Genomic DNA, 144,179 nt, shown 5'->3' on the forward strand with positions numbered 1-144,179 from the left:
CCCCCACTGCGAACAAATTCACACTGATGTACGAATCTCACACACACACACACACACACACACACACACACACAATATATAGCTTTGCTTTAGTGATGTACACACACCCTTTTAAAAATGCAGCTATTAGGGCAAAAGTGGTCATTCTTTTGGGGAGGGTATTTAATTTCTAATGTAATGGATAATATTTGTGAAGAATAGAATGAATTATTTCAATTGTAGGATTTAAACCAACATATTGAATTACGACATTAGGGATTGCTTTCAATTGTAAACTTTTCCCTTTGCAATTCTCATATAAATTATATACATATGATAGAAATAAATTCAATATTTTGAATAGGAAAAAAAAAAAAGAAATGTGCCACACAATTGCACAACATAAATAGTATCCAGCCCAAATAGTAGGACTCATCTACGCTCAAATATAGGAACACATTGCAGCTCTTTGGTAAGAAAAAGAGAACAGTGCCAGCAGACAGTGCCATACATTACTCTACACATGCACCCATTTCCACAGAATGGCCCGGCTATTTGGAAAGGTGAGGACATTGCATGTTGATATAAAGCGTCATTTGGAGGACTTGTTGGAGCTTCTTACTGAGAAGGATTGGAGATTTCACCAGAATGGCTGCACTTTAACATCACTCTATCCGCCCTTCTCTGCATTTCACTCAAAGCTAAGGTGCTCAGAATGATGGAGCACAATGTGTGTTTCACTCCCCAGTGATTTAATCCTGGCAACCCATTCACAAACGAACTTGAGTTACTTTGTTTTCTAAATAAAACATTTCCATCTACACTCACTGAGGAAGCAAATCTGAAACATTTTTGCACCGTTTGCATTTTGTCTTCAAGGTAAAGTTAAATGGATAATTTAATTAATCGATTCTCACTGGTCTTACTGTGGAGAAAGAAGTTGTATGCACATAGCAAACCAAGGACAGTTGGATTTGCCATAAAGAGCATGCCATTTCTGCTCTCCCTGGAGCTATAGCTTTGATTGAATCCTGAAATGAGTTGAAATGTCACAAATCCCTACCAATATGCTGGAAATGAAAATTGGCCTTGGGGTTTTAAGGTTGCTATTAAGGGTCTGCTTAACATATTCTGTTAAGTGTAGTTGGAGTGCATCGAAAATACAACATCATTACGTCTCTCTCAAGCAAAAAAAATCCTCAATACGGAGGAAGTCTCTCTGGTGAAGTGCAAGAGAGCTCAGGATCAGGCCTCCACAGGACTGAAGTGAGAGAAAAGCCATGGGGCAGCTGGGTCCAAATTAAAGCCGGCAATATTTGAGCAAAATGGGAGAAATTATCATATCAGACTGGCACCAAGACGCTGGATAAATCCTGCATTTTCCTCCAGACTGCCATGATTGTAATGATGTGAAAAGAACGGAATTTCTGATGTCTGAATACTAACATGCATGGCTTTTATCAAAGACCCTGCTTTATATATCACTGTATATCCGGCTACTTCTATGTCAATTTATAGTATATGATACCTTCTGCAATGTCTTGTTTTATTAGAAATAATGAACTCTTCCTCTACATAAAGCATCTCCTTTCAGGCTGTTGATGCCAGCCTCACTCTGAATGCACTGATTTGATACAACCATCCTCCTTCCTCTCTACCCCTCATCTCTCAGGTAGCTGTTTTCAGGAAACAGGAGAATGACTCTCCTCTCTACTTAGTATTCACATCACGTAAAGTGGGTCTGTGTTCCTCATTTAGTTCTGTACTGTACAGCTGGGGAGCTGTCCAGCGCGCGGCGGCAGTATGCAAATGACTCTGGATTTGAATGGAGATGGAGGTAGACACAAAGCTCAATTAGAGACAGAGAGGGAGAGAGAGATGGTGGGGGAGCTTTGAGTGTCTGAAGGGGAAGGGGAGGGGGAGGGGGAGGGGATAGAGGGAGGAAAAAAAACCTTGGCTGCTTAATGCCAACCTGAGGAAACCAATGTAGGGACACATTCAAACACAAAGGCACACACAGATGTGAATGCACTTAAATAGCCAGGCAGATTTCTAAATTCTTCAGACAGGCAGCTGATCTCTGAAGGGCTCAGACAGCTCAGCTCTGTGATGCGTCTCGGTCACACCAATCACACTGAGAATATCCCACAGCCTCCGTATCACACATATCATCAAAACAAAAAGGTATCAGGCAAGCACAGGTGCACTTCTTTTTCTGTTTAGAGCTCAAAGAGAGACTCTCCCATGCGGCAGAAAGTATACGGGGGACGGCGACCATTTTGTTCTTGGGTGTGATGCCCAGCAGCAGTACATATCACCTGACCCAGCGCCTGCATGAGTGTCCTTGGAGGAGTCTCTGACATCAGCACTGCCACCCTTGGTTACCACGGCAACCGCAGCGCAATGGGGGGGGGGGGGGAGAGGTGGAGGATAGGGCGTTTGTGCTGGATGGAGGGCAGAATAATTAATATGCACATATAGGGAGTTTGAATCAGGATTTAATTGTATTTGTTGGCGTGTGAAGCTGAAATGGATTGAATGCTACGGCAAGAAACGGGGAATATCAGAGAAGGGGTAAAAGAGATTAAGCAAACTCATTGGTCAGAGAAATCATTTGCATCGTCAAGGTTATTTCAAAATGATTTCCTTTCATACAAGAAAAGTAACTTCAGAGATGAGACGGTGGGCCACGGGTGGGGATTATCCTCCTTCTCCTCCTCCTCCTCCTCTAGCTACTTCTTCTTCTCCTCCACAACATTATCATCATCATGAATAGTTTACAAAGCTGCGTAAAGCTAAGGTGACGCTTCACACAGCATCAATCCATCGGTCAACGGCTGACTTTGTGTGCATGAATTGAAATAATTTCACCAAGCCTGGAAGGATTTTCATATGCAGCTGGGAAATAACAGACAGGAGTGCAGACTCAACTCTGGGTGGATGAGATTAACTTGATCAGGGAGGCTCAAAGATCATTCAGATGATCTGGTGATGCCACAAAAGTCTGATTTCCCATAAAACACTGCCTGTCAGAATATATAGGCACAACCTTCCGTCACAGGGACACACATGCCTGACCTAACATCTCTTCCCAACCACCTCACTCTCGCACACACACACACACACACACACACACACACACACACACACACACACACAGTTTTACTTGCTCCCTCTTAGTCAATAGCATCCAAGCATTTCTTCTGTCTTATATAAAAAGACTGCAAGCTGCATTGACTGAGTCTCATTATACTGCCAAACATATAAATAGTAAATTCAATACCAATGTAAAAAAAAAATACATATGTTTTAAGATATTCTAACACAAGATAAAAAAGACAAAAATAAGTCATCTCCACCACACTGCGGGATTATGCGAAATAGCTGAAGGAAAGGTGTTTGGTTATACTGACAATACAGACGTAGGCTACATGCACACAGTCACTCACGCACGCACGCAAGCATTATACGCCCTATCAGTGCGCGCACACACGGGCGCACATACAGTAAACGTTGCAATGGTCTCATCAATAATGCATCTGCACTTCATGTTTATGCAATTTACAGGGCAAGACCGAGCGATGGATAGCCTACTGTAGATGTAAGCCTGGCGCACACTGAACGCATAGCGTTTTACAAGCCTATCACAGACAGAGCTCACACATTAAAGTTAAAATCTTTTCCACCCGTAGAGAAAGAGATTAAGATAATAAAACAGTCCTCAGCACATACCTGTAAAGCAATATTTCTTTGATTCTGGTTTATGCAGGCTTGAAGGGCTTCATGATAACACCGCACTAAGGAAATAAAACTGTAGCTGTGGTGATATGCAAATTAACGGCTCCCGCCGAATGCAAGGGCATTTATTATTCATAAATTACTCATGTTTATGCAAATTACGGTATACGGAAACACTGGTGGGGGTTGAGTAGCTCCGTCCAAACACACTGTGTGATTCAATTGCTGTTATGCTCTTCCATCTAAAATGATCCAAATCCAGGAATTTGACCAACATGATGATGAAAAGACTATTCTGGAGTTTCATGCAGGTAGTCAGAGAGCTGAGAGTGGGAAATCAAAGGAAGTGAAGGCAACAGTGCAAATCAAATGGGGGAAATCCTGAAAACGGGCAGGAAGGCTATGTTGGATGTATGGACAGTTAGTCGTGCCACGCAATGTAGACCTGTGAATAAACCTCATGTATTTATCCAATTTATTTATTTATCTATTTTATTTTTCAGGAGCAGGTCGGCTAATGTTTTCTCAACCGTCAGGACCCCAAAATGAGAAAATGAGAGGCATCTGCGAGGTGTGTTTGGATAAAATAGACTCCCATAGACTCGTATTATGCAATGGGTCTAAGGGCCTAAATATATTTGGAATCCACTGTCATTTATAGGCTACAATAGTGTTGCAATTGTCTCTTTAATGAAAATGTATCCCATGTCATATGCTACTTAAACTGGTATGACGATTGGATAACAGCCTAACTCTTGTGTCGAGGCAACACATGGGAAGTTATCTTATTACTACTGTAAACTCACAGGTAACTGTTGATTTAATGAGATAGGGTACATCTTTAATCCTAGAAATAAGATAAAATATGAATGTAACTAGTTGTTCTGTATGTGTGTGTGTGCGTGTGTGTGTGTGAAAGAGAAGCCTACTGATGAATTTCATATGCGCGCTGGTATCCAATATTACGGTAGTAGTGCGTCATCAAAATGCGACAGCGTTGACGGAAGAGAGTGGCGACGTGCATCAGTTTTATTATTGCTGGTGTGAGTATTTTTTTTTTAAAACAGTGATTTTGAAGTTTCACGAGGAATTAGAGAGGCTGTTTTTGTACACAGCTACCTACTGCCTCACTAAATCATTGTTGTCGTCAACGCTATCCGGTTTTGCATGGACTAAAAACAAATACAGTAAGTTAATTAATGCGAGCGTAAACCTGTCACACTGTGAGCAGCTAAATTAACTCTTAATTTCTATCACTGTTCTTGTTTCCCCGCCCTTTATTGGACCGTTTTGTTTCCCTGTTTCTTGCAGAAGCCGCCATGTTTCACAACAGTTCACAGGGGAAATTCTGGATTTTTAAAAGTGAAGACGAAGTCGAGCAGAAGAGATACAAGGCCAACCAGAAAGTCCGTAACAAGATAATAGAAAGTGGAAAGGTATGTAGTACATAAACATAGCACCAAACGAGAAAAATATGCCAATGTATGTTTACTTCACCTCCTCCCGCCTCTCTGTCTGAATCAGCCTGGAGTGAGCGAGTCCAAGTTGTTGGAGCATCACGAGGAAGACGTTTTATTCCGCCACTATGAGAAGAGGATGCTGGACTTCTGCAATGCTTTCAAGCCTGTAATGCCCAAGTCTGTTGTGGTATGTGTGTGTGTGTGTGTGTGTGTGCTTTCTTTTCATCTGTGTGGGAACAATATGACCTTACTGCCTGTAGATATCTAACCCGTGTGTGTCTCACCTGTGCAGGGTACAGCCATCATGTACTTCAGAAGATTCTACCTGAACAACTCAATTATGGAGCATCACCCTAGGATTATCATGTGAGTACAGATGTGTTAGAGCGGAAATTAAATAAGCGACCATTTCCAAAGCTTGAATGAACAATTAATCCTCCCACCTGTAGGTAATAGTGGTAGGATCCAATTATTGAATTAATAAATTGCCTCCAATTGTGTGTTACAAATGCAGGAAGTCATTTAATTTGGAGGAAATTCATCATGTTACCAACCTCTTGTATCTGTGACTTTAGTTTTTATCAGTTTTTGTAATTTGACGGTATACTGTTTGTAGCTTTCAGCCCAACTTTAGTAAACAATCCTTGTAGAAAATAGAGCGATGCTAGATTGATTAAAAAAAACGTAACACTTGACCTGACAAACTATTTATTCGGTTCATACTTGCCCATCAATCCAGGCTCAACTCAATGTTGAGTAAAGTATTTAAAATGTTCCTTTCTTTGTCTGAAGGTTACCGAATTATTAGAGTTTTGTAAACTATCGTTTAAGGTATACAAACACCACAAATGTATATTGTTCAGCCTTGCCGTTACCAATCTATACAACCTATTTCAAACTTGTCTTCCTGTTTCAGGCTGACGTGTGCATACCTGTCCTGTAAAGTGGATGAGTTCAACGTGTCCAGCACCCAGTTCGTGGGAAACCTTCTGCAGGAGACGCCCGCAGGGCAGGAAAGGGTTCTGGAGCAGATCCTGGAGTATGAGCTGCTGCTGATCCAACAACTCAAGTTTCACCTGGTGGTCCACAACCCCTACAGACCAATGGAGGGTCTGCTCATCGACCTCAAGGTGGGTGGATTCCTGGGGAGCTTCCAGTGTTACTCTTGTACTCATAAACTGTCGCAGTGCTAATCTAGTACTCAAGAAATTCAGATTATTTGTCCTGTCTCAATGAATTATGTCCCTTCCATCCAGACAAGATTCCCCACGCTGGAGAACCCAGAATCGCTGAGGAAGAATGCTGATGACTTTCTGACACAGGCAGCCATGACCGACGCAGGACTGCTGTTTCCCCCCTCACAGATCGCTCTAACAGCTATTCTGAACAGCGCATCGAGAGCCGGTCTCAGCATGGAGAGGTGGGTCATCATGAATGTTAAAACCAGGAGCCTCGCTAAGCTTAAAGATTTTTTAAGTAATTTAGTAATAAACTGCATTTTGTTTTCCTTAAATAATCAACTCGTCACAAAGTCATTTGTTTGTATAGCAACGAATAGAAAATGTTCCACCAGAATGTTAATGTGTAAATTAAAAACAAACCTTTTTGTTTGTCGTTTCAAAGCTACCTGAACGAATGTTTGGGACTGAAAGAGGACAAAGAGACTCTCTCAAAGATGTATGAATCAATGAGCCGTGAGTAAACTGCACCTTCTATGTGACGCCACAAGATGGCGATATTGAGCCATGTTGCGCGTCACTGCAGGATGGTACATAGGACAAGTCTTAGCGGAGATGAATGTAAATAGTTTCTGTGTTCTTCCAGGGATGAAAACCCTAAAGAAGTATGAACTTCCCAAAGCGGAGGAAGTGAACGCTTACAAAAAGAAGCTGGACAGGATACATGCCGAATTTTCCAGTTCAAGCAAGTAAGTAGATAAAGTCTCCTGCTCATGTTTACTTTGAGCGATTTCTAATAATCAGAGAAAACAATAATATAAATATATATTTTCACACTACACTGCCATATTAAGTCAGAATATGTAACTTTAAACATTTAATGATGTTACAATACTAAGTACACTCAAGTGTGTTGCATTGGTGCTGCTGGTATGTGTATGCATTGTAATCACCGATGTAATTTCCATCCCCCCCCACACCCAAGTAAGCGACTCAAGTTTCCTGTTTGTCATACGTAGTAACAGTTTTATTTTAGCCAGGTTGTCGTATCTAAGATGCAAAAGGTTCAAGGTTCAGTATCAGGTAGAAAAATAAAAAGGAACACATCATCAGCTGTATGAAATACAGAAAGGAAGTACAACAGCACGCCACATTCCCACCTACATCATCTATACCATGTAGCACAGCTGATATTGGTATCGCGGATGAGGAGACTTTTGGGCTCATTTATCTGTTGCCGGCTGTCTGTTAACACTTGGTGAGGTCGGTGAGGTCCGTGGTATCTTTAAGTGCAACTACAGTAAACAGTTTGGTAAACTCTTGAGCTATGACAGGCACAGATTCAGACTCTGCAGCTGCTTGAATCATCAGGAGGCACACAAGGCCGACCCTTATGACTGAGGTTGATAAATCTGTGCATGGCATGACTTCTCAGGATGAATCTATCGGTGAGGACAGAGGTGTACTGAAACGCCACCTGTGATGGCGGGAGAGCAAGAGAGACTGCAAAATGCATGAAAGCTTTTGATCACACCCCCAAGGCTTAGAGGGAGTTCAGGTGATGTTTGTTAGAGCAGCATATATGTAGGCCCCACACACACACTATAGCAAGATCCATTCAGGGTTAACACATGCACAGGACAGGTTACAGATATCTCCTACAAACTGTCTGTTCAGCTAGATCATACACAAACACCATTTACTTCTATACAAGCCTAAGGATATAATATCAACAAACAAAGCAGCATATAAAAATGTAACAAGTGGTTCCTGGTGCTGCGTGGTAGCTCTCAAAAAAAAAAGATGGTGGAAGTAAATGGTTTGAAGGAAGAGCTTAGTCGTAAAATCATGTGACGTGGTTGGCGTGTAGAACGGGAGTTAAGGCTTGTGTCATCTCGGAGAGAGGTGCTGCGTTTGAATTCCCTGACGGCAGAAAACGCTACTTCAACACTTTGGATTGCCTCCCCGGTAATCCTCGCAAGTTTTGTCCAAGGATAGGAGTGGCGGATCAGGGTGCCACATTTGTCTGGTTTCCATGTCACACATACATGATAACCAGTCAAACTGAGGGAGTGGCAGGCATACCAGGGATAGAAGAAGTTCAGATATTTTGCAGTTGACTGCATCTCAGGTCCATCTTCACAGAAATCATCTCTTCACAGAAAGGTCTTACGCGACAAGGCTTCTTGTCAAAATTGAAAATCAGTTCAACGGCGTCTGAAGCATTTTAGGGAAGGGCTTTGGAAGGACAGTATTCAGATATGCAGCAAGTGTTTTTTCCCATGGAGAACAGCTATATTGCGTTTGAACTGCCAGGAATCTAGGCCACATGCTTTATAAATACAAACTGACTTAAGTCTTCGGTCGGGCACCTCGTGGGATGAGGCCTCACTTTGGCTGGCTGTGTGGTCTGACTACCACACTTTGATTCTCGGGTGGAAATGTGTGAAACTCACATTACCTGGATGGCAGCAGCCAGTGACATGATGGTGCACTCTGTCCTGTAAGATAAAGTGGACATGTTTGTGAAAGGCACATGCTTGGGAGAATCACTTAATGTTTGTGTTTATTCAAATGCTGTGTGTGTGTGTGTGTGTTATTCACACATGGTGTGAACTAGTCTAAATGAGGTTACATAGAGATTTGGAAATGGAGACAACTACTGATGATGATCATGAAGGCGTAGTGGAAACTAGATGCTACGTCATTTACCTAAATGAGTGTTGAAAATGGACTCGAAGGGGTCGGTCACAGACGTTGAATGTAAGGAACAGAGTTCACCAACAAGTACAGCTTGCTAAGATCAGTTCATGACGAACCTGCTTGTTCTGTTACACGCCGACTTATTTAAAGTACTTTTGTATTGCAGCAAACGAAAGAGAGGATATGAAGAAGATGGTCACGTAGCAAAAGAAGCACGTTTAACAGAAGAGGTGAGACAATGTTTCGGCTTCCAGGCAGAGACTCGGACTCACTTAGTGAAGTTACATCATTCTGAAATAAACTCTTTTCTTCCCCATAGCAGGAATGGACTGATGAAGACTTGGTATGAGCATTTACCCCAAAATGCTACTAGTTCTCATTTAAAACTGTCAAGATTGGATGACCAAGCCTTTATAGAAAAGCACAATGCAGTGTCAGACACTTTGCATGTTATATTTACTTTGCCTTTTTGTTCCGCAGTAAGAATAAAGATATTTTTCTACATTCTGTGTCTTTCTGAGATAATATTCGTTACACATAACCGAGCCACATGATACTGTGTGGATACGTTTCTCCACCTTTTGTCAGGGGACAATGAATGACTCAATTATCTACTTTACAAAAACTGTTTAATAAGTGCATGCATGTCTGATACAGTCTGTACTATAAAAAAAATTACTGCTGTAAACACTTATTTTACTTGGTTTCTCTGATTATGTGTATTGTCTGGCATTGAGAAGCGTCAAAAAGACTTCACCAAATAATCAAAAAATAGCTGATACAATCGGAGGAACAAAAATTCAGTTCATCTCACTTATATACTCATGATTCCAGCAAGAGAATTTATTCTTAATATAAAATAACCATACTTTTCTGAAAGACTTTGTTCCAATCTAGAAAACAAAGAACGAAAAAAAGAACAAATAGACAGAAATGCTAGTTTCAGCACTTTGCGGATATTGTCACAACCTTAAAATAAATCAGTCAATTACAGTATAAAAAGCATTATCGCTCATAATCCAGTTACAAGAAAAGGGGACTGAGAGAACTAGCTTCTTCATGTCAGTGTCCTCATATTGAGCAGGAAGAGGGAGGGAGGGGGGGGGGGGTACACTTTGGCAACCTGTGCTATCAAAACACATAGTGGGTACAAAGAAACTTGAAATCTTAATATTTGGCCCTCATGATGAAGGGAATGAAATGTACCCAAGTCAGAATTGTGAACACAGTTTGAGGACACATGACTCCTCTGGATGTAGCTGTCAGTCACTGGTGTTTGTTTTAAGTACTGCGTCGGTTGTTGTACTCAGCTGCTGTTGTTGCATAGCTCTCTTGTGGTGAACGGGACAAGATGGTGGGTGGGGATGGGCGGCACTATTTGAGGAGGACATGATTGTGGAGGGGTTGCCATGGTGATGAGGGTAGAGCATGCTAGGTCTCTGCGCTGCACTCCGGTGGAGGAGACTTGATGGGGAGATGGGAGGAGGAGTGCTGTACTACCTGTTGCTGTTGGACATGGCATACTGAGTCTGCTTCTGCTGGAGGAGCTCTGTGATGGCCAGCAGCTTTTTCAACACATGCTGCAGAGAGGAAACAGGAGTTAGATCAATCTTCTGAAACAGCGCGGCATACTTTGCCCTGTGCGTGCACAGCTGTGAACATCCCCCGTCTCTGACCTGCTGCGCTCCCCTCTCGTTGCTCAGCGTCCGCAGCTCGTCTGAGTGTGTGGCACAGACCTCATGCAGCGCAGCCATGTCCCGGGACAGATCCCTGGACAGGTCCGTCCTAAAGTGCTCTGTGGCTTCAGGGAGGTCGGGGACGTTCTACAAAAAAAACAGTGGACATTTTTCTAGGCTTGTGAAGTCATCAGTCAGGGAACACGAGGAAGAATAACAAGATTTCTGGTGATTGGATCCAAAAAGGCAAAGATTGTTACTCACCCCCAACTCATCAAGAAACATGATCATCCTGTGTTTGTTGTTTTTGATGAAAGGGTTCACGCCCTCCATATACGGTTCCTGTTCGAGGATTTTTTTTAAACGCGTCAAATATAATTTACAGCAGACATAAAAAAAAATACTAATTCAAATTGGTGAAGTATAGCCACTGTCAAAACAATATTTCTACTTCATGCTATTGTTTCAAGTTCCACACCTTAGCACCAAATTCAACCAGGTTGGCCAGGTTCTGGACAGACTTAGCCACCAGTGTGAGGGTCCTGCCTGCTGCTGTAGATGGAGGGTCTGCCACAAGAGAGAGGGTAGTACAAAACACACATTGTAACACGTCATATGGCAAATGGGGGGGATTTTGTGCAGTTTCTTTTCAGAACTGATGCTCACCAGCAATGATGTTGAACAATCTGGGGTTGAGGATGGCAGGACAGATCAGCCTTAGAAAGACGAAGCCGCTGGGAGAAGAAGAGATGAAGTAAGTTGGACTGAATACGAACAAACACTAAATAAACATCCTAACATTAAACTTGTAATAATACTGGGCAGAAAACACAGACTAAAGATATGTTGACAAAAGAAGCGTGTTCAACATTAACATTCGTGTTTCTTTACCTTACAACTCTCGTCCGCATGGTGGTGTTGGCGGGCCATTTCTGCTGCACAGACTTCTGCAGACAGCCATAGATGAACCTCAATGTCCTGGATGGGTGATCACAGAGAAACGTATTCTTTGGGTGGACTAGACCTTTGACTTTGTATTTCTGTTTGAGTGATGTACCCACGAGTACGGGTGGGTTTTGTTCTTACGGTGGTAAGATCTCAGCAGCCATGAAGATCTTCTCCACCAGCTCAGACAGGATGTTGAGTAGATGAGCCAGGTTCAGGTTCACATCCTCATTCTTTTCCAGTTTGGAAGGGTTCAGCTTAAAAAAAGCAAAGACGGAGAGAGACAGGAAAACAAATGAGGATTAATTCAAATTCACTCTGATTATCGCGTGATTGTGAACCACGAGATAAGAAACAACTTATTCTACGGTAACAGCAACTGCCGACTTGTATTGCTGCGTGAAAGAGAGAAAAAACACTTCTGTCGGTCTTCACCTCGCAGGACTGTTTGCTCTCCATGATCTTGAGGATGGTGTCTTTCAGCGCGTGGTGGACAAATGGCGTGGCTGTGGCCTTCATGTACTGCTCCATCAGTGTGCTGGCCAGTGTGGTCGCTCTGAACAATGTCGTGGCTTCGTCTGGTAGAAGCGCACAAGCAGAGGAGGTTACGCAAGTGTACGGGAACACGGTAGTTTATATTCTCTGACTCAATGAACAGACTGTAAAACACGACACACTGAGGTGTTGCTACGCAGAAGGATGGAAGGTTTTAGTACTAATTGACATTACAACTAGAAGCAGTACATTATCATATCGTTCATATATTGAGGTGAAACGTATGCAAATCTATTAACTCAGCAATGATTACTGTTTGTTGTTATTATCGCTTGCTTTCCTACCCTCCATGTTAATCTCTCTGTCGTTGAGTGTCCTGAGTAGAGGGGCTTCAGCCTTCTCGTGTCTGAAGATCCGCAGAAGGAGGCTCGCCAATAAGGTGCGGTCCTGACCACACACATGGGCCAGAGCGTAGATGACGTGGAACTCTTTCTGCAAGATCATCTGCAGAGGACACACGACGACGATATCGTTGTCATTTTAAAGTGACTAACAGAGCAGCAGACGGTTAATGGACATTGAAATCAAAACCACTTTTCGGCGGATCAGACCTCTTTGAACTCGCTGTACTCCTCTTCGGGCATGATCTTCTCCATGGAGTAGCGGGCACGTACACGTAAAGAGCCTGGCTCGATGCCCTTCAGAGGCACGTGGGAGCTGAGAGGGAACCACTCATCAATCATCTGGCCCTTCTGCAGACGGTTGAGCTGGCAACGCATGAACACTGATAGGGGGAGGGATTGAGGCGTGAGAAGGTGGGCGAGATGTCAGTTGTGTAATGAAACAAAAGGAGATGAGTTGAATGCAGAGACTTAGAGATCACATTTGTTTTAAAAATGTACTCACAGATGTCACTTTCTTTGCTCTTTTTCGTTTTGTTGCTCAGGCTGATTTCAAATCTGTTGATTTCACTCGACAAGTCACTGAAACGACAGATAAATATATTCTATAATTCTGCGAACAGGTAGAGAAAATGTTAGAATTCTAAACAAGATGAGTGGCTGGAAATTTGTGGAGGAATAAAATACTTTTTAAAAAGCGGGGGAAAGGAGCAGTGGAAGAATCCAATATGTGACAGACTCACTCAAAGATGAACTCCTCAGTGAAGACGGGGTTCTGTCCCTCCCTAGGGTGCGTTTTAGCCACTTGGACGCTGTTCAGGTAGATGTTACAGTAGGGGTTGGTGAAATACTTCACTGGCAGCTTGTGGGCCTCCTCCACATACAGCACCAGGCTGCTCACCTGAGAGAGAGAAAGGATTTAGCACGGGAAACATACATATGCATAACATAACACGCATACGGATAGGTTGTAATGATTGCTCAGCATTTTTAACAATGTTCTAAACTAAAAAAATACACAAAAGGTTGAGTTGAGCCCCGAGTGGGAATGGTGTAATTATGCAGTAACAAGATTGACTTGTCTTACAATATCAGTACAATAAACGTGCTCAATGTGTGACAAGCCATCTAAGATAAGCCAGGTATTGTTTTAATACATGCACTCAGTCGTGTCAGACATGGAAATTGGGACCTTTCAAACTGTGAAGGTCTTTCTGATCATGTGTTACAGTTATGCCTGATTTTGAATAGTTTGGAACATTGCTGGTGGTCTTGCCGGTGATGAATACCTTTTGACTGGCTCGTTGTATTTGATCCTCTACTGCTTTACTTAAGTCTACATGAACACACTGATGGAATATGTACCTGTCTAAGCCTCTTGTTGGATGTCGGCTGAGTGGTTTTCCTTAAGTTACTGCAGAAAGTTTGAAGGCATTTCATCCAATCCTGCAAACACAGAAGACAGTCAGAACATTTGGAAAACATAGCTGTTGTGGTTCCAACACTTTGTACGAAGCGTCTGGACAAAATCGATGGTGCATGTGACCGCGGTGCTGACGCTCTTGTTACCTGTGCCTGCTCTGGAACCTCCCCCGCAAAGTAGAATATGTATTGCTCCTCGCTAAAGTGCTGGACAACAATCTGGAAACAGTGTGGCCTGAAACAAAGTATATAATCAAAGAGAAGATTTAAAATGAAGCATCATTATAAAGACATTGCTTGCATGCGGTGTCTGGGCAACTGATCCTTCAGAGATGAGAGATCGTACTTCTCGCAAACTATACTTTATTAGACCCAAAAAAACATTTTTAATTCCCACCTGCCGAACAGACTGTCGTGCACACCATACACGGAGCACACGCTCAGGTCGATCAGCCCTTTGGGTTTGGTGGCTCTCTTCTCGCTCTCAAAATAGATGAGCTGGGCATCGTTACCCTCCAGGATGAAGTAAAGGTTCTTCCATCGTTTGCCTTTGCCTGAAGGTGAGAGGAACCAAAGATGAGTTCATTATAACGGCAGATCCTGAGTGACATGAACACAACACAAGACTGAGATAGTGTCATCCAGGATATGACGGGGGGGGGGGGCTACTGAAAGCCTTTATTAAATGCTACACAAGACAGATGTTACACAAACCTTTGTTGAACTGGAGGTAGCCTTTCTTCACAATGTTTTTGTAGAAAGCATCTTTTGTTTTCCGCCTGATAGTGTTATAAATTTCTCTCCCATCCACTGTGTCACTAAGAACTTGTTCCTGGTTCTACAGTAGAAACAAAAACAAATCAAGCCGTCACACAACCATCAAAATCAATTCCATTCCACAGGGCCAGCTTACATTACAATACTCATTTACTCTTTGCCCAAACTGGTATGTGCTGACATCAATATTGAGACCTTGCATGGCATTAAGGGGATGAGCAATGTGAGCATTTAAGTCTAAATGTCTAATCATAAAGTAAAAGAATATATCTTCACTTCTTTGTACGTACCTGCACAGACACGGGCTCCTTCAGGTTGTAGCCCTCGACAATCTGCTCTTTCTTGTAATGGTCGATGATGTCATGAACACTGGCAGGGAGAGAGTGAGAGCGATCAGATAATATTCATCTTGATAGTATTCTGTTGTACAACCGCTGAAGGCACATTGCCAGACATACCTGTTGTAGTACCTCCCCCCCATCATGTACTGATTGTTGGGGGTGGGGGAGATCTTAAACCTTTGGATGTTTTCATTGGTGCGAAAAAAGAGGGAGTAGTCCCCGGGTGTGTTGTCTGATGGTCTGACTAGAAAACTGCACACCTGGCCAACTAAGAAATGAAAGCGAGGGACAAAGAGAGAGTTTTTAGAACAAGCTCAGCATTATATTTTGATAAATGGACTTTGATGTTGACAACCTGTTTCTGACAAATGGAACGCACGATAAAGTCACAAGTGATTAATAACGTTCGCCTAACGAGAGGCAAAGAGAAATGGTACCTGTCATCAGCAGGTTGTAGGCCTCTTGCTTTGTGATCTTTCCGTGATACCAGCTGTCCAGGAGATGGAACCAGATTAACAGGAGAGAGAGTTGCAGACAACAGAATTAGATCCGACAACAACAACACCATCTCGAAACGCAGACATTTTCAATTACTGACATCGATCGTCATTGTAGTAAAATGACGATCTGACGTTTGTAAAATTAATTACGAGGGTCTACAAACATACACATTCTCTTTTATGTTGTATGTATTGTCCAAAGCCTTTAAAAGAAAGAAAGGCTTAGATGTGCATACTTTAATCTACAGCTTCCATCACTAATAGGTCGCTGCATCAACTCAATCTGATGAGAAAAGTATGTGAACTTATCCATGCTGCTTTATCAGATATTGGACACTAAGAAAAGTGAATTCAGTGCAACACAACTTACGCTTTTCCCTCATGTGGATCCTCCTCCCGCCCCTGAAGAAATATCAGAAACAGAAATCTGTCAGGAAGCAACTCTAATGGACCTATGAATGCAGTCTCTGTGACGTCTATGGACAGTTATGTTGTATATTTATATATCATATCACTTCACATTAGTTTCTTCTGAACCACATGGTTTACAGTGCAGACGCCACTATTGATGTTGCATTTGCATGCCGTGCTGTACTTACCACTTCCTCCACCAGATCCTCCACAATGAGGCCCTGCTCCTCTGTGCGAACATTGGTCACCCACATCCAGCCGTCATCCAGTTCATTGTGAACAATAAACATGTCCCCTTTCAGGAAACTGAACATACAAGTGGATCAAAATGGCCATTAAGAGAAAGGGGCGACATTGTGCAGATTGTTTGAAAAAGGCAAAAATGAAGAGATGAGTGACACACACTGTAAACTCTGTATACACAGTAAATACAGTACATAAGAAAGAAACTGTCAAGCATTCATGTGTTGGCCATTGTAATACAGGAGCACTACCAGCAGGTGTCTCCTCTGACTCATAACATTTCAGGTAAATATGGCATGTCCATCTACTCCGTTAAGCCAGTGGCTCCCTGGCAGACTCAGGGTTGAGGTTGACTTCAGACAGATGTTTATCAGATTTAGGAAATCAGGGATAGCTGGGATCATTAGTAAGTGTGCCTACTGCAGCTTAATAACAGGGACAAGACTGTTTTTCATTAGCAAGTCAGATGGTGTGCTTTCCAGGCTGCTGTGAGGGGAAGAGCATCCCTGTGACATGCCAATGAAAAAAATAAAAAAGGGAAACTAAGCTGCTCTTTGGGGGGAAATACAATCAAAATACTATATTTTTAATCCTATGAAATCACCAGGGTTTATCTGTGTCTCAAAGATTATTGATCATATGTATGCGAGTACTTTTAGGAAAGCGACTAGTTGAGCATGAAAATGTTCTACTACTTCACGTCACACAGATACGTACCTGATCTCATCCGTATCTGGCACTTTGGTGTATGGAAGTATGGCCCTGACTCTCCTCCGGTCTTCTACAGGCTGTTGAAACATGCACACAGAAAGATGAAACTCTCATTCTTAGCCTTGACCTTCTAAAAACCACATCCATGTTAAATCCCCCAATTATTCCACAAAATCAAGTATTCCACTACAACTCCCTCTGGGAGATATCACACTCCGCTGAAAAAGGTCATTAGCATTAGCTTGTGCTTTGCCTTAAACAGTTCTGAATACTGCCTGAAGGCAAAAGAAAAAGGGGACATGGAAGACGAGGAAATAATCCCTTGTATATTGAGCAAGTGGCTGAATAAAGGAATTGAGGTTGACTTCAAGTTAACTCAAAAAAGGTCATTTTATTTTCCACTCATCTCTCAGCGCTCAAACGTTTGATCGGGTTAAAGTACCGGACAACATTTCAGGAGATTACATTTCGTTTTCGCAAACCTTACTGTTGATTTAATCAGTTATCCATCGCTGAAAACAAGAAGCTACTAAATCACATTTTGATCAAAACGCTACTATCAAGCTATAACAGTTTCTATTGTACCAGAATCTATCCACATTCATGCTTCAAAACAAGAGGCCCTTTACATTATGTATAGTCAGCTCAAATCTGAGATCCTTCACCTACTGGGAGTACTTTACATTATTTACCAGGTGCATTTTGCAATATGGATTTTGAAAAACTACAAGGGGGTAAAAGGCAAATATCAAGAAATGTCATGTCACACAAGCATTGAACAATTATGTTGTAGGGGAATGCTGCAAAATTATAAATATGCCAGAATAGACGTTTAAAATGTGGTATTTTGGCATTTACTGGATACCCCCGGCCATAGAGTCAGTCTCACCTCTGGGGGCGCCACCGGCGATAGCAGTTTCTCTCCTTTTAGCAGGCAGGACACATAGCTGTAGTAACCAATCAGGTCTGATAGAGAAGAGAACCGCCGCCCACCAATGTAATAGTCCCCACACATGGCAATTATCCTGTTGAGAGAAAACCAAACAATGATAAAAGATAGCACAGATATTTTTTAATGTAGGCAAATCTTTGTTCGGGGAGGGAAATAGAAAATGTTCAACTTTGATTAATCTGACAGTGAAATTATCAATCTGGAATCTATCTGCACTGCTGCGTCAACATTGCTTTTCATTAGCGCTCCTGCACTGCAGATAAAACATAGCACATATAAACTAAGATATAACATAAGACTGCACAGCTGTCCCACAATCACTTAACATCTGAAAATAGTAAGCATATGTATGAAGAGGATTTCTGACGGAGAGAGAGCGAGGCTTTCCTGCTGAATACCAACATCATGACCATGCGGTTTGTCATCTGTGACTGAAAATCACTTCAGTGAATGATTACAATGGTATGATGAAAGTACTCCTCCAAACCATATCCCATTGCGGAGCCACTAATCCTAATTGTCCGCTCATCAGTTGAGTGGATCTCTGATTGAGGATTTTAAAGAAATGCACTTGTGCGATTACTCATTTGCTGTGTGTACAATCCAAGGACATCAACCTTCTGAAGTGGAGGTGTCACGCAATTAACCTTATGTTCATAATTCCCTTGCAGTAGGGCTCCTTCCTTCCAGCATCAATGACATCATAGGTCCACACTAAAACAATGCGAGTGAAGGAGATGATGTCATTGGTACTAAATTAGAGAAGTGCATTTTCTGGAGAAAGTGTCTGCAATTTCTCAAACCACAAAGCTTTTTGCTTCCTACGTCTACTGCATCAAGAAGAAAAAACCTAAACATTTGAGAGGAATGTCTGCTTACGCGATGAAGGGCCGTATGATTGAGATTGCGCTGATGGATGGACTTTTATCACACACCCATCATGTCCTTAAGCACGTACAGTTAGAATTAAATGCACAGCAATGAATACTTAAACCTGCTGCCTGTAAATGCTAAATGTTTTTCTCAGTAGCCTGCTTATTGACATTTCTACTTGATCACATTCCATCTTCAAGAAAGCCACTCTTAAAAAAAAAAAGCTAACATGTAAAGTAGAGAATCACACATCGTTTACCCTTCATTTCTCTGTGTGAGCTGCAGGGTAGTAATGCTTAACCTGATTTGTTTTATTGACTATAAGGATGGTAAATACCCCAAGGCATTGCTGCTAGACAAGCGTGCAGTCTTCAATCTTTTACTTCAGGTCCACCCACACACCTTGTGTAAGATGTGTGGGTCAGGTAAGTTTACATCTCTGAAAATATGCTAAGTAATTTGCAACAGGACCACTTGAATGTGTCAATGCAGATCCTACTTGTCCCTGAGGCTTTTAAGAATGCCCTTGCTGCAGATTCAGACTGCGCTGAGACTAAGTTACTTCTGCTTGTTGCATGTACTCCATCATACCTGAAATGGTTGACCACGTTGGTCACACTGAGGAAAGACAGGACAAAGGAACCGGGCCGGCGGTCACTCTCCCTGATGAGGTAGCTGCCAGGGTTTCGGGCCTGGCGCAGCCGCTCCTCAGCAATGTTTCGGTCTAGCTTGCCATGGTACCACCTGAGACAGACAAGAAGGAAATAATTAGGAGGGGGGGCAGATGGTGCGTTAGGCCAAACTATATTGAGATGCAACTGAAAGGAACTGTGTTACAAAATGTATAAGCCTGTACACATTTCTGTTGAGCAGTAAATGCACCTTAAATTGAACTGCTTGATTGATCGTATTTATGTAGTGCCTCTTATCAAATCTAATCTAATGATATAGAACACATTTCTTCTCAAGTTCTTCACCGTCCCGTTTTAGGAAATAACCAGAAATTGTATACGATTGCAATCATAAATCATAATATTACAGAATGGTAAAACCTGAATCATAATAGAAATCAAACAACCACCTCACTTAGGTTCAATTGATGACATGTGTTACTTAATACATTTCTACTTTAACCTTAAGATATTAGTGCTTCTTTTATTTTATTTTATTTTATGGAAACTTGCTGAGGGAATAGGTAAATGATAAATCAAAACATTTATTGATAGACAAATATATAATAAAATCCATATAAAATATGAAACTAATGATTTTTACTACCTACTTGCCTATTCCTAAAATTAAAAATGGATGGCCAAAAGCTTTTATTTTCTAGGACACCATTAAAGTCTTGCTGCATTCTGAATTAAACAGTAGCCTCTGGACCAACACTGGTTAAAATTTCAGCAGGTGAGGCTGAACTTGCCTGGCCGAGCCAGCTGGGGTAAAAAATTAACATGCTTTTCCAAATTTAGGCCACTGGTGCCTCTCGGAGCGGAAGGCAGCGACTGGAAAGCAGTAGCTCTTTTCACAGGAGACCTAAAGGTCTCCCATCTGGTTTGGCTGAGTAGAGGTCTCAACTTGTTTAAAAAAAAATAAAACATGGTGAAGTCTGCTATCACGGAGTACGCTGGAGAAGGATGGTCGAAGAGGAGGGGAAAGTTAAGTGTCCATGAGGGGGCTTTGGGGATTTGGGTGATAAGAGAATTGAAGAGGGAGGTTGAGGGCAGTTGGAGAGTAGAGCCAAGCAGACCTTAAAGGGCTGCGAAAGCTGGAGGGAATAACACTGAAGGAGAATGAAACAGTAAAGGGGGAAAGGTAGACAACTGTAAAAGAAGAACAGTAGAACTGGACACACCATCACACAAGCCATTAATCAAGTAGTTTGCCCAACCAACTTGTACACATGACCCATTATATCCTGTATATTATGGCATTAAAAGCCAAATGAATAACATTTGGGATACAAACTCCTACTGCTACAAATCCAGAACCAGAAACCAAGGAAGGCCCGAACCACAACATTTACAAAAACATTCTACGGTCAAACCTAGCCACAATACAACATGAAAAACAATGCGAGAACCAGTAACTGTTTCCATTGCTTTAAGCCATTCCAAACAACCAAGCAGAGGGAGCAGCCAGTATCTGGCCTGCATCAGGGAGACTGACGAGGCACAAGACTGCATGGATCGGGATGCTTGTTTGTAACCTGGGCCTCTCCTTTCTGTCTGCTCTGTTTACCAACTCCAAAACCCACTTTTGATTTACTGGCACCAATTAAAGACATTTTTAGAGGAGTGTGTGGAATATTTGACAGGCACACCCAAGTCCTTCGATCACCAGTATATAATTTTCAAAAGATGAAAACAACCCTATTAATCCTGTGCCTTGAAATTTAGTTAATTAAATCCCTACTGCTGTCAAGAAGGCGGAAGGAACATACATACATTGATAAATAAATCTGCAGTCCACTGATTAAATTACATGCAAACGACACCTGACTGCTACATAATAACCCCGTACGTCTCTACACATATCAGACGCGTTTGTTATAATGGATACCGGCGCTAATTAATCCTGTGAGTCGGCCTCTTTTCCAACTTTTTACAAAAAACAAAATCAGTGATTTATGTTTTATTCTTAAAATGCATTAAGAAGCGAACACTAGTGTCACATTTTTAGAAATGATGTGAACACTAGTCACGTGAAATACCGTAGAATTATGACTGACATGATTGGATTAATGTGATCATATAAATCACTTCACCCAAAAACTTATTTTTGTAAAATATCATAACTTTACTAATTAACTGTGTAAATAAATGAAAAACATCTCCCTTCAGCTGCAGATATGTGGAGCTGCACCATGTTGTTCTGCACCAACCAGACAACAACATCATTTTCTGAAAAGGCCGATCTTTGATTGGTCGAGCTGTTGTTGCCAAGCGCCACTGTGATTGGCACAGCTGTTTCAGAGTGATGACACTGGCTGAGTATTTATTAATCATGTGGTGATTATTAAATACTCAGCCAGCCTCCAATCTATATTCACCTTCACCAAGCCCCATTGCACTTTGCGCTGCTCCACATACATGAACCAAAATAGTGGGTGCGTGGTTATCATTGTGGTGCTTCCACAGTGAACTCTGGGGGCCTGTGATAGCGTACACCAAACAAACAGAGCAAACTTTGTTCTATATGAAAACAAGCGCACATCAACAACAAACACAAACTGTGTTTTGGTATGAGTCACCTTGGTATCACACAACAGTTACACTAGACATGTTGGTATTACTGTAATTATATTTTGTAGCAATTTTTCATTGAACATTTGAATGAAACAATCAACGATGGCCTAACTCTTGTAAAACGGTGGCTCGGTCTACTGTCTTGACTATAATACACTATAGATGGAGGTTATGCTAATGCAGCAAAATGTTGATTCAAACTGAAACTCCCTAAGGCTGTGCATCATGCTGCCTGACAGCCTGCTGCTGTTGCTGTGGGAAGGGCTACACTACACACGTCCAAGAAACTGCATCAGCTAGCCTATTTTGGTGCTGTATAAAGTTGCAAGTAAAAATATAATACGAATAATAATGTGGGCCCTTCACTATAAAACAGGAAGAGCAATTCACCACACATAGTCTAAATCACACCAAGTATAACATCTGTGTGTTAACTTTAGTACAGGAAGGTTTAAAGTGCACGACTTGAAGGCAGAAGTGTGAAACATCTTAGATCATTGCATTGACCCATTTTAAAACTTTGTGCGTTTCCCTTTTTGTACCGACTCTGTAAGCTGTAACTTGTCTCCCCACGCTCCAAACGCAAATGTCTAAAAACTTAGCTAAATGTTAATAATCAAGATTTGTAAAAGTGTTAAAGAAATTTTAAAAAGTATTTCTACTAAACCAAGCAGAGCACCGGTAACCAGCCTCAAGGTTACGAGCAAGCCTACGCCTATGGGTCGCGACCAAAGGTAGAAGGTAGATGAAACTCTAAATTGAGAATATCTGTATTGCCTCACAATCACCTGCTAGAAATGCATCATAACGGTTTTGCTTAATGGCTGTTTCTTAAGTTTAATGAACCATTTAGAGATGAGAAAGTTAATGTTTCAACACAAAATGTTCAAATTACAAATGGAATACTGCTCTGTTAATACACACCGTTCCATGAACGTTGCTTTTAATGTATGACTGAGGCGTAATTCATTACCCAGAATGGGGTATTGCAGACCTCCGTAAACTGTTACAACAATACAGAGACTATCACTGCTTTTCCACCATAGAAACACCAAGCAATCTATTTAAAGTGTGGATGAAAATGGAATGAATTTGTTTGCATTATGCATTTAAGCCAGGACTTAATACAAAACAGTGCTTTGTTTTGATGTAGAATTCGATGTTAAAATGGCTAAGACAATATATTTGTTTGTTACCTACCATATCTTACTTTTATAGCTCTGGGCAGACATGTATTACCAGCTTGTTGGCTTCCTTTAATTACTGAATCCTGTTCATCACATATACACAGAGTGAAATACAGATGTTGTTAGGCCATTCATTGAGTTGTTGGTAAATCAAGCAGGCACATAAAATGGTGGTGATGCCCCTGAGCAAAGGTACTTAACCCCAAGTTGCTCCAGGGAAACGGTCCCTGCAGTTAGTTTACTGTAAGTCGCTCTGGATAAGAGCGTCTGCTAAATGACCTGTAATGTAAGGCATAAGCCACTCTGGTTTCTCAGGTGTATTTCAATCCAGTATTGATCATCAGTATTCTTCACAAACAAACTCCACTGGTTTAGGGTGCTTTGCTTTGTTTTGTGTTTTGGGTTGCTGTCCTTTTACCTCGCTGCTGTGCACTTTTGTTTTCTATGTTGCCACAGCAACCATAGCCATGTGGATTTTGTTGTATTACATAGCCTCGAGGCCATCTGCATTAATTACATAGCCTGGGTGATTTAATTTACCGTACATTTAACAGACACCTCTAATGTCTGCACTTCAGTAGAGAATCAACGTTTTTATTTTTGCACTGTACATCACACCCATCTATAGATTTAGAAAAAAAGCAATTTAGATCAAGTTAACTGCAGTTTTATGTGCGAGTTATAATAGGCATGTCTTAAAATACACTGTCCTGTGATGACATGGGATGCGAGTGAGAAAACTAGGCAGGAGGGGTGTTATGATAAACAGGCTATGAGCAGAAGCCATGACAGCGGTGAAAGGATACAGTGCTACTATCAGCTTGAGGAATGTCCCGTCATGTCAGTACATGAACAGCACAATCTCTTCTCTATGGACGCTCAACTCAGGACTGCTGAGGTGAGTGAGCAGCAGGAGTCACCAACAATGTCATCCTTCACCACTCCAAGGCTCACGTCCTGAACCTCACTTTCACCCAAGACACACATTTAGTCACTTCATTGTTAGACAAGCGCCAAAGGCAATCCTTTCAGCTGTTCCTTTGAGCATAGTGACTAGGTTAAGTTTAATGCATAGTTCAGATAATTGTGTCATGCTGTCAAGAACAATATTACTGCGCACTGCTGAAATTAAACATGCCCAAGCCTAGTGAGCTTGGGCATGATGCCAAAATATAGGGCTTAGGCTCCAGTGAGCATGGCAGCATGATTCATTGTGTTTGCAATCCTTCTGGCTATATTTTAAGGCAGAACGCCTTAAAAATATTGCATCACAAGAGCGCTGACAAGACAGCAGTGACATACTGTTTGTAGATTATGCCTGTAGTGTTGAGCCACATAAACCCTCACTGTGGTTATCTCACAGTTCATAGCTTTTGATTTGGAAAGAACAACCTGTGGCACCATGAAGCCACAGAAAGCAGAAGGAGTGGACTGTGTAGTTTTGTTTTGGGTCAAGGAAGAACCCATTAAAGTTTGGAGCAGATTCGAATCACGGAGCGGATAGATGCATTATTTTTAACTTTTGGAAACTGCACTCTCCTTCTGTTTTTTTTTGCTGTAACTGCAGAAAAGAAAATATGTGAGGGCATATCATGCCTGTATGTAATGGATTTTTGGTTTTAATCAAAGGAAACAGCTGTTTTTATACAGACAAGTTTTATACAGCAATATAAATGTAGCAACACAAATAAATTCAAGGCTAAATAGCATACGCTGCTCACATTGCTTGGGTTATTAATGTGCACCAAACTCAATATTAGGGTGTTTTAGACAGCACTGGAAGACAGCAATACCCGCATAAGCATGTTGTATATTACCCATAGGAGGAATTACGCAATGAATTATTAAATGGATTAAGAAAATGACTGACAATAAAAATCAACAGACTGATCTGAGTAACAAAAAACAAAAAGATATTTAAATTCTCTGGGGTGGAATTCCCAAGGTGGAATCATTGCTAAAAATAGTACAGACGTTTAAGCAATGCCAAGTTAAGGATATTTATTTATTTTTAGCTCAAAATCATTTTCAAGCATACATTTTTATTTATGCATCAAATGATACCCAGACTACTGTAAATATCAAAATGACAATTTAATGAAGATTTCAGGTAGGCAAAGATTATACTATTTGTGCCCAATACCTACTTCATGTACAGCTTTAATCTTACCACATGCTACAAAAATATGACAAACTGTATTTTTACTGGAGCCAAGTCTCTGAGTTGGATCTTGTCTTTATGTCAGTCTGCCTGTCTCTTATTAAGCTCTTTTGTGAACTCTTACGCTCTAGCTCATGTCTCTCTTCTTTAACTTCTTCTGTTTTGATGGATGCAGTTGTACTCAAAAATCTCCACAGACGTACTGTCAGCCCTCATCAGTATCAAAATGAATGAAACATTGCATTATTTTAGATTAGCAATGCACCTCAGTGGAGCTGCCGGCTTTCTTTAAGGGGGTACTGAGAACAATATGTTTTCTACACACAAATGTTATTCTCAGTAGGCTACATGGTTCATTGGGTTGTCTTGACTTCACACATTACCATTTCCTTACAAATGTACGACCTTTCCTGACTCTCATGTTTCATGTAAAATGTGACATTAGACAAAATTACCAAATTATACCATTATAAGTGTTTGACAATCCATTAAATAATTTTCTAAAGCAAAACCTGAAAGGACACGTAAATATAATAATAGTAGATTTCCTGTCATATTTAAACTGAAAGGTCAGAAGATCTCAGTTGGCTGAAAGATCTCACATAGACGTGAGCTGCACACACACACACACACACACACACACACACACACACACACATATTCTTTTTAACAAACATTATTTAACAACTACAATGAAATGGGAATAATATAATAAAAAACTGTTGATAAGCAGGAGTTGTCTGCCGTTTCTACCAGCCCATTGTTGGGGAGGCTAGGGTAGAGTTGCAGGGTAATTTTGATGCCCCACTTACGCCGAGTTTGCCCTCTGCTGCATCTCCCTCCCGTGTCCCGTGGCCTCACAAGGTGCACCCACTCCAATGATGATACTGCTGCTGGCCAGGCAAAAACTGTGAGCTCCGACGTGGAAAGCAGAGCAAAGGCAGCTTTAAATCCATACAAGGCATGATGATTTGACCCTGCTGCCGCCCTGATGCAGTCATTTCCCGTAACTAATGTCCATGAGCAACATCCATGGTGGTAAGATAAACAGGAGGACACAAAGATGCAGACTGACACCCCACATGCATTTAGTTGTGCTGACAAATTGAGGAAAATAGGAGGACCATATCTGGTTCCGTTATCCTTTAGACTCTGTTCTGATGAAGTTCATCTTTCAGAAACTGAGGAAAACTAGTCCTGTCGTCTTTGCTCCCACTTCATCCTGCTCTGACTTCTCTTTCCCTCCCCTCTTTCTCTCTCATAAAGCCACGCATCATGAGCATGCTGCCGATTGGTTTTTGAAGCAGTGGGACAGCAAGAGGTAGGGAGTGGCATCTCACTGTATGAATACATATGTGCTCCCCATGAAGACTCAAATACACAGACGTGCATTAGCGGAAACAAATCACACAACCAATGCGACCTTCACTGGCCTTAGAGAGTACTTTATATACACCTGGCTTCAACCAGGCTTAAAGATTAAACACCCAATGACACTAACCTCGCTCACCTTCAAAATTTCTAACTGGTTTCAATCCCACGCCAAGCATTCTCTTAGTAAATGAACAAACACCAGCACTTTTAATGTAAACACAGTAAGGTTTACGCACTAACCAACCACCAAAACAACAATTATGTTGTTAATAATTGTGATCCGTTTACCATTTACTTATATTTGTGTGCTCAAGTTTCCATAATGGAAAAAGGTGGAGTGCTGCGGAGGCATGACGGCAGTTGTGAGTTGTTTCTTTTGATTTGCACATGATGGACTGCCACAGCATGTTACCTCAGTCAGGGCAGGAGAATGACTGCACACCGACTTAAAATGTACAAGTGGAGAGATTGCAAAGACCAATCCATGTATCTTCATTCTTGCTCAGCCTGAATGCTAACAAACCGTCATCATTGTAATGCCCAGCCAGTCACACAGGGACCAAAGCCCACATCTCGGCTTTCCTGCTGTGAATCAGCCTCCCTGAAATAACATCAGTGATAATAGGCTTTAATGTCATCTACCCATACAATATTCCTCCTGTGTTTTTGAGTTCTACAAGCGGACACTCTCTTCCTGCAGAATTTAAGCCATCGTTTGCTGTCAAACTGAATGTGGAGTAACTTTCAGTTATGCGGCTGTTGTTTTGTACAAGTAACAATGCAATGACAACAACTGTATTATACTTGTTGTGTAGGAAGTCCTGGCTGTTGTAATATGAAACTTAAGATTAACCTGGCACTGTAACATGTTCTATTCAAGGTACGCAACGTATCATTCAGCACACCTAACTAACGGGAAAAGTCATTCAAATCAAAAATCCTGGGTATTGTCAAACACAACTGAAATGCTTCTGAGGATCCTGTTAAAGCCACAATGAGTGGCTCAGAAGTCTTGAAAACAGGATGTAGGAGAGAAAAGGCAGGGCAGTGTGGGTATTAGAAGGGCATGACAGGACGTTGCGTAACACACTGAAAATGCATGGATACCATAGGCTTTGCTTTATCAATGCACAGCAAAAAGCTTACACTACTAAAAGTGGGACTGATATTTCAATCAGTGGGTCTAATAAACTAACCCTAAATGTGCACCCTTCACTTTAAGGCTTGGAAGACTGAGGGAGCAGTTATGCAACAAAATGCAAACACAGTTCCATATAAGTTGTAGTAGTCTATGCAACTTTCCAGCTAGTAGCAAGTAGTGCAGTAATTTCAAAAATGTACGACAGGAAAGTAGAGGCTTAATACTAATTTCTAGGCTCACCCGTCATCAAAACTGTGAAATGACTGATCCAGTCCCATTAATAAGACCATGCTTTGTTATAAAAGTGTTGTAACATTTTGGCAAGGAACAATCTCTATCAGGGAATAACACGTTAAGCTATGTGACATGATCCTTGTGCCATTTCAGAATTCCACTGTCTCTGCCTCCCTACACAAAAGGGCAATTAGATAAGTGTGGATACTCAATTTTTCCCCCTTTTTCTCCTTCCTCCTTCCTCCTACAACCACCTCCTCGGGGAAACCCTTCATGATTTAAAATCCTTGCTAAGCTCCGTGGAAACTCAAAATCCACGACTCATTTCCCAACATGCTGTTTGTTTAAGCTCATGCATTTGGCTGGAGGATTCTAATGGCAGCAGGAACACGCACTGTTAGGGCCACCTGACATCTTTACTCTTGCTTCTGTGTTAAGCCCTCATCAGTGTGAAATTCTTATCCCATTGCTGCAGCCATTGTTTATGAATGACACACTGTTGTACAGAGGTGTGAATGAATGTGACTGCTGTTCGTCTTTCTCTCACTCTCCGGAACATTTTCACTTTAAGGCACTCAGCAAATGTGCCAAGTTTAGCTTTCAGTCACTGTGCGACACACAGGGGGACCAACGGTGTGGAAGTGTTTCGCCACGGCTCTTCCAACATGCACTTTGCAGGCTGCTAACATAACTCAAAGGAATACAAGATCAATCGGGGAGCCCGATTACAGAAGCATACACAGGTAGCCACACAGCTGAAGGGACAGGGTGAAATTCAGAATCATGCAGGGTAGTCAGCTGTGAATGTAACACCCATTGCTGCCAGTGGTAGATTTGCCACTGGCATTTGCTATTATAGGCACAATGAAGAAGAAAAAAAGCCCATCAAGACAAAACAAATGTATATATGCTTGGCTTGTATTACACATAGATTGGATGTTCACATACATAATGTGACACAACATATTATTTTATGCCATAAAATGTGGCCATGAGTTTCAATTTATTGCCTCCCGTTCAAAGCTTGAGCTATGTCCATGACCGTGACACAATTGCCTGAATCCCTGTATATTAGATTAGGCATCATCTATAGGACAGAACCACTGGAGGAGACAGTAACCTCACAGCGGGTCCTTACATCAGCCTGGTTTATCACAGTGGATCATTGGCACATTCTGAAGGAGAGACAGACCCACGCCTTAACTGGGTCATCATTAAAAGACGATAGCAGCACCTTATAACTCGTGTGTTCTCGAGGAGCATCCACTGCCAGAAAAGGATGAATGAAAGGATGAATGAAAGGATGAATGAAAGGATGAATGAAAGGATGAATGAAAGGATGAATGAAAGGATGAATGAAAGGCTGAATGAAAGGCTGAATGAACAAATGAATGAAAGGATGAATGAAAGGATGAATGAAGGCTGTATTCATATATTTTAGGAGAGCCTGGATCTGACCTTGCTTATATTGCCAATGGCAGGTGTTCTCATAATGAGCACACAAATATACAGTACATAAATTCAGCAGTTGACCTCAATTTATTTTTAAACCTGGTTTTTTTGCTGGGTCCAATTCTCCAAAAAATAATAATAAACTCATCAATTACAAAAATGAAGCCCTGAAAGAGCAGACTTTTCTGTCACTATCTTTCTTCAGATCTACATCACTGTAGGCTGCATTTTGATAAATAAATAATAATCTTAATACACTTCACAACACCTATTAAGAAAACTGCAGGCTAATAATAACCAGAAACGTTAAAGAATTGTGGTCAAGCTTTACGGTGCTTTCATCACCACCAGAAGCAATTCACCAAAACCACAAACCCAATATAGCTAAAAATAAAGCTTGTGTTGCATGCGTGTCTTGCACAACTAAGTTGAGTAAAGCATCTCAGAGTGAGCACGAGAGAAAGAGAGTAGATTAATTTTGACTCACCAGTGTGTAAAGTTATGTGTGTTAGTGAATGTGGCAGATACACATTTGACTACAAGATTCTCATTGTGAAACAAGCAAGACCAAAGCAAATCAATGCCATTCATGCACAAGTGACAACTGTTCAACGGCCTCACTGGCAACCCTGCAAGTTGATAAACTGGAATCCAAGTGCAAACACATGAAGAAGTCTGTATGCCCCCTTAGCAAAACTACTAATTCCAAAAGTAGAACTATAAAAATGTGGCTTCAACTGCAGTTAATTCCATTTAGGTTTGTTCATTAGCAGTGCAGGAAGGACTGGTGAAATATTGGCCTTCCCCTTCCTCTGTATGTATTCTGACAGGGAGATATAGGGAGGCTCCTAAAATAAGAGCTGAATCCACACTCTAGGCCCAGTCACTTCCATATCTTACAGTATGAGGGCCAGAAATGACTAAGCTCAGCAGTTCTCTAATGAGACTGTAACAAATGGGAGGGCTGTATTTAGGTTATTACAACACCAGTACACACACACACACACACACACACACACACGCGTTTGGACATGTGCTTTTGTTCTGCAATCAAAAAAGGTTAACACTGTTTTATGCTTGGTTTACTTTAATCACAAACAAAATATTTCTTTCTCACACATAATATTTATCTATATTTCCCATGTAGAGTGATAGTGATGCTACTATTACAGTGATATACTTACAAGTGTTTTATGGAGGTCAAGTAAGATACCTAACCTTCATCTAGACATGTAAAGGGTTATTTGTTGATCAATCAATCAAAATTACGCACTTGATTAATTAAGAATATACAGTTTTAACAAAGTTAGCTGGACATGATTTGATATTCAAGGATCCCTCAAATAAGTCCATCTGTGCAGGTGTTCCCAGCACCTTGACTCAAGCTGAGGTCCATACAGTTGTGAGCAGATCAGAGCCCATGACATGACACAACTGGTATTTGATACTGGTGTCCGATTCCTCTATGGTGAAGGACTGCACAATGAACAACCTACTTGGTGTATATGATCGTATTCAAAAACACAGGAATATTTAGGAGAATGAGTTAACCAATTCAACTTGTATACCTGATATATGCATTTGCCTGCTACAACTTTTTTGTTGATACAAGACAGAGTTAGGCTTTGTTTTAAGTGTCTTGTATCTTTAGTCTCCTCGAATATATGTAATCCAAAACAAACTTGTAAGTTATGCACAATTATTATGTTGAATCTTTTTGATGTTGTTAGGCTATTTGTTGAATAAATACAAGAGGATCAGGAGAAGCAATTTTGCAATTGATCACTTCTCATTTTAATGGTATGACGTTGATTGTAGGCACACATAAATCAATACTGTGCTGTTACTGTGCTGTTAGCGTCATTTTGAATGGGGGTGTAACACTTTGATGTATCAACAATTTGACACTACTTTGTTTAAACAATGACGAAAAGTATCATCAAATTGCACATTCTGCTACCAAATCAACTCAAATAAATTAGATTCTTCTAAGTTTGTAAATGGGAAAACATAAGGTAACAAGCCTTGTTAAATTGAGAGTATCTCAAGCCTACTGTGGAGTAATGATTGTGAGATGTAATTGTAGATCATAACTGATGATAGCTGTGAGTAATCCAAGTCTCTATTGAACCTGCAGGAGTCAACACTAAATCAAATTCAGACCTCAAGAGTATGACAGCAGGAAGGAAGTTAACTAAACGAAAAGTGCAGGATGCTTGATTTCTAGTTGTTAATGAACAATAACTTATTTATACTGGTAGGAACTTACTGGTTCGTGGGAGGTGCAGACAGGGGGAACACAACCTCTTCTTCCTCGTATTCCGGTCCATCCTGCATGTCGCTTTCATCCAGAGTGCCACCGAGCACCCCGCAGCCTGGAGGTGGAGGAGGAGGTGGTGGCAGTGGGGGGAAGTCAGTGGACCCATCCGGGCCTGTTGATGTGGGTGAAATCCGAGTAGCTGGACCCTCCGAAGTGGGAGAGCTGCAAATGCCGCCCACGGTCCCTGAGCTTGTTCCTTGTAAAACTGAATGTCCACCTCCTGCTCCGCCACTCCCTGTTGCGGAAAGCGCTGGTCCGGTCATATCCCCACTAGACATGGTGTAGGTCATATTCGTGTCGGGAAGTGGCTCTGGATACGTGTTTGAATGTTGGCGGAGGGTCGGTGCTGGTCCTTGTCCCAAATCAGTTACTTGCACTCTGCTCGGCTTGGGATAGTAGGGGAAAGGGGCCGTCTCCGGGCCTCCTCCGCCTGCCACCCCTGTCCCTGTCGTGACCGAGCCCGTATCCTCACTGCTGACCTCCGTAGCCATCATATTAGGAAAATATGTAGAGGGGAAAAAGTCCAAAAGGGAACCTGCCCTTCCCCTCTGTTTTTACAATGCTCCTTCAGTGTTTGGGCTCTGGGGAAACAACACCAAAAGTTTCTCAAAAACGCGTTTAGCTAGCCAGCTAACGTTAGCCGACAAGCTAACTTAGCTAGCTTACTTGGTCGCACTAGCGGGCGTTAGCTTTACCTCGCATTCGCTCGCTGCAAGATAACCAAGCTAAGGCTAGCTGGATGGCTAGCAGCTTCGAGACACTTGATGAGTTCTTGTTCGCTATGTCTTCATTGTTTCCTGAGTTAAAAGTTCACACAGAAACGCTATCTCGAAACAAACACTCAGAATGTTACAAATAGAATATTAATTCACCAATATATCCTGCTTTTTGTTCGGACTTCACCCTCGGCACCGGGCAGACCACTTGTCCGGGAGTGTTGTTTTATTGTCACTGTTGTGTGTAACCTCCGTCTTTTTCCCAGTGTTGTTGTTTTCTTTCCTTCTCAGTTTCCAGCCGTCTCGAGTAGAGTCCACATCCGACCCAGCCTTTTCGCCTAAATCCCCGGAACGGTATGTGGTTTTGCGCGAACTACCATGTCGTAAACCAAAGTAAATTATTCTTGCGTATATAAGCTAAGTTCGCCTTTATTTCTGGGTTGCAGGGCTGGTGGCTTGCCCGCTGCTGCGCTGCTCTTTTTTCTCCCCTCCCTCTCCCATTCCTCTCCAGTCACCGAGCAGACACAGCCAAGTGAACGCAGAGCGGCACCGGTTCAATCCATGACATCTTCAATCAGTGCTCTGAGAAATGGGACTTGTATCCTAATTGATATATTACACGTGATAGTGTTCCCATGCTTAAAATACATCTTCATAATGTTTTTTTCGAATAGGCTCTGTGGAAAACAGAGACAAGCAGCAGAGACATTTATCAAAACAGGGCTTTTAGAAACGTGGACTGATTGCTTTTTCTTGATATATTCTCTTTATATGGAACAGTACATTTGGACATTTTTGATCAGTTGCTTTGAAGCAATCTACCATACTGTCACTATTTTTGGTTGTATGATAAGTAATGGGGAAAACAATGAGTCTACATTAGTGGTTCCCAACCTGTTTCCTTAAGGGACCCCTTTTCTATCATTGAGTGAATTGACGACCCTTGACTAAATGACATATTTTATGGATATTTCAAATTATCTTCAATGCACAGCAATAACAGTAGAGAACAACTGATAATCTGTACAATTAACCCAAATAGTGAACTGCAATAACTGCAGGAAGTTTATGTAAAACGAATTTTGAGCAGATTATTTACTGGGAATATTGCATCCGAGATGAGTTTTACAATTGTCTCTCTGTCTGTTTTGTGTTTTTTAAATTGCAACAATCATCCAAACTTAGTAAGCTTCTTTTATGACAAATCTAGTGTTTTCCTCTCCCTGACGGTTGGTCATTTATCAATTGGTTGTTTTAACTGTTAACGGTAACTATTTTTCTAATGCAGGAAGTGGCTGTTTCGCAGAGAGGAAAGGCTCTGTGAACATGTTTTAGATTTTCATGTGAAGACCATTGCATGCCAGAAGGCAAGACTGTATGAGACCTGTAAACTGTGATCAACCATCTTTTACTTGTTTTGTTTTTTTAATATTATTAAATGTCCCACACAACCATTGACTTGTAACAGGTTGTTGTGAGTTGGCTGTATGTTAATCTACTTGTAAAAAATGTAATTCAGAATGCAATATCTTTCTTTACTTAATCCTATGATGGCTAAGTAACATTTTCGTTTACTTTTTCAAGGCTTTTTGTGGACCAAATTGTTTGTGAGAAGGCTATATGGGATAACAATATAATGAGAAATTGTATTTTTCAATTAAAGCATGTCAAATATATGCCTGGCCCTTGATGTGACTCTCGTTTCCCCGTGTGGCCCTTAGTGAAAGTGAGTTTGACACACATGGTCAAACATCTCTGATCTTTGATTGTGCTCCTTGTCCTGGTTCAATCCTAGGATTCCTCCTTTTGACCGATGTAGACTACATAAAGAATGACATAAAGCTTATTTTTCTACTGGATCGACATCATTCAGTTGTTCTTGCCTGGCAATATTCTTTCTTTGTGTCTGACTGCTGATGACTGAATGACATGCATATGGTCTAGTGAGAGTTTTTAATAACCGCTTTGACACACGGCTGAATAAAGCTATATCTTTGTTCATTTTAGCTAGACTTAGTATTCTATTTTAATTTAACCCATTTGGCTTCTGCATTCTGTTAGACTGACACAGATACAGAGTTTTCAGGACAGTGTAACAAGATAATGATCCTACAGATGTAGGCCAAAGTGTTTTTGTATAGCCAAATGACTTGACTGCATCAGATAATGTCCACAATACAACTGAAGACAAAAATACCCCCTGAAACAAGCAAGTAGTAGAGGTGGCTGCAAAAAAAAACAAATGCACTTTTCAACTATCATGGCCAAGCGATCATGTGAGACATTTATTATCACTGGTTTTGCACATGAGCTGGTGCTCATAAACACACAATGAGGGGAAATTCAAAGCAATATTAACCATAAGATGTGTAGCAGCTGGTTAACTGGCGTCTCTTTGGCACATTGCAATGTTTTCATTTATTTATATATTATGAATACAATTGCAACACATATTTCCTTTAGAGCACAGTTTAATAACATCTAAAATGTATATTTTTAAATTAGTGAAAGGGAATGTTAACTTAGGGATATATCAGCAAACTCAGTGGAGATAAACCAATGGCATTATGACAGTGCACAGTGAGGTTGCTCTTTTATGTAAATTCTGATCTGGGTAAGCTTTAAATACCTGTTTAAACATTCAAATGTCGTCTGTAGGATGGGAAGAGGATTTGAAAGCTTCAGTAAGTCAGCCATGGGCTTAACTTGCCCTGATACAGCACACGTAGTGCTGAGCAGCTACAGCAGTGGGCCACTGTTGGTCTCCACTCACCATCTCCAGCCGTGCCCTCGGTGCAGCTGCCATCACCATTCCACCTCCACACTGATCCGTCTTAGAGCAACTGGCACTGTTAAAAAAAAAAAAGGATGTCTGAGGATGACGTCCTCAACTTTCTCATTACTCGCTGGAGTTTTTAGTCTTTTTCTCAAAAAGTGACCCCTCATCTTTCTGTTCTTTCTCTCTTTGTAATGCTCTCATGACGAATGGCTCCTGTATACGTTATGACAAACGTGGACGGGCCAGGGTGTGAAAAACTGCCACTCAGGAGGAAGCCCATCTTGCATTCCCGTGGGTCACTCAGGAAGCTAATGTCTACGTTCTCCGCTACAGCACATGCTTCCCTTAAGTCCTGTGACACAGAAGGTCAGTGAACTGTGAAACTAAAGGCTGACATTGACTTGACATGTAACCATAAAAGCTACTCCACTTGAAAGGCACAAGTACTCAGTTGTAAATGCTCAAAGACACATGCACGTCTAGCTTTAGTCGTATTCTCAAGCATGCTCATTAAGTACGTATCGCACGCCGGTGAGTGGGCTCTTGAAACGGCCTGATCCCAACACATCATTGCCCCTTGCATTTCCTGTGCGGCCATGCCTTACGCTTCATTGCTGCTAGGAAGCAGTAGTCCCCCGTCCTCATTTGACTTTATATGGTGGTGTAATCTGGATCATCCTCTGTCTCTGTGTAGCAGTGCCAGTGTGTCCTGTGGATCCTACCAGACTGAGAGTAATGAGAATGTAGACATGATGTGGCCATTCGCCTTTCCCTGGCAGACAGACAACTCGAAAGGGCCAGCTTCACACCTGCTGAGAGGGAGAGTAACCATGTTCGTCCACTGACCCTGACGTGTGTGTTTGTGTGTGTGTGTGTGTGTGTGTGTGTGTGTGTGTGTGTGTGTGTGTGTGTGTGTGTGTGTGTATGAAAAATTAGATTACATTGTAGAGGTTAAATAACCAAGTCCAAAATCTAACCTTACGACTTTAACATATTCTGCGATTTTGTCTATATCCGTGCACACCTTCATGTTTTTGTCTTCATCTCTGTATCACTGCATGTGTGTTGTGGGAGTGGGGCAGGTGCTGACAAGTCTGCCAAGGGGAGAAAGAGTGTGTGAGGGAGAACGGCAGGCCAGCCTGACTGTTCTGCTCTGTTTCACCATAAATGCGTTGTCAGATTTGAGGATGGGCACTGATTTGAGTACCACAGGAGCCTGACTGGGTGTCGACAGAGGGCCCTCATCCATATTAATTGTCATATTATCATAATGGTTCATTGCCCTCAAACGCAGCACATGGGAAGATCTCCACCCTCCTACGCCTTTGAAGACAATGACGTTTTTTTGCATTTACTGACATGTTGCTTGGGATGTGATTCAGTAGCGTCATGTCTTCTAATGTAATTAAAAAATAAGCTCATCTGCTTACAGTGGTAAATGTGAATGAAAGTCTATTGCAAATGGTTGTTGGTTCTTGATTGTGTTAGTTTTGAGTAACAATATTTTTTTTTCTGTCCTCAGTGCCAATCATCTTTCATCCTGTGTTGAAAGGTGTGTAAGATAGAAGTCATACATTAGATATAAACTGTAACACAGCACTGAGTGTGACGGGCTAACCATGCACATAGACTTCCTTTCTCAGTCTCTCTTCCTGTCATTCTTCTCAATCACAGACCTGCACACACACATACGTTCTTTGTGTCAACCAAATAACCCTTTGATGTCTCACTTAAGTGCTAAATTGGTGTCTGAGGTGAAGTACACACATTAACACTCATTTTGTAAGTTTCAGGGTCAGTGCACAAGTCTGCTTGCCTTCTCCTCCTCAATTTAAGAGCTGGATACTTGCAGGCACATCAGGACGTGTGTTGAATAAATCACTGGATTAACATAAAAGTTTCAAAAAGGAAATGAGTGACACATGGATGGATAGCGTGAGCAAAGGTCCTCTTTAGTAGTGGGCTTAGTTTTCCAACATTACTTTCATGGGAGTTATGAAACCTTGCCATGCCATGTCCGATGTCAACTAGATGCTTAAAGTTTAATGTTGTGTGAATTATCGATGGGAATTTGAAGATGGGACATGAAACCTTAAGTTGCCATCTAAAGAAATAACTCCAATGAGCACGTTTCTGAGAATATGTCTTCGATCGTGCCAGGATGCATTGCAATGTATGTTGTTAATACACTTACATTAGCTCACATTAAAATCTGTTTTAATGGTCTAATAAACTTTCTTTGAGGATATGTTTTGTCCGAGGCATTTACATTTCATGTTATGAGTGCACCGTGATATTTTTGGCTTTAACTTTCTGTTGCTAGTTCCAGTTTTGTGTTTTTTTTCTCAAATGACATTTCATCTGATCTGTTTAGTATACTAATAATTCACATGACTTCAGATCCTCCTTCGCACAAGATGGGCATTATGCTGCAGGAGGCAGCAGGTCCGTCTGTCGCTGAACAGTTCTGGTGTGTGCGTGTGTGTGTGTGTGTGTGTGTGTGTGTGTGTGTGTGTGTGTGTGTGTGTGTGTGCGTGTGAGTGTGTGTGTGTGTGTGTGTGAGAGAGGTGACATTTCATTGAGTGTTGTGGTGTATGTAAAACAGAGCATGTGAAAGAAACAGAAGTACGACGAGGCTTGCTTCATATTTGTGTCTGCGTGTGCAGCACACTCATGCATTTGTTTCTCTGCCTGCACACTTGTCTTGTAATATTCTAATTGGGGCCGGATGAGACTTCCGTTGGCGTTGCCTCAATATGTGCAATATGTGCCCGCATGGACCCTGTGTGTCAGTGAGTTACTAATGTGTTGAGCAGACTATGGCACAGTCTGCTGTTCTACACCTCCTGCGGTCCCCGAGGGGAGTTGGAAAAGGCAGATGGGGAGGCTACTGTGGTGCTTTATTAGCGGATAACTGCAGGTTGTGTGTGTATGTGAGTGTGTGTGTGGTGTGTGCACACAATTAATGCATCAACTCAATCACAAAACGGTGTGAAATTACACAAAAGAGAGTCTTTGCTTCTCTATAGATGAATACTGCAGTCGAAAGAGTCCTTACAAATGACTGGTTTACTGTTTCCTACAACAATAGACACCAGAATCCCTGACTCTTTCCTTTTTGTTTCTTCCTGACACTCACAGCGGCAGCCAGACACGCTCTGACCAGAAAAGCTCTCCTTCTTTCACTGTTGTGCACGGGGGCTGTTTTTCACTTTCCTTTTTCGGAGGGCAAGCGGGGGAGTTTGCAGCTGCCACTCGAATGCACATATGGGCAGAGCAGTGGTGAGATGGGGGTGGGGGGAAGGAGAGCACATGGCCCCTCAGTCACACTTTTAGAGAGGGATGGTGGTAGAACATGGGCACCTCTCCGCATGCGCAACGTTTCGTTTTGTGAAATGAGTACAACTTTGACAAAATAGAGAATTTGCAATGTGATAAACATCTTGTTTGACTACTTGAACATGATCTGAACTTAGGGTGCAGCATTATTTATGGTAAATCAACGCTGGTGCTATTGCACTCTTCTTATTATTTATCTCATATTTACTGACACTTACAGCAGCATCAGCAATGATTAAATATTCTTCTCATAAAGACAACTCAACACGTCACCAGAGAGCTCTGTTGCACCGAGGTTTGGTGTTAAAGATCGATACGAGTATTATGAGTATTACATGAGTAATAAATATATATATAGACATTTGGTCAACGTTTTGCTTCTTGCTAAAATAAATGTTAACACTCTTGTACACATACAGAAAAAAGCTACAACAAACAAATGAACGCTGTCTATTTCTTTGCCTCTCTCTTTCTCACACACACACACACACAGATATTTTAAAATGATATTATTTTATTCAAGATATGTTAAGTTAATTATTGTTAGACAGCCGGATTGGATAGTAATATAATCAAATGTGTCCCAACTGCCATCCTTATCACACATTTAGTTTCAACTGGAACATCACAATCTGCTATACATTTATGTATTTACATCTGATTATTTCATTATTTTACATGTTGCATCTACAATAAAATTGTTTATGCACTTGCATGCCACTGCTTCATTATGCTTCAACATGTTGAGACTGTAACTGTAGATTTCGGAACAACTGCAATGATTGTGTAGGCCTACATGTCCGGCTCGTGTGATGCCTGCATCTAAATTTTGCATTGTAGTGTCTTGCCGTATTGTTTGAAAAGATACTTGTTCAGATGGACTCTGTAGGGAATTAAGAGCACTCAAGCACAAGTAGAAGGACAACTGATACTCCACAGACAGACTTCTATTACAACTAATGGACTGCATCAATAAGAGAAGCTACAATCAGTTCGAGGTTGAAAGGATTTTACAGATTCAAGTTGTAATAAGCCTAATTTACTTGGCACCCATTCAGATATATAAAGCTCACAACTTCCCATTTAATATGACAAGCCAATTTCACTTGTTCTGCAGGATTAATAATTGCAGAAAAAAAGCCCCTGCATATAAAAGGGGAAAGTGAAGGATGAAGACCTTCCACGATATGAAAATGCACTGTGTGGCTCAGCGCCCATGTTTATGGTTGATGATCAGATGATATCACCGTGGCACCGATGGTCTGGACGGTTCCTTTTCCCGTCTGGGGTTGCCATGAGAGATGGACAGCAGCTCCCAGAGGGCCAATGAAATGGGTTGTTATTAAACGCACTTCCTGTAAAAAGTTACTTACAAATATCATTCTCATAAAACACATGAGGGTGTGTGTGAGGGTTTGTGTGTTTGTGTGTGTGTGTTAGAGAGAGAAGAACATAGAAGCATGATCTTATCCAGCAAATAGTCATTGTATTTGAGACATTACACAAACAAGTAAGCACTAATCCACATCATGGGTTAATCTTAAAACAAATGTATGATTATAAACACACAAAACGCATAAAACAGAGTAAATTCCACTGGATATATATTCAGGAATTTCATCATCCATGTCTGTGACCTCAATACCCATTAGTCAAATTTGATCACTTCACTGAAACAGGAAGGGTATTGCCTGAGTCCTTTATTGCCTGCAGCTACTGCGTATTGGTTTGCTACATCAGGTGATGAGTCACAGCCTAAATGAGGTCATCCCATCAATCCAGACATGCAGGCTGACCAGAAGCTACTCACTGCCCAACCTATCTGAGCAACAGCTGAGACATCACACCCCTCACTGACTGTCCATTGAATGCATGACATCATCTTCACTCTGGAATTTTATATGCATCAGTATTAATGTCTCTCTGGCTAAATTAAGACGGCTCTTTGAGCTATTTCTCTCCTCTCCGTCTGTCTCATTACAACCTCCTGTTTTGTGTTTTCTGCTCTTTACTGTATTTCTTCCAACATTTTACTCAACAAAATAGTTTTCCTTATCTCTCTCCCTCTCTCTCCGTCCCTGCGTGTCATTTCCTCTCTTCCTTACCTCCCTCCAGCCCCTCAGGCCCAGACATGTGCGTTGCAATCTGCAACCCCAGTGCTCTGCTGTCTCCCCAGGCCTCCCCACCACCCTGTACGCTCCCCTTGTGCTTTTAGGCCCCTCTGTTTAATTCATGAGCTTCCTGTGGCTCCTGTCATGTCTCATCGGGGCCACAGGAAGGCACGGTGTAAATAATGGAGCATCCCCAAAGACATGTTCAATGCTGACTGTCACAGCAGCGTACCATGTGCTTCCATGGAGAAGACAGGAAAACAGTCTGTGTTTCTTTGCCTCTCTAACACATATGTCATGCTCATAACATCCTTTCTTTTTTTTACACATATGGCGAACGCAAAGTGTAGTAACAATATGGCTGCTAGAATGTGTGAGCACATACTGTGTGAATGTGCCACATTATCCTCTCAGATATTATTTACTCTGCAGAAATACAAAAATAAAATAAAAATCTGAGATCATTTTTCACATTGCACGATAAAATATGTTGTTTCCTTCACATTTCTAATAAATAACATTACAATTTACTTTTTGTGTATTCGTACTGAACGTGTTTTATTTCAATAGTTATGTTCCACATAAAACAACTGATGCTCATTCATCAAACAAGCATAGCATTCTCACACTGCCAGAATCTTTAGCATTGATCACCTCTGGGCGTTTTATTGGCATTATTCACAGCAGAGGTGATTCCGAAGCAACATCCCATCAGCGATCTTCAGTGGGATCCTTCCTTAAACCCCATACAGGATGTTCAGATCAATACTGTTGTGAGACCAAATGAGAAATCAGGGCAGTGGTAAGGAGGCAAGGCCCTCACTTAATTCTCTCAGGGCATCCTTTAGAGACAAAAGTCTTTAAAATGATCTGCTTGTTAGGCATAGCTGAGCAATTCCTCAAACACAACTAAGATCCCTTTGTCCTACTCAAATATCTACTCTCAGGATATTTCTTTCTGTGTACATCAATAAAGAATGGATTAGGACAGGGGACTGAGCCTGGGTAGGATTGTAAAGCTCCAGGCTCCAAACGTATAGTGTCCTTGTTATTTGCCTTCTTGTCTTTGCAACATCATCACTCACCCTGCAGGATTTTTCCATTATCAATTTTCAGAGCATGAGGCATGTTTATGGCTTACTATAAATTGGGCAAACAAGCCGCAAATGTAAACAGGGCTCAGTGCTGTGATGCACAAAGAAACTGAGTTAGATGTGTGAAAATACAAAAAACTGATTCCACCTTGAACCCAAGCTGAATGCCTATTTTTCCTCTGCGATGGAACATTTCTTTCATATCTGCAGGGGGTTAATATTGTATATATAGTGTATATGTGTGTGTGTGTGTGTGTGTGTGTGTGTGTGTGTGTGTGTGTGTGTGTGTGTGTGTGTGTGTGTGCTTTGGTCATATTCACCCAGTGAGGCTGTTATTTTCACCATCTTGTTCACACACCACATACAACACAATCTGAGATAATGAATGCGATGACTGCTTCCTCACAGTAATGTCTCCCTACAGAGCGGCAATGATATCAGAGCTAAGTGTTATGTTTGTGTGTTCATAAAAGGAATGTGTTTCCATATGTGTCCGGTACAGAGGAGTGAGACAGTGAGACAGAGATGTAAATGTCAAGGCAGTTGATCACATCAACATAGGACATCTCTTCGGGGTAACAACCTGGCAACACACCAAGTCCCTGATTGATCTGTGCTATGTTCGGCAAATCTGCTACTTAGGCTGACTGTGCCTTGCTGTCACCTGTATAACCCCCAACGGTTCAACTCTGAGATGTATGTTGTTTAATTCTGCTTGATCTGGCTCCCTGTGGCTGTTGATGAAGCTCATTTGGTTGGTGCACAGTGGAATGTGTGTGTGTGTGTGTGTGTGTGTGTTTGAATTGACATTAATTTTTTCAGCATAACTATAACGCAACGTCCGCTCTTGATATGGGCTATTTTAACAGCACCATCAGGACTGTGATAACAGTGATATAAAAAAATGAAATATTGATATTATGTTAATAATACATTATAATATTGGATTGGCAGATGTTAGGTTGTCTGGATCTTTTGTCTATCAGTTCATCTGGTTGCATTTTCACTATCCAGTAGTGTAATTGTTCTTTTTGTACGCTTTTGTACAGTTATGGTTACAGACTCTCTCTCCACCTCCATACACGTCGTATTTCGAGTAAAATTAATTGGCCAAAAAAAGACAAAATGCACAATCAATACTTTTGCATATTTTGTTTTACAGTAAGAAGTAATTGGACCAGGAGGAATTATTGTTAATTAAATTATTGTTAGTTTTACTAGAGCAGAGCAGTCTGTGGGAGTACGTAAAACCTGAGACAAATGACAAGGGTGAAATGATTTGGCATAATAAGTAAGGCAACAACCAGTGATTTAGAGGGCAATGTATGGAAGTAAAACACTTTTTTTTTATTCACCTGAAATATAACAAATTCCTTGCATTGCTGTCTTGTATTAACCAAAGCTACAGTGGCAGGAAATAAGAGCAGGAAGCTGTATGATGAAGAGACTTCTGCATGCCAACAGATACAGTTTACACAGCTGGTTTTGACATTATGACAGTAGCTGTTAATTATCTCGTGCACTGAGTTTACAATCTGGCTGCAACATTTTGTTTGATCACTTCAGTTCAGGTGGGCTATATCAAAAACAAAATGGCTATATACCACTCCGGCCCTTTATATCATCCGGTGGCTCGATAACAAGCTAATTATCCCGCGAAAAAAAAAAAGTACATTCAAGCATGAATAATGCAAAACAAATTTAGATTAGGGAATAGATTGCATTATAAATCAGCAGAGTGTGTGGAGGCAAGAGGTGAGTGTCTGCTATCTACTTGGCCTAATCCGCTCCCTGGAATGGATGTCATGGAAAGTGTGTTACTTACTATGTGATGAAGTTGGGTCTCAACAGAGCAGCTGGGCTGCCTCGCGTAACACTGTAGGAGGCTTTGTTTGGTGCTACTGTAAGTGGAAGAGCGATGGTGGATTAGACACTACAGTGAAAAATAAGGACACTGCAGGTGGGGGAATCTAGGACAAGCCATTAGATGAGGAAGGATATTCATCTTCGGAGCTTAACCCACGTGTTCCAGCAGAAACACGCACGCAATGTCATCTGTCTTTCTTTCTTCCGCTATTCCGTTTCTCTTGCCAATTGCCAATATCAGCTTTTCTGACCCAAATAATAGAAAATAACTTATTTGAATCCATAATTTGACACACAAATCTATACCTCTGATCTTTCAGAACATTACATGTGACGTAAAATGTGTTTATAATCTCAAATGCAAGTGCAAAAAAACAAACATGGCATGCTGCTGTTTAGACAGATCTCATTTCGACTGGAAAAGGCCTGCAGCAAGGAGCTTGTACTTTTACCTGTGGCAATCTTTTCAAGGTCTTTCTGAAACAGGAACCGGCATAGTTTTTTGCTTAAGGGCGAAACTTGCTGTACGATTAAGTAAAGAGTACTTTATTCCCTGCTTTTACTAGCTAATGTTCTCACCACCCATCACAAAGACATGAATGATAGTAAACAAACACCCACGGCCTCTTAACTCCACAGGCTGTGCTGCTGTGCCTCCTCAGCACATTTAATTGGAGCATAGAATTTGTCCGGGCACCTCTGATTTAAGTCTTGTAGTGCTGCATTTTTGACATATTGAAAATATATTCTTCTGGCACACCGTGGGATTTAAAAAAGAATGGTTCAAGACAATGCAAAGAACCACTCCCTGTTGACTTAAGCAGTGTGTTTTGTGCATGAATGAATATGCTTAAAGTTCTTGATGTTCTGGCTTTGTGTCTTTGAAAGGGGTTGAATGTTAGCGTGCAGATCAGCAGGTATGCTTTTATAATGACTGGCTAGACAGGAACTATTTTTATCCATCCTTTCAGGCGCTGTCCAAAGTTCCAAAGTTCCAAAGCACTGTAAAAATGCCCTGAGACACCGACGGCAGCAGTGGACTGAAGCTGTTTTCCACAACAATGGCAGCTGATTATGGGTTTTTAGAATTGATGCCCATCTGTGATGAAAGGTCACATGGAGAAGACGACTGCTGTGGCCTTCTGCTCTGGACAGACAGACAGACAGACAGATCAGATAGATAGACAGACAGCTAGATAGATAGATAGATAGATGTATATATATAGATAGATAGATAGATAGATAGATAGATAGATAGATAGAGAGTATGAGTAGATATATAGATAGATAGATAGATAGATTTATATATAGATAGATAGATAGATAGATAATGATAGATAGATAGATAGTAGATCATAGATAGATAGAGAGATAGATGATGATAGATGATGTATAATATAGATAGATAGTATATATAGAGTAGATATCGATAGATAGATCTAGCTCGCTCGCTATAGATAGATCGCTCGCTCGCTCGCTGATCGCTCGCTAGCGTCTATGTAGCTGCTCTGCTCGCTCGCCTCGCTAGCTCGCTCCTTCTCTACTCGTCGCTTCGCTCTCCTACTCGCTCGCTCGCTCGCTCGCTCGCGCGCTCGCTCCTCGCGCGCTCGCTCGCTCGCTCGCTCTCTCGCTTCTCTCTCGCTCGCTCGCTCGCCGCTAGCTCGCTCGCTCGCTCGCTCGCGCGCTCGCTCGCTCCTCGCTCGCTCCTCGCTCGCTCGCTCTCTCGCTCGCTCGCTCTCGCGCTCGCTCTCCTCGCTCGCTCGCTCGCTCGCTCCTCGCTCGCTTTCTCCTCGCTCGCTCGCTCGTCTCTCGCGCTCGCTCGCTCGCTCTCTCGCTCGCTCGCTCGCTCGCTCCTCTGCTCTCTCGCTCGCTCGCTCGCTCGCTCGCTCGCTCGCTCTCTCCCTGTCTCTCTCGCTCGTCGCTCGCTCGCTCGCTCGCTCGCTCGCGCGCTCGCTCGCTCGCTCGCTCGCTCGCTCGCTCGCTCGCTCGCTCGCTCGCTCGCTCGCTCGCTCGCTCGCTCGCTCGCGCGCTCGCGCTCGCTCGCTCGCTCGCTCGCTCGCTCGCTCGCTCTCGCTCGCTCCGCTCGCTCGCTCGCTCGCTCCTCTCTCTCGCGCGCTCGCTCGCTCGCTCGCTCTCTCGCTCTCTCGCTCGCTCTCGCTCGCTCTCTCGCTCGCTCGCTCGCTCGCTCGCTCGCTCTCGCTCGCTCGCTCGCTCGCTCGCTCGCTCGCTCGCTCGCTCGCTCGTCGCTCGCTGCCTCGCTCGCTCGCTCGCTCGCTCGCTCGCTCTCTCTCTCTCTCGCTCTCTCTCTCTCTCTCGCTGCTCTCTCGCTCGCTCGCTCGCTCGCTCGCTCGCTCGCTCGCGCGCTCGCTCGCGCGCTCGCTCGCTTCCGCGCTGCTCGCTCGTCTCGCGTCGCTCTCTCGCTCGCTCGCTCGCTCTGCTCGCTCGCTCGCTCTCTCTCCTGCTATTCTCTCGCTCTATATATATATAGATAGATAGATATATAGATAGTATATATAGATAGATAGAGAGATAGATAGATAGATAGATAGATAGATAGATAGATAGATAGATAGATAGATAGATATAGATAGATAGATATATAGTATAGATAGATAGATATATATATATATATATATATATATATATATAGATGTATATATATATAGATAGATAGATAGATAGTATAGATAGATAGATAGATAGATAGATAGATAGATAGATAGATTCAATGTGTGCCATGTTTGTCTTGTGACTGGCCAATCCAGACTTGTTAGTCTTGTTCTGTTCTTTCTGTCTTTTTTTCTTTTTTTTATACTTTCCTTCACAGACCTCCCCGGGCCAGCAGCATCCAAAAGCTTCTTTATAAGGACAATAATGAGAAGTAAAATCTCTGCATTCAGTCGCGGTGCCTGTAGGGACTGTTGCATTTCTGATCTGAGTTTCATGTCCAAGCCCATTCAGAAGGGTTGACGAAGGGACATGATGCACAAACAAAAAAAAGCAAACAGGCTATTCTTAGAAGGTCAGGGCACAGTCTGATGTGAAGCGAGAGATACTGATTCTGCTGCAACTCTATTAGTTAGAGTATAAGTGGATATATAAGTCAAACTTGAAACGTTTTGTGTTACTTTTACTGGCACAGAAGCACCTTGATTTGAGTTATATGTTTAACTTGACATATTTCTTTTCATTTCTTTTATCAATTTCAAGAAAGTATTGAGACTCGGCTGCCTTCATGCTGTGTCTCACTCCAGTCAGAGCAAAAGTGTGGGTAAAGCCCCCTCTCCTGGTCAGATCATGCAACCCTAAAACAAGAGATGTTTTTGTCTGAACAAAACAGGGGGGGGGGGGGGGGGGGGGGGGAATTTACCATTAATCTGCAAAATCCAAATGAACATATTTAGAAAAGCAATTGTAGATAATAACAGGTCATTTGTTATATATCCTATATTGGATGCGATGTGACGCATTTTTAAAATGAGATGTCTACCGTGAGGATGTTGTGTGTCTTTCGCTTTACAATGCCCGTGTTGATGTGACACACGTCCTTTGGAGTGACAACAATGCCAACAGTCAGTCACAGTGCGTCTGTGTGAGGGAGCCACATGGCTGAGCGCCAGCGCACACAGACACTGCCATGTGTTCTGGTGGTTTGACACAGAGATGGGCACAGTTGTCAGAGAGGGGCCTCTGTAGTTGTCAAAGCAAACAGGCATGGTGCACAGAATCACATGTTTTGATATATTTTTTTGTGTCATCAGCCAGCCAAACCACTAGAACATTTCAGACTGCCCAGTAGATGGCACTGTAACATCAAAGCTGACGGAAGTGTCTTATATTGCTATTAGAAGCAGGAAAATACATCACCATTATGAGACAAGTCAGCCACACGTTTCCTCACAAATTAGGGAACAGATTAGTGGGAATTAAAGTATGTTAACAGAATAAAAAGAAAAATCTCAGAATAAATGTATCCTGAGCAAAATAGATTTTGAGCTTCGTGCATTTGCCACAACCAAAATATGCCATTTAAAAAAACAAAAATTTGCGATGAATGCAAATATGCAGCTCCAACAAGCAAAACATGTAGCCTACAGTAAATACTCTGGAGTGTTGCTCTCATATCGTGGGAACAATGAGAAGTAAAGGACAGGAATTACGACCTCTCTGTTTGGCTCACACTGCCATGAGTTCCCCATTGCCTGCTTCATGCAGCTGTAAATAAAGGTAATTGTACAAAAGCTTAATTAAATGACATAAATCCTGTTTACGATGTCTGGGCTTTACTGAGCAACTGAATCGTAGGGGAGGAGGAGGAGGAGGGCTGCAGTGTGTGTGTGTGTGTGTGTGTGTGTGTGTGTGTGTGTGTGTGTGTGTGTGTGTGTGTGTACAGTTTTTCTCTCTTCCTTTGCCATCACCCCCTCCCCTCCACAACCTTCTACGTGCTTTCCCTTTTTCAGACACACAAACACACTCTATACTACACGTAGTTTGCAGAACAAAAAAGATTCCCCATATGAGGTTCAGCTTTATTGTGGCTCTTGCTACCATCACTTTCCTTGAAACTGTGGACACTCTGAGCAATATGTCATCTCTTTCATTAGAGCTGAGTGTTGGGGGGGGGGGGGGGTGAAGGTGTGGCTGTCTGACTGGCACTCTGGTATTCCACACCACGGACAACTCTCCCATGCCCAGTGTCCATGACCCTGATGAGAGGATATTTAATGAGCGTAGGAATGGAGCGCACAGGCAAGGACGTACTCAGTTTAAAGAACGCGCAAATACATTTACGGTCAAATAGAGTTCAAAGTGCAAAATGCTCATAATGCAAAGGCAGGCTATGGAGGAGTTTAGAACCACAATCAGTTCACATGTGTCTCTGTGTAGAATAATGTCGTGGCTGTGTATACACCACCAGCAGAACCAGCCTCCATCTCTCTGTCTCAGCAGTTTCATCCAGCGAGCACAATCTCTTATGATTGATTGATATTAGATTGAACTGGCTGGCTGTTGTTTCGGCACCATTGACTTCAGCAAGAGTTGCAGCCAAAGATTACAACACTGATTGCATTTCAATTTTTAATAGAAAGTTGGAATATCCAAAGTTCTTTCTTGTGAGTTCACACAGAGTGTTTTGCACCATTAGCGATCCTCAGAAAGACAAATTGGTTGCATTACCGGCTGCCCAATGTTCATTTATTATTTGTAATAATAAAGTGGCATGTATTTGTGCTCTCCCGAAATTGATTATGTTGTACAACGCACTTTTCGGGGAGGATGATGCTTTTTTACAACCTCATAAGTCATTTGAGTCTCAGTGGCAGTTATTAATGTGTCTGTGTGATGAGGTGCCACTGAATCAACTGGGCCTGCTGCTGTTGGATTCAGTGGAACATGCAGGAAGACATGAGCCTACTGTGTGTGCCTTAATGACACGCCACTTCCTGCCCGGCCAACTGTGGACCATTAGACCCAGATGCAGTGCGTAACTGATAGGGATTCCCCACATATTGAATAGGTGTGCATGGCACGGCAGGGATGATGATTAGGGATGATGCATTAGCAGCAAACAGGTGAGAGGCTGCAGTGTCGGGTAGAAATGGATGAACTAATTCCACCAGACTGCATCCATTCATCAAGCATCTATGAGTGGGAAGTAGGGGGGGGGGGGGGAAGTGTGGGGGGTGAAGGAATGAAAATCAAAAAGAAATGGGTGGCATGCTGTCAGTTCTACAGATAAAAATCATACAGTGAGTGACTGGGTGATAAAGGACAGATAGGACCTGAATCATACTGTTGGTTACCAAGGATACAACAGTATATTTCTTTATATTGTGCTCAACTCGCTCTGCTAAAAGCTCACGTTAGAGTTGGATGTTAGAAATTACAGGTGAAAGTCAATCAAGCAATCCAGAGAAAGATCTAAATCATTTCTACAGTAATGTAAGAGATGAATTATTCACTATCAGAAACAGTAGAGTTCCCACTAATACATTTTCAGATTTCTATCCGGCAGACTATAGTGAAGCAGCCCATAATTGCTCAGGGCATGAAGTAGTACTTAAAGCCCAGACCAATGTAGATCAGAGTGCGATGCACACCAAAGTGACAGGCACCACCAGTAACGAGTCCATCACGCTAACCTCTTTACTGTCGCAGAGGAAAAAAAGTTAAGGGTACCATAATGCTGCAACAATGCTTGCACATCACTGCAGGCTATATCCCACGTTTGCAACAAAAAACAGTGCAGAGACAAACTTTGATCAAAGGGGAAGAGAATTACAGCACTAGTTAGAATTTAATGAAGGCACATAAAGTGCAGATCTCAGTAATCAACATCTCAACGAAGTGCTAGCAGCAGGGAGAAGGCTGCAGCTGAAAGCAGTGGAATGGAGTTTTTTGATACAGCTGGAACACATCTTTAAACAGATCTGAGCAGTCGCAGTGCACAAAGGCATCCTGGGTAGTTTTAAACTGTGCGATGAATGAATTCTCACATAACCACTAAGACTGAGAGATCCAACAGCAACATGTACACGTACAGGGTGATCACGCCTTCATCCGTCCAGCCTTATCTTCTTCAGCAGGATGTTGGAAAGCACTTCTCTGTAGCGAAAGTGAAAACCCCAATATTATGGCCGGCTCAACTCCAACTCCCCCCCCCCCTCCCCCTGCCCCCCCTTGGTGGATTATTACTGTATGTGGCTATTCTCTCAAAAGGTCAAGAGAAGCGATTTGTCTCTCCACCACTCTATACTGTCTCTCACTCTGAATCCCAGTGGTGTCTGGGCGGAGATGATAGAGCAGTCTGTTCCTTCCCTCACAAACTCCCTGACCCCCCCCCACCCCCCGCTCCTCCCCTACTCCCTACATTTCTCCGTCAATCGGTCATTCCCTCACGCAAGCAATCGCTTAGTCTCCTTATTTATAATAAGGGCACAGTTGGCATCATTTCATAAAGTTTCAGTGTTTGCATGTCTCCCTTGCTAATTCACTCCTGGCAACACTCATACATGTTTTATAAACCTGCTTTAGCCTTGTGATGGAAATGAGAAAAAAAAAAGACTTGATATTTGAACCTTTTTTCTTTTTTGCAAGTCTAATAAGCGTCTCTTCTCTATTGAGAAACATTGGCATACTAACATTTATGTATTATTTTCCCACCACATCAAAAGCTGGTGATGTTGCTACTTTTCATTTTCTGTATTTCACTCCCTGGACACCACGTCTTACTTTTCTCCTCTTGCAGCTGGCAGTGCAGATTTGATTCAGCATTTCCCGACTTCCCAAACTCCCTGTTGCTTTTTCTCTCTGCTTCACTCACAGATGGCGGCTGAGGAGGCTCCAGGGACACTGGGATTGCGCGGACTGATTTGCTGGATACCCAGCTATAATATGTATTCACAAAACCCAACTGACTCCCCATTGTTTTTGCTTGTTTTGCTCTTGTGTCAGTCCCCATCCTCCCCCTGACTTTAAGAGTCATTCACTCTCAGAAGATGTGTCGGAACTTTTATCCATGTATTTGCTGTGAGCCTGACTTTACAGGGCGAAGTGTTATACAGTAGTTCTTATAAGTTGGAAGTGTTTCACGAATATTTAAATCTCTCTTTTACAGACTGTAATTGCCCTAATGTGATAACCCCAGGTTAAGAATGGGGCTTTTGAGGAGGGCCAACCCACATTTTTCACATTTATGTGTCTATGAATAAATGGAATATAAATCAAACCTGATCCATGTGAGTAACTCATTAAAAAAGCAGTCAGAGGTTAAATAGAGTGATGGAGGGCATAGTTTAATTTGACCATCTTTTCTCGCACTGTGAAGCAGGCCATTCAGCCTAACTTAAAGAGACCTTTTTGGGATCTTACTAAGGAAAGCGAATTAATGAAGCATAGAAAACTTCAAGCGTTTAAAGTGGGGTGAGAACACAAAACTAATTGAGTACCAAAACAAAGAAAATAATCCCTCCCCCCCACACACATTTTCTTCTCCAGTATATAGACTTCTGCTATAACCCAGATTCCATTAAGCTAAAAATACAAAAGTATTCATTTCACCTTGCAGTGAGGTATTTGATAGCAGGGCCGGCTGTAGAGATATAAGCTAGGTGTCATAAATGCCCATTTTACACTGCTGAACAACACCCACTGGAAATGCAATTAACGTCTAAGAAAAGACATTCAGAACAAAGACACTTGAGAACAAAATCACATTTAAAGTCAAAGAACTAAGCTTAATTGTTTTCCCAGACTTTGAAGGTAGGTGAAATTCAATTTCAAACTCTAAAAGACCATAGCTGCATCGAATTAGGCTTACATACTTCGTTCAATCTTTTCCCTGTGAAAATTACACCCAAGTAATGAAATATTTTCATATAGCCATAGGGGAAGCTTTTCAAGGATAGATGAAAAACATTTATTCAGAATAAGGGCACTCTGTGATATGATGACATTGCACCACGATAATACTGCTGAGAATGCCTTCTTTAAGAGCTTATAATGATAGGTTAGATCTCCACTGGAAATGATGAAACAACAGTGAAATTCTGGTAATGTGTGACCCAAATTCTGTGAGGGGAATTTTCACTTTTGTTAAACAAATGCTATCTCCAACTTTTTATAAATCACTGTATTACCTGTGCTTTCTAAGGTTATCATCACTTGAATTCTTGGAAATATATATATTTTCATCTTCTCCACCTTCTTTGTTTTGAATAGTTGTCTCCACTTTTGAAATGCACCACTCAAGAAACACTCTGCAGTCTCGGAGCCCTCAGGAGCCGAAGGGCTACATGTTCTATTCAGACTCACGGTAGTTTTGAAAATAAGTCTGCCTGCCGTCAGTTTGGATTCACAAACCAAAGTGTGAAAGATGTGACGGAGATAGCGGGATGCAGGCTAAGAAGAGAGAGAGAGAGAGAGAAAGAATATTTCTGTGTCTGTGTGTGAATTTAGGAACAGCGGATGTGCTTGAGCATCGTCCACGGCTGCTTGTCAAGAGTTGAGATTTGCAGTCCCAATGAGGTGTGTGTGTGTGTGTGTGTGTGTGTGTATGTGTGTGTGTACTATATTTTGGCAACATCTATCAATCTTTTTCTGCAAGCTTGGAAAACATCCTTTTTTGCAGAATGGAGAGTCACCGGCTTCCTGGGTAGAGTCAAGTGAGTGATGCTTTTGATTGTGTATCCATGTGGGTGCTCTGAAGTAGAAAGAGCCACATGTCACTTCAGAAAGTCATTCCCGTCATGTCCTGCTCCTCTGGACTGAGTAGAGATAAAAAAAAAAAAAGGCTGCTGACAGTATTTTGTTGTGTAACAAACATCGGGCTGAACCGGGCTGACCTGTGATTCCTGACAAAACTGGGAATGTGGAAGGAAACGTACGCGAAGACTTCATGAACAAATACTCGTTCCGCCGAGGCAGCGGACTGTTGTAGCACACGGCTTTCTCCTGAAGAGGTCTGATCGTTCCCATTACAGATTCAGCAAATGTTTCTGTTCAGTCAGCTTCCTCATTTGCCATGCAAGCTGAGCTGTCAGGGGGCCACAATCTTTCCCTCAGTCCTTATCGTGCTTCCTCTCATCCATCCCGTCTTCTTCGCCTCACTTTTCCCTAAGTGGCCACCCACCCCTGCCATGACTTTGCTCACCAAATTAACCGGGGCACCTATTGTGATTGGACCAGCCAGTGCAAAGTCAACTTCAACCTCTCTTATTAATTGGATATTTTGGCCTCTCCTATCAAAGTGAAGAGGCTATGGAGCAGTGGAATAATGTTGTTTGTGCAGACCTGCACACACATACACACACACACACACACACACACACACACACACACACACACACACACACACACACACACTAGAATTAGCAGATGATGATTTCATCAGTGAAGAGGCTTTTTATTCTGTATTTTGGGTCTTTGATGAAGAGCAAAACTTTATTTTTATAGCAATTACTCAACGTTATACAAACTTAAATAAGCTACCTTTCTCTTTTCAAAAGGATAAAGACCACGCCAGAGTTTCTTAACATTTTCGTCTTGTTATATATTTCAACTTTTACTATGCTAATCAAGTGAGAATGATCTAATTTCTCTTTGCAATCTCAAACAGAACTTTAAACAGTCATTATTGACAGCAGGTTTGGAAAGAGTTTTATCATCTGTGTTATTTCATTAATAAGAACTAATAATAAACTTGTTTGCAGTTTATACACTGCTTTAGAACGTACTGGGACCGGCCCTTTGCTGCATGCCGTCCCCTCGTTCCCCCTTTCCTGTCTATCTTCAGCTGTATCAGAATAAATATATCATAATAAATTATATATTACAAGGAATTGTTCTCGCTTTAGATCCAGTAGCTAGTTAACTGCTAATAAATGCATAATAAAGTATGTATTAATCTTAATAAAGCAACAAAAAAGCTTAGTTAAGATTTAACAATAAATAATAGGTAAGTTAGTTACACTCCATAAATATGTATGTAATGCTATTATAAATAATTATAAGAAACTCATAAGGTTTTTTTTAATGTTCTTAAGCAGTCTATAAACCTGTAACAATTTCTTATTAGTGCTTATAAATGTCTAATAATCTAACAATAAAATGTGTTTATGATGCTATTATAAACAGTTATATAGTCTTATTGACACATAATAATGTAAATAAGCTTCTTAAAAGGATTTATAAGACTCTTTTGCCTATTAACCAACGCTTATTACATGGACCTTAATATCGAACGTCATCCAAATATGTATGCCTCTTTAGGATCCAAAAAATGAAAAGATTCAAGAGTTATTTGATCCTTTCATTTTTGCAATATTGAGTTTGTCTAGTGAGGTTTTGTGGCTGAGGTCCTGGGCGCCATGTGGTTCAGTGGGACTTTGAAAGCCACCATTCACCGACCCAACTGAATTCAGGCCAACCCGAATTGTGCCTGTGCATTTCATCCAAACATCTGTGGCGTCCAAAGAACATCCTGGAAGAGACCTCTCTGCAGATAAACAAACCAATTGGAACACCCCGTGCCATCCTCTGCCCCACTTCTCCCTCTGCGAGGCACAAGCCTTTCATTCATATTTACCCTGCACAGTCACTTCTGCCTTTGTGGCTTGTATTGCGTCTCTGTTGGTGCTCTGTTCCCGCGTCCAAAGGAAACAACAATTTCTGCATCCTGCCCATCCTGAAAAATCACTACGTGAGGTCAAATTGTGTTTGTATGGCCTCTTACTGTTCCACTCTCAGCTTCACATAATGACTTTGACCTACCCTGAGTTACTCATCATTAATATGAATGAGGAGCAATCAAAGGACATGACTGCGATAAATAAAAACAACTGCTAAAGTTGTTTGAACTATAAAGAACATTGATTCCAGCAGAGGAACTCTCTCCTTGTGCATCCGCTTTAACCTTGGCACCGCAAGTATTTCAAGTCTCCAATGAATACATTACATGTTACTACCTGATGGTTTGTTTTTGTCCAGATGGGGGAGCTATCATGCTACCCAGCAACAGCACAATGGTGCACCACTGTACAGCCTCAGTCTGTACCTCTTCATCTCTGTCCTGGGAGACTAGGTCCTACTGCAGAACTACATCTACAAAATCTTGCAAATATCGTAAACAGCGTTGCAAAAAGTATGAAAGTGCTGACTCTCAGACTTCAGGATGGTGTTTGTTCCCAAACAATGTAGCGATATGGTTCCTGCTTTTTTAGCCCATTTTTATTTACAGATTTCTCTCTGTTGTCTGTCGTCAATAGAGCTTTCTGTACAGTACGTAAAGATATGAGCTCTATTCAACTGTTCTCCTTACAATTACTTGTAAATGAAGGCTTTGAAGAACTAGCCTGCATATTTCACATTCATTTTAGGGAGAACTTCTGATAGTCTGCTTAGTCTTTAATGTCTGCAACTAAAGGTAAGATGGATGTACTCTCTGAACTTGAGTTTGACTATAGTTTGAACAGAAACATGTCAGAGTTTGTGTGTTTGGTCTCGTGGATGCATGTGTGCTTGCGTCTGTGTGAATGCTGTATGCATATTTCAGTGGTGTTCCTGTGGATGTACTTGAACAATGTTTGTGCATCTGTTTTGGGGCTTATGTGCGTGAAAATTTGTGCATGTGAATAGGTTTGTGTCGGGTGCCTCTCACTGTGTGAAATGCCGTGGGTTGAATCTCTCCAGTGAGAGGAACAAGGGAGGGAGACCACTGGAGAGCAACAGATACAGCTTCTGGCCCAGAAAAGGTTCAAATATGTTCTCTCTATCTGTGGGAGGAAAGAAACCCATGGCAGAGAAAACAACAACAAATGATCAACTGCACCCTCCTTTCTTTTTCTAGCATCCCTCTCACTTTCCATCTGTAGTAGTCGTACATCGCCAGACCTTATTCCCACACTACATTCGCACTGTGCCGTCGCAGCAGAAAGCATCTCTCGAGATGCTTCATTAGAGAAAAAGATATCTCCCTCTGTTAGTTTTTCTTTTTCTATGTAGATCACATGGAACCCAGTCCTGTTCAGCTCGAGGGGGGTTGGTTACAGTGAATACGCCTGCTGACATTAATAGCATCGTATGTGGATCTAGAACTGCTTTACAGCCATAGAAAAATATTAATAACAATAACATATAACAAGCTAAAAACCTAATTATTATGTTTTTGTGAAGTAGCAGTGGCAGAACATATATTTTTTTTGACTCATTTAAATTGCCGGCCTTAGATTAATCAGTTCTGACAATTAATTAATTTAGACAGGCTGCAACCTGCAGAGAAATACACAATGAAGTGACTTTTATTCAAATCAAATTCAAATCACTTAGTGTTCAGCCGCAGGGGCTGAAATTTTCATTTAGAGGGAACCGAGCTGAATTCAAAATGCACTGTATATTGTATGAAGTAACAGAGAGAGAAAAAGCACACCCGTCCACATCCGACCCTTTAGAGGCATTAACATAATGCTCGATGTGGGAGAGCGTGGACTGAAGTGGGCATGATTATTTCAAATGAAAACTTTTTCACCCTGAAACCTGCAGCCATTAACTCTGGCCTTGAGTAGTGTTACATTATTGAACTGAAGACCGCTGGGTTCTAAAGTGGGCTGGGGGGGGGGGGGGTGTAAAGATTATGCCAGTTGCTGGAGCCCGTGGGATCGCTGCCACATCTCTGCAACTGTTATTTTTATATCAAACTGAATGTGCAAAAAAAAAAAAAAGTGACACATGACATGTTTTTCTCCTTTGGCTTTACAACCTCGGTGTGATCTGCCACTGCTGAGAAAAAAAGGGGGCAGGTCTCCTTGATGTGGTTGAGTGCATGCATTTATCTCTAAACAAAAGTATTGCAACATTAATGAATGATAAGGGCTGCAGAGTGCAATCTGTGCTGTACAGAGAGGGCGTAAGTGTCTATATTATATAATCATGTGTGCTTCTGACACTGTTACCTCTTGATATACTCACTTTTGTTAGAGTTGGTGACACTGTTTTCCCTCTGTTACCCTTATCGCAGACTATTTGTTAAATGCCATCGAACGTCAGAGTCTCTCCTGCACTTCTTTTCTCCGCGACATACACAAAAAACGTGCACATACACACATATGAGTCGACTCTGTTCCCTGTTAGCATTCATCTCCTGTGAACAGCCATCCCCTGGAGGTTCTGGACTAATTGTGTTGAGTTCCTAGCTGAGGCACTCTGACGAAGTGGGAGGTGCATGTACACTTCATCTTCCAGCACTGACAGTTCTGCACTTCTCCACAAGTCAGCATCTTTGAGGTAGAGCGTGGTAAACAGAGAAGGTGCGGGGAAGGTAAGGCTTAGCAGAAAACTTGGGAGTTCAGCGTGTCCTTGAAACTTTATTGACTGACAGTGCAGTGTCAGGGTGTTGTTCAGGAACTAGAGACAGCTGCTTTCACCTCTTATTGTCGTCACGCTGATATGACGGCTGGGCCACATCTAGAGCATCCCTGCTTTGGGATGTAATGCATCGATTGGCTGGTACAATGCAGCGCAAGATGTTTACAACAAAGTGCTGATTAAAGCTCATCCAACTCACCCAGAGGGGTAATTTAGTCTGTTGAGTATTTTCCAAGCACCCACTCTCATTCAGAGTAAGTAAATGTTTATATAACCGTCAATCACTAATGAGTCCACTCACACCGACTAGCAGTTACAAATGTAATTGTTTGACTATAATACTGCGGCGAGATGTGAAAAGAAACTCTAACTGAGAAGATTCAATAAAAGGTTGAGTCTTTTTATTAGACGGCTGTGCGAGTTTTACACCAAGCTAAGCCCACTATCTTCTCCTCTGAAGTGCAAATGAGTCTATAATTAGATTCCACACGTGAGATCCTGAAAAGTCTATTATTGAACAGTCTGCAAAGGCAGCAATGAATGGCCACAAAAACTGCAAATAAGGTGATTTACATATCTGCAAGAACATATAAAACTATATTAGTTTGTTGGATAAAAGGGGAAATAAAAAGTTGTGATGCTGCAACGGAGGCATTTCTACACATACAGTAAAGGCTTTCACTGCAGTACTTGTAGGTAGGGTATTCATTTGATTAGCATGCATGGTGTTAAACAATCACTGAGTGTTGATAAGCTGGTACGGGATTGATCTTTAATGACTACACTTTGTTTTAATTAGTGTCTGTGCGCCAGGGAATGTAAAGCATTTGGAACGACAATTACAATAATGAATTTGCCAGATATTGGCTATAATGAAGGCGTAGACTCTGGCAAACTACGCAAAAAACGCAGACACACGCACAATAACACTTTCTCTCTCTTTCATTTACCCCCACACTTACATACTAAATGCAGCATGACAAACTCCTGCAAGAGACTTGGCATGCTGAGTGCCTAATCCCCCTGTTATGTATTCTTTTTCTGTCTCCCCCCTGCTTCCTTGCTGCAGCAGCAGCTCTAAGTGCCACGCGGAGGAGATATGGCAAGCCCGTCTAAAATGTGTGATGTAGACTACTGTGGGCACCATAGGACTCATCGTGCAACATTCCCTGTAGCCAGTACTGCACTGCAGCTTGGTACTTGTCCAGATAACACCATTGTGTCTAATTGGTCCTCACTGCCGGAGTCTGGCATCAACTAGGTTCCTTAAAAGCCCCAGTTCGCAGCATAATGTCAGCGAATAGATCAAACATTTATGACAAAAAAAGTACTCACTGCCTAGTGTATGTTTTTTTTACTCTGGGATGCCGAGATAATGTGACCTGATCTCTCAAAGTGTCAATGCCAGTGTACATTTTTACTCTCAGGTGGATGAAACGCGCGTCCCTTTATATTCTCTCTCTTTGTCTGCAAAAAGGTTCTAAACCATTTGTAAAATTTCAAATAGCTGCGGGCGGTACTGTTCAGTCAGTGTCATACTGACAAGAGGACAAAGGTGGAGCTTTTTAATGTTTACTACTCTATCAACATGGAACAAAGATGTTCCAAAACAAAATAACTTTTAATTCACATGCTGGATGTGAGGAACGATGATTCTAATTGTTTTTTTACAGCCTCCTTTCACCCTCCTTTGTGGGCGAGCGTTTGATTCTCAAACGATAGACTTTGGATGGAACACTCCTTCAAGGAGGCTTATTTTTCACCAATGGCACTCGAGTGCTCCCTTTCTCTGCGAACAGAGCAGCAGGATCTTGGAGATGCACTCAGAGCTAGTAACCATGAAGTACGGCTCGTGTCAGGAGCTGAAGGACATCAACTAAAGAGGGCTTACACGCTTAATCGTGATGGTTCATTACATGTGAATGAGAAGCATTCTGAGAGGATTGTTGTTTAAGCCTGAGAGGGGCTGAGCATTTTCCTTAGTAAACAGAAAAGCTATTGCGATATCACTGAGCAGAATAACAATTACATCCATTATGCAGTGTGGATTTTTTTTTCTCCCATTCCCCATGTCACTTTCTTAAAAGAAACCTATGAAAATGACACTCCACCTGACCCGTCTAGAGACGCAATATCACCTCAAGGTGCATGCAAACAAAAGGTGCTATATTAGTCTGTGATGCTATACACGTGTTAATCGTGTGCTTTTCTAATAAACATTGTGAAAATCAAAAAATATGACGTGTGTATGCAGTTTAGTGTGCTGTGATAACGCAGGGTATCATGTTTATGTGTTAAGCAGTGTTTTTGAGCAGAAAAGCCTCTCTGCCTACCCTTGAGCTACTAACAAAGGTCAATCTATTCTAAGTGAGGACTATACAACACGCCTATGAAATATCAGCTCCCACTTGTTTACCCCATTAAATGTCTGATAACTTTATCATCGCCATGCAAGAGCCTCACGACCTGAATGCTCTTCCATCCAGGAAGCCCAGAGGCACTCGCAGTACAACATCATTACAAATGCAAGAGAACACAAAACCACTTGACAGGTTTACACGTTGCTGTGAGTTGTGCGTGCGAGAGAAAATCAGGGGGTTACAAAGGCTATAGCATAGGTTGTTGCTTAGGCTTACAGCTTGTCCCAGTACGTCTCTGCTTATGTCTTTAGGCCAACCCAGGCACCTCTTTGCTACACAGCACGAGCAAATGAAAAACTAACCTTAGCCAAGCCGTAAAAATCACTTCGGGCATAATTTAGGTAGACCTGAATAGAGGTGCATGACAAACCTTTTTACATTCCCCTTCCCCCTAACTGAGCATACACACCTCCCTTTTTAACACATTGTCCTTGGATAATTATAGCCAGAAGCGTAGGGTTAATTGAACTGAATTAGGTTATTCAATATAGCTCAGCTGAAGAGCTAAATTATCGAGTAAGGGAACAATACCTTGCAGAAGACTGAATTCTTCAACGCATGCCCTTTTAGACAGATTTTCAATTTCCATTCCATTTTAAATTTACAAAATGGGTTCGCTGTTAACTTTTACAATATGTCGTCTTAACGCCAACAGGCTACTTATACTATAATCAGTATTTACTAATGTGGAGAACCACTACCTTTTGTGGATATCAGTCACATTGAGCACTGCCAGCTATATTAAGCCAATAGCTAAATACTGGAAGATTGGTTTCTATGAAAATATGCACATCTGCTTCCTGGACATATTAATCCCTGCAATATGTATTCAGCTAATCAATGATAGTAATTAGTAATCAGGTTTTAAGGTCTAGATTCTATACCTAGGAAGCTTGAATAATAAAGATATGTTCCTACTCGTGTTACAATAAATCAAGCCGGTTTGGCAGCTAAAATGAGACTACAGCAAGCGTGATTACAAAATAAATGAACAAAATCATTACCAAAAATGGCAACTGCTACATTTGCAGTAACATCTACTCTCTTTAATGTACATATAATGGCTTTTACATGGAAAACATATTAAGAATAGACTTATTTTGTTGTATTGGAGCAAACTTTATTTACAAAGAAAATTATGAGATTCCCATTCTTCAGCGTGGATAACACTCTGATGGATAAATATGTTCCAGCTGACAACCTGCAGGGAGAACAAGAAATAGAGCAAAAAAGGGATAAGAAGACTTGCATACATACACCTGATGACAGAAAAGCAATTTCTCAGTCGACATGAGTGAAGATAAATGTGACAACAACTCTGACCTGCTCCCACCTGATACACATCAATGTCTGCAATGAACTGTCACATTAACTTGCTAAAGTGCAAGCTTATCTAAACATAGCGTCATTATCAACCCACATGACATTTGTTGCCGTCACTCTCAGACACCCAGGTAATTTATTTAAGATATGCCGCTAAGCAAAAGGCTGAAGAGGAGTAGGGAAGGACATGCATTGTCTGAGGTCACAGTTCAAACCAATGTTGAAGTAAATGTCACATCATCCTGACATTCTAATGAAAGCAGATATGCTAGATACACATGGCAGTCATAATTACCTTAAAGGCTGAGTAATAGCACATGTCCATTTTACTTCTTCAGGATGTGATGTCTGACGACGACGAAGGGGAATGCAAAGCCACTGCCGAAGAACAGCACCATCCCGGCGAGCAGACGCCACTTGTTCTGCACGGAAAATGGCAGGTTCTGTAAAAAGACAAGCGTATTATGATTCAGTGAAATTCCAACACATTTAATGAAACTTTTGATTACATTATCCCCTTAACTTTTTAACCTCACTCACTATTTTCGACTGCATATTGTTCTTAGAAAGCAATTGATATTTTAATATGTTCCTGGCAACAGATTTTACAGTTTAATTCAAATCATCATGTGCAGGATATGATCTTTATTATACATCAATATATAACAAAGCAGCCTTGGTCAGAAGTTAATGACAGGGCTCAGAGTAACAGAGCTTTTTAAATGTTTTATTTAAGTTCTGGGATTGCTAGTGCAATTAAAAATAAGGGGGAACAAAGTGTCTCAATGACAAGATTGCAAGTCTCACATTTGCATTCCCCTAGTTTGTTCATTCATTATATAATTTGTCATGGGAGAGTGGCACAGATGTTTCACACTGTATATGGGCGTGCAATTATGTTCATTTTAAGAACTGTACCTGGAAAAATAAAGTGAATAATTTATTATATTAAAAACAACCCTAAACATATGTAGGGGCTAAATGAAAAAAAGACACTTCAACAATGATTCAATTAAATTCACTCCTAGTAGAATGCAAATATGGCCCAAGAAATAGAGTATTAACAGCACACTCCGTTATATTTACTCATCAATATGGTGTACAAAACTATACGTTGAAAAGATCTGTGAAGTTTATTTTGACCCTAGGTACGACGTCAATAACTACACTTGTTCTAAATGTAATTATAGCTGAAGCAAACAAGAGTTGACATCTACACATTAGCAGAAAATGCGAAGTATGTTCAAACTGATACAGGTGACGTAAGTCCAATATTAACACGCGAGGATCACCTTCCTCTTGGTTCGCTTGTTGTTAGCATCGAGCTGTGACCTTAAGTTACAGCACTTAGCCGGAAGTACTGAACTCCTGTTCACATTAATGTAAGCGTTTATTAATGTACTAACGTTAGAGTCTTAACAAGATATCTCATAATAAACGTATACCAGCTTGTCAGATAACTATAGCTGTCTTCTTCTGGTTTGCTAAAGTTGCTTACTTGTAGCATTCAGGGAGTTAGATAACGCTAGCGGTTAGGTTAATAACTAACCACCTCTTAGCCACAAAGCTAATGCTAACCAACCATACATACATACATACAATACAGCGTTTGCTATAATACGTCTGTCATCATCTGTAGATGTAAAGGATAACATATATATACCCGTGGCTAGTTTTGTTAGCATTACAATCTCGCTCTTGTCAAATGAAAGACATGACCTCCAAGTAGCTAACGTTAGGACCAGGCCTGATACAGACAATATCACATTTAAAACAATAATGCCGCTCTAAGGAGATAATCTTACATTCCCTGGTCCTTCACCATAGTGTGAAGAACGAACAGCAGACGTTGTGAATCGTCTCACAGCTTGTCCCAACATGATTACAGTCTGGTTTCTTCTTGCTTCTAGCCGCAACGCTGTTATATTCAACCTTCTTGTTTCTGTGAGCAGACCGGCGGTAGAGGGGCGCAAAGGAGTATGGGTAATGGAAATGAGGCTATAGCGTGTGGGAAATGTAGTTCAAATACCGGATAATTGACTACTGCTTATCTCTCTCTTATCCTCAAGTAGGGGCTGAGGTTATGTGTGTTGGTCCATTAGAAAACAATATTAAATGTGTTACGTTGTGAATATATATATATATATGTGTGTGTGTGTGTGTGTGTGTGTGTGTGTGTGTGTGTGTGTGTGTGTGTGTGTGTGTGTGTGTGTTTCTACATTAGGCACATCTGTTCTTGCCTTTAAATTGATTGTGCCAAATAAGTGCAGTCAAGACAATGAATGTCTTCTTGCTACATTTAAAAATATTGATAAATTGAGATCTGGAATTGGTATTTTGACTTGCATGTGTGTGAGGTTGCTTCAGAGTAAAATACTATTGTTTGATATCGTCACAAATACACGCTGCTTTGGTAATACCTATAGCAGATATAATGACTGATGCTGTGAGCATCCCTAAGCACTGCTGCTGCTACCTTTTGATTGATTAATGATCATGTGTACATGTGCAAACAGGGCTTTAAACCATGTTACTTTAGAGGATGTTTGAAGCACACTACTGTTTATTCAGAATTTGTGTAGATGAATATACTTTTTTAGGTTTGAATGTCATGAGAAAGTTTTCCAAAGTAGCCTCAAGCTAAAACTAGATATTGACTAGATTTTCAAAATGTTGCAAATTCCCTATTAGGCGATCTGTGGGTCTATGTCTGTGTGTGTCAGTGTGGATTTATTTATTTGATAGTCTACGTCTGCTACTCTTCACCTGATTTGTTTCTTTTTTATCATTGACAAAAAAAAACTTTCACTGTCATGTATCCACTTCAAAAGAATTTATGTACAATTTCCTCCTTGTGTCTGTTTGCATCCACAGAGATTTTTGCTGGGAAATGTGAGACATGGGGTGCACGTCTCTCGTATTCTCCTGGGTCAAAGCAGAGTTTAATCAAACTGCCTGTTCGATGTTTTAAGCTCTGTCACTCATCAAATCCAAAGCATGAACAATGGTTTGACATTTAATGTCGTCCAATGCCTTTTGTCTAATGTTTTCATAAATGAGTTCACAGATGTCAAGTAATGTGATGCATTGGCACAGCGTCATCACAATATAAGTGGTGGTGTAAAGTATGGATGGGCACACACATTAGGCTACATGTTACATAGAAGTTAGAGAACGAGGGACGGAAAGGATATTGACTGTGACAACATGAGCATCTCTCTGCCTGAAGCTGTTCTGCTATTGACCTGAAAGAGAAGCACTTGGAAAGAGCAGCAGGGCTCAGCTTACTAATTACTTAACGCATCATTTTGGGCGTTTGCTGTTTTTACACTTCTGTTTTTCTATGGATTAATTAGATTTTATATTTCACAAGTCCCTTGTGCATTTTTCAACAATATATTTATTAGCCTAACATCTGTATTAGCATCCTAAACAACAAGGCCATTTCAGATCATCATCATGGATAAATCTACAAGGATATTTAACATGTTGTCCATGTTGAATATTGTTGTATTAACGTTTTATTAGTTTCATAGTAACACATTATTTTCTTATAGCAACACAAAACACGAGACATTTGATTTGGTTTTGTTGTTGAAAAGAATCAAATGACTAGAAATGACTTCTGATGTTTGGAAGCATCTGGGACGGGAAAGGATGGAATGAAAACAAAAGCTCCCTTCACATATCTCTAATAATGAGCCACAGACAGACTTTTCTTTAATACATTTTATGAATCATTTTAATATGTTCCACATCTGATGGCCTGAAAACATGAATGTAATTTATTGTAGAAAGAGGACTGGGATGCTCTCTAGTATAATTGAGCTGCAAAATACATGATTCATTGTGGAGCATCTTACAATAGTTAACTTACTCAAACTCTTTGAGTTCACTCGCTTTTTTCAAGTCCACCGTGGGAATATTTTTAGTATGTTGTGTGTTATACCTGTAATAGTACTGACACACGCAGTAGATCATGTCCCAGGACAAAGTAAATGTTTTTTCAGTGTTGTCAGCTAATAAAATGCTGTTTTCCTGACACGTCGGGTGGAACTCCGACAGTGTCTGCTGTGTTACGGATAGCCGTGGCACGCGTGATACCCCTCGTCATGGCTGCCACATCCATCAACGCAGGGTCATCACCTGGCCTTCTGCCACGTGTCTGCGCTCTCATTGCCAGCGTAATCTGTTAAAAAGGAATGAAAGATTGGGAATATCACCACAAACAATGTCATCAGACCCTACTATAAATATTGAGGTTATTACTTGTCATACGAGGTTGGCAGCACAGTTCTGAAACCCATCCAGTTTATGTTTGCAGATGCATGCATCCTGGACGTCCACTGTTTGTTATTTTTGTTGACTGTCTACATTGCTAGGTATTGACTTTCCTTGGCTCATGAGCAAATATGTTTGTTCCCCAAAGTGCTCTGTCAATAGCCATGTGATTTCCCCCATGTGAAAAGAGGAGTGCAAACATGCTGTGTACATAAATACACAAAGCTGCCATCTTAAATAATAACCCCCCCCCATTCCCATTTAAGTTCGTCAATTAACATTCAGTGAAACCCAAGCTCAGTCATATCTGTAAACAAACCTTTAATCAACCATGTACATGACTGCGCATAATAATATAGCAGGCTTTGAGCATAATTACAGTACATGGTAACATTATCACCTGCTCTATTCATAGCTATTACAAACAAGTATGTGAATATAAGATGACTCCAGTTTTTCGTATTTTTGTATTTTGTAAGTAAATGGTATTTGCAGTTATCAAGCAATCTGCTACGGTCCATGACGAACAGCAGGTTAGACTGCAAAGGTAAATAGCATCTCTCTCCCTGTCTAGATTTGCAATAATTTTCCAATAAGGAGTGCAGAGGTAATGGATAATGTTAATCAATGAGGACAGTTCATTTTGGCAGCAGCACTCTCGTGTTTAGGGCGTCTTGCATCATTGACTCTGACAAGAGCTGATTTGCCCATGTTTTGTGGAACGCAAGGGTGGATGGTGAAAATCTTATTTGGACTAAGACATTATTTGTTTCAGTTTCCATGGGTAGTGACAAAAGGACTAACATGCTTCTTTGTTCGGTCTGGATGGCTCCATCTTTTCTTTGAGGGACTGGGAGGAAGGACTGATTCCCTAACTGTGCGATTTCCTTCCATTTCTTCTCCGTCTGCTTTAGGGTTAGAATAAATTCTGCATTTAAGTGTAAGTGGGATTTAGTCCCACACGTATACAGTAAATGCTCAGGCACAAACATGAACGGCGCACACACATACACACAGAGACACATGCAGCCTCCAGCTCAGTCACTATGGGAGTTCATAACATGCACATAGTGGCATGATTTGACGTTAATCTTAAAAAGTGGATAAAGGGGAAATTGCATTGATTTTCAGCTGACCCAGCCCTCTTGGGATGCCTAACCTATGACTTTGTACAATCATGGCTAAAGGCCTCTTAAATAACGAGAGTCCTTCGGTGTTCCTCCAAAGATGTTGTTTTTAATACACCACAGGATCACGAATGGGCTTTCACTCCCTCCTCTACTCACTTCAACATTGCAGTTTTTCTCAAATAAAATGGACACTGATGATTGGATTCTACATTAAGCCTGCCGGGTTGGAAAGAGAATTAGATAGAGAATTATTCCAGAAACCAGAGGTGAACATGACAAATTTGAGTCATTCCTGTTTTTTCCTGCCCCCAGCATGCACCAGTCCAAGCTCGTTATGAGGTCCATTTGTGAGGATTATGTGAGGTGTAAAACACCCTCCTGCCTATGTTGCATCCCCCATTTTTCACAAATCAGCAATGTATTTACTGTTCCGATAGAAATGTGATAAAATGGCAGCGGCACTTTCATAATTTCTTTTTCAAAACATATTCAGCTGAGTAAATTTCATTAAAGTACACATTGGAATAACACTGCATTCCACATGCCAAAAAGTCATATTTACCAATAGGTGATGATATTGATGGCACATATAATCAGTGGTTTATTTTGGTTATTCATTTTCCAAATGGTGCGTGCCAGAAATATTGTTTTGATAATACAAGGACATTAAATTATCTCCTTGGTTTTAAACATTTTTAACAAACCTTGAATCATTATTTGGCAGATCTACCCCCAATAAGGTGACAACCTGTTGCAAACACAGGTCAATGAGGGAAACCAAAGGATATACACATTCTGTTATGTTGATTTCTGTGGTTTACTGTGAGCTATTTGGATTACATTCATGTTTGCATATAAAGCAAAACACGAGTCTATTAGACAGAAACTCCAAGCACAGTAAAAGTAAGTAAGTAAGAATACAAAACTTTCTGTACAAGGTCACTCTTCCTCACTGTTTGCCTACATTCACTCTTTTTTTCATTTGGTCCATTTGCCTGCACAGGTTTCTCATTGACTGTATTACTTGTGCCCATTTCTATGTTACCTTTGAGGCATTGCAAAAACTTCAAAAGGTGTGTTGGAAAATCCTTTAATTTAGTTTAACAGAACTTTTGTGCCTCTGGCATTGATTTTTTTTTCTCCAGTTGGTGAGAAGTTAGAGTGAGAACCCAACTTTTGAGCTTTATGGCGTAACAAATGACAATAGCTACAGTAAAAAGAAGAATTTGACTCCAAAGTGAGCCACTGGACCAGAACGCTTCGTGTTTGTGTGTGTAGATGTGCTTTATGTGTTTTTTGAGTGTGTTTTTGAGGCTGTGTGAGTGAATGTGACATGATCATTGACAATGCTTTGTAACATATAGCTGATATATAACTGATACTGCATGCAAATAAGCATCGAACCATTCAATGCAAAGTCCACGTGAATGTGTGCCTCCTTCTCTTTTCTCATATTTATTTATTTCTATACATTTTCCTGTATACCGTATCTATGGCTGCATGTTTGTATAACCTTCATGATTCACTTCATTATACTCTACCAGTATTCATGTCTCTGAAATATCTGCCGTCCTTGGAAATCCCAGCAGTCTATTGAAGATGAGCTCCTGCTTTGCCACCCTGTCAACCATGAGACAGAGTGCCACAAAGCCACCTGTCAGTGGGCCGTTAAGCGAAGCTCCAGGCTGACCAAGGACTGACCGGGAGCATCTGTGCCACTGTTTGTGTCTAATACGCTAATGAGAGCTGTCAAGCTGTCGAATTCACTCCCGGTGCCCTCCGGCACTAACAATGGCACCTTCAATTTGGCTGTCTTGAGTGACATTAACAAACAGCCACAAAGAGAACAGACGCGTGCCAGTGACGCCGCAGCGCACTGACATGTTCACAAACAAATAAAAAAGGCAGTCACACTCACAGATACAGCCTTAAACACACATACAGAGGTAGAAAAGGAAAGGGAGACAGAGCGAGATTTGTTATTTTTAATAATGGATTTGCAGCCTTCAGTTCCTCATGTCAACTCCTGTTCGACTTGCTGCCTATAGAGGCCAGTGTTGCTCAGTCACTGTGACTGTAGTTCCAGCAATGAACAAGCTCACAACACATTTATCCCGGAGCAAAACCCTGAAGAGAAAATAATTCATCCCCTGCTGTATCGCTAAATTCACATGAGCATTCTTGATCGATGCCATGTGTCGAGCGGTGAAGCCCTCCTCCACCTCATGAAAAGAGCAGTGCACGCAAGTCAATGGCAGACAGTTTGTGTGCGTGTGAGAGGTCTTGAGGCGCTCCACCCTAAACCTGCCAAGCATCCATCAAACACACTCCGCCTCCTCTCAGCTCACTTAACATGCTTCTCCTTGCAGTATTGTGGGCTCTGACCTTGTTCCAAAACAACGAAATCTTCCCGTCAATTTTTTTTAAATAAATAAATGAAAAACACACGCAAAAAAAAGAATTGGTTGAGAAATGAGAGGTCCACTTTGGGACACAGACTAAAACGCTGCCTGCACTCTCAGTAAACAGGCAAGAAGTTGATCATGAAAGAACATCAGCACTTCCCGTGCACACAGAGGCGCTGGGACTACACCGTTCTATTTTAGAAAAGAAGATATTGCAAGAGCACGATTACATGCAAATGTGGTAGCCTACTAATTGTTTTAATACACACGGTTCAGAATCAATTTGCATAGAAAGTTGAATTCGAAAGAAGCACGCTAATAACACTGCGTCAGTCAGTTATGTGATCTTAGACCCAAAAAAAAAACAACCCAGACTCGACCACAACTGGGTCGTAGCCTAATGCGATTATCACAGTTCCTTTGATGCACAACTCACACAATAATGAGGGACACAAAACAAACACTTCCGAAACAAGTGGAAGAAGGTTTGTCGACTTCAAAACTTAATTTTAAGACCTCAGATTTAAGGCCAAAAGCTGCACTGATAATGTATGTAAACAGGAAGTAATTCCTCGTTTTAATTACTGAAAAAGTGGAGATTCTGTCAACTGAGGTGAAATTTAGTTACATGCAATCACCTGCATGAGGCAACACGCTTCTTATTGTATGTTCCTGTATACTGCTCACCTACAGTGTAATGTAGGTATAGAAATAGCAGTATGAAGAGTCACATGATGCTCTGAGGATGTCAATGTATGTGCAAAGATTCTATAGTGTGAGTCATAAGTTCATCAGCATTCCTGTATGTCAGGCAGTGATAATGAATTGTATGCATAATGTATGTGCACATATGATTTGCACATAGGGTATAGAAAGGCATCATTTATAAATTTAAAATCTATCAAATGATGAACATGTTTTAATATGTGGTGAGTCCGATGCAGGAGTTGATTTGTGTGCATCCCACATCCAACGTACTTCAAGAACTGCCTTCTTTCTGCTTGGTCACCCACTTGGAATGTGATCAGCCTATTAAGCAACATTTTGCCTGAGAATAATCTCATAAAATCTCCCGGGAGAAGTTGATTTTTTTGAAACTAGATCATCATTTCATGGAGAAAATGTTGTCTGGTTTTCCCTCAGAGATTCCTGATGGACCGAAAGCTTTACTTGTTGCTAAAGTAACGCTAACCGCTAACTGCTGCTAAGTGAAGCGCTACTGGGAGGAGGAGCATTTCAGGCCCCGGGCAGCAGGAAAGCTGGCGGGGAGTGGCGCCGGTGTCGTGTCAGAAGGAATACAAGAAAAGGACACAGACCTCTAGCGATCATAGTCGTTATGACAGGAATAAAGGTGGAAGTCAGGTGACGTAGTATAAAGAGTGAAAAATACCAAGGGGTTGAAGTCATGGCGGTGGATGGGACACACAGCACACGACTCTCACACGACTCTCACCCAGGAGACTGGTGTTGGTGTCCCGTGTGAAACCAACAGCTTAAGGTTAGGGTTTTTGGCTTTGTATTCAGAACCTTAAGTTTACTTGACTTTACAAACGTACTTATTTTAACCCAAACCACAATCTCTTCCTAAACTTAACCAAGTAGTTTTGTTGCCTAAACCTAAATAAGTTGTTTTGTTTGTGTTCAAAACCTTACATTTCACTCAGTTTTACAATGTCTTACGTCATTTTTAAGTTTCACTTTCACTTTTACAGTTTGCAGTTTGTCCGATCTAATGTATTAGCATAGTAGCGACTGATAATGCCTTTTTAATAGGCTGATAACATTCGAAATGGGTGGCATGGTACAATTCAACTCACCTTATATATGCTTCCCTTAGGCAATATTATTATGACACACTCCATAAACTTTCATTGTTAAGCAGATAATACCCATTTATATCTATCAATCAGTTAGCTAAACTGCAAGTGTCCCTAAAGGGCATAAAAAGCTGGAATCTCCTGATGTTAAACAGACAAAACTGATGTTATTGTACTTGGCCCGAAAACCTCCGGAACACATTATCTAGTGATATAATTACTCTAGATGACATTGCCCTGGCCTCCAGCACCACCGTAAGGAATATCAGAGTTATATTTGATCAGAATATGTTCTGTAACACATCCAACAAACTTCAAGGACTGCCTTCCTTCATCTACATATTACTGCAAAAATCAGGCACATACTGTCTCAAAAGTATGCAGGAAAAGTAGTCCATGCATGTGTTACTTTTCAGTCTGCAGTGGTTTTAAAAGCATATAGCTCATAGAGCATATTATCCAGATTCATCATATGAATTAAACTGTTTGATGTGATCTGCTTAAAGGAGCCGTTCACTGTTTTTCAACCCAGGTCTAGGAAAAAAAGTTGCTTCACATCACAGCCAAGGTCATGCAAGGTCACTCTCCTCTTTAAACTTTGATAGAAGATTCTCTTCTGCACAGTATGTAACCTGGTAAAGTCTGACTATTAGTCTTTCATGTATACTGCAGTCCTGCTTCCTGACTGCACATAATGATGATATACTTTGAACCGTAGCTTGATGTGAATATTATTTGACTTTCATGTACATCTTTGTAGTCTTCAATTTAACATCCCTAAGAAATTATTCACGTCATTCCTTTGAGGGTGGCCAACGTTTTTGTTGAGCAATGTATCGTAGCAATGACCATACACGGTGTGATACTGGTTACACAATGCAAAGGCAAGAAACAAATGCTCCAATCAGCATGATAATGGAATGAAAATAAGTCCATGCTCTATGGATCAACTCATAAATCAATGAAAACAATAAATACAGCATTTGTATGTCACAAAACAATAATGCAAAGGTGAAAACATACAGTATGTCTCCAGATTGGAGTTTTCATTTCACATCATCTTTAATGATTACAAATCCATGAGGAAAGTGATAATATGAAATTCCCAGATAAACATGGAATCGAAAAACAATTGTCTGACAGACTGGTAACTAAAGTCTAAAATGCCTGAAAAACCTCCACCCCCCCAACCCCCTTTCAGTAACACCTGGGGAGAGCAGGTGGGTGTTATGGGTGTCTAATTCTCTGGATAGCTCCAGCCAGCCAGGAGCTGACGGATATTTTTTTCATTCTGCCAGAGATCATACTCTTTATCTGGGCATGAGAAAGTGAAGCAAACGCCGGGTAAAAACACAGGTGGAACTGTCACACACCTGTTTTGGCACTGATTTTGATCAGTTTGCCTTGTTTAGCTCGGTTTGGAACAGTCGGAGCACTTGACATACGGTGGGGACAGGTGCTTCAGAGACAACGTGTGTGAAAAGCATCTGCTTAGGGCTCCTCTTTGCACCTCTAATGATGCTTGGTTGACATTCAAAATTCATCCCTGAAATATATTAGCCTCATCTGCGCTTATGACTCATGATCTGCTAATGGTGTAATGTATCTCACAAACCTAGTTAAGCTCCCAGTTCAGGTTTGATTTCACTAAGCGACAGTACAAGTCAAAGTGAATCCTACATTTTCTATGTAATACGCATGTAAGCAGAGCTGGCATTTAAACTCCCTTTGCTAATTTTTTAACAGCAAACTGACAAACATAATTAAAAAATGTTCACCAACATACATATTTAATACTTGATACATGTTTATCTGTTCAGATTAAAGGACAACCGCATACTTCAAAGAGGCCAGGATTGTTGTAATTAAAGCAGGCATAGGATTCATTATTATGCTCATAAATCTCCTCTTGATTTCCCCTTGCTCAACATAAACTGGCACAGTTGTTGCTCTGTTCCCTCATTGGCAAAGGGCTGCTGGCTTGCAGTTAAATATTGAACCAGTAACTACGTTACAGTCTTGCTCATCTGTTATTGTAATGATGTAATGACTAGAATATTATGGGTGTTCATTCAAGTGGCTTTGCAGTTTCATCCTGTTGCTCTTGTGCGAAGTTGAGACTAGAGGTCGCTTTCAGGACAAAAATGATTTATATATGAAACTAATCTCAGCTGGAAATATTTGACAAGTGTGCCCTAACAAATCAAGTTCAATAAGAATTGCAGCAATAGCACTTTTATAATTGATTCTCAGGCACAGGCATGTAAGTAAAGCAATATTTGTAAAGGTATTCAAATTCTGCGTAGTGCTGTCTTAGTCCAAGCATTTTTAACAAAGATGTCCTATAGCTTATTAGGTCTAGTAGACAGTATTGATGTTAAAAAGAAAACATTTGGTCAGCATTTATTCTAGGATTTATGTCCATCTGCTACATACATTCATCATTTAAATGTTCATTCAGTGGCCCAGACTTTTCTCCATCCTCAGGGCCTGATGGATAGTTGACCTTCATCGGTTACTTTCTGTCGTCGCAGATGTCTGAGGCATCCATTCAGCGCAGGACAACTTTCCGAGAGGGGACAGGAGGGCACTGAGTCATTCAGCCAGTGTAAGCACTGCGTTGCTTGACTGGGAAAGACACAAATATTTGATGAGTCCCCCAGCTAGCACTGCATTAAAGATGCAGCACCGTGTCCGACACAAACTCTGCAGCAACTTATGGACCAGTTTACTCCGAGTTGACTGTGATCAGTGATCTCAAAAAGAAAAACAGAAGCAAACTAAGAATTTGTGCAAACAATTCATACTCGAGTCAAGAACCAGAAAAGTGTGGGTTCAGCTGAACAAGGCCTTAAAGATAAGCAGCAGAAAGTTTGAGAAGAGAAAACTTTCCACACACGGCACAAACATAGATGGTTAATGGACCTACTCTATTTACATATATAAATAGACATGTGAACCCACGCAATTTCTTATTTGTTGTTCAATTGTTGTTGAAGGAAACAGTGAGTCGTGAAGCGAAAAGCCTAAGGCTATGTAAGATTGCCTATGCGAGGAAATATCACAGTCTCTATATCCCTGGCCCTGACGTAGCCTTGTATGTACAGTAAAGGTTGATTAGTGAGGCATAAAAGTGTGGCAGTCATGCAGTAAATTTAGCTGTCTTTACTGGCTTCCTGACAGATATTTTACTCAGGGTCTTTAAAATCACACCATGGCTCTAATCACACTTGAATGTTCTCTGAGGACCAGCCACTTGCCTCTAGAGGTGACATCACATTCATTGTCTGACAGATTCCTGGCTTTGGGTGTGCAGCTGTAAGACCGCCATCACACCGAGACGCGTTGCTACAGGCAGAGGATATTCTATCCAATGTATTCTGTTTTGCATGGCTTCCCTGCAGAAGTGGTGTCGGATCGTGGGCCCCAGTACGTCTTCATGTTCTGGAAGGAGTTCTGTGCCCTCCTGGGGTCCACTGTCAGCCTTTTTTCCGGCTATCACCAACAGTCTAATGGCTAGACTGAGCGACTCAATCAGAAGTTGGAAACCGGTCTTCGTTGCCTCGTCTCTCAAGGTCCTGGTTCCTGGAGCAAACATCTAATCTGGGTTGAGTATGCGCACAACACACTGCCCTGCTCATACACTGGTCTTTCCGCATTCTAGTGCGCTTATGCTTATCAACCACTCCTCTCTCCTTCCCTGGATGGAGAGGTCAGGGTTCCCTTGTCCCTTGCGTTGTCTGTAATTCAGAGGGGTCGTTGCACCTGGACTCGGGCTCGGCAGGTGTTGCTCAGGAGCTCTGCAGGGTACAAAAGGGCAGTGGACCGCATACGAATCCCGCTCCACTTGGGACCTTCCCCTCCTAAATTAATTCCATAAGTTAGCGCCACGTTTTGTGGGTCCCTTTCCTGTGGCCAATGTTATTAACCCTGTTGCTGTAAGACTAAGGCTTCTCAGGTCTATGAGGGTGCATCTGACTTTCCATGTGGCTCGGGTTAAGCTTGTCAAAGACAGGTGCCATCCTGATGAGCATGGGCTGTCTGGTGCAGGCCTTAGAGGTACTCTCATGTCTCGGTCTGCTGTCTATTCCTTATTTTCAGTCTTCAGTTATTTATTTCCTGTTTTAATTTTGGTATACTCACCCTTGTCTCTCGTTTCAAATACTTCACTTGCTGCTCTCGTGTGTTTCCCGCCTGTGTGATTGCCTGCCCCGCCCTGATCTGTTTCACCTGTCCCAAATCACCCTTCCTTCCTTGTGTATTTAGTTGTGTTTCAGTAAGCGTCCCAGCTATATTCCTAATGTTTGTTACCTTGCTTTGTTTCACCGACGTAGTGTTTATTTTTTTTAAGACTGTCACTTAAACCTTTTTGTCTGTAGGTCGTTTTGGGTCCATTTCCTGCTGGTGCTGTGATAATGGCTTATATGAAGTATTTATTTATCTATAGTTGAGCTAAATCAGCCAATTGCATGGTGGTCTTACCACAGCCTACTAAGCCGAAGCTGATTATAATAAAGTGTGAAATAATCTTGACTAAAAGCATTTTAGGATGATGTGGGGCAAAAAAAAAGAAGCTTTGCAAGAAGGAGACGATCAAGACTGCCGCATTAGGATGAGGCAAAGTCCTTATCAGCAAACGGGGAGGAGAAAACAGAGAAAAGGAAGAAATTCACACCCTTACCTGTGCTGTATTTCATTTCACAAAATTATGCCCAACCATTTGCCTGCAGTTATATTCATCGAAAATCCTTCCCTGCGTTAATGGAATTATAAGATGTAGTGCACCTAATCAAATGGAATTGATTTAAGTTGCTTTTTGGCCCAGGGCCTTTGCAGTTTTAGGGCTCTGCTTGTGTCTTCTGTTTTTCTGATGGTCCCTGACGTTGGGGAACAGCCTTGATGGAATATGTGCGTACCTGCATGTGTGTTGGCTGCAGAGTTTTGTTAGCTATTTATTTGCAGTGATGTGCAGTATGCTGTTGGCTTTGCCTCTATGGGTTTAGCACCAACTGTGTGTGTGGACGCTGGGAGGTATGTTGGCCCAGTTGTGGAACGTGTGAACAGAGATGTGCAAGAGCCTTTTTATTACACAGCTGAGAAGAAAAGCTTGGCTGACTGTATGGCTGAACAAGGCAGCCAATGCACTCTTTAAGTTTTGATGTATGCATAGTTTTCCTCTTCGCAAAGCTTTCTCAATTCTAGGCCAAACGAAGATGAAGAAATGACACAGCCATGCTTGAGACTGTGAGGCTGTACTTGTAAACAGTGGTGCTTTGAGCTACATGCTAATGTCAGCATACAAACATGCTAACAATAACAATGCTAACACGGTAAAATATTTACCACGTTCACTGAGTTTAGTCTGTTGGCATTTCAACATTTGCTAATCAGCGCTAAACTCAAAAGTACAGCTAAGGCTTATGGAAAGTCATTATTTTTGCAGGTATTTAGGTATAAGCTAAAGTATTGTACAAATTGGCATGTTGACATGATTTGTATGCTAGAAGGGACTGTTATTCAGCCTGAGGTGGAGGCTACATGAATGCCAAATTTGACATACTTTTTTGGGAAATTTCACTCAAAACCATTCATTTAAACCAAAAATTCATTAAGATGTATCGTATGGGAATAAATTATCTCCACAAAAGTTTGTCAATCCATTCAGAAAATGTTAACATATTTCACATGATAAGTGAACACTTACTAAACTGCTGGTGGTGCTAGAGGAAATCACCAACATTATCAGGATTCATTATCTGGGCACCATCAATATCTTTACTGAATTTCTTGGCAGTTCATCCAATAGCTGTTGAGACATTTCATTAAAAAATCAAATTCTTGCACACGGAAAATACCTCCTACATAAAGCACAAATATAGTTCTCCCCTTATGAATATAAAACTTGTCGAAACACTCGATATGAGAACAGCTTCAGCAGACCGAGTCACAAAGTGTTTCTTCATAACTTCTTTGTAATTTAAAAGACAAAAAACAAGATGTACCCAGAGCTGAGAAATAAAACTGATGACTGAGGTTGTTTCAGAGCTGCTTGCAAAGGTCAGAGCCACGAAGTGCTGCTCACATTACATTCTTAGTTTTGCTGAACTGTGGAGGGAATCGGTGCAGCGAGAGCAAGATTTAAAGGTACAATATGTAAGATATGGCCAGAGTTTTAGTTTAAAACATAAAAACATTATTAACATTATCAACAGAATGTGAGGAAGTGACAGTTCTGATGTTATGTCAAAGAAGTCTACAGTATGTATTGTGATGCAGCGATATGTAATGATATGAGCATGCTAAGCGGCTAGCCCCAGCCTGTCCTGTCTTGTGATACTACTTGTACCCAAAGAGGTGATAGTGAGTCACTGTAGCGTCCAGTCTGCCCTCAGTCCAACATGTCGTTTCGTCGTTACAGGGGGACTGTTTCACCAGGAGTAGAGCGGGCAGCGGCTCCGGGAGACAGAACTTCTGTGATGACCTTTTATTCAAACAGCGCAAACCCCAGCCGGATCAGAAAACTTTCTGTTCGAAGGTTGTAGGTTGTATTCACCACACCTTTTCTGAAACTGAAAGCTTGAAAACTCTTTCACATGAGCTGCTCTTTTGAAAAAGTCAGTTAAAGATTTCCTTGTAAAAAAAACAAGACAGTTGCACAGTTGTACTACTACTAAGATTGTATTAAATCAGCAAGGCGAGCAGGGAAGTGAATGAGAATAAGTGAGTAAGTTGGTGGTGAAGGTGCAGTTGAGCAAAAAGAAAAGGCAAACACATGCAAAACGTCCTGTGGATAGAGGAGAAGTTTTGCCCATTTACGACAGCTCATTCTGGCAATTCTTCAGTGATGATGAGGTGGAATCAGATAAAGCATAGACCTCACATGAAAATACAACCTTTTTCCTCTGCTCTCTGAAAGCATGCAGCCAATTGTGAATGACAAATTGAGAGCATTTTGCAATGCCCTTTGCCAAGCTTGTGCAAAATGTGTTTCCCCTGCTTCTTTCTCCTGTCTCCCTATCGTGGACACCCAAGTCTCCCATTTCCTGCATGCCTTGCAAACACAAAAGGAAAGTAGTGACATTTATTGGGCAAGGTTTATTTGTATTCCATCTCTTCCTTCACTACATGTCGGCTTTTATGAGCTCACTCAGGCGAAACATTAAAGAAGCTCATTCTTTATTAATCCACAATGACAATTCAAAGCTTCCGACACACCGACTTTTTTCCACATGTGCTTGCACTTTCTACTTTAAGAAATCAGGTTACTGTCATTATTTTTTAAACATCCCTTGGTTATTGGCGTATGTAAAGTTTTGCACCGTTCAAGCTTTCCATTTTGTCAAACAAATAAGTAGAATTACTGTACATAAAGAGCTGAAATAAGTACTTCACACGTGAAATCTTTGATTACCTCGCTCCTTATAATGTTGCATAAGAGTCTGCACTCAGCTGGCGAGTGACTTGACCTTGTTATGTCGGCACTCTAAATCATCTTGTTTGCCTCATGTTTATACAAATTTATCAACATGGAATTTATTAACAGCAAACAGATCAAGGCTAAAGTTTTTGTGCATTTTTAGCAGCATTTTACGCAAAGACAAACGGAAGTCCCAACGTTAATTTAGTCACTTTGTGTTTTGCAGCTGCCCTGGGCTCAGTATTATGTTATTATTATAGTTCAACATCCGTGCTAACCCTGAGGAGTGATAACCCTATATGGCAGATATCACAGCACTGATGTGCTGGGGGCCAAAAAATATGAATTTGATTAGCGGTGAGGCCATATTCAGATTATACAACACTTGATATTGTATTTTTAGATTCAATGATGTTCCAAATCAATACTGGCTTAGTGATAAGAGTTTATGTTGTGGAGAATGAGAGTCTGACAAAGTTTGTTTAATCTGATGGCCTTTTCCCTGAGCCCTATTTTCTCATACATGTAACACATTGATACGACACATTCAATATACATTATTTTGTGCACATTCAACACAGTTCATCAATGTGATTATGTGATTTGGTGGAACAGCAGATAATATAATAAAAGTGAATCTTTAGCCATAGTTGAATTTGAATGAATACTGCTATACCTAAGACACTTCTCAACATGCTCGTGTGTGTGTTTGTGTGACCCTGTCTCCTTACAATTGGTCTGTAAAATATGCAATATGTGTATAATTCTACAATAAGTGAAACAGATGAGCTAAAACAAACTTCACCATTTTCATTATATAGAAACAGTTTGTTTTTTAATAAAATAAAATAAAAAAGCTTACATTTATTACGCAATACATGTCATTTTAATATAAATTGACAGTATTAGAGCTGGAATAGTGTTGGCAGTAGTGAGCCTAGTGTTGCTGTGTGACTGTGTGTTTGTGATGACTGGGGCATTTAAATAAATTAAGACTGAGGCTACATTTGGTCTTACATTGTGCTCAGGGAACTTTAGATTGAGGCAAAAGAGAGGAGTTGTAATTGTAAGGAAATCAATACTCTCTTCTTATCTAAACTGGAGCTGAGGCAGCTAGAGTCTGTTAAAACAAGCAACAAAAATGTAAATGTTCACACAGCAGACAATCAGAAAACATTTTCCAGCCTTATCAAATAACAACCCAATGTATTACCTGACTGTAAAGTTACTGACAGCCTCTGATGTACCAAGCAAACATTTGTCAATCACGTTTGATTATTATGGCAAACTGAAAAAAAGACGGTTGTGATTACTGGAGTGTTTTAACATTGGAAAACAGCATCATTGCTAAAGATCAAATGTGTATGGGACGAATAAGACTCCACGCTGAAAGGGTGGCAGGGGGCAACACAAGACAGATAAAAGATTCTAAAAAAAGGAACGCATTGGAACAAACATGGTGGTGTCTGGAAAGGGATGTGAAGAAGTTAAGAGAGAACAGAAGAAAGGAAACCTTCTCTCTTCATGCACAAAGAAACAAGAAGGAAGGGGACTTGTGCAGATAACATCAATAATCAAAAGGCTCTTTTAAACTGATGATAGTTCACAAACAGTTATGTTGTTGTGTATCGGTTGAACAACAGGGAAGACACAGTGATATTCGCAGAATGTTCAAAGCAACAGCAGCCTTTTAAACCCATTTAGGAAAGTTTCACGCATAAGCTCATGACGTCAACGACTCTGCTGCTCTTAATGTTTCAATAAAGTTCAGTGATAATTTAATACACCCAGAATGAGGTGGGGGAGGGGTTTGGGTAGCCTCTACTTCAAGACATAATGATGGATTATAACCAAACCAGACTGCGCACGGAAGTGCACAATCAGCTAAATGTAAGCCAGAGGCTGAGATGTTCATAAATATGTATGGCATCTTACATATTGTTAAGAGCCCGCAGTGAATTACAGATCAGCATTATCAATTCAGAAATACATAATTCGGGCCGAGGTACATTTCAAAAGCGGCTCACTTCACCAGATGCAAATATGACAAAATAGTCTCAAAGAGCAGAAGAACCTTAAGTGCCTCACTTGACTTTCAGGTGCATACAGAACGAGTTCAAGTGACATTTTGTTGCGGTAGTTTCCACCCATCAAAGTACATTTCAAAGAATCTTCCTCCATGAAGACTTCTTTACACCGTGACAAGAAACTTGCACTTGAAAGTTTTAATAGTCCAGACTTGATGGGGGGCATGGGGGCAAGAACTCCGAAACAATATCTGCAGCAGTCCTTCTTACAAGATCGGTTTCAGTTTCTTAAGCAATCACGGGCCAGCAGAGCACAACTGCACCGCAATTAAGCTGTCTGTGATTTTTAATTAAAACTAAGAGGCGTGATCCGTCTCAAACTTTGTTTGCCTTTCAGGCAACACAAGTTATCATCTTCATAATGGATAATATTATAATGTTGTGTGAAAAATGATCACGTTACTATTCCCATTTTCAAATAATAAAGGGCAGGCAGAGAGTGACAATAAGTTATTTTCCCTTCCTTGTTTGCCATCCAAACATTGTTACAATTAGGACAATAATTGTGATAGAAACATGAATTATTCAAAGGTGTGAAGCAGTTTCAGCTTTACCCAGTAGGCACAATCAATACGACGTCTGACACCTTCACCAAGGCAAAGTCCATTACAAGTTCTAATGCATCTGAGTAGCTTCTGAACCAAAAAGCAATTTATTGTTGATATCTCCAGGGAGTGCGCAGGGGAACTTGAGAGAGACAAATAAACAGCACAGCAGCTAGCACACACACGGCCCTGAGGGAAACAGGCCTTTACTGTACAAAACTGTTGACTTTGACTTGCTATTGACAACCTGTACATCAAAACTGTAACTCTTTTGAGGCCTAAAATGAAAGAGAGGCTGAGACAGAAGACACAATATACACAAGAGCACAGACCCATAAAGAAACTAAAAGAAACAAACTATAATAACCTTTGTCCGTTGTGCCTCTTCTTTAGTTTGCCTCATCTTTCATATTTAGCCGGGTCTTTATTTAGACACATTCTGTGTGGGGAAATCAACTGGAGAAGCTTTATGAGGAGGAGGGGAACATAAGTAAGAGGACGTAGTTGGTCTCGTATACTAAAACTAACATACTGCTGCATCAGTAACTAATACCTTGGTCGGGAAATCCATAAGCCATCTGTCTTTGTTAGCCTCCACCATTCATTCAGTTTTAACAACATATATTGTAGGGGAAAAAAGTGTGACTGTAATTTGCAGAAAGCTAAAATTCTCAATGTAACCATGTCAGATATAAATGTATTGCATTGATTATTTTTAAATATTTCTATATGTAGCAATCGCAGAAATGATTCACTATGGTTAAGTACATTATATGTAACGATCCACGGCTAAATGAAGGCTGAGCAGCATATAATACAAAGAGAGCAGTTTAATCTGATGAAATCCTCAGGCACAACATTGCCATCACTCTCACAAACAAGTCCAACACACATCTTCTCCTCTCCCCAAAAGGAAACTCAAATCTTTCTGTTTCTTTTTTTTTTTACTTGACGGTCTTTTTTCTTTTCTTCTCAAGGTCTATTCTACTTCACCTGCTGAAACCAAACCAAAACAAAAACAAACAGCAAAATCTGTAATCCTGTTCCTCTACAAAAGAAAAGTCTGATAGCCTCGAGGGTTTGCTGCTGATGGGTTGCTGCTGCTCTATCGAGTAAGAGAGGTGTAGCAGAGCAAATAGAAACTGACCGACATTTCCACAGAGGTATGCTGCTCCCGGTACAACAAATACATTTGTATTTACTGTATAGCTGTAGGAAATATTGGGGATGTTTATGGATCTATTTTTCTATACAAGACCGCTCTCAGCTATTGTATTCCGTAGGTGATGACTTAAGTAGTTATCTGGAGAACGCCCTATGATTGATGTTGATATTTACAGTGGACTTTCATTATGACTGATTTCTTACTGCAGTCGCAAATCAACAACACATTCAATGCCGTTTGCATTAGCTTATGTCAGCAAATTACTTCCATTTGCTGGAAAACCCCTACGATCGATTTACTCCGCAAAGAGGAATAACCCTATTTGAAATATTCTAATGTAAGTTCTGCCCTGGAGTTGAAACAATCAAATAGATGTATTAGTCGGTGCTACTCTCCTGTTCCTGCTAGTTGGAATATACTTCACTCTTTCCCGTATTATTTCCTTTTAATTCTGCAGGACCTTTCTTCTTGAGCCTTTAGCTTTACTCTTCTGCAGGTGTTAGAAACATGTTAACAGAGAGATGAAATAATATTCATCAGGGCCGACACCAAATCTCCAAAATGACAAGGCGTTCGGAGGGATCTTAGACTTTATTGGCCAGGAGACGAATGGACCAGAGGAGTAATTCAATGTGAAAAATCAGTCCCCTGAGAAATAGATCCCCTTATTCCAGGCACTGTGAAAAATTCCTATTAGAAAGTAAAGCAGTTTTTCTTCACCAGCTTAATTTACAGTTGGCAGTTAGGCGACACACTATACCTTAACTGTGCAATCCAATTGCTCGGAACCAGATTGATTTTGAAGGTAGAAAATAACAATGATAATTCCTTCACTGTAGAGGCAAGTGTTGGGTCTGCTGAACACATCTCTCACGGCATTTTTAACACAATCTTTAATTAGATAACTGTTGTGTTCGATTTACTTTCTTTAAAGTTTTAAGTCATCGCTAAGTTATTTCCTTGCGACAAATTATTTGAAAACCGTAATTCACACGACTGAGGCCCAAGACAAATAGGCTTAATACTTGAGTGGAGAGGTTCTCGAAGAAGAAACAATTTAGAAAAGTGCTCATTTAAACATACACAGTTGAAAGTACATAATCAATTATAGCACACATTGATGATCTTTCAAGATGCTTTTAAGCGTGAAATCTTTTGGTGTATAAACTCAAATATTTCATCTTCACTTTTCCATTATTGAATGATTAAAGTGAATATATTTTTGATTTTTTTATGTACATGCCTGTAACTTCTCTGCCTTGTCAGATTCTATCAGTGATTTTCTATAGAATCCCTTTTCTACATGACTTAAGTAAAGTGATTGTGAGCTCCGACAGCGTAAATGTAATATTATTTTTCCATTTTATCACAAACTCTATCACTGTGTTTTTACTTCAGGAAGTACCTTTTATGAAGAATATTTATTTATTCTGATATTAACCTGTATAATTATTATTGTTATTTAAAATGGACTGGTGATGAATTAAGGAGAATATATTGTTTTTAGAGGAACTTCTCTGTTATTGTGGTGAGGTCAGCAGAGAAGTTTCCACTTTACCCTGTGGAGCTGCTGAGAGCTCAACACACCACAAATTAACAAAAGAAATTCACTAACACACAAAGCTGCAAATAGAGAAAACACGACCACATACAGAAACGCTCAGAAAGCATTTTCCATGTTCATCATAACAACATAATGCATTGCAATACCATACTCACCTTTCTTGAAAATATCGTTTGTCACAGACCATGCAGAGCTGATATTCTTTTTAACTGTGACATAAGATGAAGCGAGAAAAATGGAAGAGAACAACGTATAGTCGTATGTATCTCATCATCATGGCATTATCTATAACGAGTCGTCATTCAGCAACGGAGCTTCAATTTGTGTACATGTAACATACATAGAGCGCCAGGACGTCCAGAAATTAAAATCAAAAGAGGCTGAAAAATTCTTAGTGTCTCTTGGCGCTTCATTAATATGTCAGCTGCCTATTTTTTTTTGCAACAAGGAATCAAAGGAATTAATAATCATCGTCAGTTCTGTGGCATTTAGGAAACAGGGAGACATTATCTTCATATACTGTGTCTCCTTGTAATCACCTTTTCCCCCAAGATTAATGACAGGAAATTGGTCTTTAGGCTGAGATGAGTCACCAGACCAGGCACGTGGCAGAACATGGAAATGGCATTTTTTATAAAGACTGGAAATTATAGCCACCATCAATGTGTTTCTATTTTCAAAGAGACATTAAACATTGAGGAAAGAGACGGTCGGGGCTTAGCACATATATGTTACCTGCTGTGGGGATACAGTGAAGCTTGTAATAAGTACACAAACATCCTGCTGAAGTGACCTGCTTGTCCTCTCGGGTGCCTCCATTTTCTCAATGCTTTTTCACTCTTTTAGTCATTATGCCAGCGCCAATACTCTCTGCGGGCCATCATGAAGGTGAATGAAACCTTTCTATAACTGGAAAGAAAAGCGTGCGGTTAGTGAGATAAGTTATGTTCACATAAGAGCGAGAGTAACATTTAAAAATGTCTAACATTACCTTTTTATTGACAGGGCCAGTGATATATTTTGACCTTTACCGTATTGGGAAAAACTGATTTTCTCTTTCTTCTCCTCAGTGTAAATGTGACAGACACTTCACTAAACATGATATGCATGCAGAGCCTCTCAGATGTGGAACACAATGTTCATTTTCAATTTTCCATTTGATTTCAGACAATGCAATTGTCAAAATGAAAAGATGGTGTCAAAACCTACTGGTTAACAAACTGAGAAAGAAGATGAGCCTGCAGGGAGACGAGGTCTCTTTATGTTTTTTGGTCCAATGAGACCAACCTTGTGACAGACAAAGTCTCTTTGCGTTTCGTTCTATCTTTGTCAAGCAAACTGAATTATAAACCAGCGGAGTGCTGTCTGCATCAACACCTTCTTTGTCACGCCATATCGGCAATATGCCCACGGTAAGAATCCTCCCCTGTCACGTGTCGCTTGTCAAAAGTCTCTCATGTATCTGTGAAATAGTGAAATGGAATCTGCCCAGTTCATGTGAAGTTCAGTGTCTTCTGCTTTGTCTTTCCATCAATGATTCATCAGAGAACCTTCGTACAACATCTGGGTAACTCGTACTGTAATCACCACTGCCACATGCACTGTTTGCCCTGCAGATGTGCTGACAGAGAACCAATAGCGAGTGCCCCGGGAGACTGGAGGTCAAAATGCCCTCCGTTTTATTCTGGATTTCTATACTTTCCTTTCACATTACAAGCTTGATTTATCTTGGTCTCCAAGGGCCTTAAAACTATTATCCAGTGCACTTTGTGTGACCTTAACTAACAACTCAAATCCAAAGATTGCACACTGCTTACAGAGCTTAATGCTCTTTTAACCATTTCCACTTTGGAAAGTCCTGAAACCGTAATCTATGTTCATCATTTTCTACTTTGTGAAACTCTTTATGAAATCAAAGACATTTAAAAGTAGTTTGTGGTGGGATAGACGTTTTACATTTTTGACTCTGTGTGTTTGGCACATGTGTAGTCTCTACACTGTCTGTATCATTTAAACAGTCAGTGTGATTGATTTCTTTTAAAAATCAATCAAGAGGTTAGACCGTCTTGTTCAGTGATTCAAAGGTCATCAGCCTGGGTGAGAAAGCCGTCCATCGATGGCAGAGAAGGATATTTAATACATGAAGGGAGTATCTCTATAAGGATGCTCTAATTATACGACTATAATTCCTTTTTATTCATTTAAATGTTGAGATGCTCTGCTGCTCTCTGTCCCTGACTGTAATTTGCTTCTAACGCTGTGATAGGATGACACTCTGAATTTATAAACAGGAATTCTAACACTGCTCTTTTATTCTAAATGTTCTCAATCGGTGGCTGTTGCGACATGTTAGGAGCACGTCATCTGCAGTGTATGGAATGTGCAATGTTTGGCTGAGTGTCTGAGTGTGTGCGCTTGTGCTTTTAAATGTTTGCGTACATGTACAGTAAGTGGGATTTACTGTGCTCACACATGTTCTCTCACCTTCACCTGGAAATAAGAGCTCCCGCCGTGTCATTGTGTCGCTACAAACATAGTAATGGCATCTAGTTATAATTCGATTTTTTAACATAAAAGAGGCGTCAATATCATTAAGTTCCTCTGTGGAGGTGGAGGATTGCCAACTCTAAGTAACTCAGTCAGAGCCATTCTGAATAGCCAATCAACACCATATCATGAGCTGTGTGTGTGTGTGTGTGTGTGTGTGTGTGTGTGTGTGTGTGTGTGTGTGTGTGTGTGTGTGTGTGTGTGTGTGTGTGTGTGTGTGTGTGTGTGTCTGTAAAACTAGAGTACACTGAAATGAATCAGGAATCTCAGTAACTATGCATCAGTTCATGTGTTGGAGTGCAGAAAAATGCTTTTTCTTCATTGTTAAATTAAAACACCTGCTGTGATACAGAGGAATGTATTTGATTAGGTATTTACATTTCATGATAATGTGTAATAGACAGATAGATAGATAGAGAGAGAGAGAGAGAGGAGAAGAGAGAGAGCAGAGAGAGAGAGAGAGAGAGAGATCGGAGAAAAAGAGAGAGAGAAAGAGAGAGAGAAAGAGAGAGAGAGAGAGAGAGAGAAGAGAGAGAGAGACAGAGAGAGAGAGAGAGATGCATAGATAGATAGATAAGAGAGAGAGAGAGAGAGAGAGAGAGAGAGGAGAGGAGAGATGCATCGATCGAGCAGAGCGAGAGCGAGATCTTGTAGATCTGGTCTTACTCCGCTCTCTCGCTTTCTCTCCTTTCCCCCGCTCAGCGCTCTCTCTCCTGCTCCCGCTCGCCATCGGCCTCTCTCGCGCGGCCCTTCGCGTCTCCCGCGAGAGAATGATGAGAGAGAGATGCATAGATAGATAGATAAATCCCTTTTCAGATGCTCAGATATCTGAAAAAGAATCTCATGCTGAGACAACATGACGACTGTTCTCTTTCCACCCCACTAGTTATAATGAGTTTGTGCCAAGTGAGCTCACACATATTCTGAAAGTGATATATATCTCTACGCACGCAAAAGACTGTATTTAAATAAAGTTCACCGGTGTTGTGACACGTCTGGTAACATAACACTCCATTGCAGCAAAAAGAACAGAGCAAAGATAAGGAATTGTCTTTTTCCAGGCAGCTCCCCACATGTCCGCGGGCACGTGCAGAAGCGCTTTGCTGTGGGATGTGGATCATTAGTCCTGTTTCTCTGACATCTTGAGTGTCATGGCGGTGAGTCACTTGGCAGTTATAGTGAATCTGACTTGCTCGGGAAGAGCGCAGGGAATGGCAACTTTTGACTCAGTGTGCCAAGTGTCTTAATATGCGATTGTAACACTGGTGCTCTTCTGTGAATAAAGAGGTGACTTGTTAGTTGAAGAAAGGTGATGAAAGTGTTAGTTCCTGACTTATTAGTGAAGTATGGTGAAGTGCCATTTGCAGTCACTCCAAAAAATGTGTTGCATTTGCTGTTAAAGGTACATACTAGTTATCACCAAATAATAATATTAAATCACCAAGTCTTAGCTAGGGAAATATATTCTTCAGTTGTGATATCACAAATAGCTTAAGGCAGCAGTTTATGTTAAAGCTATTAAACTAGTTACTTATACACGTACTCTGCTCTGAAATCCTTTTAAATTATACTGTTGTTTCCATTTGCCATATTGGATCTTACCTATTTCACCGTGTTTAAACTAATTGAATATTGAATAAATGTTTTGGGAGCATTTAGTTTTGTAGTTAGGGTTAAATTGGATTAGTTTTGAGGGTCTTTGGTTGGTCTTAGTTGTTTTGTAGGTTGTAAATGTAACTGTATAATACATGCACTATACAATTCTAGACAACGTGTTAGTAAATATATATTTTAAATGCTATCTGCTTAGTTTCTTGTCTTCTATTCTCACGCTTCAGATAGCTTATCAGGGTGTCCCATCACACATCTCCATTATTTTTTACGACTGTACTTTTATGAATAATCTGAAAGTGAACTGAAGTGAATAACATCACTCTGTGTGCCAGAACATATAAGTAGATCTATTGCTCGTTCATCTGACCGCTCAGCCTCCTCATCCAGCATGAAAAACCAACCAATTTAACCTGCAATGGCCTCTTTCCTTTTCTTGTTTCACACCGAGCCAATAATATTCTGCACATTCTGTCAGATAGCAGGTGAAACATCGGCGGAGAGAAACCCCCTACGGAACACATCATCCCCTTTCTTTTTCTTTTTTATAAATCAAGACAGCGTTTCTAAGGATAGCGTGTCACACCACATGTGGAGATGCACATCCAACAAAACTCAGCAGATCAGGTCTGACGCCACCCCCTGCTGTGAAGGAGCAGATGACACGGATTATTGATGGCGTTCTGAGAGTGCAGTAAAAATCTAAATGAACATTGAGTACTGGCTCGCAAAAAAAGAACTGCCCTTCAATTAATTTGGCTCACTCCTCACTCTATAAAAAAAAATAATGGCTGCAATGTGAGGCCAATTTGACAGAAATGCTGCCAGATCACCTCAGTGCTGGTCGGTAAACTCCCCTTCATATCATCAGGGTTATGTATGTCATTTAATTGTTTAAACTGCACTGAATTTTTCCAGCGACGTCGCCTGAAAGAACTTGCCATGCAAACATGGCAATAATGTTTTACTCAATTATAAACGACAAAACCTCTTTTACTTTGCATGTGTTTACTCGTACCTTCTCTCCTCCTGCGTTCACACGACTCCATCTTCAATGGCATTATGTCAAACTGTGCCACCGACTTTATGCTGTACATAAGCTTGTGTGTGTGCTGCATGGTCAGTGACAAACAAGAGACAAAAAAAGAAAACATCACTAACCATGCGACTCACATCCCGCTGCTCACAGCGTGAATGCTTTTTAGACCCGTTGATTTTTGAGGCCAATTAGCTCAAGCAAACCAACTCAATGCCCATTGTCATGGAAACGATATTGAAAGAAAAAGATCTGGTCAATGATTGATGATTCCTTTTATTCGAATGTTATCTCTAATATGATCAGTTTTGCAGATCTTAGAAGCAGCCTAATATCATTACCTTGGATAGGTGAGCAGTGTTCATGGTTACAGCTGTGACGACCTCGCCTTCTCTGTTTGTGGCTCTTTGTGTGTTTTACACTTCCTGCTTAGGAGGTCAGAGATGTGTGTCGGGAGGATGAGCCACATCTGAATCAAGTCATCCTCATTGCTCCTCCAGATTACTTTAAAAGAGGGGCTGGATATATCAGGTTTTGTTTGGTTGTTTGGATTCCAGACATAATTAATACAATAATAAATACAGGAATACATACAAAAACGGAACATAAATAAAGGCTGCTCTTTAAAACGTTCAATCTGAATGTTGAATGTAATTTCTCTGTCAAATAACAGATGTATCTTGTACTTGTAAGGCATTAGATCTGTACACCAAAACAATCTGAGAAAATCAATTAAAAAGGGCAATGATGTCATTGAGATGTTTGTTTTCTTTTATATCGTGGCATTTTTCTTGTTTTCTCTCCATGAATTAATTAACGTGCTTTAATGTTAATTAAATCCATTTAGCTTTGCCAGTCACACAAAACTGGAGATATTACTTTTGACAAAAAAACATCACATGTGCTCTTTTGTGCAACAAATAATAATATTTGTTGGATTCAGCTGAAGTAATGACAGCATACTGAGGAACTGACATATTGAATCTGCAGTGCCATGGATGCAAGTATACTGTAGACTCTAAATTCCTAATATTTATTTCGTAATTGATTTTTGGATCACCAACAAACCATCAGTAAGTCACTGGCTTTTAGAAAATGATCAATTCCATATTAAAAGCTTAAAATAATAAATGTTCAAATGAATATCACATTTTAAAGCATGCTCTCATTTGTTTCAAGAGGAAATATTAACGTCAGCTTTTCCCATAAAACAGGCTGTACATTCTGCTCCTGAAATCCAGCACTATTACATTATTTAATCAGCCGATCCAGCTGCACTGGCATTAATTACATTCCTAATGAAAAAGGAGAGAAAAGTGGCCTCTCCCCTGAATTAGCATATTCTGATGTAGCATCATTAGAAGTATGAATTCCAGGGAAATAAATGGGCAGTCATGATGGATTTTAGTGTTTTATGTCATGTTTTCTGTGCAGTTTAGCATACCATGAAGGTAAATGGCTGTTTGCTAAAATCCCCAGGGCCGATTAGACATTGCTTTAGAAATAATCTATATATCAAACTAATTTTCAATTTCCAAGAAATATGTATTTTCATGGCACAAGAAAGTTAACTTTAAAAGTTTGCACTCGACATTTTTCTCTAAATCAGTTTAAGAGCCCGTTTTTTATTTGACACATGCATTATACACTCTGAAATGGTCTGAAAATAAAAACGGATTATGTTTTACAGTGTACTGCAAAAGAATCCATTTTCACAAGCACAGACAATTGGCAGACTGGCATTACATTTACTGAGCGTTCTGCCATTGATTTTGGATACCCAATTACAGTCCTCCAGAGCTACCTCAGGACAGAGCTTTACTTTTGCATTCAGCAAATCTCCATGGTAATCTTTAATCCACAATATTTAGCGGGAATAATGATGCCCAATACCAAGAATAAACTTGTTTTATTTTTGACCCAATGCACATATTGTTAGGAGGCATAAACTAAAACAGGTATATTTCAAAGTAAACATAAAAAAACAAATATGAACAGTTTGGGACCATGTTTATGGAGTTGTTAATTATGTTATTCAGTTTCTCCTCATGGAGGATTAAAAATGGCATATATATATATCTTGTAAAGAAGGAAAGTGTGTGTGTGTGTGTGTGTGTGTGTGTGTGTGTGTTGGTCTTTGTACATGAGACCTTAAGTACATTAAGTTTTCTTTATTGTTGTTTTTGAAATGTACATTAAATAAAGTATTGTTCAAGAAATATTAAAAGTGCTTAACTACATGTGCTATGTGTGTGTGTGTGTATAGGTGTGTTTACAGGTGTGAATTTAGAAGAAAAAAAAGCTAATTCTAACAGCCATATCTATATATATATATATATAATGTCTAAGCTTAGACAGAAACGCTGAAAATCCCAAACTTCTAAACTCCTTTTAAATGTGAAATTCAAGTGAACCCATCCAATCAGTGAGAGGAAGTTTAAGACTGAAGGCCTTACTTTCACCTGTCAATCACAGCCGGGCAATTACATGGAAAGTTGGAGCTATTAGGAGAGAGGAGGCATGTCATTCATGTGTCAGTTTGACTTCTGAAGATTTGATCTCCTTCCTCCTAAACCTACAGCTGGTAGTTAGGAGGAGTTGGGCAACAGGCATGTATTTTAGGAATGGGCTTGGAGATTATTGACTCAACCATTGATTTTTACCCAGAAGGTGGAAGATGAGTAGGAAATAAATAATTATTCTTGCCTAGACACCTAGGGCTTTATTTTCACTTCTCACTCCTTATGGCACATACTAACAGGACATGTGTGTAAAGTAGGAATTACAATTTTATATGATTTATAACGAGGAAATAGGCAAAAAAAAAAAGAAAACTGTCCCTTCATGTGTCATGTGCAATGCACCTTTGATGTGATGTGCTCTGCAGGCTGGTGGAACAAGCACACGTTCCACTTATTCTTGACTCCAAAACTGCTATTCACTGCCCGTTCACCCAATAGCACATTCTCTGTACTTCTTCTCTCATTAGGCATCAGGTTCGGTGTACAAGTACACAGCAGGTCAACAAAACACTAAACAAGGCAAATACTGAACGGTGCCAGAGGAAAATGCCACTTTGCCGGTGCAGAAACTCTGACCTTGGACCGTCATAAATGCAGAGCCCCTAATGTTTCTATACTGGAGGTTTATGTGGCCAACTTTGTCCATGGCTCCATATCTAAAATGCCATTTGATGCGAGATCGCTTTTTAGTGATGCTCTGTGATCCTTGTATCCTGAGTGATTGTAAGGTCTTTACATGTTTTTTTTAAGTAGCCTTGCAAGTTGTCCCATGGAAAAAAAGAAAAAGAAATTGAAAGAGAATAGAATAAGTTGACCACAAGTTCTTAGACAAAGTTGTTGATGGCAGTGAAGGCAACGATTTAAAAAATAACAACTTTTTGTCACAAGGGAAGAAAATACTGCAGAGGGTGGACAAAGTGAAAACACACACACACAATATCAATACTTTATAAGAGGTTAGCTTTGTAACCTCACAGCATGAAAGCCCAAGGTTTTATTCCTGGCTCTGAACCTTTCTGTGCTGAGATAAAATATTCTTCCTGTTGCTGCTGTTTCCTTCAACTTTGTGAAGGTAAAGTTTGGACTAGTCTCTCCATCAGTGTGACCATCACTATGGTATATATGGACAGTCAACTTGCTCAGTGTGTAGAGAAAAAAGACAAAATGAACAATGAAGGAGTGGGGCCAGGCTTTTTGATTTTACAGCGCTCATGGATCTCTTTTCAGTGAGGCAGTATCATTTTGGAATATGCTTCAGCCATATACTTCCCTATACGACAGACTTTTACTGTTAATTCTTTGAACATAAATGTAACTAATATGTTTAAACCGGTGTTAATTATTGTTGAGCACTTGGGTGTCAGGCAACAATACTTAATTAGTGAATGTAGTATGAAAGAATGTTAAAAAAGGATCTTATACAATAAAACTCTGGGATGAAAGAGGTCTGGACTGGAACACTGTGATGGATGTGTCATTCTGCTATGTGCTGCTGAGGGACTGCTCCTGCTGCTGATGGGAAGCACCTGGTCAGCTTTTATCTCACCTCCAGCACCTGCCTGGTGGCAGCGGACAGGTGACCACCTGTCAGGACCTACGCCCACCCAAGAGACCCCAGGGCTGTCCTCCAGTGATAGGTGAGGACGACACACAAGGGCATCACACAGACATCAACATTTTAAACGTGTTGTGACACTGAAGCAGTAGTTCAAATCTACAGCAGCCAGGGGCATGATTGAAAAGTTACCTTTGTAGTCGTACTGTAACAATGATCATAGTGGGGCCCAGATGACGATGTGCTTCACATCAGTCAAGCTGACACGACTTGGAAAATTCAATCTATCCAGGAACATATCATCGATGACCCTCCAGTCTTCCTCCTTGAAAATAGAAATGTAATCCCAAATACAATCCCAAATAGCCTGTATCGCAGACGGTACAATGCTGTAGTACCCACATATCTTGAAATATGAGGTCAAATAATCATCACATTTGTGTTTTAATAAAGTTTAAGCTGTGCTTTCAAAAGAAAGACAAATCAGATGGAAATGTGTGTAATAACTATTATGTCTGTCGACACAGTTCACCTTCACAGGCGCAATTCTTCAGTCTGATTTGCCATTGTCAAAAATGTTACAAAAAGTCTATAATCCCACATGATTTGGTTTAAGGCATGCTAACTGCCATAGACATGAAATCTTTTGCATTTCTCTCGCATTTTCGGGGCATTATAGATACTTTCTTCTCTTCTGGAAAGGCAGCATGCCATTAAGAGATTAGCATGTGACATCATGTTTATTTTACTTTGTGCTGCAGCTGGCTCTTGGCACATCATGCAATCAGCCCCCATTATATCAACATCTGCAATCAGCTGCACAGCCGGAGATATTTCATGACCTTCTACCGCAGTTTGTCGGGACAATAGAGCAATAATGCTCTTTTTCTCACAGTTAGGGCTCATTGTGACTCACAGTGAATCCCAGTCTTGATTGGATTTGATTGCACTCACTATTGCCTTTTTCCCCATTGTGACCTAGAATTAGTGCAAAAATAACAATCATAAAAAGTTTGAGTTTCCCAGAACCACTTCATTAGTCTGGAAAAGCAAATGCATAATTCCTATTACCATACTAAAGACATTTTTGAAGTTTACTTTAGATACTTGCAGCTCCAGCTTGCCATTGCATGTTTATTAAAGTATTGGGGGGCAAATCAATGTATCACTCTGGCCATCACAGCAAGAAACACGAAAACAACACTGGGATTAGAGGTTGTACCTTTGCAGCATGCTGTCCAGTCCTTTTATTTTTTTATGTAAACCCCGCCCCACCAGCAGCTGGTTTGAGACAGAAAACAAATCGGTCCTGTTTCCCTGCATTGGCGCTTGGCAGGCTAATGTACCTTGTCTTCTCTTGTGAGAGCAAGTTTTCCTCAGTGTTGTTGTAGGTGACGTCTTGCAGTCATAGTGGACGAGGAAAAACCCAGCCCAAGAATCATGTGTCTACTTTTTGGAGAAAAAAAAACAACAAAAGAAAACATTTATGGAAAAAAAAAAAGCAAAGGAGCCTAATGAACCACAGTCTAAGGTAAGTGGGTTGGGGACATTATCCCTCTGCTCTTTTTATAGTACAATTAAAGACCATCTTTCCCCATTTTAAGCACATGTTTAGGAAGAACATAAGGGCACAAAATGTTAATCTTTCAACTGCACCTGGTAGAACATCTGTCCTTTTACCTACCAAACCAACCCCCACTGCCATTTCCATTGCAATGACAAAGGGTGGTGCCTTTGTCATTCCGTCTTATTCATCACAGAAACAAACAGTCTGTGCTTAAAAATCTGCAGTTTTGTCAAACTACAATAACACACACTGTAAAGAAGGGATTCAATTGGGCTCTACTTTGGCTTCATTTATCTGAGGATAGTGCTCAGTATGATGCTGAAATTGGTTATTGACCATTTACCACCATGGTGCAGACCCAATAAACAATTACAGGCCAGCATGAAACATATCCTCAAATCAAACCAGTATTATAAAAGGGTACCCCTGAGGACCCAGATACATTTTCCACCATACTAAATAATTGATTGCAAATCTCTCCAAGTAATACATAACTGGCCAGGCAGTACACAACAGAGTCTGTCCACTAAAATAAATCTGCAGTTAAAAAACAATTATGTGTCATATAGGGCTGAATTTAATAAGTGCACAGGCGATCTGATGTGGCTCGTTCTTTCTGGGCCACATCATGGTAAAAGGGTCTGAATTTGGTTTAAAAGACATGCATAATAATGGTAATAATATTTAGTGCATTATTACTAAAAATGTATGTAGTTTTAAAAAAAATACTTTAAAGACAAATATCTGCCTGACATCATCTACCACCACAGATCAGACAATTGGAGAGGGCCAGTTCATATTTAGGTTTGGGAATTGTTTGTCAAATTTGATCATGAAGGGAACATCAGCTACATATTTACATCCATGTTGTATGTATACTCACCTACTAAATTGAAATATTATCATTTCATGCTTAATTAAAAATACATACCATGTGGTTCTGTAGCAGGTCCATATGTCTAACACTCCCCTTGTTAACTCATCACTTTAAGAGTCATAACCGTTTTATGTAAATGACCCGTTTAATGAAGGTCCCCCAATAAAGGAGCAATGTAAGAAGAGCTTCACTTTTCTTCATGCATGATTTAACACACAAATGGGAAGGTCCATATACTGTCATTTAAAGTCCAGAAATGAACTGCAGACACTCCCTAAAGCTCAGCTATGATATGCCAAGAAAGCCTTTGTGATCTTTAAACCCCTTTTATGAAATGACCTACATGAAGACTTGGAACCTCTGGAACTAGGTATTCTCTCTGTCTTCAAAGCCTTAGTTAAGGTACTGGAAGATGAAACTACTGGGAATTGATATTACTTTGAATTAGTTGGTTCTTACTTTTTGTCATCCACTGTGGCTGCTGAACCCACACCCATAATGTATCCTTGTATATGTGTGTGTGTGTGTGTGTGTGTGTGTGTGTGTGTGTGTGTGTGCGTGCGTGTGTGTGTGTGTGTGTGTGTGTGTGTGTGTGTGTGTGTGTGTGTGTGTGTGTGTCTGGGCTCTCCCTCAGCAGCTGGATTATAAGACAGTTGAAAAACTTTTCATAAATATGACACCTCCAGGGACTAGCATGACATTTTCATAATTTATTTAGGTTTTAATGGGTTTTGATTCTGCACAGTATGATTTTTAGGTACAGTAGGAGACAACATATGGTATCTAAAATGCCTTTTAGTAGCGTACTTTACTACTTTGTGTGGTACTACTGCTACCTTTACTGCTGCTACTACAATAATATTGTTTCTACTGCAAATATAACTCTTGGTACAACCTCAAAAGCAAATTCAGCATTCAGCTATTCAGTAATTTGACAAAAATGTCAAAACTCATGGGCTCAATCAGTGAATGGAGAGGGTGGAAGGCCAGGAGAAGTGACTGAATTCTCTGTAAGTGTTGTTTTTCATCTATTATTTTGAAGGTCAATAATCCAACCTTCAAATTCAACTACTCAGATAATTATCTTCAAGAATCAAGAAAAGCCAGACTGTCATTGTATTAAATATACTTGAATGAAAAGCAATTTCCACCCCCACCCCCAAACCCCATGCCCACATGCTGTACATATTAGTATGGTGTTGTTATGGCTATCTTGTCCTCGTTTTTCACTGAGTTAGTTCAAAGTGGTGAAACAGCACCCCCTCTGGTTGTCACAGTGTATTAAAATGTCATCTTTGGCGGATGACGTTATCACCGTTATTACGTTATTACGCCGCAGAAAGTGTCAAAAATGGACGTCAGTTGAAGTTGGCGCCAAACATGCGAATGGCAAGGACTCAAGGAAAATGACTTGTGAAGGGAAGCTACTGTGATATCGTGTTACACCACATAATGCAACTAACAAAGTTAGCAAAAGAAAAACAACCGGGAGAGCTAATAAGTTTGACACTTTGCTAATGATATCAGCTTCCATGTTGTGAATTATCTCATGTCGTCTAAAAAAAGAGAAAAAAATCCAACTGCATGAAATGTAAAACGGAAAAAGATAAAAGGAAGGTGAATGGAGGCCAAACATACACCTAAAGTGGACCTCCACCCAGTCAGAAGTGGACAGAAGAGAGTTGGACATGGACGGTGGTCTTCAAAGGTGAGGCATTCACTCCCTTCTTATATCTCTGGTGACCGTGTGGCCCGCCGTGGCTATAAGCTGAATTACTGTGCAATTCTGAATGCGGTTATATTGCTTGTACTGTTTGCCTGAATGTAGTTGTTTCTGTTGTGTTGTAGTTAGAGATGTTGAAGTTTACACTCTGCACCCTGGGTGTCCCTGCTTGGCCTTTGAACTATATTTGAATTCACCTGTTTGACATTGTGTAATATGAGAGTTTTAAGCCTGTACATAGGACTTGTAACCACAAGGCTTGTTGTACATTTTGTATAATTTTTGATGCATGTATTTGGGCGACATAATGTTATTACATAACAGTTTCATTGTACATTTCACTCAACATCTGACATCATGTTGATCATCACTGATCTAATCAGATATAGAAGTTTTTACAATAATTTAGGACATACAAACATAGATTTAGATAAGGTTGCCTTTGTCCGAAGGGGAAACAATATTTGTGTGTGTTTCTGCACTCACAACCCTATTTTAATTTGCTGGCTAATTTCCACATAAATAGTGCAATCCCAATCAGTTTTGCATTAGCAACCATTTCTAAAAATAAATAGGCACCAACAATTGTTTTGTTTGTTTGGAACAGTACAAGCATACAGAAGCGCTGCTGACTCTCATCTTGTTCTGAGTTTGACAAATCCTTGACAGTATTATTGTTGTTTGACAGGATTTGAGTTCACTTTAGGTAATAGTTTACAAAGTGTCATTTTTATTTGGATTTAGATTTGATGCAAGCACCCAGGCAGCAGTCTGGTACTAGTTGCCACACGTACAAAAAAGAGAGAAGAGGAATATCCAAGGTAATGTGTAGTGTATTATATATGTTTCACATTTCTATTGTATAAAGAACAGGGCTAATGACACAAGGACGCATAACAATTTAACAGAAAGTGACACTGAGAGATGGGATTGCATTTAATAAACAGGTTTTATGCATTTTAAAACCTAGGAAAATGAATGCAAAACCAATGGGCGGTTTTCCAGGTTACATTGTTTGTCTGTGTTCTACAATTAGTCCCCAGGTAACCGCAATATACTGGAATCAGTATTTTAAATACACATTTTCCACATGAGGGAAATTAGTGTTAGATTTATGTTATTCTCTAAACACCCGCTGCAAACAAGTCAAACACTGTAAATAAAATGAATTAATTAGTGTTCATTCAGCTGCAGAACATTCACACCTGACATGCGACATGTTTTGGAGTTTTAAATTAAAAAGAGGTGCTATATATATATATATATATATATATATATATATATTGTGTGTGTGTGTGTGTGTGGGTTCTACCTACCTGTGTTCTAATGAAAGAAGAAGCAATCAATTCAACTAATTAAAACTCTATCCATTGTCAATACGGCACTTACAGGTCGCATGACGACCTTGTACACGATATACAATCTTCTTCTTCTTTAGTGAATAGCTCTGATCTAATTGCATGGTGTGCTATAATGAAATACTGCGTTCTTCATACTGTTGTGAAATTATGGCATACCTTTTTAATATGTTGCCACTTTCCTGTGGATGTCCTTGTAGTGGATGGGGTGTAGAAGGCATATTTAAAGCCATTTCAAGAAAGTCCCTGCATTACACGTGCAAACAGTGTATCAAAAACAAAGACGATTGCTTTGGAAGAGTCCCCTTTAAAATCTGATATCTATTTGTAATCACTTAAATCTTGGCTCATCTTTTCTTCTTCTTTCAGCCTGGCTGATTTGTCAGGTACAGCAACATGGTGTCATCATGTCTGTATACCTGGCAGGGAGAATGGTGTGTGTGTGTGTGTGTGTGTGTGTGTGTGTGTGTGGGTGTTTTTTTTTCCTCAAGGTGTTATAGTAAACAACACACAGCATAAAACACTGCTTTTCACAAATGAAACCATTCAACTTGACTTTAGTTCGATTATGTGGTAATGGACACCACTGTTGTTCACGCTTGCTTTGAACAATGAAAAGGGCAACTATTTGAGTGAAAAGCATTCTGCTGCTGTAATGTCCCTAAGAAGGCTGGAATCTCATAACATCTTTCAAGAGGCCAAATGAATAAGAAAATGACTTTAATTCAGGAAAGTAAAGGAAGTAGAAGTACAATTGTCTGAGATTCATGGGTGGAGAGAGTTATCCCAGGAGGGTTTCTCAGATCTCATCAAAGCTTTTTCCATAGTTGCCTGCACTGTAATTGGGCAATGCTGGGATGGATTACTAAAATGAGGCACAATGTACAGGTTCTACATGAAAGTAATAGTAATAGGGGGGAAAATACAGCCGTTTTCCTTATAGCCTTCAATGTGTCTGGCCGAGCTTGTTCCTGGAAATGATAGCTTAGCACATAATAGATAGTTGCGGCATTGTGATGTTTTATTGTGAGAGTGAAGCTGCAGTCTGCCTTTTGGGGTTGTGCCGCCAACTGTGTCTGATATTGGGAAATTATTAAGTATGGTAATTACCCACTCTGGTAGAGATAGACTCTTGCACCTATTTTTTCCGCAGTTTAATTGCTTCCTTTGGGATAATTAGTAATCATTAGGAGATAGTCAAATGGGTATTTATGCACCGTCACGATGCACTCTACCAGACGTCCAAACATTAAGTGGTGCATCATTAGCAGAGAGGTCAATAGAGTGGTGCTGTTTAAACTAGATTCCCTCGAAGAGGCCCATCAGTAAACTGTTTCTCAGTTCTGATCCAGTGCAAAATACTTAACAATTATGCTGTCGATATTTTTACGGTTCCCTTGTAAACTACAATTGGCAATTCAAGATTTAAAATGACCCAGTGTCAACAACTGTACATACTGACAGATCTCAACCACAGACCAAGACCCAATCCCAATGTCCACACTCAGACTTTTAGGGTCCGTGTGGGTTTACGATTGTGCTACTGTCAATGCGTCAATTGCTTAAGGGCTCTCTTACATACATTTTCAGAACCTTTTTATGCACACTTTTCATAAGTCTGCATTTATGCATACTTTTTTGCCTGAGGGAATTACCCACAATTCATAGATTTGTGATGTTAAACACAGGGTTACCAGGGGAAGCCCGGAGGAGTTAACACAAAAAGGTAAATAAAGAGGATGGCACATGGGTGTTTAGCCTGGCATATTACATTTATAGCAACACCACATTAATGATTTAAGATGGTACATGAAAACGCATGAAATCAGAGGAATGCAAGCATAGGCTGTATTACACAGCTACTTTATTCACCAACCATTTCTTTTCATTTCTCTAAATGATGCTGTTTTGACAAAAAATAATAAATTGATTATTTGACAATTACCTCTCGTCCACTCTGTAACACAGAGGACGGACAAAGTTCAAATCAGGCAGTGAAAAACATTAAATAAAAACCCACAAATGTACCTAAAGTGTGTTGGTGTCGTCGAGATAACGTGATATGTCGCCGTAAAGTGCTGTCCCATTTGTATTTTTACCATTTTAAGCCCTTGCAGCCTCTCGCACTCGATCATTTACAGGGTGACATCAGTTAAGTCCCTGAAGGTTCGGGGTTTAAGGCCTTAGGGGGGACATTGGGATTGGGCCCAACCCCACACAATTTGTAGAATGTGAAAGTGTATGTGATGGCATGTGTGTGTGTGTGTGTGTGGGCGGATGTCCATATGTCTACTTTATTGATTTGAAGAACAATTTAGACAAAATAGCAACAAAAGGAAAACAAGCAGTAATTACAGTGCACACTCTGAATGAGCCTTTCAGCCTTTCTTCCTCCCCTGTTTAAATAAATAAACCACCAACAAACACACAAACAAACAAGTCTTTGACTGTCTTAACAGCTGGCAAGGAAGATAATGATTTCAGTGACATATTCAGAGAATTCCATAATGGTGGATCTTAGCTTCATCTTTGGAGTAGGATTTGTTTTTGTTAAAATATGTTTTACATTGAGAGTAAGCTTATTCAGCTAAAATATTTTAAATTTGCAGACATTTCCTCATTTTCACACTCTTTGTTTGAGGCTGTAAAATTGGTATAATCTGCTACTACAGGGAGAAGATTTGTACATTAATGTATATTAAAAATAATAAAGAGCAGAGGATTGAATCCTGGGGTATCCAACAAGTATATTTTAACTTCTTAGATATGCAGCCATTAATGGACACACATTGTTCTTCATCATTTAAAGAGTCGATAAGCTAATTGAGAGCTACATCTTGCACACCATGTTTAATAAGTTTGGATATAAGAGTGTAGTGATTAACCTCCTCAAACTAAAGCAGAGGAAATGTTTTGACAAGCTGCAGCAGTGCTAGTTCTCTAGAGTGTTTCTTCTGAAAACTATATTAAAGGATGTTGTCTTCGAAATACCTTGAGATTCTTGTTTAAACAAGTTTCTCCAGACAGGGTTAAAGCGTAAATGTGTAATTGGAGGTATGGTAGTATATTACACTTGTCTTTGATGTTTGGTAATATTTATCAATGCATCAAGTTCTTTTTTTTTTAATAGTTCAAAGATAGTTGAAGTGATTTGCAGCACCTGGTGTTTAGTACATGTTACTCCCATAGACTCTGATTATATTATCATATTTCCATGTGTGTTCTCACCTACATTGTCTGGGTGTCAAGTTGAAATTAGTGATGTGATTATTCACTTTGTTTTCCCATTTTCTTCTCTCTGATCTGCCAGATCCGATTAGGTCATCAGCTGGAAGGGCTGTTGTACTGTAGATTTGTTTGTACCCCTATTTGGGAAGCAGTATCATGGTCCATTTAGTCATGTCTGTGTTGATTAATTTAAATGCAGTGCTCCCGGCGTCAGCAAACATGCTCCTGCACAGCTTAAATGTTGCTAAGGCATTTTAACTGTGGTAGTTATATTAGAGGTGGTACTGGATATAATGATGTCTGTACACTGTAGTGCACCCTGAGAAAGGTCACTTGACTGCAGCGGCTAACGCAGTGAACTTTGTTGGAAGGGTCAGAGTTTCTGCATCGTTACTAAACCTACAACATGCACAATCCTTCATATCAGCTAAGTTCTTGTACACCAAGTAAAAAAAAAAAAAAAGAAGCATGTTAACACTACATATACAGTCATTTCTACAGTATACACAAGATAAGTTCCCTGCTTATGGGATAATATAACTCATTTATGTCTTTACTTTATCCCACCATTAACATTGTAATGTAAGGATGAAGGTTGAGGTTAATGTGAAGCAAAGTGTCTGCATCAATATCTGCCAGGAGGAAATGGCTCAAGAGCAAAGTACTTCACCTTGTGCACTGGATCATATGCCATCTCATTATTTAATGATTTAGTCAAGACGCTGGCAAGAGCAAGAAGAGGAGGAAGTGTTTTAGGTCCAATGAAAGATTTAAAGGATCCAATTATGCGAGTCAGTTAAGATCCTTTAATTGTTTCTGTCACTGTAGGTTCATCAAGTGTAAAGCAGTCGCAGGATTTTACACAACACTTTCCTGCATGTAGAACAGTTATTATTGTCAGTTTTTTCCATGCAAGCACACTAGGTGAAGTGCTACTTGGAAATCATTGGAAGTTCTGAAAGTATTTGCATGTGATACTCCTGCAAATGGAGGGCAATTGCACCAGAGAGATTGTGTGGGGCCTGAGGGAGTCTGGCCTGGGATCTGTGAAGTTACCCTAATGTTATGATTTAAACTATTGCCTGCAGCAATTCTATATCTCACCACTGCCCCTTCTCATCGTCCTCTGCTGTCAGTCAGAGGACCAGAGAGCCTGTGGCAAATTGTGTCTGTGTGCATCTTGCAGGTATGTGTTTTTAAATGCACAGCAGTGAGTGTGAAGAGGGGTCTACATGTCATCCCCACCCATTTAAAGGATCTCACATGTTCATTCAGTCAGCATAAAAACCTCACTAACACCAGCAAGTGGGCGTACACTCGAGAGCCCAAGGGGATGAAAAAACCTGAATCCATTCAATAAAAATGTAACGGATAAGACACCCGAGCTACTGCGGCTAAAATGCAAGCGAAGCAGTAGGTGTCTGATCCTGCCCGCTCTCCTGAGGTCATTATCTGAAATAAAAGAAGATGGAAAGGAAATTCAGGTGCCTCAGGGGATGGCAGCGACATTGTTGGAAGAGGAGATCTGGGAGAAAGAGCCCTATTTTGTTTAAACACTATAAAATTAGGTTTAAAAATGGCCAACTTCAAGCAATGTCAATGCCACTGAAATGTTGGTCGAGATCAAAATCTATCCTCTTATAAGATCTCCCTATTATAGAAGCAGAGAAAAAAATCCAACTAGAACAGCACAAGATTGCGTGGATGAATTAAACAATCATCTACGCAATGTGTATGAAATCCTATGTGAAGTGTGTTTTGAATGGTGTAAGCCTGTGGCTACAGGTTCAAGATCCTGTACTGATGAAGGCTTTTTCCAAGACTCTAGTGTAGAGTAATAACGGAGGCAATTTCTTCGTTAAAGTCAGACTCTAATACCCAAATCATTTTTTGCTTTAGACAAGATCTGCTCTCAGTAATGGCTCCATTATGACTTTGAGCTCTGTGTTGGTTTTCCATTATCCACATGATGAGAAGCAACATTGGTTTTCCCTACAGTCTTCTCTGAGGTGAATGTCAGAGAAATCTCAAGAAGAAAAAAAGTATATCCCCTATGACTTTGGGGACTGTATACAACATGGTATGAATTATTTCTCTATCCAACTCATGGAAATTAAGTTCATGAGGTCACAATTTAAAAAACATACGCCATACTATACAGAAGCCGCATGCAGCCAGCGTTTCCATCCAAAGATAAATCAGGTCCGATGACAGACCTCATTTATTGTTTTTAGGTCTACAGGAAGTCATACAGCACATACAAAAACAATATGTAAAGTATGCTAGATGTACTCATGTGGTGTTAACATTCAACAGTGTGTTGTGGTGAGGCCCTAACTCTTCACCTCTCCTGTCTGTAGTTAGTTCATCGGATCGAATTTGACCTTCAGATCTTCAAACTCAAAAATCCAAAAGATCCAGGGATCTGAAGGATTTCTACATCTATGGCAGTTATAATCCTGCAACCTGGTGGTGTCTTTTCCCTTTATGAATTCTTCTTACCCCTAACACGCACATGCATACACACACAGACACCAATGCAGCAAACACATACTCTGCATACATTTCCAGGCTGTTATAGGAATATGAAGAAATGTGACATTTTCCATTTCAAGTATTTCATTGTGTCAGGCCTGGGGAGTGGATCTGTTCCCCACGTATGCAGGTAATGACAGCCATCACAGAGGTACTTGTGGTTAATTGCACCAAGTATAAAAGGGACCAGGGGGATGTTGAAAAACAAATGGTGAAAAAATAGGGTTGGAGTGGGAGTTTGGTACAGGCAGAAAAGGAATGAGAGGTACATTTAACCATATAAAGGTTGACTGTAATGAACTGAGAGCAAAACGCTTGAGAGAATGAAACGATAACCAGGTGTGACATTTCTTTTTGCACATTTTATTTCTTCAGTGACATGCTATTCCCTGAAAACTTTTTCGTCGCTTTCCCTTTGCTTGTTATATGGCAGCGTGAACATTGAATTAGTCATGTGCCTCAGAAGTAGGCCAAGACCTGCAGCGTACCTGTCCTTTTGATTGACTTAGAAATGTACAGTGATCCATAAATAAAGGCGTCTACCTACATACACACACAGTCGCACATGCACAAACACAACATGCAAGGAGGAAATAATGGATTTGCTGCCGGAACATAAATGAGCACTTGCCCTTTTGATACTTTTGTAGCTGTCAGAAGCTAGGCGCCGTCATTGATGCAATGGAGAGAAATCTGAGCAGTTTGATGTTTATTTGTTGTGGAATTGGTGACAGCACAATCCCAAGAAATACGTTTCTTTCATCAGAGAATGGGTCTAATCCAATGCACAGCTACCACCAGTTACTGTTTTTCCCAATGCTCCTGTGAACAGGACATCACTTCAAGGAATACAATTCACTTAATTGAAACACTGGTAAACGGAACAGTAAAGCAAATAGAAGAACTCTCCTCCTAAATGTCAGTTCATACACTAAAGTCCAAGACTATGAGTTTGTCAAACTAAGAAAATCGATTTTTGAATTCACTCTCTGTTACACACACACACACACACACACACACGCGCGCACACACACACACACACACACACACGCGTGCATTTCCACACTAAAGAGTAGCCCACTTCCTCCCAAGCCAGAGCTTGTGCCTGACACTATGGGGCATTCTGGAAAAAGGGTAATCTGGACCATTAAATCATCTTTGACAGAGCAAGCGGGAGGCAGATACACTCGAAAGGTTACAGGACACTGAAGGCACATTTTAGTCATATCACACACCTTAGAGCTCTCGAGGCCATTTGTACAATCAATACCTGGATTTGAAGCAACGGGGAGAAAGGTTTTTGTTTGAGATAACGGCTAGATGAACTGCTTTTTGTAACAATAGTATTTATAGCAATAATATATTTCACATGACACACTGTCATACAAAAACGTTCATAACTACTGAAAGCAGTAATAAAATCATTTTAAAAGTAGTAAAATTATATGGGCTTTTTATGGCGCAAAGGTTTACATATAAAAATGTAGATGACCTTTTTTATTACATTTTATATGGACTGTATTTGTGAATACGCACCTGGTTTAAAACCTTAGACCTTCGTTGTTTTGACAGTTTTGTTTTGTAATTTATGGTTTAATATAATAAAGCCTAAAAAAGAAATCACCCTCCACACTCTTTAAATACTGGGTGTAGCTTTTACTGCAGCCCCATGCTTACCTTTTCAGCATGTGTAGAAAGCCAAGGCTTGGCAGGCCTGCTTTGCCAAGTTATGGATAAGCTAGAACAATCGGGGTGGGGTTTAGCAAATACTTATGTTCAATTTCAGTATAGCAAGGTAATGAAGTTTCCATCATGTATGGCTACAGGTAGATTATCAATCCTAACTATATGATATATCGGCCAGAAAGAACAAGAAAGAATTAGGATGTGTGTTTAAGACAGACAGAGGGAGACATAAATACTTAAATACAGGTCGTGCAAGATGTCGTGCAATACCTTTTTTATTTTCTCTGTATGTGCTTGTGTGTCCGTCCACTTGTGTAGTCGAGCACGCATGGCCATGTCGTACGTATGCTCGCGAGAGGCACACCTGCAACCTGTGATGGAATTGCCTGAGGCCAAGAGGTGGATGGTGTGACAGGAAAGGGAAGAGAAGGGGAGGAGGAGGATGGGAGAGGGTTATAAGGATAGTCTGATCAGTGACAGGCAGGAGCTCCCTCCCCAGAGAGAGGCCATTACAGGGGGTGGGTGAAGGGGGACACGTTGGCGGGGCCTGCCACCAAGCTTATTGGCAATCTGTTAGCAAGGCCGCCAGCAGGAGGGGGAATAACGTGTCCAGGGACAGAAGAGTGCCTGCGAGAAAAGAAAAATCTACTCTCCTCAGGGTTCCTGGCAATGAGAGAGAGAGAGAGAGAGATATGTGGAGTGGGTGGTGGAAAGGGGGTCAGCAGTCGACAGGATCAGAGGGGGGAGGAGAGGTGAGAGTGGAGTAGAATATATAGTGGCATTTTGTTACTGTGCAGGCCGGTTGGGAATATCCCAACACTTGGATTGGCATTTGTATTTAGTGCAATACGAGAGGTGAGAGAGGTGATCTCACGTCTAGAAAGGGATTGTGAGCACAGAGCATAACAATGAATTACAAAGAGATGCATTAGAATGCAAGGGAAATATATCAAAAGGTGTGTTTGCGTGTCCAGTAAAAGGTAAATTACCCCTTTGGACAGAACATCACAATAGATCCCATTTTCACGGTGTGTTGCATACCGACCTGTTGCTGCTCTCGGAGTCAGATGTTTGGTATGTATATGTGAAGCAACACTTTTAAGAATTCAGTTTTTTAATATGACATTTGGGGTTGAAACTAGCAAAAGTGAGACTACAAAACTTCTATACTCAAGAACCTTATAACTATGTAGTGTCAATATGTGAAGAATACTGGAAATGATGGATGTACTTTCTCTTTTCTGGGTTTTTTATTTTATTGTTTCCTAGTTTTGCCTCCAGTTTTAGCAGTGCAGGCTGACACTGGCCTCAGGGTCTTTGAGTAAGCGAATAAATCTAGCCATAGAAAAAATATATATTTTGCATTAATTTGATCTGCGCTGCATTTGATGTACTGCACCTTAGGTGTGATTTGGATCCTCTGTACCCTTCTTCTTGACATTCTGTAATGATTTAAGACTGTTTTAGTGTGTCAGTGAGTACAGTAAGTCACTAGAGGAGAAGAACCAGTGGACAAAATGCAGGATGAATACTGAAATCTGAGCCAGGTGTTTTTGCATTTAACATATCTAAACCTGGCAATAAAAATGTCACCGCCTTGTCATGATTTATATGTAGCCTATACACGGTGCTAGGAAAGTAGCAATAAGAAGACTGGGTTGGTAAAGTGATGAAATATAGACAGAGAGAGGAAATTGGAGAAATAGCCAGGAGTTAGTAGAAGCAGGATAACATCTCTCATAACCATTCAAAACAGGCACATTATTGCTGCCTATTTCCCCACTGTTTGATATACCGTCAGATACGGGGCTGCTTTGTGCAGCCTTTCATGTCATTGTTTCTAGCGCATGTAGCCATTTCACTTTCCTAGACACAATTTATTATGTCCAAGGGGAAGATGAGAGACATCAATCAACATTTGAGATGACGGGCGACCTTACAGGTGAATTATCCACACTTACTGATGGTAATGTCATATTACCAGAGCGTCTTTGCTGAACCTCCTCCTTAGAGTCACCTACTACAGGCCACAACTGGTCTCATAAGACATCTGAGAAACCCAAGGTGTCCCAGAGAATTATTGATTCTGTCACATAACCCAATGTTTCAAAGACGTATCTCCATGGGGACGGAAGAAAAGGGGAGAACAGAAATGCTACCCCATGCTGCCAACAAGGAGCAATTTTTCTCTCTAACGGATGAGGAGGCAGGATATTTCCATTCCAAATGGGCTTGGAGTTATTAGTCTGGTTGGTGGGTGTTTTGTCAATGTCATAAGCACAGTGAGAATTAATTGTTGAGATGGTGCCCCACGAGCCACCTTGTGGGGCGCAAATGACATTTTCTCAACTTAAGGACCTTAATCAAAAGCAACAAGGTGGAGCACACCTACAAAGTGTGTTTAAACTGTGCCAACAGGTGTAGGCTGACACCAATTTGGAAAGTCAGCAGGATTGGCTGCTTGAATAGGATTAGAAGGAGTCTGAACTGTTCATGATTTACTATTTGTGTCCTCTGGCAAACAACCCAAAGTTAAGATCTTAAAACACTTCAAAATGAAGGTACATTCAGAATCAAAATCATAGTTTTAATGTTTTGTGCGGCAGTAAAATGTCAATACTTTGTTGTATTGTAAAGAATAGTTGCATTTCTTTCAACAGAGAAGTATAACAGCCTCACTCGAAAACACAACAGGTCGTCAACTGAGGGTTAACAAGGTCTATCTGCACTTTGACGAGTTTTGAGAAAAACGCATTTGAAAATTCAACAGTTCATAACGTGAACACTATAAAACCAATTCCAACCAATTTTGACATATCACATGCTACACACTAGGTAGTGAAGTTAAGACTATTTGGGCCATTCAATTCAGTGTATTATGGTTAGAAACAAAACTAATTTTGCAGATAGACCTTTGTGGTTCCGAAATTGTTGGAAAACCAGAGTCTCAAGGGGTCTATCTGACATTTCCCCACCCGAAAATTGAAAATGTAACCTTCAACTGTATTTTATGCAACGTAGCTTCATTTTAAGCTCTAAAAATGTTTACACACACACGTGGCAGGAAACTTAAAAGTGAAAATTATATTAGCTAATAAATCTGAATTTTTAAGACTTTTTATTAAATTGCTAATGATCTTAACTTGAACTACTATCTACTAGATGACATACATATAAAACAGTCGGCAGCAAAACGTGTTGAAAAAGTTATTCTTGTGCTTAAAATGATCACGTGATTCATTTCCCGCACTGCTATTGGTTGTCAGCAGATAAACCTTTGTGATACTAAAATTATGCTTGAACATGTGGAGATAGACCTTTGTAGATCTCACTGACTCAGCAAATATACAAAATCTGCATAAATGAGTGATGCAGATAGACCCTGTTAACTTTAAAGCCGTTTGAGACATAGACCTCAAATTTGTTCAATTTGTCAGATAGACCTTGTTAACCCTCAGTTGACGAGGTGTTTGCTTAAGAGTGTGGGTGTTTTGTATTGCCCTTACACTCACACTTGAAATGTAATCATGTGCTTAATTAACAATTGTAAACACTGAATTGCCAATATTAGTTCAGAGCCTGTGCCTGAATGACTTTCACACTTGATAAATAGTTGTGTGAAATGCGATAAGTTGGGTGAAATGGAATATAAAAAACTAATTTGATGCACGTGAATACAATCCAATTAACTTCTTCAAGGCTTTTTAGATTTACAGCAAGAGAGAAATAATACGATTGTAAAAAAAACTGCAGCGACTAAAAGCAGACAGGACGAAATTAGCAACCGCTGCAGAAGGCTGGTGTGTCATTTGCTTCTCTGAAGACCTTGTATAAGTTGATGTACTGTTTCTAAATAGTCATTTGTAAGGACATAGAACTGTGTGTGTGTATGTATGTATATACACAGTATGTGTGTATGTATGTATGTATATATATATATATATATATATATATGTGTGTGTGTGTGTGTATACTCTCTTACTGAATGTCCCCGATCAGTGATAGTAACTGACGCCCTGTAATACTATAATCCTCTCTCTTCTCTCTCTCTCTCTCTCTCTCTCTCTCTCTCTCTCTCTCTCTCTCTCTCTCTCTCTCTCTCTCTCTCTCCCCCCCCCCCTTCCTTCCTTCCTTCCTTATCCCTTTTGCCTCTATCACCAGCCTTGTCTGAAGGGGTAAATAATTGATGCCCCTGTTCCCGCATTGTGAGAAATGTATGAAAAGAAGGAGCAGAAGGATAGTTGTATTTTTCTCCCTAACTTCTCAGCAGCCCCTCTTGGACTTATCTATGTAACCTCACCAAGGTCACAATAAGTGTATATTTTATAAAGATGGATTATTCCAGCAAAACTCTTGTATTCAGACCTGGCCAGCACTCTCTATGCCAAGATCCGTTCTGGCCTTAGCCAGTCCCAGGACATCCATTTCTCACTGTGTGTGTGTGTGTGTGGACATGCCTTTGACTACAAAATATGGAACATCAACACCTGATTTATGCTCTAAGCACACCTACCAAATCAACATCTTTTACCCAAGTACTAAGAAAGTACAAATATTAATAAAACATCAATGTCACCATGGTCTTTAAAAGAGTGTATACTTGTGTTTCTGTAGTGTAGTTGCGAGGAGCTACAGGTCCAATCCAAAAATTGTGAAGTATTGTAAAATAAGAAAGAAAAATAAGTTCTCAAAGTATCTTCCAAAATGTATTTTGAAAGAAGGCCTCTGAACTACCATGGCACGGTCTTCTATCACACTTAGCGACAGCCAGGGAATTATAGATATCCCCCCACTGCTGTCTGCTAACATCTGTCAGCTCATGGGTGTATTTTAGGCTAGCTGTACAAAGTCAAGTCAACTTCAGCACAGAGAAAAAAGTCTACAGCGCAAATAACCCCAGTGAGACTCAAAATAGAGAGACCTCGAGCCACTTTTAATCCCAAGGCTTCACCGATCATTTCTGTTGTTCGGAAATTATTTTTAAAGTATGAAATTTTCTTTCTTGTTGCTGAATTTGAAGTGATGGGTATAGGTGGACTTCTGAACAGAGTAGTATGCACTTAACTCAAAGTATACAACGATGCTGCGAAATACATTTCGGCAGCAGAGTGTTTCATTCATTTCATGAGTGCACTACAGCCAGAGAACAAAACAAAACGAAACAACAAAACAAATGTTGACCAAAGCACTTTACGGAGGATTTAAAATACAAGATAAGTATAATAATTTCATTCATAAGTAAAAAAATAAGTGCAATACACATAATGGAATAAAAGCAACCATTTAGCAAGATACAGATCCCAGGGACAAGAGCGGCTAAGACAGAGACTTGAATGCTTTTTCCTGGACAGCCATTTGATGCCCACTGTGTGAGAGTAAATAACATCAAAAACATGGGCCTTAAGATTGGATTTAAAAATGCAACTGCACAGGGGAGACCTGTCAGTGAGGGGGGGAAATAACATTTCCAAAAGAAATTCTCCGAAGCATTAAACCCATTTGTGTCTTGTTTGCCAGCTCAGTGTACAAATCAAGTTAATATTTTGTATCTCTTAATAACAGTTTAAGGCTCAAATGGCTTCACCATGCCCACATAACGAAACCAGATAGTCAATAAAAAGATGTGAGGAAAGTAAACACAGGAGTTTCATTCAGAATATACGTTGGTTATATCAATACATACGAGGGCTGCAGCTAACGATCATTTTTAACTATCGATTCGTTTTTTTGATTAATCACCAAAAAGAATGTTGCCTATAAAATGTCAGACAGTATTGAAAAACTACACATTCTCAAGGTGATACCTTCAGATTACTGGTTTTGTTTCACCAACAGTCCAAAACCCAAAATCATTAACGTTACAATAAAACAGAACAGATAAAAACAACATATCCTCATATCTGAGTGTTTGGCCTTGTTGCTTGATAAATAATTTCAATGATTAATGGATTATTAAAGTAGTTGGCGATTAACTTTTGTTTAATCAACTGATCTCAGCATTAATATACAATGTATATAAAGTAAAATGCAGTATCAACTAAGGCAAACTGCAATGGATGTCAAAATGAATTCCATACAACTAAAAAAATAAAATAAAATCAACGGCTGCAGTTCTTTAAAAACTTCAAATTGGTTTACATCGGAAAACAGTTTTAGATTACTTTGTCAGAAGAAATTAATTAAAGAGGCGCATCCTGTCCACGAACCCGCCACGTGTTCCTCACCCACTTCCTCCCTCTCTTGTCATCCACAGTTAATACACTTGCCAAGTGTCTAGGGCCCCAAGTTGTATATTGGTTAATGAAGCATGTAACCTGCATTTCTCCTGCCTCTACTTCCTGCGCTCGGTGACATGTGCTGCTCTTCTGTGCTCCTCACTCCACACAACATCAAGGGCAGGAGCACTGGGAGGCAGCTTAGTGCTCTCCGCCTTTCTCAACCATTCTTTTCAAGCTCTGCCAAAAACACTCCCTGGATACTGTATGCAACACTGCTCAGTGGCCAAACACAGTTTATTGAGGGCACAATCATACTAACATACTGTCCGTCGGCACACCTCGACTTTGTCGTGCAGGTACGGTGTGTCTGTAATAGTGATGGGTCGCAGCTCAAACGTTCTTTTGATGAATATAATGTATGAATATATATATATATATATATATATGAGAACATTTGAAAACAGACGTTCATCTGTATTGGCTCAGTGTCTGTGAGCAGTGTACCAGTGAACACGTGCGCTTCCAAACATAAAAGAGCACTGGGGACAAAAATCATTGTCTTCATTTCTTGGCATTGGCTTCGGTGCTTGTTGACATGAAATAGTGTGTATAAAAAAACAAAAAGAAGAACCACAGTCCCAAGTCTAGAATCTTACAAACCTCTCACTTTCTGACAAAAAAACAGCTGTCAAACTTTTTAAGTAAGTTTGAAGGGAAGTGTCCTTGTGTCCTATTAATTCTGTATTGTTGCTACCGTGTCTTTGTTGTGATGACATGTTTACATTGAGGCGTTCAACCTGTCAACCTGAGGTCTGTACTATGAAGCGAGTGCAACTTAACAAGCATATCTTTGTGTTATCTAACTAACCCCAACAAACTGCGATCCAGCTAAGCGGTCCTACGACGGTTGTTATCAACTCGGTTTATCAACCCAGAGTTTCTCAGTCTGGCTATGAACCCACATGAAAGGGGGCGGGCTTTGCAGAATATGACCAATTACAAACATGGACAAGTGTATTGTCAGCAGAGTGTGATATTTTGTGAATGAAGAGCATGAACTATAATATTAGACAAATACGAATAAGTTAAAAACATTATCCAGGCTAAAAGTGACGTAGTTTAAACCGCTTAATGCAGGAAGGACAGCTGACAAAACATTTTCACAAACACTTTGAATGTGTAAATTAATAGATGATATGATATCTGAGGCGCAAGTAGATCTCACTATAATTACATTTCTGTATTCCATTAAATGGTGTTGCTTATATGCATTCTTATACAATATAAGATACTCTATTCGTTCTCTTGGGGAAATTATGAGGTGTATAATAATATTTTAGTCTTATTCTCTCCAGCGGTGTAAAACAGACTTGGGAGCAATTAGAAAATAATATAATAGCATAACTCAAAGCGGTAAGCGGACTTGCTTTCATATATTGATAATCACCCACAGCAATGGCCTGCACTACAGTCTGTGTGACTGTAAGCACATGACATCGATGTGTCACACAGCAACATACGGCTCAAGAAGCTGACATTAAAGTGAGTTTATACGATATGATAAGTGCGACACGTCGGGCCCTTACAGAGCCGCAGACTGTATGCCTTGCGTTGCTTTGCTCCGGGTTCTTTCAAATTCTATAACACACACACACTGGCATATACACTTGAAACCGCGTAAAAACACACACACAAACAAACAACTGAAATCACTGATCTCCCAGGAATCATGAAAGCACACACATGTACGCTATAACGTCACAATCTCTTAGCATGAAATCTGTTCCGCCATCAGTGGCAACTCATCACTCCGGCATGATCCCTATTCCAGATTAGATCCCAAAGCTGTCACATGAATTGTATTCACACCATTGTTTCCACTATTCTGTCAAAGATATTAGTCATGTCACATATTGTCTGTGTCCACACAAATGTGGATCTAATTTGAACCGTTCTGCCTTAAATGTGTTCTGTTAGCCTCCAGCAACAGCTCAGTTTACGTCAAATCAGTGAAGCCTTTCCTAGAATTGAAATATTTACCAATTGTTTTGTCCTTTTTTTTATATGTGCTTTGTCTGAGTATGTCTGTATCTTTCGTGTTCGCTGTATACACATTACATATTGTAAGAGCAGGCTCTTTTGGCTCAGGTAGCTATTTCCCCCCCAAGCAAGACCCACTGACCACTTGATCCGTTTCTAGAGCTGAACGTGGAATTCAATTAACTGTTTTTATGTTTTATTTTCAACATTAGAAGTCAACGTCAGGCCTAGTCATTTCAATTAAACTCTGGCTTATTGAACTATAACTGCATTCTATTAACTTTATCTTAATTACTTCTCGGTGTCCGCTGTAACCTTGGGGGTGGCAATGCAGTCGTATGAAGTGTTGGAGGTATAGATTGGAAAAAGAAAACTGCTCAAATGTATTTATATCCAGAAATATTTGTTTTCTCAAATAATCAAGTTAGTACTTCTTGATGCAAGTCTCCGTGGGGAATATGGGTCAGTATATGGACTTTTCTGTCCCCGGCTGGGTTATGTGCAGTGAAATGGTTTGGAAGTCAAGGCCGAGTAGTTATAGTCGAGCTGAGGCGACATACACAAACTACACGCAGCTTATTGATCTCAAGGCAGCAGACATCAGCACTGTAGCTTTTTATTTTTTTGTCTTATAATTTCCTTTTTGTTTGTTATTGTTGTCGCTCGATCTATTTCTTTTGTTGTTGTGTCCGGTATTCTCTTAAATACGACATGTGCCTTTTTGATTGTACAATAAAAAAAAACATGTTTTAGAAAAAGCTTCCTTTGCTCTGCTGATTAACAGACTGTGAACTTGTGACCTTATGCGGTGACAGGCTTTCTGGGCTTCATTCTTGAATCTTTCATTGTCATAAATGATGTTCCAGCACACAACATTATGATTGTTTTTAGCTTTAATGTATAGGGTTTATAATACAATAACATGTTCTCTATTTAGATTGAGCAACAGATCCTTATTTCAAGAGTATTTGCACTATGATAATAGCAAGACGGCCTAAATTAATGTTCATCCATCTTTCCTTGATTTGTCTTGAGATGTCCGAGTTCTCTATGGTGTCCAAGTTTAATCTCATTAAGCTTTTCGGTTTCTGTTTATTGAATTACTGAATTATTCATTTAGTAGATTTGTATTGTAAATTGAGTAATTCTATTTTAAACAAAGATGGCACGGTTCACATCGACTATATCAAAAAGATTGATCAAGGTTCATATTATAACTGCTGAAATGTTGTTTTCACCTGTATAGTTTGAAGATCTATACTCTCTCTCTCTCTCTCTCTCTCTCTCTCTCTCTCTCTCTCTCTCTCTCTCTCTCTCTCTCTTCTCTCTCTCTCTCTCTCTCTATATATATATATATATATATATAATTTCCTGAAGGAATTCTAATTGCTCTTTTGGAGAAGTTTGCATCATCAATTATTCATCCCTCACTCTTCTCTCTCTCTCTCTCTCTACCTCTCATGCGTGAATATCCTTCTACCTGAGTAAGCACGCTGTCATTCATAACACACCCAGTCTGGCAGAGATAAATAAATAAACCAGGCACATATATGCCTCATTTCATATGCCATTTCCATTTTCTTATCCATCACTTTCCTGCCTCTTTGGTGGACTATCATTCAATTAAACACTTTTATCTGTTGGTATGCTTGGGGAATTCAGCACACATAAGCTGCCCCGTACGCCTCAACCTTTAATCAAAAGCAAAAAGGCAATTAATCAACAGGAATCAGTATTATGGAAAACAAACCGGGGGGGATGGACTTTATCAAATTTCTTTAATTAAGCAAGTTACTTGAAAAGAATGTGATGCAATTTACGGTGTAAAGGTATGGAGAGGAGGCGCTTTGAAACATCACTGAGCGGTGTTAAGCAGCACGGTTTAGCCTGGAGTGTTTTGATGAGGCTTTCATTTAAAAGAGATCAAATGACATGTTTGCTCAACGGCATTTTATCCCATGGGGCTTATAAAGAAATGATTGTAACTCTTGCTTTATGAATATGCTCTCGGTTCGTCTCATATTTAACATTCATATTACCAATGGCAATAATAAGTAACTGGTGTAGTCATTAATGGAAGTCATGGCATGAGGAAGGCATCTTATTTATCTGTCATACTTTAGTGTTTGATCTGAGTTTTTCTAATGTTGTGTTAAATCTATTTTTTGTAAGATTTCTTTTCTTTTCTTTTTTTATTGTGCAAGATTTCCTGCAGGAAACGACCCTTTATCATTATGTGATATGTCTTCGACGTGTTCTTCCATGTTCTTTCAAATCATGTGACCTTTAATGTTTGCCCCTTGTGGCTTCACCACCACATTCAAATCTTGCCGCTTCACTGAAAGCAGTTAATCTCTGAAAGTGAGTCAGTCAGACTCTGAGCTAAACTGAGGGGAGGGACAGGCAAGGGGCTCAGACTGAGAACATCCAGCTGTGGTTGCTTCTGCTGGTTGGAATCACTTGTTGCTCCTTCACTGCGTTGCAAAACAATAATTAACTTACAGTCGTTTGACAGTTTTTGAAATTGTTCACTGAAAGGCGGCTACAATTTTGTTCTAAACTGCATTGGGAAAGAGTTTCTAAAACTTCCCACCGCTGTTGAAGCAGCATAATGGATCAGAATTCAAGAACCAAGAATTCCCTTTTAGATATCCACACGTGTGCAATCCAAAACTATTTCAGAAGTACAGCATACTAAAACAAGACTTCTGGCTCCTTATAGGATGTACATAATAACATTGATCATTGATTAGATGATTTGTAATTCAGTCATGATGATCAGTTGATGATTAAAATGCGTTTGTGTGTGGCATGTGCCACTAAAAGTTTATCTTAGAGCAGGGGTCGGGAACCTTTTTGGCTGGGATAAAAGCAAAATATTTTTTAATGTATTTCCTTGAGAGCCATATATTTAATATATGCAACTTTATGCGTGCATTTTTTAAGTATAACTTAACTTCGAGTACTAAAAGTGCTATCAGTGTTTCATTGAACAGGTGCTCTTTTATTAAATAAACTAAACGCTTATGTTATTTATCTAATTTATGAGCACGTTTCAGTGTTTACTGCATGGGTGTCAAACTCAAGGCAATTATATCCGGCCCGCGAGAAAATATCATGTCTATCATAACTGGCCCGCCGGTTTTGGTGATTAAATCAATGCATGGCACAACCACGGGAAAATACATATTTGAGGAAGTATCTAAATGTGTGAGAAATGAAACTGCCCTGGGACAAACTGACGGGACTGACGACAGACGGAGAGTCTGCGATGTGATGAAAAGAGCAGATTAGTGGACAGGATGCAGGAGAAGATGCAGCTGACGGTGTATCACTGCATCATACACCAGGAAGTGCTGTGTTGTAAAGCTCTGGAGATGTAATATGTAATAAGCACAGACAGGAAACTTTATAAGAGTCAATTTAAGTATTTTCTGAACATGGCGGTGCAATGGCTGAGTCGAGGGAAAGTGCTGAATATATTTTTCGAGATGCGTGAGGAAATCTGCCATTTCTCTGGGACGATGTGAGCTGGACTGTTTGTGCGACATAACAAAGCATCTCACTGTTAAACCTCCAGCATCAAGGCCGTGTGATCACGGACATGTATGATGCAGTGAGAGCGTTCCAAGCCAAGCTGCCTGTGGGAGACTCTGATGCAGAAGGAAACTTTGGTCACTATGTGTTTCCAAACACTGACAAATCATCTGCACTGCTGTGTTCCCGACCGCACATTCTGCTGATAAACTGCATTTGCCGACTTTGCAGCTCAGAAATTTAAATTGAACAGCTCAGCAATCTATTTGCAGTTGACTTAAATATGTTCCATATCTTTTTGCACTTTATCCAATATGTGTATCCTGTTCAATAAATGTGGACCATGTTTGGCCCTCGACGTAGTCCCAGTTTTTAATGTTGGCCCTCTGTGATGGAGTTTGACACCCCTGGCTGCTTGCTTTGCGCAGTTTCTCCTCTGCTCGGTTTCGCAAAGGGCGGGGCTTCGCTGCCGTTAATACACCTACAGTCAGAGACACGGCGGAGGAAAGGAGAGGGGAGAACAAAAAAATAAATCCGCTGCTAAAAATTTTACTTTACGTTAAAATGACACAGTATAATTATTTATTACTTGATTACTAAAAATGTCAGCTCATAATTGTCTGCGAGCCATATAGTGTCATCGAAAGAGCCATATATATCTCGCGAGCCATACGTTCCCGACCCCTGCCTTAGAGTGCTAAAGCAAAGCCACTGTGTGTGTGTGTTCATTTAAAACAATTTGTCTGACTGTACTGGCACCAGCAGGATTTGTCATACAGTCAGCACTAATTCAGATTGCAGTAATCATGGTAAGTGAATTGCATGAAATGTGTATAATAAGCCATAGCAACTCGTGTTGTCTTATTCCACAGTGAAGTAGGTCACATTAGCTCATGCTAGCACAACTACCTGGTTTACACATTTGATGGGTTATAGGTTTATGAGTAGTTTCAATCTCAAGGCTGACATTAACTGACTGCTTGGCATCCAAAACGTCGAAGAAATTAATCCAAATATCACTTGACATGCACAAATAACTAGTAACATGAGTGTTGTGAAAAATCAATGTTATCTTCTTTATATTTGATGTCATAGTGATGATGCCAATGTCTTTAGGGTATATGAAAAATTGTACATATCTAAAAAGAACAACATGCACACTTGAAGCAGGAGTTTAGTACGAAGTCTGCTCACCAAATGTAGGTTGAAACAACAAAACTTTACTTTGCCGTAAATAATCTGAATGAACAGATGGATTCAGTGAGTCTGCAGAACTGCAAACTCCCCTCGTCATGCTGAATCATGAAGAACGGGTCAAGATGCAAAAAGCCCAGTCAGCTTGGCAGCAGTATCTGCAAGAAGAAGAAGGTTTTTTTTTCTACCCAACTAGGATTAATTGTTTTATTTAATGATTCTTCACATTGATCTAACAAAGAATATATGGCTGCAGGTACTTGCAGGAGTTTGATTTTCTCTTGTGAAGGACAAGTAAGACTATAATAAGTTAACTTATGCACACAAATAAGAGAGAAAGGTCTCTAGACAACCTTTAGTTATATAATATTTAACCTTACTTTAAGTGTACAACATTCTATATTAATTAGTGATTTTATTATGAAGGGTTATCTGACATTCTACCTGACATTCTACCTCATTTAAAGTGAAAGGAAGAGGGATTAAATATTTAACTTGCTCTTGTGACACAAAAGGTCATCTGCACTGCACCATTCTTGTGCGAGCAATTGAGCTGCCTCCATCAATCACTTAATGTTGCTTTTGAAATAAAACTTTGAGATTTTACTTTCAAAACTGTCAGAAAGTCATGTGTGGATATGTGGCTTTTCATCTCCTTGTCCTCAGTTGTGCATAGTTGACATCGCCTACACCAGCAAATACAGACATATTTTGCAACATGACAATCAAACCTATGTGTTTTTTAAACTATTATTATTATTTTTGTAACTTTGCGGTACATTTATTAGTGAATATAGCATCATGTTTTTGATTGCGGGAATATAGATGACGGATGAAAAAGAAAGGAAGATTGTGATGAGATATTTTGATACGCAAATCTGTATCCAATTTAACAGTGCTGGTTTCTTTGCTTTGAAGTTTTTAACATTTTTCAATTATTATTTTTTTTTTACCTTGCTGTAAGTAAAAGAGCAAAATGAGCTCACAATTCCTGATCACTTAAACTGCAGCACAAACAACCACACTAGAAAGGTCAGAGCCACTGTGCCCTGACAGTTTCAGCAGAAACTTTAATGAGACCCAAGGTAAAAGGACACAGATATGAATCAGATACATAGTGCTACCATATTGGAATAATGCTCAAAATAGAGAGGCATATTTGCAAAAAGATAAAGCAGATTTATCTCGGGTTGAGGCCATGGAATGATAATAAGAGAGAAATGCTTAGAAAAACAGAAGGAACTTTATTTGTGCACAACTGAGTCAGGTGAGGAGACATCATGAGAAGATGACATGACTTGTGAGTTTTCACTCATTATTAATTATCATAATAAATTGAACAACCCTGTTACCCAGATTATGTAATAGGTCCATTTTAGGCATTTTAGATTGCTAAATTCCTCAATTACCAAAATATGTATCCAGAGTCAGTGTTTCCCCTAGGTTTACTGCTTTGTGCTGTGCTCTGACTATAGGTGTGTGCGCATGTGTGTGTGTCAGGAGCGGAGCCCCGCTCTTTGCGAAACAGAGCTGAGGAGAGAAAGTGAATGCACAAAGCAATGCAGTAGACACTGAAACGTGCACATACATTTGATAAATAACATAAGCATTTAGTTTATTAATAGAAGAGCACCTGTTCAATGTGAAAAGGGAACATAACAAAAACATCTTGAATTTCAGGGGTGGGCGCAGGGTTCTGTTGGGGGGGCGCAGCTGAGTTTACTCCATGTGTACCAGTCCATGTACATTGCAGTAATCATGAGAACACAGATCCCTCCGGTTAACTGAAGGGCCTTCTGCCTTTAAACAACCTTGAAGCAAGTAATAGATGAGCAGTGCATGATACACCTCAGTGGAGGCTTTTAGGGGTTATGGATAAAGAAAAAGAAAAAAGTCTTGTTGAGGTCAAGTTAGGAGTCACATGGATCATGGCAGGAGACTGGTCTGCTGTTGGAAACAAGTTTTAGGACTGAGTTTGGGAAGAGAAGAGAGACATTAAGCCATGTGTCACAGGGCCTATAAGAGGAAACAATCAGCGACTCAGAGGGTAGCTTGGAGAATGAGCCTCAGGTGTAATCAATCTTTTTTCTGGTGGCATAGAAATGTTTCTGGGAGTTTAAACGAGGTTATACAAGCTTGGTTTAGTTAAGTAAGTCAAATCAGTATTTTGCCACTGTGTCTCAGATGATTGGGGTCTAAAGTCTTTGTGCTTCAACAGATTTCACTTCAAGAGTATCTGTACCTACTTGTCAAGTTATCCTGCGATATTTTACCTTGATTTGCATTATTTCCTCAAACAAAGCGGAGGCTGTGGCACTTCTGACAGCAAAGAGGACAGTGAGCAAAGGCACAATATGTTTTTTGATAGTCAACGCCAGTTTTAATGCAAGGAGTTATAGCATAATTCTGACAGTGATCTTCACCAGGCTTGTACGTTCCATCATGAAGGATGTCAACTATGTTTTTTATTTTTTACTATCTGGGACTAAGTGTTATAGTTGCACCTGATACACCAGTATACCTGAACCTACCAACATGATTTAGAATGTATTCTTTTGCACAGTTATTGCTGATTAAGCGAGGAGTGTAGATCTATCTTTGCACATACTGAATAAAATAGTCTTAATGTAAAGTATCTCCACAGGAACAATCAAATTTTCTCAAAAGTAGTGAACTCTGCAAACAATTAAAACTCAGATACTATGTAGGTGGACAACACTTGAAGAGCAACCTTCTGCTAGTAAACCTTTAGAGCAGGGGTCCCCAAACTTTTTCCTGTGAGGGCCACATAACTTTTCCCTTCTCTGATGGGGGCCAGGGTCAGTTTGTAACAGAAAAAGTGTGACGATCGCAGGGGTGCCTAAACGTAAACATTTATTGTTTTCCAGAAAGCCACACATAACCAAATATTAATAACCCTTTCTGGGATCTTCACAGAAAAGAAAGTCAGGAAATAAATAATACTATTTGTGAAATAAATAATAACCAAATAACCCTCTCTGGGTTCTTCACAGAAAAAATAAAGTTTCACTTGTTCCAAAAGCAGCGCAAGTTTCACCTCAAATGCTTTTATGTGAGAATACATGTCGCAAATGAGTTCCCCCTGGCCTTGTAGCTGCAAGTTAAGGCTGTTCAGCATTTCTGTCACGTCTGTTAAAAATGCGAGGTGCCATTTCCATTCTGGGTCGATCAGCTCTGGGACCGTTTTGTCTTTTGAATGAAGAAATGCGTTAATTTCGGGTAGCAGCTCGTAAAAAGCCTCAAAACTCTGCCCCGGCTGAACCATAGGACCTCTGTGTAGTACAGCACATCGCCGTGCGCAGGCTCCAGTTCAGACAGGAATTGTTGGAACTGCCTGTTTAAGTCCCTTTGCTCTGATGAAGTTTATGCATGACACCACAACCTTCATGACAGAATCCCACTTCAACACTTTGCAGCACAGTGCTTTCTGGTGAATTAGGCAGTGGACTTGTAGCGGGGCGGTGAGACCCCGTTCTTCCATCTCCCGGTTCATGCGTCCTATTAGACCCCGAGACGCGCCCACCATACTAGGAGCCCCGTCAGTCGTGATGCTGGCAAGCTTTGACCAGTCTAGGTCCAACTCTTCCATGGTTTGGCATACTTTGCCGAAAATATCCTCCCCCGCTGTAGTCCCTTTGAGACTTTGGAGGGCTGCCAGCTCCTCGCACATCTCAAAGTTTGCGCTAACTCCACGAATAAAAATGAGCAGCTGCGCTGTGTCTTGCACGTCCGTGCTCTCATCCAGTGCTAATGAAAAAAAGTCAAATTCTTTCGTCTTCTTCTGCAGCTGGGCATATACATTACCCCCGATTTCTTCAATGCGTCTGGTGATTGTACTCGCCGACAGACTCACGGCATTAAAGACATCTTTCTTCTCGGAACACACCTCTTCCGTGACAGCATTCAAACATTTCTTGACAAACTCCATCAGTGAAAGGGTTACCGCTGCTTGTTATCAGTTGAGCAACCCGAAAGCTGGCTCGAACGGATGACTGGTTCAGCTGAGCTTGGCGTACAAATGTATTCTGCTGAGCTAACAGTCCACTTTTTAGCTTTGAGAGTTTGTCTGCTCGCATTTGGCCTTGCAAGTTATCATACTTGTCTTTGTGACGGGATTCATAGTGTCGGCGCAGATTGTATTCTTTGAATACCGCCACCGCCTCTTGACAGATGAGACAAACAGCCTTTTCTTTACATTGAACAAAAAAAGAATCGTTTGACCACTGCAGGTTAAATACCCTGCATTCTGAATCAATGTTTCTCTTACCTAACTTTTTCGCCATTATTCCGTTCTATTTGACAGGGGCTAGTCTAGGATTCGCGAGGCCAGACTGAAAAAAAAATCAAAATGCGTCTCTGGTATTGTTCAGGGGGCCGGGCCAAATGTGGAGGTGGGCCGTATCCAGCCCGCGGGCCTTAGTTTGGGGACCACTGCTTTAGAGGCTGACTGTTAGCAACAGGATATATTGATATTACTGCCCAGTAAAAAAATCTAAACAAAAACAGAGAAGGTGATTTGTACATCTACAGTAACAACACACATCTTTTCTCTTTTTAGAGCATCCCCTCTTCTTGTAAGATGGAATTGCCTTTTGTGGCATCACCCATTGCTGCAAGCTGTTTGAGTACATTATTGGATACACCTTTGGAACAGTGTTGATTAACTGAAAGTTGCATAGACAACATAGAAATAAAACCCAGTTTAAGAATAATGCCACGTATACTGAAGAGAGAGACTAATTACACATCTAAAAGAGAAAGCAGAAGCTGAAATATGTTACACGAAGTCGCCTTGTTTTTATATTTTTGGAAACAATATGATGTTAACATTTTTCCTTTTCACGCTCAAGTTGCTCGCACGAGAACAGATCTTCGCAGTGAAAATATAAAGGGGAACGCTTGAGGATAGAAACCCAGCACAATACAGAACAAAGTACAAAACATAATGAGGTAATTAGTGCACAATCCCACATAATTATCATCATTAGACATACTAGTATTTCATGGTCATATAGGAGAATAAAAGTGTGGATGTGTTCTTTACTTTAATCAAAGTCTCCCACCACAAATGGGTCATGAACCCCTAACAAACATTTTTGATATGAGTCCATTCATTCTTTAAATTATTTTAGTAATTTAAAGATATGTAAAAAGATGGGTCATGTCACTTTTAACACAATATATCGATTATGAGCGAATATTGGCAAATTCATTGGTCAGTTTTTGAGGTATTGTCATGAATTTCATCGGGAGAAATCTTACTTGCTGATAGGGCTGAATGAAAAGTCAGGGGATCAGATCACCAGAGCCATTAGTATTCATTCACTAGGGACTTGAAGCACCTCTAATGTGGCTAAAAAGGTAAAAATGTTAAGTTGGCAAATCTTCAGGTCTGGGAAATCAAAAACAAAGGAACAACCTTGCCAGTTACTGTATTACAAAGTCTGTTCAGTTTGACACTGCCAACACAACACACTCTTCCCTCCCTGCAAAGTGAAGCATAGCTAAACCCGCAGCACTTTCACTTATCACGGTGTTTGAATATCAAACTTAGTTTTCACTGTTTTATCATGAAATGCACTGGCTTCTTGTGTTTATGAGATTTGAAAGTCGGCGGCATTCATTTCAAGTATCTGAGATAATTACTGTTTTATCTTCTTTATTTTTTTTTTATACCTATGCTTTAGAATTATTCTATCTCAACACCCTGCACTGTGAAAAGAAAAGGTGTTATCACCTACTCGGAGGATTTCAAACCTCTAGAGTTATCAGTTTGACTGCACAAAGTGTTTTGGTACTGCCCCCTTCTAAGCTCCTCTGATCCTATTTAAATTGCTAAGTGTGTTTTCAGACTGTTGTAGATTCAAACTACTGTGTAGCTTTCCTTATGTATTTAAATGTTTGAAATGACTGGGAAACGAATACATATTTATGACATTGCAAAAGTGAAGCTATTAAAGCTATTAAAGCTATACAGCGTCGTATGTAAAGTATTTGAGTGCATGTTTTAACATCACGTGGAAAGGCATATAGCATTTACTGTGGAAAGTTGAGTACAGACAAACACACTGCTAATGAGAAAGACAAACGATGGAATGAAATGACTCAGACTGAGCATGCTCTCTTTACATTTGCTAAGAGTGAATTAATGGGTTGATAGACATAAGATGAGAGATCAGGCAAGGAAAAGAACAACAGAGAAGTGGAGAGTATACAAGCAGAGTGATGAGAAACTGTGTGGATTTCAAGCATTTGCACTTGGCTCAGCCTTGGTTAAGAAACTAATGCCTCAATTCAGCACCTGCAGCCTAGTATAATGCTCCCTTTTCACATATTCATCTCTGACATCCAGAAAACCCTGAAGGAGTGGGAGAGCGAGAAAGTGAGAGAGGTGTAATGCTCACCAGTTTTATTTTAGCCCCCGTGAGGCACTGCAAATTTTGTCATACGAAGAAGCTGCATTTTTGTCTGCTTCCAGAAAGCTGCAGAGTTGGATTTTACGCTCCTGTATTTAAGCCTTTTAGCCCTGCGGTTATCTGTTTGTGAGTTTTCCTGTGAGACAACATCAGACATCACAGTGAATGCAGTGGTATAAAAAGGTGAGCCAATATTTAGGAGTAACTTTCAGATCAGGATATTTACCTAATTTATAAAAATGTTAGTTTTATGAGAGTTTCACTGGGTCATGATGTCACCAAAATCCTGAACTTAATGTTTATCCTGTTGTAAGTCCAATTTGAGACGATACAGAAACTAGAGATCACACGAGCTGCAACGCTTCGGCTTAGTTCGTAAAGTGTGGGGGGGGGGGGGGGCAATGACCCCTTACAAATGTCTACTTCCAGTGCTCTGGCTCAAACCACACCTATCTTTCAACTCAGCCTTCGCTTTTGATTTGAAATATGGCCTCTTCGCCCACATTGCTCGGCCCATGCTCATCTTTGAATGCGACCTTCATTTTCATCTCAACTATACACCTGTGACGTTTTGTGGCTTCTACGGAAATCTGTCCACAAACAGACATATAAACACCTGGCAAAGTAATCAAACGATTTATGTGGCAGATGCCGCTACAGCAGGCAGGGTTGCCAGGTCCGTTTGACAAGACCGGCCCAAAAAAACAAGCCAATACCAGAACTCAAAATATGTCCATGCCATCTATATACATCTATAGTCCAACTGCATTGCTATCATTGCCAAATGTATTGTAATATCTACAAATAACAGCATAAATGTTTAGTGTGTCAGCATTGAAAGCAGTTTTTCCTAAAGTCTTTGGTAATAGTTATATAAATATATGTGTATTACACAAGACCATTTTTGTATTATTATACATACAATATAGCTCCCTCTGTGAATGTGTACACCAATTCACTGACATAAAAACACTTTTTCTTCCCTTTTCCTTCCTACTTCCTACATGCGTGTCTCTCTCCACTTGCACACTTTGCCATGATGACACACAACAAGTGAAAAACAATACCAGCATCGCTTTCATGGATCGTAAAGACCTTTCAAAAGGAACAGTGGTCTCCTGCCAGCTTATTCGTTATGGACATTTATGGTACAGAGTACAGAGTACAAATTCGCTTTGATTGTACTTCAAGCACAGTTGACACATTCTTACAACTCTGCTGCTTCCACTAAGAGCACAGAGTTGTAATCTTTTTCACTGAGAAATTTATGTAAATTAAGTCGGTAGGTGACTTGAGGGTTTGGTATGATTCACTTTTCCCTGCTCCATTCACAGACCTAGGGAAGGGGAAGCTTCTGGTAATAGATCCACCGTAGCCTTGTGTACTGCCAAACACACCCCATACCTCACATACTAAACACCACATGGGACTCTCACACAGGTCTTTACAGATGTGTGCTATATAAATGTAAATGATGCAGGACACAACTTCTTCTCTTGACTCTCACAGAGGAATGGAAAAGCACAGAAAACTGCACTCATGTTGGTTCAAACTTATCTGTTTTTAATTCTCCTGAAACATATTCAACTTCTCTGTTTGTATCTGGTACATACAAAAAAAAGAAAGTGAAAGAGGGAGCGCCAATACACTCACAGGTCATTATAGCAGTCAGGCACTAACATATGCCACTCTGTGTCATTTCTGAAAGGTTACTTCAAGATGGAGCTCCTGCTGGAGAATTAATGATTCATATAGTGTGCCAATAACAGTCTTTCATTGAGGTATACTTTTATTGTTATATGACAAGCTCAGATTACACACATGCATATGCAGATAGAGGCGAGAACAAAATGTACAATACTACTAAACTACAATTGGAAACTAACAAGATTGAAACTGTTAGTGATAATCTGCAGTATGGGGTTATAGTATGTTAATAACTGTAAATTCCTGGATGTTAAATGTTCATCTGCAATTTTCTGTTGCATATCATGTAACAGGGTTAATCTATGTTGAAGTCAAATAATTGAGGGCTGCTTTAATTGACTAAATACAACATAATGATATAGCTTTAATGATAAGGCTACTTTCAACAATTTGTTGTTGTTTTGGTGTTATATGTCACTCTTGTTGCACAAAACGCATCTTGCACACTTTCTCGTGACCGCCATACATTACTGGACATACGATTAGACGTTCCCAAACAGTTGGAAGCTGCGGGATTTATGGAAAGAGATTACCTACAACTAACAGGCACCACCATGGAGAAATGTCCGAAGACAGTGCAGCCGGAGGCGAGGTAAACAAGGGGGCGCCCTGGTGAGGCTACGACCGCGTCTTACTCGATCCCTGTATTCCCAGCATTTTGCTTGCTAACATCCAGCAGTCCATGTGGAGGGGGCTGCATGTGATCAAATCTAAGCTCAGCGTGGCTATCAATACCTCTGCCTCTCTCCTGAACGAGTTTAACAATTTTTATGCCTGCTTCGAATCTCACAACTCTGACAGTGACAGCCGCACAGTGACGACCCAATGAAGTTGATCTACAGATTACACAGGCGGATGTGAGTAAAGAAAAAGAAGGGCTAAGATACGTTACAGTGTTTCCCCTACCATTGTCTTGGCAGGGCGCAGCTTGAAGTTGGGTTGAGTTGGCAATTAGGGCAGAATTAGGGCAGAATTGCCTGCCTGAAATTCAAGGTGTTTTTTTTTTTCTCGAATTATATTAACTCAGTTTTCACATTGACAGGTGCTTTTTATTAAATAAACTTAAACGCTTATGCTATTGATCTAATTTATGTGCACGTTTCAGTTTGTATTGTCTACTTTGCGCATTCACATTCTCTCATTGTGTGTGTGCATCATAACATTTGCAGATGACACCACAGTGATTGGTCTAAAAAGTGACTGATGATATGGCCTATAGGAGGAAAGTGGAGGAGCAACCATATGGTGCCATTATAAAAACTTCTCTCTAATGGTCAATAAGACAAAATATATCATTGTTAACTTTATGAAGATGAGAGGAAATCGACTTCCTGTTTCCATTCATTCATCGGTTGGAATTGAGGACAGTAGATTTCTTTGTGTACACATTACAGACACCCTCACATGGTCTCGCAACACTAACTGCATTGTCAAGAAGACCCAGTAGAGACTTTTGGTATGAGTACCAAGGCTCTTGTGAACTATTATCGCCGTCCCAATGAGAGTGTCTTGGCAGGTTTTATTACAGTGGTGTTCGGCAACCTGACTTCTCAGGACTTCAGACTGTAAAGACAGCGGGCACAGAACTACCTCAATTTAACAACATTTACAACACTCGCCCCAAACATCGATAAGATCACCAGCCTGAGTCCTGCATCGGTCCAGTTTTGAAATCCTAGTCTCCTAGTTTTTACCCTGGTTTAAGCAGGATTCTTCGTTCTTGAACCGAGGAAAAGTTTCTTTCACTGGCTGTGCTGGGTGCCGGTGTCCGGAATGGGGAGCACTAGAGCTGTACCAAATGTCCTTTTTTGTTTTTACATTTGAAGTTTCTATTGAGTTTTTTGATTGCAGATTCGAATGTCTGTCAATTTCTCTGTTATTGTGTTATATAAATGTCATTTATGGTGCTGTTAGATTGCTTTTTGACCACCACGTCAATACAGGTGCAAAGCAAGTGGTAGAGCAGTTTTGAAGCAGAATTTCTTGTTAAATAAAAACATGTTGTGAATTTTGGGAATGATGAGGACTGAGACAATTACAGAGACAAGGAGCGAGGCTTGCTGTGTGGTTTGAGACAGAAAGGGAGAGAGAGAGAGAGTGACAGAGATAGGGGAAGAGGAAGTGGTAAGTTAATAATAATAATTTAAATGACAATGTTATGAATGAAGCTTCAAACTATTCGGTACAAATCCTCGCTCCTTCCATTTGCATGGCACAGCTAAACTAAACTGTTGATTACAGCATACTCTATAATTACCAATCCCCAACATAACATACTATATGTGCACACCGAAATAATGATCCAGATTTTTTTTTGGAAAATGTGTCACTTTTACAACATAAGAAAAAATTCAAATGGATGTACATGCCAGTCACATAATGATTAGTAAACATAACTTAATTTTACCTGTAAATAAACTGTTTCCAGACAGTCTCTGCCTAATATACAATTTAGGATGCAAAATAATGAAGTGTAGCCAGAAGAGTAACATTTGCAGAGCGTAGATTAAATCAATCTTGAACAGCATGCCACTCCATGCAATGATTTTGCTTGTTTGTCTACCAACCTGAGGAAGCCTAAGGAGAAAGTGAGGGCCTGGGGAGCAATAAACAGCTCCTACCATGACCAAAAGAGAATTTAATGATCCGCGAGAGAAATGGAAGGAAGGTTGGGTATCTCCTGCTCTATATGCTTGACAGAGCGCCACAAATTAGATTTATTCCCATCAAGCCATTCGGTCTACTACTTAAAACAATCTTATAGCCTTTATTTGACAAGCACTCTTTCTACCGTGCATATCCCACAATCCCTACCTTATCACTTACTCTACACTTCTATCAGCCAGGTGAATTGGGACGGATATTCTTTGGCCAACTGCCCATGACTTTAACCTCACTAGCAATAATAACTCTGCTGTGTCAAGTTCACACTAGGGACATGTGCACTGGCATATATCTGAGTTCAATTTCAGCTGAATTGTGGTCTTGACTGGAGTGATATAATAGGCCTGGAGCCAGAGAGGTGTGTTGTTCTGGAAGAAAGTCCTTATAACTTCAACCTCTGAATGAGACACTTTATCTTATTTCAAAACTTCTCACCTGGATTTATTACAAAGGTCTAGGGCAGGGGTCACTAACAGGCGGACCGCGGTCCGAGTCCGGACCCAGACGCCGACCTATCCGGACCCGGACCTATAATCAATAAATTATTGAGGGATTTTCAATTTTGACGGGGCGTTTCTATTTTAACCGGCGCAGCTTTTCTCGTTTTTACGGCACTGGTTTAGCGTTTCAGCAAAATTCACAGACCAATTGCATGTGATTTAAGCCATCCCACGTGATGCTACTGAGCCAATCAAATCTGTGCATTCAATCAGCAAACATTGCGACTCTGAATACAAACAGATGAGAGGTGAGAGGCGCGTGACAGACAGAAACACGAGTTAGCGATACAGGGAGAGAAGACAGAGAAAGGGAGAGAAACACTGACGAAGAGACGAGTGAGCGGCAGACAGGGAGAGAACAATAACTACTCATGGCGCTCTCCAAGAAGAGAGAAGTCAACTGAGCTTTCAACCCAGAATGGACTCATTCATGTTCATCCTTCACACTGGGAGCACAACACCTGTGTCTCATATGCTCAGAGACCGTGGTGCTCATTAACAGTGGTGATGTGAAACGCCACTATGAGACAAAGCACAACGTTTTTGACCAAACATACCCACTCAAGTCTGAACTGAGGGCACAGAAAATAAGCACTTAGAGCCCAATATGATTTTGATTTGTGACAAAATAAAGCAAATAGGCCACCTGTCAGCATCATCAGCCACAGAGAACAGTTTAACCCAGGATGTGCTAGTCTGGGTTAAACTGTTCAATTGTTAAGATGTGTTGACTGATTTATTCTAACACTGGTTGAGAGTTAAATCAAGATGGGAAACAGTTAAAGAAAAAGGGAAACTCAAGCTGCTGCTACACTTTATTTTATGTTTCTAAGATTAAGCACTTTATTTTAAGATGCACAATTTTTGAAAAGCTATTTTATTTATATTCTCAATTTTATTTTTAAATGCAGCCCGAGAAGAACACTATACATATCTACAGTATTATATATATCTGTATAGTTCAATGTTAAGTGACAATAAATATTGTCTAAATGTTTTTAAATTGAACTTTATTAGATTTGACAGTCAGCTGTTGATGACGTGCAGACGTTGATCCAGCGACTAGGCTACTTCAATATATATCACACTAATTCATAACGCACGTGAGACAGTATGATTCTCCGGACCTTTGCTTGCGGAAATGTTCTCTAACTGGACCTCTTAGAATTTTAGCTGGTCGGCTGTACCGAATGTCATTTTCTTTCTATATTCAAAGCTTGTATTGAGTTTTTCAAACGAAGATTGTCACAACACCCTGAAAAAAGGAAGGAAACAGTATTTCCTGTTAATACAAGTGCACGCCTCCCAAACTCTGATTTAGTTCAAACATACCAACACTTAAGTAGAATGTGCTGTGTTAGCAACTAGACGATACAACTTCAAATTGATTGTGATTTCTGGTTGAGCTGTGCTCTTATCAACAGCCATGAGCATTCAGCGGCATTCCTCTTGTGGTTAGTTGCTGGCAACGTCCAAATGCAGTATTGTGTAATAATGCTCCCACAGGGAATACAAAAGCTTTTGAAATGTGGAACAAAAGGCATCTTAAGTAGATGAATCCATGCTGTCTCAGTCTACGATGAAGTCATTCAGCTGCTCAATTCTGTTTTCTAATCATAATGCGGTTTTCTTTCATAATTACATTTTTTTTCTTTACAATCTCATTCAAAGGGATGGAAGAGAAATGCAAAATAATCACATAATCAGTTCACATATTAAAACCTGATGAACATCTGGCACTAGCTAGATCTCCCTTTTGTTTGCAAACCTGAATGTCTGACAAGACTGATTGACTTGTCAGTGAATCATCTGGTTTTCTAATGAATAGTAAACATCAAGCCTCTTCACCAACCACAACCTGTTCAATTCTACAGTAACTGGATCCTTCTATTGGTTTTTATTCACACTTGCATTATAGAAAAGGGCAACTATTCTGTCCAGTGAATGGAGAATAATGGTAATTGGGTGGGAATATCTTGCAGCATTTGCTCTGTATATGTATATCATATTGCTTATCACAAAGGATTGAGCGTTGCGATGCACTGTTAAGTCTGTCTCCAGGGAATGTGAAAACGTACAGAAAAGAAGAAGACTCCTCGTTTGAAGGCAGATCCTGCTAGGTACTGATTCCCATCATCCAAATGACCCTAAAGCACACTTTGTCTGAATACATTTAAAAGGCAGTTCAAGGTCCAGTTATTCTCAAACATTCTTGTTTGAGAATAACTGGACCATTTGCCTATATAAGTAACCTCAGCACGGCTTAAAATGACCTAATTCCCTGGGTTTTGGCCCTTTCCATAGTATTCCTCTGACACGCCTGTTACACAGCCTCATCATTTTGGGCTTTTTCATTTCCTCATAAAATACCAAATCCTTGTTTGACTCTGTGCCACCGTAGCTTATATATGCTGCTGTTGTATTTTGTGTTGTTTTTATTATTTATTGGTGTTTGTATTATGCATTGTTGATGTGTGCTGTTTTCTGTAGATATGTTATCCTCTGTGTGAAGTTCACTGGGTATTATATACTCTTTATGATAAATATTATGTAACTCATGTCGTAGTACATTTTGCTGTTTCACAACAACTATGCCTGAACCGGATCTTGAAAAATTAAATCTGAATTGAACTTGAAAGTGAAGCACGATGAGAGGAATGAAAAGGGGATTTGTTTTCTGAATATGTGTCCCATTCCATGAGGAAGAAAGCTGCTGTTTGAAATGCCATCCCCCCTCTGCAGTTGGTGGGATGGCAACACAGCCTTCACAGTGAGCAAAATCAACACAGTCAAGTCTTGCTCTCTTAAATCTACATGCTAGATTCTTGTCCTCATTCAGCACATCAGTATCTGTTTGATCTCCATCAGCCACGCAAGTTAAAAGTGACAGTCTTGCATTCGGGCCGGGGATTGAAGAGACATAGATTTTTTTAAGCTCATGCGGGCATGCCGGCATACATCATTATTCTTTTCCCTTCTTTCTAATTAGTTAATTGAAAGGACATCTGTGTAACATCTACAACACATTAGTGTTTCCCCATGGATTTGCTCTGGTGCTAGAGCCAGAATAACCGCCACATCAGTTCATTGTAGCATATTTTGAAGAATTACTGCAAATTCTGTTTTATCTTGGCCTTTAATTTCATGGAACAAGTTCACAATTCACAATCAATTCTCAACACTATATGATTAATAATAATAAATGGTGGTTATTATTATTCGGCACATTATAAGATGTGCCACAGCATCTGTGTTAATGGTGGGAATGCACTTGGGATATTCACAACTAGGCAACCAGTAAAGCGGCTGTATCCAAAAGATTATTATACTTTCTCATCTTACACCAGGTCATTGAATTCCTTTTCCCTTGCTCTCCTTTTAATACCTCAATGCATTTCATATCGATTTTGTCATAAGCCCCAATCAATACCTCTATGTGAGATTTGTGTTTGCTGCTAAAGCCAAGCAATAGGCTAAGCAAGTAAAAGGAGCAAGTGCTAAGGGACAGCTGTGACAAATAACTTTTATTGAAACATTCATAAAGATATAGCCTAAAAGCTACCCCTAAGGAACACACTGTTACTTGGAATCAGTCTACATATTGTTGACATTGTTTGCAGTCAAAATGAAGACATGTTATGCACAAAATGACTGTATGTAATAAAATATCTAATTAACTTTAAGACAACGCAATCATTATGCATCTCATTATTTAAAAGAATCACTTTTCTTTTCCCTTTTCTGTCTTCTTTTGTCTATCTCCTTTCTGTTCTCGCTGTCTCTTATTCTCTACACTGGCAGGAAGGTGCCACGCTAGCTAACAGCCAAAAGGTGTGATAGCAGGAAATGCATTCTGGGACACACTGACACCCCAATTACCTGCTGGCAACGACAGGGTTAGCTCCTTGTAGTGTCCTTGGGTTGTGACATTTTCCCTTTCAGCTCCCCCCCCTCCAGATTTACTGGAATGAGCGAGGTTGCTGAGCAGGGCACTTTATAAATACATCTCCTCTCGATTACTGTGACCACTGGCCCTGGCCAGCTGAGTGTAGCTGGGATGGCTTCATCCCTTGAGATCCCATGCTGTAGATCAAGGCCCCAAATGGCCGTTCTAAGTCTGCTATCAATCTCTGTTATTGCCTGCCACTGATGCCAGCGTAAGGGACTCACACAATGTGCTGCCATCTAATCAGTGTGGTGGCGATCACAGGATGGTAAACATGAAACAATAGCTCTCGTGTTCCCTCGCTACAGGTTGTGTACGGACATAAGGGAGTCATTAGTGATCGTTGATGAATACTGTCCTGTGTTTGCATTATATGAACGTACAGTATGTGTGCGTGAAGCATGTAAACACATTTGTAAACCTTTACTGCTTATACTGCTGCTGTACAAAAAGCTCAGGCACATTCATGGTTGTATCCTGACGTATGATGTTAAATGCTATTTTAAGTGTATTACAGTGCTGTGCTGCACTGGAGTTACTAAAACATGTTACTGTTTTTTCACTCACCTAGGACAATAAAGGTGAGTGAAGGTATTTAGTAGTTTATCAGCTTAGATAAACGCCATTAGATGTGTATGGCATGGAGAACAGAGGGATATGATAAGTGCAATAAATTACAGGGATAATGGAGCACATTGGAGTACTTAATGTACTGTATGTAATGCCTCAGCATTACATACTTTTCAGTGCGTTTGTGAGTAAATACAGAGGACATTTCGGAGTTCATTTATTTATCATTCTCCACAAAAGCTTGCTCTCCTTTACATCAATAGAACATGAAGGGCTCTGCTTACCCACATCGGTGTTTCCAGTCATTCTGGCTAATTATACCTCTTTGGATGTTGCTGAGATCACTAATGTGTGTATAGTGGAAGGAATTATACACGTGTAAGTCCCCCACACATAACAGTTACAACCAAACTAATAGAAAAGTCAGAACACGGTCTGTACGTGTTGCCCATGTTGTCCCAAGAAGAGGTCTGATCAGTGAAAACCATTGCGTACCATCGGCTGGTGATTTGAACATAAACGCACACTTCAATTCACAACTTTGCATATGGAAGTACAACATTAATTTATTTCAAAGATTGCAATAATTTTAGGGAAAAATACACAGCCTACCAAATATCTCATGCAATGTTTGCACTTCCAACTTTTCATGCTTTTTCTTCTTTCTTTTAAGTTTTTCAGAAAAGTGGTTCGGGGGCTCAAGGGACACAGAGGGGTTCTGAGATGATAATTGCTCTTGTAAACAAGTTTTGCTGCAACTGCACCTATGCATTATTTACACAGCTAACTCCCAGCAATAGATTAAATGGCGTTGTATATCAAGCCTTTTACATTCATAACGGGAATAGGTGCAATCTGTCAGCATACCCAGGGTGTAATTCGGCTACGAAGATGAAAGAGGGCTGAAGATTACGCATTGAACACTGCAAATAGAGTGATTTCTTGTCTTTCACAACTTGATTACATTTTTATTTTAAATTGCTTTGATTGATATAAGCCCCGAAAATACACATGGATGCACACATTGTTTCTCACACTATTAACATAAATAGCCAATGTGCATACACCAACTGTGTCAAATTACTGTATCAGAAAAGCATCTATCTTATATAAAAAAAAAATTAAAAAAATTCAAGGCTGATGATTCTCAAATCATGTAAAATATTAGTTGCATATGAACTTGCACACCTTTTCATCTATGGTACTGTATGCTTTAAAAAGTACTCAACCTATTTAGCATTGCACTCCTACAACATTGAATAGACTCACAATGGTTTAGAAATGAACAAAATGGATGCAGAAGAAGAGATATCGTGTTTTCTTTATTCTACTGTAAATTGTGCTTTACTATAAATTGTGCAGTCCAAATACGTGTTTTTCTTTCATTTCCAGGTTATAAATTGTCCCTAACAGACCTAAGAAGTCTTCATCTAGTTAAGCCTCAAGTCTTTATCTTATTTACTATCCCTTTTTTCCTTCCATTTCTAGACTGAAAGCTGCATTTCTTAGGCTCAGTGCTTGTGATTATAGTTCATCATAATTTCCTTTCAGTGCAGTTATGCTTTACCGAGCGCTCAGTGTTGTAATAAAGTCATCAGATTTACTTTTTAGTGTTTGTCAGAATCTGAGACTCATTGGAAAAATAGCTTTCACATGTCAAAACTGAGTTCATTAAATGAAATGAGTAATGTTGTATATCAAGTAAAAAAATAAATAAAAGGCCATGTATCTTTCATTAGTTTTCCTTTTTCATAATACTGTAGATAATGCTTTGTATTTTCCATCGAAGAAACCAACAACCTCTAATTTCTAAAATCCAATGTGGCTACTCAATAGGTAACCTCTTTTCTCTGTAGGGACTGCAGGCACTGAGGATGCCATGTCATTAACATACAATGCTACCCCAGTCCCAGTTCACTGAGCTAGTCCAATTTATAATTATCTCAGACCTTCATATGGTGTAACCCGCATGTGATCTCAAATTGGCTCCACCTTTTTGGAGGCAGCTGAGGCAACCGTGGTGTTCAGATGGCTAAGCATTGTGAAGCCAGGTGTTGAAACACTGCTACATCTCACACCAGTGACACCATTATGTTGGGGTTCTGGTATGAGCAATTCTGGCAAATTATTGTGTCTAATAAAATAATCTCATAAAATACACTAAACAACAAACTAGGAAATCTGATTAATATTTCAATTAATAACTATAAACACAATTACATTTCATTTAGCTGATTCTTTTGTCCAAAACGACTTAAATTTAGTGCAAACAATCATGAGGATACAACTCCAAACAGCAAGAATATTGCAAGTACATTAGCTTCAAATAAGCCAAACTAATTTGAGTTCTACACATGGAAAATAAGATTTTTTTGTTATTATTTTTGTTGGCCAAGGAGCTGTCAAAACAAATGTGTTTTCAGTCTGTGACGAAAGATGTGAAGTCTTTCTGCTCACCTGATACGAATGGGGAGCTCGCAGTGAGGGAACAGTGAGCCGATTGGCTGATGCAGACCAAAGTGAGCGAGCTGGGGTGTATGGTTTGACCATGGCCTGGATGTAGGAAGGGGATGATCCATTCACAGCACGGTACGCAAGCACCAGAGTCTTGAAGCAGATTCGGGCAGCCACTGGTAGCCAGTGAAGGGAGCGGAGAAGCAGTGTAGTGTGGGAGAACTTGGGTAGGATAAAAACCAGTCAGGCTGCTGCATTCTGGATGAGCTGTAGAGGTTGGATGGCACATGTAGGTAGTCCAGCTAGGAGGGAGTTGCAATAGTCAAGGCGTGAGATGATAAGAGCCTGGACCAGAACCTGTGAATCTGGGTCAGTAAGGGACATATCCTCCTGATGTTGTACAGAGTGTATCTGCAGGAGCGGGCTGTTGCAGCGATGCTGGCATTGAAGAACAGTTGGTCATCCAGTGTCACACCCAGTGTTTTTGCACTCCGAGTTGGGGAAACAACCGAGGTGCCGATGTTGATAGTACAGTCTTGGATGAGCGTGCCCTTTGCGAGAAGGAAAAACAGTTTGATCTTTTTTGAGGATGAGTTTCAATTGGTGTGCGGACATCCAATGAGAGATGTCAGCCAGACAAGCAGAGATTTGTGCATTCACCTGGGTTTCAGACCTGGGAAAAGAAAGAATCAGTTGAGTGTCATCTGCGTAGTTGCGGTAAGAGAAGCCATGAGAGTGAATGTGAACGCAGCCAAGTGAATTGGTGTGCAGAGAAAAAAGGAGGGGACCCAGGACGAAGCCCTGAGGAACTCCTGTGGTCAATTGACAGGTGCCTGCTGGCCATTATAAATAATGCAGGATTAAGGCACTTCACATTCACTTGACTTTTCAGACCCGGAGGTTGTCCCTTGTATTCGAGCAATGTGGCTCAAGAGATGTCAAAATCCAGGTCCTTCCATCTGTCCGTGCAACAGTTTTCGTTTACAGTGATTGCCATGACATTTCGTACGGACTACGATGGACCCAAAAGGATGAATTCCAATGACCTTTGACCCTGGACGTTTAATCTCGTTACACTAATAGATACAGTTAATGAACCCTTTTTTATGACCGGATTTAATTCATCTATGCATTGTTTTTAATCCACGTGACCTGTTCATGGTCATGGGGGGCTGGAGCATATAACCATACAAAAACTTAGTTCAAGGCCTAACCTTCATGTCTTTAGACTATGGGAGGAAACAATCACAAGTGGAGAACATGCAAACTTCTCCAGGCAGCCAGCCAATTCATACACATGACCTTCTTACTGCTGGGCAAAAGCGCTAACCTGAGCCACCGAGTCACAAGGGTTAGAAGTCGTGTCTCTGAATTCTTGAAACTACTTTCTGGAAATAATTCTAACTGAGACGACTTGTTTATACCCTCTGCTATATACTTGTGTAAAAAGGTATCTAATATGAATTAGTTTCACATTTTGTGTTATACCAGTTTATTATTCAAACCCTTACTGCAACAATTTTTATACTCATGAGAGCCATCCGACTATCATCCATCAGCTACATATTGTACCCTCGAAGAAGTTGGCAACACAATGAAAAAATAAGGATGTGATAAATAAAATGAATTTCAATTTAGTTTTCAATGGATTGACTGAATTAGTGCAGTATTAGCATGAATAAATGGAAATTAATGTGTATTATAGTCCTTAATATGCAATCTGCAGTGAACAGTGACTGAGAAAAATGGTATTTGCCTCAGGATACAATCCTAACTATACAGTATGTCTCAAATGTCAGAGGACATAAAATGCAGTCAAAAGAAAAAAGAAAACATACGATTGTAGATAAAGCACATGCACAGAGGCAGACACAAACACTGAAATACTGGATGCTTACACAATCACGTACAATGCAGCAATGTAGCCTGAGCATATAAAGTGAAAATTTGCTGAACCCTATTGCAATTTTGTCTTACCTTGCTTACCCAAGGGCTTTTTTTAAAAGAACAATTGCTCCATCACCTAATGTGTGTATAATATCTTTAAGCAACAAATTGCCAGTATCTTAAACAGGTCTCCTTACACAAGTAAAGATTTAAAAGTTTTTCCATTACCCTTTGCAAAGAAAAACCACTACTCAGCAGTGACAGGGAAGGGGCAATTACAACAATTAGAATGAGCCTGGCAGTGATACACTTGTTTTTTTCTTTAGACCTTCCCTTTGGCACTTTAGGTTGTTCACAAGTCTATCTATTTTTGAATGAAGCAGTACTTATGATTTCTTTTGTATTTTGCTCACAGACAAACCCCCTAAAAGAGTTTTCAGTGATGACGAAACAGATTGTGAAATTGATCTGAACTCAGCAGTAATTGAGTGATCATAGTGTTGGGCTTCTGTAAAGCACCTCTTCATACGAGGATTTTCTAAGAACTATTTTTCAAGCAGGGTCCATACAGTCAATCACCAGCACAATTTCAGTGCAGCTTTTCCTTAACTGAAGAAAGTAACGGCCAAGCCCACTGAAATTTCAACAAACTGGACTCGGGCAAAAAGAAATAGTGAAGTTATTAATACTATTCTTTTAGATAATGTTCTTTACAGTCTAAAATCCAAATGTAATCCAAAGGTTAGCCTGGCAGCTGGAGAGCAGTTGGTATCATCTTTTTGTTACTACTTGCTTATCTAGACATACTGCAATCTTAACACAGGTCACACACAGGTCTTTGTAAAGGCATTACTTGTACACTAAGAAAATGAAAGTGTACACACTGTATTTCTTGGTCACTGTGGACCATCACAGTCCTGGCTTAGTGACAACATGATGTGTGTTATTGGTCAGTGTGTGGGATGAGGTTCCTGAGCTATGCTTGCTTTCCCATGGGCGGAGAGACGAATAACAGCCATATAGTGTTGTAAACTACCAACAGTAAGTGACTGTGAGGGCTTTCAAATGAAGCCTGTTTTAAATTAGGGAGGAATTGAATGTTGTGACAGTGTAGAAAAGAGCAAAATAATAGGCTTTGTAATAGTGTTACAGTGAATGCTGGTGTTTCTCTGAGGTCCTCGCAAACGACATCGCATCTGCAAGCACAAGGCGAATGGAGAGATGAGCCAGAGCATCACATTGGTTTGTTGTTTATGTAAATGGTGGTATTCAGGAAAAATTGAGTGGGGTGTATTTCCACTCCTTTTTTGCCTCCTCATCTAATTTGCCCACACATCACTGGAACACGATAAAAGTTTGCTGGCTGGCCACTTTTCCAGCATACATGCTTCATACAGCCGGCTCTTGTCAGTGGCATCAACATTGTTTGTGCTCTAATTGTCAGTGCTTTAAAAAATAAACCAGACCACCAAAAAAACTCCGCAAACACACGTTCGATTCATTATTTTCAGCTGTCACTGAAACCTGCTGGCCTTTCGCTTTTCATTTTGCAACTCAAAACTGTTGCCTTGTCCACATCACACAACTCGACAGATCACTGAAAATGTTTAAGTTTCATCCAATCTGAATCTGACAAAGCACAACGGCGAGGAGGCTCGAGCAGGAGCAGCCAAACAGAGAGCAGGAAATATCAGGCTCATGAGGTGATGAATGCTGCGATCAGGATCTTTTTTTTTTGTGTCAAACAGTGGCTCAGCTCAGCAGGCCAGAAACAGCAGCTTACTGGCTTCATGCCTCCTGTCATTAACAACTCCTGTTTAAGGTTATGCTGCTTGGAGGGAAAGTTTGCATTTGTATTTGTGTATTTATTCCTCTACTATTTGTTTATGAGACTGATATCAACATCGCCTTCTAAATGTGCCAATTTCTAATTATATTACCCCTTTCAAAACATCTGCCAGTGCTTCCACATGATTTATGTCAATGCCCTGTGCTTTTGCAGCAAAGCTTTATCTTATTTCTGAAAGAGTTCCTTGTGTGTCTTGTGCTGAAGTGTCAAGTCATTTTTAATATGGAAAATCTATTTTTTTCACACCACTGTTGATGTTTTTCTTACCCTGGGGATAAGTGATGAAAAGTCTTGTAGCGGTAGTGCCAAAGAGTTCTCCATTTATAATGCCAAAACAGCTTGGGAAAAACCTCAAAATGAGAATTTACGGAGGCATTTGTCAGGATTTATTGAACACGTAATACAACAGATCAACCACAACATTTAGTAAAAAAGAAATGTCTATATTTTGCAATATTGCAGGTCAGCAAGGCAACAACTGAGCCACGCTTCTTGTTTTTTGTCTTCACTCAACCAAATTGGAATGAATGAGAATCAATCATTCAGTGGTCAAGCACACATTAGAAGAAAATGTAACCTTCTTAGAAATAGGACATTTTTCATTAATCTCATATTTCACATCTACAACAAATAACGTATTATTGATTTTCCTCGGCTGTGCTGAGGTCGCTTTATACTGACTGCTGCTGCTCTGTCTGTGCAGGCACATTGAGATTGACAGAGGCTTTATGTGAGCTGGCAGTCAACTAGGGGAGAGAATACATCTGACAATAAGATATTAGTCATTTTATTGGCCAAAATAAAGGTGCAGAAAATGGAGAAAATGAAAGTAGAAGATCCAAGTGAAGCGTTGTAAACCTCTAAGCTTGTTAAAGTTCTGACAGCTCACCTGGTGGGTGCCAGAGGCCCCAAATCCATTCCATAAGATGAACAGGAACACTTCCAGTTGTTTGTCTTTCACAGAGAATCCATTAAAAGTTCCCTCTCCCCTGGTTTACAGTGCATTCTACTTGTACCCAATAAATCAAGCACCTGTCTTGGGCTTCTGCCTATTGTGTTCTCCCATTAGTACTGAGTCATGTTAACAATGTGACCGGTACAGATTTATCATATATTGCACAGGATAATGATGGCAAACATCAATCAAATGCTACAAAGCTACAGGAAGAACAGACGATATATAACAGCTGGAAAATAAAAAAGATATATGCTAATAATGTTTAATATGACTGATTACTCATAAGGAGATAACAGAGATGTTTGTGTATCAACAAACAGTGTTTATTTGCTGAACAAAACCCCTTTTACTAAACAGAATAAATGTGCAATCCTACCGCTATTTGAAAGCCAAAGGTGTGCATGAAATGATTGTCAATCGTTATGACAAATCGCTGTTGTGTAAAGATCTGTGGGTTGAAACCTAACTTTTGCATCCAATAGGGCTCATTCTAAGCTTTACAATGATGTGCTGCGTGCCTGATAAGTCTGTTTGTATGGATTACACACACATCCAGGGTAGTGAACACACAGAGTGTCCACATAGTGCAGAGAGAGACAGTTGAGTTATTAGCAAATTCAAACAACTTAACCCAGTCAAATGGACTGCTCCGCATTGTTGGTTGTAGATATTTGGATACATTCCGGATAGGTTTTTTAAAAGCGTCCATATCGACGCGTCTCATTTCGTTAATTGCTTGTACTTGTAAATATGTTTGTCATTAGCTCCAGAAGATTATCTGTTATAATAATATATATATAATATAATATAAATATATTAGAAGGCACACTTTGGAGAGGTTTTGCACATAGCTACACTGATTTCTGTAAAACATTAGCACTTTTACATATCAAACTAAAATGTGGTACGCTTATGGACAAGTGCCAGGAAAGAAATTCTAATTGTTTTAACATTCCTGTTTTTTAGTAGTTTCACTCCATTTAAGTGCAATCGTATTTTTTATTTAACATAACCTATTCATCTCAAGTAAGTTATCCGCATGTAATGGTACAAGCGTCTTACTACATTATGTAATGAGGCTAACCTTTTGTTCATTGTTTCGTGTCACAAGTCTTTTACAAAGGTGTGGAACACAGAAGCTGTTACTGGGAGTCTTACGGTGCAGAAATGACTGGAATAAGATATAAATGTTCAAAGGTGGTTCCCAAAGCAACATGGTTTTAATTGAAGGAACATGATTATAATTTCACCCCTGTATTGCAGAGCCACTAAGAATACTAATCTACAGCTGAGGGAGAAAGGCACAAAGTGAATGTAGAAGAGAATATAGGGAGAGATTCTACCAGGTCAATATCATTTCTGATTCGATAAATCACTTTTTCTGTCTCACTGTCTCTCGTACACACGCACACGCACGCACGCACACACGCACACGCACGCACACACACACACACACACACACACAGACTACAGAAAGGTGTAATTGAAACAACTAAAGGCTATATGTTTTAAGACAATACAAACCTTGCAACATTCAGCTCTTATAATTAACAACTGAAGAGCACACTGTCCCGTTCCTTATTCACCTCTCAGAAAAGACTCGACACTAAAAAGAAAAATGGAGCCTCGGCGCCGAACTCCGTCCTGACATTCTAATGAGGACAGTGAATTTAGATGAGTAAGTATCCAATTTCAGAATCACCAGAAATCCACCATCTCACTGATTACAGAGGCGTCAGTTTGCTGCCTCACTCACTTCACACCCACGGGGCAGAGATTAAATGCGAAATTATTGGACATCTGTCATATTAAATAAAGTTGAAATGTCCCTGGGTCTTTTGAGACTGCGGGAAATGAAATTACAATGACATGATAAAATGGAAGCAGGTGAGGCAGTCGTGGATTCTGTCAGTGCTGCAATATCAAAAGTATTAAATCAGATGTTTTACAGCAACCCCCTCCCCTCCTCTCTCTCTCTTTGTCTCTGCATCTCACTCGTTCAAATACACAATATACTTGTCTCTGTCCTGTTGTCTCTCTTTCTATTCCTTTTTAATTCTGTCATACATCATCCTGTGACAGTGACAGAATTGCTTTTGATTGTGATCTCGCCACTTCCTTGTTTGATGGTG

The 144,179-nt window shown here is 40.3% G+C and overlaps 3 protein-coding genes and 2 long non-coding RNA genes across 8 annotated transcripts; 2 read left to right on the plus strand and 3 right to left on the minus strand.

Annotated features, from left to right (window-relative positions):
• Positions 1–4,657: 4,657 nt before the first annotated feature.
• On the plus strand, positions 4,658–9,562 carry ccnh (cyclin H). 3 transcript variants are annotated; one of them, XM_029439293.1, is made up of 10 exons: positions 4,658–4,760; positions 5,029–5,153; positions 5,242–5,364; positions 5,470–5,543; positions 6,094–6,307; positions 6,434–6,597; positions 6,801–6,871; positions 7,002–7,104; positions 9,225–9,288; positions 9,378–9,562. In XM_029439293.1, the coding sequence occupies exons 2-10, from the start codon at positions 5,037–5,039 to the stop codon at positions 9,405–9,407; spliced, it is 960 nt and encodes a 319-aa protein (XP_029295153.1). In that variant the 5' UTR covers positions 4,658–4,760; positions 5,029–5,036; the 3' UTR covers positions 9,408–9,562. The 3 variants fall into 3 exon arrangements, with proteins under 3 accessions (XP_029295153.1, XP_029295152.1, XP_029295155.1); XM_029439292.1 differs by lacking the exon at positions 4,658–4,760 and adding an exon at positions 4,767–4,904; XM_029439295.1 differs by lacking the exon at positions 4,658–4,760 and adding an exon at positions 4,767–4,904 and having other exon boundaries at positions 9,381–9,562.
• Positions 9,563–9,868: 306 nt separating this feature from the next.
• rasa1a (RAS p21 protein activator (GTPase activating protein) 1a) lies at positions 9,869–32,925 on the minus strand. Of its 2 annotated transcripts, none has more exons than XM_029439291.1 (26): positions 32,795–32,925; positions 31,872–32,503; positions 19,397–19,549; positions 17,870–18,005; positions 16,987–17,057; positions 16,215–16,332; positions 15,986–16,017; positions 15,553–15,605; positions 15,233–15,383; positions 15,065–15,143; positions 14,712–14,835; positions 14,395–14,551; positions 14,145–14,232; positions 13,941–14,021; positions 13,319–13,476; positions 13,081–13,157; positions 12,786–12,958; positions 12,519–12,678; positions 12,115–12,257; positions 11,821–11,936; positions 11,626–11,712; positions 11,401–11,468; positions 11,213–11,301; positions 10,999–11,076; positions 10,735–10,881; positions 9,869–10,638 (listed from the first exon to the last, which is right to left on the minus strand). In XM_029439291.1, exons 2-26 carry the CDS (start codon positions 32,414–32,416, stop codon positions 10,555–10,557), a joined length of 3,168 nt encoding a protein of 1,055 aa, XP_029295151.1. In that variant the 5' UTR covers positions 32,417–32,503; positions 32,795–32,925; the 3' UTR covers positions 9,869–10,554. The 2 variants fall into 2 exon arrangements, with proteins under 2 accessions (XP_029295151.1, XP_029295150.1); XM_029439290.1 differs by lacking the exon at positions 32,795–32,925 and adding an exon at positions 32,618–32,754.
• On the plus strand, positions 32,859–34,310 carry LOC115013218 (uncharacterized). The gene is made up of 2 exons (XR_003832775.1): positions 32,859–32,992; positions 33,085–34,310. It is a non-coding gene; the product is annotated as an uncharacterized LOC115013218 (long non-coding RNA).
• Positions 34,311–61,205: 26,895 nt separating this feature from the next.
• cox7c (cytochrome c oxidase subunit 7C) lies at positions 61,206–63,405 on the minus strand. The gene is made up of 3 exons (XM_029439982.1): positions 63,236–63,405; positions 61,726–61,873; positions 61,206–61,308 (listed from the first exon to the last, which is right to left on the minus strand). Exons 1-2 carry the CDS (start codon positions 63,308–63,310, stop codon positions 61,757–61,759), a joined length of 192 nt encoding a protein of 63 aa, XP_029295842.1. The 5' UTR covers positions 63,311–63,405; the 3' UTR covers positions 61,206–61,308; positions 61,726–61,756.
• A 9,590-nt stretch (positions 63,406–72,995) lies between these two features.
• LOC115013708 (uncharacterized) lies at positions 72,996–75,294 on the minus strand. Its single transcript, XR_003832822.1, has 2 exons — positions 75,207–75,294; positions 72,996–73,691 (listed from the first exon to the last, which is right to left on the minus strand). It is a non-coding gene; the product is annotated as an uncharacterized LOC115013708 (long non-coding RNA).
• Between the last annotated feature and the right edge of the window lie 68,885 nt (positions 75,295–144,179).

The sequence above is a fragment of the Cottoperca gobio genome, chromosome 9, assembly GCF_900634415.1.
Source record: "Cottoperca gobio chromosome 9, fCotGob3.1, whole genome shotgun sequence".
Taxonomy (NCBI): Eukaryota; Metazoa; Chordata; class Actinopteri; order Perciformes; family Bovichtidae; genus Cottoperca; species Cottoperca gobio.

Coding starts and splice junctions, on each gene's coding strand:
- ccnh (XM_029439293.1), top strand. CDS start 5,037: ATGTTTCACAACAGTTCACAGGGGAAATTCTGGATTTTTAAAAGTGAA. Junction 5,365..5,469: donor TAATGCCCAAGTCTGTTGTG/GTATGTGTGTGT, acceptor TCACCTGTGCAG/GGTACAGCCATCATGTACTT. Junction 9,289..9,377: donor AAGCACGTTTAACAGAAGAG/GTGAGACAATGT, acceptor TCTTCCCCATAG/CAGGAATGGACTGATGAAGA.
- rasa1a (XM_029439291.1), bottom strand. CDS start 32,416: ATGATGGCTACGGAGGTCAGCAGTGAGGATACGGGCTCGGTCACGACA. Junction 12,258..12,518: donor CAGAGAGATTAACATGGAGG/GTAGGAAAGCAA, acceptor CGCTTCTACCAG/ACGAAGCCACGACATTGTTC. Junction 11,302..11,400: donor ATTGTTCAACATCATTGCTG/GTGAGCATCAGT, acceptor CTCTTGTGGCAG/ACCCTCCATCTACAGCAGCA.
- cox7c (XM_029439982.1), bottom strand. CDS start 63,310: ATGTTGGGACAAGCTGTGAGACGATTCACAACGTCTGCTGTTCGTTCT. Junction 61,874..63,235: donor ATGGTGAAGGACCAGGGAAT/GTAAGATTATCT, acceptor GTCTTTTTACAG/AACCTGCCATTTTCCGTGCA.